Source organism: Pseudorasbora parva, chromosome 20, assembly GCF_024679245.1.
Source record: "Pseudorasbora parva isolate DD20220531a chromosome 20, ASM2467924v1, whole genome shotgun sequence".
Lineage (NCBI taxonomy): Eukaryota > Metazoa > Chordata > Actinopteri > Cypriniformes > Gobionidae > Pseudorasbora > Pseudorasbora parva.
This window is the reverse complement of record NC_090191.1, coordinates 17,520,259-17,664,437: the sequence shown is the minus strand read 5'-3', so window position 1 is coordinate 17,664,437 and position 144,179 is coordinate 17,520,259. Positions and strand designations below refer to the sequence as shown.

General features: G+C 37.1%; 5 protein-coding genes across 8 annotated transcripts; 3 read left to right on the top strand and 2 right to left on the bottom strand.

The window, feature by feature from the left end:
- Positions 1–7,646: 7,646 nt before the first annotated feature.
- cdkn1d (cyclin-dependent kinase inhibitor 1D) lies at positions 7,647–10,767 on the bottom strand. Of its 2 annotated transcripts, none has more exons than XM_067426943.1 (3): positions 10,656–10,767; positions 8,761–9,221; positions 7,647–8,514 (listed from the first exon to the last, which is right to left on the bottom strand). In XM_067426943.1, exons 2-3 carry the CDS (start codon positions 9,215–9,217, stop codon positions 8,456–8,458), a joined length of 516 nt encoding a protein of 171 aa, XP_067283044.1. In that variant the 5' UTR covers positions 9,218–9,221; positions 10,656–10,767; the 3' UTR covers positions 7,647–8,455. The 2 variants fall into 2 exon arrangements, with proteins under 2 accessions (XP_067283044.1, XP_067283043.1); XM_067426942.1 differs by lacking the exon at positions 10,656–10,767 and adding an exon at positions 10,285–10,486.
- Positions 10,768–19,997: 9,230 nt separating this feature from the next.
- Positions 19,998–31,681, top strand: sapcd1 (suppressor APC domain containing 1). The gene is made up of 4 exons (XM_067428378.1): positions 19,998–20,170; positions 22,955–23,104; positions 31,082–31,237; positions 31,324–31,681. The coding sequence occupies exons 1-4, from the start codon at positions 20,084–20,086 to the stop codon at positions 31,411–31,413; spliced, it is 483 nt and encodes a 160-aa protein (XP_067284479.1). The 5' UTR covers positions 19,998–20,083; the 3' UTR covers positions 31,414–31,681.
- A 27,284-nt stretch (positions 31,682–58,965) lies between these two features.
- large1 (LARGE xylosyl- and glucuronyltransferase 1) lies at positions 58,966–101,719 on the top strand. Of its 2 annotated transcripts, none has more exons than XM_067427527.1 (15): positions 58,966–59,415; positions 63,491–63,670; positions 70,046–70,350; positions 72,566–72,648; positions 75,140–75,263; positions 78,355–78,526; positions 79,987–80,091; positions 80,254–80,366; positions 81,119–81,244; positions 83,751–83,906; positions 84,016–84,179; positions 92,206–92,484; positions 94,568–94,714; positions 94,985–95,180; positions 98,525–101,719. In XM_067427527.1, the coding sequence occupies exons 2-15, from the start codon at positions 63,565–63,567 to the stop codon at positions 98,720–98,722; spliced, it is 2,274 nt and encodes a 757-aa protein (XP_067283628.1). In that variant the 5' UTR covers positions 58,966–59,415; positions 63,491–63,564; the 3' UTR covers positions 98,723–101,719. The 2 variants fall into 2 exon arrangements, with proteins under 2 accessions (XP_067283628.1, XP_067283627.1); XM_067427526.1 differs by having other exon boundaries at positions 63,486–63,670.
- Positions 101,720–103,182: 1,463 nt separating this feature from the next.
- Positions 103,183–125,012, top strand: kiaa0930. The gene is made up of 10 exons (XM_067427051.1): positions 103,183–103,490; positions 109,027–109,175; positions 110,911–111,015; positions 115,417–115,494; positions 116,223–116,324; positions 118,236–118,376; positions 118,461–118,649; positions 120,237–120,396; positions 121,248–121,403; positions 123,777–125,012. The coding sequence occupies exons 1-10, from the start codon at positions 103,352–103,354 to the stop codon at positions 123,815–123,817; spliced, it is 1,260 nt and encodes a 419-aa protein (XP_067283152.1). The 5' UTR covers positions 103,183–103,351; the 3' UTR covers positions 123,818–125,012.
- Positions 125,013–129,651: 4,639 nt separating this feature from the next.
- On the bottom strand, positions 129,652–143,787 carry nup50 (nucleoporin 50). 2 transcript variants are annotated; one of them, XM_067428366.1, is made up of 8 exons: positions 143,632–143,787; positions 142,803–142,908; positions 142,099–142,182; positions 141,824–142,016; positions 136,813–137,406; positions 132,662–132,743; positions 132,458–132,576; positions 129,652–130,742 (listed from the first exon to the last, which is right to left on the bottom strand). In XM_067428366.1, the coding sequence occupies exons 2-8, from the start codon at positions 142,896–142,898 to the stop codon at positions 130,543–130,545; spliced, it is 1,368 nt and encodes a 455-aa protein (XP_067284467.1). In that variant the 5' UTR covers positions 142,899–142,908; positions 143,632–143,787; the 3' UTR covers positions 129,652–130,542. The 2 variants fall into 2 exon arrangements, with proteins under 2 accessions (XP_067284467.1, XP_067284468.1); XM_067428367.1 differs by having other exon boundaries at positions 142,830–142,908.
- Between the last annotated feature and the right edge of the window lie 392 nt (positions 143,788–144,179).

Below are 144,179 nucleotides of genomic sequence, written 5' to 3'. Positions count from 1 at the left end.
TTTCTGGATCGACAACCAGAGGCCATCAAAGCGGACTACTGGCATCTACGACAAGCTCTAATTCGTGAGTACTCCGACCCCGAGTCAGACCAGGGGTTCATCACTGCCATGGACCTCAAGCAAGCTCGACGTGAGACCTCACAGAACTTTTATAACAGACTGCGACGTGCCTACTTCGGGGCACGTAACGACCCAGGCATGGAGGAGGACATCAACTTCAAAACTCTTTTCCTCCGAAACCTGCACCCTACCATCAGTTACCACCTGGGGGTGCTGGCGTGCCCGCGCAGCATGGGCACGCAACAGTTAAGAGACTTGGCTCACAAAGCTTACGTCAAACAGAAAACCATTTCTGAAAAGACTGTAAAACAGCCCACCATCTGCCCTGTCTCTGTGCACCACCCAGAGCTAACCCTAGAGGGCGCCAAACAGAACCACAGGTACCGACCCCTCAACAGAGAGTCCAAACCACTCCAAGCCAGCAGAGGGCAGCGTGGTCATAATGGCGACCGTCCACGGTACCAGAGCGATCGCTCTGAAGGATCCTGGGACCCGCCTCGCCCAAAAAGCCAGCGAAGAGGCCACTCTCGACGGGACAATGGTAGGCCCAGACATGAAACCACGTCTGGCAAAGAAAGTGTAGCTGCTTCTGAAGTTACAGAGCTCATAAAGATCCTGAAAGAGCTCCTCCGACAGAAACCTCACAAGGAAGACAAGAAGGACGGACCAGGTACAGCACGACTAGACATGATACCTGAAATCAACCTTCCCGCCCTTCCTGCAACTGAATCATCCACCCTGAACACTGTTCCCCAACCACGGACTAGTGTAATAACTGTTGCACCCCCACACGTCAGCAGCACACACTCACTACAGCTGACAGCAACAGCCTCTAATCAAGACAGCATCATGGGACAGCCCAGCGTACCAGAAAGCGCTGCTTTGATTGTTTGCACGCATAATGAGACACTTGACACATATCCAGACGGCTTATCAAGCAACACACAGGTCCCCACACCAAGACTCCTGGGAAACCTAATCGAGAAGGGGATGGCTCGAAAACTCTATCTGACTATCACTATGGAAAGGGAATTTAAGCTCGAAGCCCTAGTTGACACTGGCTCCGACCTCACGCTTATATCCGCCCAACTATTTGAAAGACTCAGATTTGAAGCACAGAGGAAAAATCGCACCCTTAACCTTCACACTTGTAAGCTAAATGTGCAGTCGTATAGCCAAAACGACATCCAGCTCAAGCACGTAGCTTCCATCCACCTGACAATTGGACCTATGAGGCTGATACACCCAGTCTATATCTCCCCTATGAACACTTATCCGTTTCTCATCGGAAAAGACCTGCTGGACCGCTTCGAACCCGTACTGGACTTCAAACAGCTGAAAGTCTGGGCTCAAGTGCGTGACCCTCTGCCCCTTCAGACACACACATCGTCTGAGCAAGACTGTCAAGTCACAGAGGTCACGGAAACTCCCACAGAGCCAGACTGCCATGTCACAAAGGCCACGGGACCCCGTGCAGCACACTGTGACAACACAGCCTCAGCCCCAAAACCAAGTTCAAGTTCGCTACTTTGCACATTTCAGCTATCCAAAGACTCTGATGCCTTCTGCCCCCAGGTCATGAATGACCTACAGCTGAATGACATTGTCACAACGAACAGTATCCCTGCACTGTGGGCAGACAACTCAACCAAAAGTCTACCACTGTGCAATACAATCAGTAAAAACACACCACACGGCGACATGTGGGCACCCCCGCACCCCACATCCAGCCCCATTGTTGCAGTGCTAACTAACAGCAAGCGATCGACACCGGCTACAATGCCTGCCTTGCAGTCGCTATCGCTAACTCCGCAAATTTACAACAACATATTGCGGATATGCGAGCCTCTGACACTGCAATAAAGACAATTCTTGACCTCCTCTCTGACCCCTCCAACCACCCTATCACTGACTCTGAGCTCATTGATGACTCTAGCCACAAGCATCTACATAACTCCAGACACATGATGCGTATTATGGACAACATTCTCTGGTGTGCACCCGATGGCAACACAGCGCCACAGCTTGTAGTGCCACGGTCGCAAAGGGGGGTGATGCTAATGTACGCCCACAACACACCATGTGCTGGACACCACGGCACCAGAGCCACGTATGACACACTGAAACAGGTGGCATATGGGCCTGGGATGCATCAAGATGCGGCAGAGTATGTTAGAGAAGGGCTAGTTCGCTGCCGGTTCCAACCAGCAAACCCGAAGCACAGAGCCCCACTACAACACAGAGGGACCACGTTCCCATGGTCAAACCTACAAATCGACCGGGTAGAACCCCTGCCCAGGTCCACAAAAGGCAAAAAGTACTTTCTCACAGTGGTGTGCCAGTTTACCAAGTGGGTGGAGTGTCAACCAGCACCCAACGACACCGCCCAGACCACGGCATACCACCTGATGAATCACATCTTTTTCCTGTCAAGATTGCCACTGAGAATCAACTCAGACAGAGGCATCCACTTCACTACTGAGGCCATGCAACAGATCTGGAAATGCCTAAGAAACGCGGCCGTGATCATGCTCCTGTGCCTCCAGACAATCAGAGGCCAGCCACCACCAGACACCATCACACCGGGTCCAGCCTCGGGCATCGTACTGAGAGAGCAACCTGGACTGCTGATCACCAACTGCATATGAATCCTCAAAAGAAAGACATACTCTCCTGAACTTCACATCAGCAGCGCAAGCTCCTCCAGCCCTGCACACAAACGCAAAGGGGGGGAGGAGCCCAAGCCCTCTGCCTAACCTTACACCAGCTTCAAGAACCTTCTCCTCCAACACCAGTTAGTCATCTTTTAGGCAATACTGCCAAGCCCCACACTATGTCATGCATGTGATTTGAGAAAGAAGGCCTTAAACGAACACAAGGCCGCCTCTGAAGGGATTCTCAAAACCCCAATGACTTTGAACTTTGAAACAGAGAAACCAAAGTGGATCACCAGAAGGCACCCAGCCTGGCCACAATGCGAGGCACCCTCTGAAAAGTTCCTAGTCAGCACAGGACATAAAAGTGTCAAGATGCACAGTCCATCTTCCTAGGCAGGAGACCTAAAGGACTGACTTGCCATTGCGAGGAACATGGTTCCACCCAGGGCTGCAGAAAGCCCACAGCACACCTGCACCACACAAACGGACTTCTGGATGACAGATGACGCACCGTCAGGGCACCTGCTGCCTCGACACCTGCTGCACAAGCACAGAGACCTGAACTGGCTACTGTCTGCCTTATCTGCCGTGGAACGACCATCACGTCAGGAGACACAAACAACTGGAGCCTAACATGGCTATGGTGTGTCTGATCTTCCTGAACTTTTGATATCGCTCGTTGTTGTCCATAGGAGGGACAACAACTAGCGAAAGGGGGGATTATGTAGCGACTCGGGCGAATCAAACACACAATCGCCAGTTACATTTAACAAATATGTTTTGAAAGTTGTGCTCACTAGCATACCTTCCCCCAACACAACAGAGGGAGATTCTTCAGTCACCCTGGAAACCATCTGATAAGATCTTTTTATGGCCGGAAAGAATGTGGCCACATGAAGTCTTATACACAAAGAGTTTAAGACACAGAGCTTTTGCCTCAAATTATAGACAAACCATCTATAAATGAACATGCACCCCAGGACATTATATGTAAACACATAACTGTCTTGTAAAATGTTTATTCTGTATGGTATTTTGCATCTTTTTGTCTTTGTCTTAACAAAGTACTAGTTCAGATAACCTCATATATGTCATGTCTCCTATCAAATTAATGCTCACTTCACGACTTACACTTCCATGTATATCACTTATTCAGAAAATGCAGTGTGTGTTTGTTGCATTAATTATAGTATGAAGAACTCAGAGACCCACTGAGTCCAACTTTTAAACAAAGAGCTATAAATTCTGCTGAGGAATTTCCCGCCGGGAAATCCCAACACTCTCATTGGTTAAGTCTAACCCTGGAGGGTGGGACTATTTCCAGACCTTAAAAAGACCAGTGAAGACAGGCTCTTCCCTCTTACCCTGTTCTCTTACTCCGCTCTCTTCACTTCTCAACTCTCTTCCTGTGGGAGCCAACACCCACGGGGGGGGGGCTGGCACTTAAGCCATGCCACCAATGCAGGCCCTCCAAGCAGGCCTCATCTCTTCCAAAAATCTTCTCTTCTACAATCCGATCTTCAAGAACACGAAGCATCGCTAAAGCAAACAGCCGCTTCCCTCCCAACCTCGGAAAGGACCGCCGGACACGCAGAGACACGCAGAGACACATACGCACACAAGCGAGAAGCCAAAACGAAACCAAAAAGAATGCAAGTATTCTTATTCTTACTGCTGTAAAGAGGGTGTGTTATTCTCCCGTTGGGATAAATTAACTCCGTGAAGGTCGTATTTGGTTGAACTGAAGGAAAGCTGTTTCTTACCCTCCCCCACTCTCTTTGTCTCTCTCTCTCACTCTCTTTGTCTCTCTCTCTCTCTTTTATCTCTCTCTAACTTCAGTCTATTCATTATTCTCTTTTATGTATTCTTTCGTTAATATCTATACTTCTACTCTCTTGATGCATATGTAGTATGTACTTTCTGTGTGAATAGTAGTGTTATTTTTAGCCTGTGTTTATTAAACCTTCAAAAGACATTTAATGAGTTGAATCTGTTATCCTGCCACATACACAAAGTCAATGAAACTTGCGATCTAAACGTTACCTAACTGCTTATGCTACTATGTTAGTAAAGTAAACTGTATGACCATTTGAAATATTGAACTTATCCTGATCAGTAAAGTTAATGTTTCTCATGCGCTCGTAAAGCAGTAATCCCTTTATTGAGAATTGATCTGAAAGGTCTATAACTAATTTGCAGGACAAACTTAGTAGGATAATTTCAAGCAACTCCATAAAGGGTTACTTGTATTTAATTGAACAATTTTCCCTATCGGAAAATTTTAATACGTAATGAACAACTGGCAAATTATATTCATAAATTCATGAATATTGAATATTAAATCCCTTTTGAGTTAATTATTCCCCGAGACATTAAACTCATTAGTCGTTGTTGTTACACAGTACAATGACTTGTAAATAAATACAGTAATAGTCAATGTCACTCTGAACAAATATCAATGGACGGAATGAGCAAACCTATAAAGGAAATAATTATATGAATTTTTGAAAATTGGACAGTGTTTGAATGCCCTTTGATATTTGGGGCGAATTTGACTGCACTTTTCTCAAAAACTATACAGTAAAATGACCTGTAAATAAATACAGTAATAGTCAATGTCACTCTGAACAAATATCTAATGACAGAATGTGCAAACCTATAAAGGAAATAATTATATGAATTTTTGAAAATTGGACAGTGTTTGAATGCCCTTTGATATTTGGGGCGAATTTGACTGCACTTTTCTCAAAAACTATACAGTACAATGACTTGTAAATAAATACAGTAATAGTCAATGTCACTCTGAACAAATATCAAATATTAATTTCACTCTGAAAAAATATCTTAATTAATAGTAATGAAAGTATAATAATTAATATATAATACATATAAAATGTTAAAATAAAAAATTAATACAATTAAAATTAATAAATTATGAATCATAATTAATGTTCAACATATACACACATTAAAATAAATAAAATTAAAAGTAACATTAATGTATGGTATATATATATATATATATATATATATATATATATATATATATATATATATATATATATATATATATATATATATATATATATATATATATATATATATATATATACACACTGTAAAAAATTGGGCCGTAAAATAACGGTAATCTATTGGCAGCTGTGGTTGCCAGCAATGTACTGTTAATTTACAGCCCTCTGCTGTTTATATACAGCTCTCATTTTTTACAGTATTTTACCGTAATAATACCATGAAAGGTAACTTTGGAAAACTGGTCGCTTCAAACAGTTCTCATTTTAAAACTAGTATTTATAGGTGTTTGTATTGTAATTGTATTATTCATGATTATAATGATTTTCTTTAAATAATTGTATATTATAATTACCACCAATTTTTTTTTGTGCAGTAGATCAGTCATTCTGAATTTTGAATTTTAAATACATTGTGAACTTTTTTTAGACACAGACAGACATCTAGAATCAACATATGAATCTCAACAATGGTGACATGCTTCATGCCACAATGAATGCTGGGAGCACTCATTTTAATACTACGTTGGCTCCCAGCATGCATTGCGGCATGAAGCATGTCATCATTGTTGAGATTCACATGCTGATTCCTGATGTCTGTGTGTGGTAAAACACTCCCCCCAATAATGTACTTCAAGTTCAGAAGGTCTGCTCTACTGCAACAAAGTTTTGCTGCTGAGTACACACTTATTTAGAGATTATTTTACATACAGTGCATTAATGTTAATTTGTATTCTGATATAAGGTGTATTTGTTCCAATAAATAAATACTTCCCAAATGGATTTATACATTTTATTTTATCATTGATTTTTGCATACTATGCAAACTCATACCATATAAAATCAGCTAGTATTAACATGTTTTAACTCAAGTAACAGTCAACCATATAGGAGTATACATGACTACAAATTCACAAGAGATATCATGCACTGAATACAACACTGTGGACAGATCTGCAACAAAAGCTGTGGATCAGATCTGTAATGACAACATATAGTGCAAAACACAGTCGGTGAGAGGCACAAGAGGAACTTGAAAAAACAGAATGACAAAGTCATAAAAGTTGTTTAAAAACAGATTTGGGACTATGCAAGTACACACACAACATCCTGTAAACTTGACGTGAAGTACAAGATACGTCCTTGCCAATCTGCTGTACTTCTGAGGAAAAAAACAACTGCTACATTTTACATATTTGTATTATTATCCGTGTGAGTATAAAATTAGTCATTGTCATTTTATGAGGTAGAGTACTATTATTTTCTATTACTGCATTTTAAAAATATCCAAATGTAATGTTTTAAAGAAGTCACTGAATATATCAGAAATGTTAAGCATGTGTATTTGCAGATGTAAATGTTTGCATGTATAAAAGCAAAAAAATCTGCTTAACAAATTCTGTTTAAATATCTCAGCATGTGTGTTTGGTTTAATTCAGTCTTTTTAAACAGGGTTTTAAGGTTTTTTATTTATTGTAGAGCAATTACTTTGGTTAACTGCCTCAGCTGTCTCTTTAATATCAAATAATGCCAAACAAATAGCCAATTTAACACATAAACACACATATCTTTGAGTATGCACAAGCACATGCACAAGACACAAATACAGTATTATAAAAAAGTATGGTACACATGATCAATGAAAAAAAAAACTTCCTTGCAATCTATGCAATACTACAGGTATCAGATCCAAACTAAAGACAAAAGTAACTTTTCAACATGTTCAATTTTCCCCCAAGTGTGCAAGACAGAGCATCATGCACAATCATAGGAATCTTGGTAAGACGCCCCTCAAACTATATTTCAAGGGCAATATCCATATAAAATATATATATATATATATATATATATATATATATATATATATATATATATATATATATATATATATATATATATATTTTAACATAACTTCAAATATATTGAAGCATATCTTATGTTAGCTAGTAACTCTGTAAGAACAGTCACTTTTATACCCAGATTTATATGCTTCATGAAAAACAACTCAGGTTAAACAATATCAAGACAGGAAAATAAATAACAATATTGGGATAGCCAGCACTGATGCCACTCAAAAGGATCGATGCATTTTGAATCGGAGAAATGCAAAATTATATTTTCAAACAGTCCTTTTTTTAGTGCATTTTTGTAAACGTTCACAGTATTTGTTTGTTTATATATAAATAAATGTATGAATGTATATTCAGTGCACCAAAAAAACAAAAAAGAAAGAAAAAAGAAAGAAAAAATGCACTATTTATAACGTAAAAAGTATAAAGTAAACCTGTTAACTTTCAATAAAAACTTATCATCTGTACATCTGACAAAAATAAAGTCAATCTGTTTAGTAAATAAGTGAGGCTGGTATTAAGTGGGGGGGAATTCATGAATTATTTTTTCCCCCACCAAAATGAAACGTATGCCTTACATTGGATCCTAATGTCAAACAAACGTTGGATTTAGACGTCAAACCAATTTTTATTTTCAACCAAAATTGAATAGTCCAAATCCTCTGCCTGCTGGGTAAGATCCGAATTTGGATCTATATAAATATTCATGATTCAATGTTGTAACAATAAAATCTGAAAAAAGTACAAAAGGTTAAGTCTTTTTATAGGCACTGCATTGAGTGATAAGCCTTATTTACTGGTCAGTTAGAAGAGCTACATTTGAAGATATTGTATGTACATTTATACAACCAATGAACCTTTACTGTCCCGATGGAGCTTTGTGATGAAGAAATCTTCTTTTTGCCACTCTGAAAAAGTCTGAAAGAGAGAAAAGCATTTTAGAATTTTGTATATAAATATTAGCTTATAGTGTCTATACAACAAACGATAAAATATTATATATTTTATATATAATAAATTATATATATATATATATATATATATATATATATATATATATATATATATATATATATATATATTTTTTTTTTTAACAATGCCCCTGATCATTGGCTTTAACCAAATGACACTAAGACTAAGAATGAGAAGTGGGCGACAGAATACCTGTGATGTTTGCTTGTCTGCGTTTGACCCCCAGCAATGTTGCCTTTCTCTTCTCTGTCTTTGTTCCCCTTAAAGCTCCTCTGGTCAAAAACTCCAGATATTTCTCTGTGGCCATAGCTGGAGAGGAACAGGCAAAGGATCCTCCCCCAACAGCTGCATCCACTATTTGCTTTGCCATACCGGGCCTGACCACACAGCTATGGTAGAATGCTGGCACGTCCTGGCACCGCAGCTCTTCCCACTCAACGCAGCCAGGGACAGGCTGGTCCCTCTGGAAGTCAAAGTTCCAGCGCTGTTTGGCGTTCTCCACGCTCATGCAGAATAGCCTCTGAAAGTCCTGCTGCAACTGCTGGTGGTCCACAGGGCCAAAAAGGTTCCGCCGAATTACCTGAGGTTTCATGTCCTCCTCCTGCTCGTCCAGCAACCCAAAATCACGTGCAGCTGGTGTCATGGACATGTTCCTGTCAAACATGGACAAAGGATAGAAATGCAACAAAAGTTTTGGTATACATTTGTCAAGTGTAACCTGCTCTGTGCTTTTCTACATCCTTTTCACTAAATGTATTTTAATCGAATGCAATTTTAGTCAATGTATGAAGTCAGTTATTCCTAAGTTCACACAGTTGTGTGGGTTTAAAGACAAGTGTGATTTAAGTTTCCAGTTACTTTTTGCGCTCCCTGTGTATATGGGTAAATGATAAATAAAAGTGTCCAACATAAAGATGCTGTTTACAATACCAAGTTATTAGAAATGTACTCTTTTAAGTTTTCCAAAACCACATCAAACCATCCAACAAAATATGAACAAATATTTTGATTAAATGACTGAAAAAAATAAACATTTAAATCATATATTTTTAAGACAAAAGCTGCAATACCGTGACTTTGTTAAATGATTTTAATTTAGTGGAGTTTTTAAAATATTACTATTTATTACTAACTTATTTTATAGATAACACTAAACTGCTTCAACTTCTCCATTTAGGCTTTCCCCGTTAATTATTTCCTCAGGATTTTATATCCCCAAAATATAAATTCAAAAACTGTATCAAAACATGCACATTTTAATGTGTTTTTAAATTAATAAAAAAAGCACTACACGAAAATAATAATCGAATATAGAATGGCGCACTGTCAACTCTCTCTGCTGTGTTCGAGTTGTTTACTGGCGCACAGTTTTTAAAGTGTGCTTCAAAGAGGCGCACATTGATAAAAATAAAACATTTTAATTAAATTTTGTCTGTACAATCGCCCCCACATAAGTCACAAGAGAAAATTGCGAGTGTGACTTGTTTACAGCGAAAAAGTAGGCGCGGCACGCCTATCAAATTACTAGTACAAGTACACTACGTACTTCAGCACGCGCACACGCGCGCAAGAGGATAGAAAACAGAAGGAATGACCGACACCTCATGTTCTGTCACTCTTTTTTTTTTTAATAAAACAGAATAAATGTATCTTAACTCCCACCCCCTCTTTATAAATATGTCAATGTCAACAACAACAAAAAATATATTAACTTACCATTCGAGTATAAGCAGAGCTCTGAGAGAGAATAAATCCACAGATAAGGTTACCGTTACTAATGTACGTTCTTAACAATGACAGAAACTAACGACATGAACTACAAAACACGACAGGAGAAGAAAAGCTCTCAAACTCATCTGAGTCTGACTGCTGTACGCTGTTTGTTATGATGGCAGAACTGCCCACAGTCACGTGACCCGCACACAGCACTACTGCCTTCAATATGAACATTAGTGCACATATTTACATTATTATTATTATTATTATTAATATTTATTTACCGTAGCATGTGAATAAATTGGAATTGTATACTTAATGCATTGCAAACAAAATAATATAGTTGAATGATATGTGTAAAAGTGACGTACCTCTTCCACGTCTTAACGTAGCATCATGTGCGGAAAGTAGGTCAATCCCCCACCAAAGCCCCCGCGCACTTGACACACATTCAGTATTTTGCTCACGTCACCTTCAGCTGGCGCTCGGCCAGGAACTCCAGTCACGTTGATCAGCAACGTGACAAGGAGGAGCCACACACTGCATTTGATTTTCTCCTACTACGATGAAGGGAAGAGATAGATACCAGATAGGTTATCTGTAATAGTGATGCTGGGAGAAACGAACCTTTTAGAAGCTTTGAATTAATTGAACCAAAATTATTCACTGTTTTGAAACGCTCGAAACACCACACCTCTGGTGACGCCTGCTGGTCAAAACTGTGTAAATGCAAGAAAAGCTCAGACTGTGGTCTGGATTTCCTTACAAAAGGATTTTCTACAAAATTGAAAAATGACTAGCAACATTATCTGCTTTTCATAGGCAGGCTCCTTTGGCTTGGTCTTTGATGTTAAAGCACACTTTTTCACAATATTCTTCTTATACAAGAATAAATCTCCCAATATTTTGAACTGGGATGATAAAAATCTATTTAGTCAGGGATTGTTGTTTTTATATAAGGCATTTCTAGATCATTTCAGTTGCCTGTTTCTCCCAAAGAGTTGTCAATAGTTCTGGGTTTGATCCCATCAGGTGTTTTATTGAGAGGGAGCCTACTCAATCTCTACTTCCAGTTTCTCTGAGTTTGGTCAATACTCCTGTTGACAAACTGTGTCTTTCTTCGCCCTATAAAAATAATAATATATCAGTCTGTTCACAATTTACATTTTCCACACGTGACCGCTTGGAATAATGCAGTAATATCTGTAGGGAAAAAAAGTGTGGATGTTTCACATCTCCTTTTTTCTCCAACAAAGTTAAAGAAATGATTTTACTTTTATTTTTAAAAATAATGAATGTGCTAGTCACGACCTAAAAAAAGTTCAAAAAGGTTATTTCCTCCAGTTGTTCTTTCAGTGACAACACTATAAAAAATGAAACCATAAAAAATGGCCAATGACTGTCTGCTACTTTATTTAAATTAATGTTAAATATCCTTAAAAATTATAAATAGCGCAAACTTTTTTTTTTTTTTGACAGAAAAACTTTTCAATTCAATTTCACTATATTGTTGGAATTTCTTTCAAAAAATTTCTTGCATCTCACAGCGTTTACTATTTCACATTGATTCACATCACTACACATCCACATCAAATAATTAGACATTTCAATAGAACCAACAGAACATCTCTCAAGATCTTCAACCAGATGGAATTGAATGTCATGATCTAATATGACTTTTGATGTGTGATGTTGTCTGAATCACAGTGAATTCCCCAGTGTTGAATTAACACTGGTCAGTGTTCATATGGGAACCACCATCAAGGTGTTAAAGTAAAACTGTAGCAGTGTTAGAGTTAATTAGATACTTAAGTGGTTAATTAGATACTTAAGTGAGCCAGCAGCCATATCACCCTGTAGCCCAAGACTGTTTTCCCACTGAAGCTAAGCAGGGCTGAGCCTGGTCAGTACCTGGATGGGAGACCAACTGAGAAAACTATAGGTAGCTGCTGGTAGAGGTGTTAGTGAGGCCAGCAGGGGGTCTTCAACCTGTGGTCTGTGTGGGTCCTAACACCCCAGTATCGTGATCGGGACACTGTACTGTCAAAGAGCACCGTCTTTCGGATGAGATGTTAAACCGAGGTCCCGACTCTCCATGGTCGTTAAAAATCCCAGGATGTTCTTCGATAAAGAGTAGGGGTGTAACCCCGGCATCCTGGCCAAATTTGCCCATTGGCCACTCTGTCCATCATGGCCTCCTAATAATCCCCCTCTCCTGATTGGCTTAATCACTCGGTCTCCTCTCCACCAATCAGCTGGTGTGTGGTGAGCGTTCTGGCGCAATATGGCTGCCGTCGCATCATACAAGTGGATGCTGCACATTGGTGATGGTTGAGGAGATCCCCCCCCTTCTATGTAAAGCGCTTTGAGTGCCTAGAAAAGCGCTATATAAAAAAAATGTAATGAATATTAATTGAGTGATGATTATTTAATAATTGAAGACATCTGATGATAAGGAGCAGAATCAGATTTAGATTAAATCAAACCACACTGACTTTATTTCTGTCAGACGTCTACAGCTAGAGGTGAAGCATTGATTGACTGATAGACAACTACTGTGTAAGTGTTTGTAACTTTTCTCATTTTTGATTGTTTGTTCATTTGTTGTTGGATAAGTGTGTCTGTGTGGTGCAGTGGTGTGTATTAGTAGTTTTGGTGTATTCTTGCGGTGTGTGTGGGAGTTAGCATTTGTTGAGTTAGCATTTGTTTGGTCATTGCCACGTTGGGAGTGAGTTTGTTGGGGCCGTGGCCAGCGAGGTATTAAAAGCCTCGTGTGTTTGTTAGCAGTTGGCTAGAGGTGAAGCATTGATTGACTGATAGACAACTACTGTGTAAGTGTTTGTAACTTTTCTCATTTTTGATTGTTTGTTCATTTGTTGTTGGATAAGTGTGTCTGTGTGGTGCAGTGGTGTGTATTAGTAGTTTTGGTGTATTCTTGCGGTGTGTGTGGGAGTTAGCATTTGTTGAGTTAGCATTTGTTTGGTCATTGCCACGTTGGGAGTGAGTTTGTTGGGGGCGTGGCCAGCGAGGTATTAAAAGCCTTGTGTGTTTGTTAACAGTTGGCTAGAGGTGAAGCATTGATTGACTGATAGACAACTACTGTGTAAGTGTTTGTAACTTTTCTCATTTTTGATTGTTTGTTCATTTGTTGTTGGATAAGTGTGTCTGTGTGGTGCAGTGGTGTGTATTAGTAGTTTTGGTGTATTCTTGCGGTGTGTGTGGGAGTTAGCATTTGTTGAGTTAGCATTTGTTTGGTCATTGCCACGTTGGGAGTGAGTTTGTTGGGGGCGTGGCCAGCGAGGTATTAAAAGCCTCGTGTGTTTGTTAGCAGTTGGCTAGAGGTGAAGCATTGATTGACTGATAGACAACTACTGTGTAAGTGTTTGTAACTTTTCTCATTTTTGATTGTTTTTTCATTTGTTGTTGGATAAGTGTGTCTGTGTGGTGCAGTGGTGTGTATTAGTAGTTTTGGTGTATTCTTGCGGTGTGTGTGGGAGTTAGCATTTGTTGAGTTAGCATTTGTTTGGTCATTGCCACGTTGGGAGTGAGTTTGTTGGGGGCGTGGCCAGCGAGGTATTAAAAGCCTCGTGTGTTTGTTAGCAGTTGGCTAGAGGTGAAGCATTGATTGACTGATAGACAACTACTGTGTAAGTGTTTGTAACTTTTCTCATTTTTGATTGTTTGTTCATTTGTTGTTGGATAAGTGTGTCTGTGTGGTGCAGTGGTGTGTATTAGTAGTTTTGGTGTATTCTTGCGGTGTGTGTGGGAGTTAGCATTTGTTGAGTTAGCATTTGTTTGGTCATTGCCACGTTGGGAGTGAGTTTGTTGGGGGCGTGGCCAGCGAGGTATTAAAAGCCTCGTGTGTTTGTTAGCAGTTGGCTAGAGGTGAAGCATTGATTGACTGATAGACAACTACTGTGTAAGTGTTTGTAACTTTTCTCATTTTTGATTGTTTGTTCATTTGTTGTTGGATAAGTGTGTCTGTGTGGTGCAGTGGTGTGTATTAGTAGTTTTGGTGTATTCTTGTGGTGTGTGTGGGAGTTAGCATTTGTTGAGTTAGCATTTGTTTGGTCATTGCCACGTTGGGAGTGAGTTTGTTGGGGGCGTTCCCAGCTGCTTTCAATAACGATATTCAAGTGAGAATAAATAGCGTGATAGTCCGCGGCAGTGTGAAGACCGACGAGTGTAAAGACTTCAACTCTTCCCTGTGCAAGACCGACGAGTGTAAAGACTTCAACTCTTCCCTGTGCAAGACCGACGAGTGTAAAGACTTCAACTCTTCCCTGTGCAACTCCTCGCGAGCAAGGACCCCGACAAGGCACTTGAGTATCATCTTCCTTTCATTATTTGTGTTCGGTTCTTTTCTAATTACGATCTGGCCTTTTCTCTGATCTGTATTCACCATGTGCTTTCAAATCTCAACTATAACTACTAGCACTCGTAATTCACGCTCTGTACGCACGAGACGCCGCAATCCTAATAATTTGCGCTATATCCTAACATCCTCTGCTACTTTACTCTCTATTCCAATTGGTCTCTGGAATTGTCAGTCTGCTGTAAACAAAGCATACTTCATTTCATCTATTGGGACTCATTCTCAGCTCAGCCTCATGGCCCTAACTGAGACCTGGATCAAACCAGAGGACACTGCCACTCCTGCAGCCCTTTCAACCAATTTAACTTTTTCACACACTCCTCGGCCTATTGGGAGGGGTGGGGGTACTGGTTTGCTTATCTCAAATGATTGGAAATTTGATCCATTACCATCTCTACCGGCCAGTTCATTTGAATCGCACTCAATCACTATTACTCACCCTGTTAAAATCCATGTGGTAGTGGTCTATCGTCCTCCAGGTCACCTCGGTTACTTTGTGGAGGAGTTGGATGTGTTAATTTCTAGCTTCCCTGAGGATGGCACTCCACTGATTCTGCTTGGTGACTTCAACATCCATCTTGATAAACACCTAGCTGCAGACTTCAGCACTCTACTGACTTCATTTGACCTTAAGTTAGTATCTACTACGGCTACTCACAGATCAGGTAACCAATTAGACCTCGTATACACACGCAACTGCTCCACGGACAATACTTTAGTTACTCCATTACACACCTCAGACCACTTTCTCATCACTCTTAACCTCATACTGACTCCTGATACAACACGCACTCCTACACAGATTACCTTTCGGCGTAATCTACGCTCACTCTCTCCCTCTCGCCTATCCACTATGGTTTCATCTTCACTCCCTCCACCTGCTCAGTTCTCAGCACTGGACACTAACAGTGCTACCGACACACTTTGCTCTACTCTAACATCCTCCTTAGACAGTTTTTGCCCCCTTTCATCCAGACCAGCCCGCCCCACCCCATCTGCCCCCTGGCTGTCTGATGTTCTCCGTGAACATCGCTCTGGACTCAGGGCGGCAGAGAGGAAATGGCGGAAATCTAAAAACTATACTGACCTTACCTTGTATCAGTCTCTTCTCTCTTCTCTCTCTACAAATGTCTCCACTGCTAAAACAACATACTACCACAACAAAATCAACAAATGCTCTGACTCTCGCAAACTCTTTAAAACATTCTCCTCTCTCCTTTGTCCTCCTCCTCCCCCTCCTTCATCAACTCTTACAGCTGATGACTTTGCATCATTTTTCACAAACAAAACATCCCTCATCAGCAAACAGTTCTCCTCATCACAAACTGACAAGCACATCTCAACAACTAACACGAACACACTTCCATCCTTTTCTCCGCTCTCCGAGGCAGATATTTCTAAACTCATCCTTTCAAATCACCCTACTACCTGTCCACTTGATCCTATACCCACTCACCTCCTTCAGGCCATTTCTTCTTCAATCACTCCTGCACTCACTCACATTGTCAACACTTCTCTTCACACGGGAACCTTTCCCACAGCATTTAAGCAGGCTTGGGTAACCCCACTGCTTAAGAAACCCTCTCTGAATCCAGCACTTTTAGAAAACTACCGACCGGTATCCCTTCTGCCTTTCATTGCAAAGACCCTTGAGCGAGTTGTGTTCAATCAACTCTCTATGTTTCTTGAAAGGGACAACCTCCTAGACAACAACCAATCCGGCTTCAAAAGCAGCCATTCGACTGAGACTGCCTTGCTCTCAGTAACTGAGGCACTGAGACTGGCAAAAGCAGCTTCCAAATCCTCAGTGCTCATTCTGCTGGATCTGTCTGCTGCTTTTGACACAGTTAACCACCAGATCCTCCTGTCAACACTTAAGACGATGGGTATCACAGGAACTGCCCTCCAGTGGTTCAGGTCTTACCTCTCTGGTAGGTCCTACAGGGTGTCATGGGGAGGTGTAGTGTCTAAGTCACATCATCTAGCTACTGGGGTTCCCCAGGGCTCAGTCCTTGGACCACTTCTTTTCTCCATCTACATGTCATCATTAGGTTCCGTCATTCAGAAACATGGCTTTTCCTATCACTGCTATGCTGATGACACTCAACTCTACTTCTCATTTCAACCAGATGATCCTACAGTCAGTGTTCGTATCGCTGCCTGTCTGACAGATATTTCTGACTGGATGAAAGAGCATCATCTTAAACTCAATCTTGCAAAGACAGAATTACTTGTTTTCTCAACCAACCCAGCACTTCATCAAAATTTCTCCATTCAGCTTGGTTCATCGACCATAACTCCATCAAGGACAGCCAGGAACCTTGGAGTTGTGATTGATGACCAGTTAAACTTCACTGACCACATTACTGCAACAGCCCGGTCCTGCAGATTTGCTTTATACAACATTAGAAAGATTAGACCCTTCCTATCAGAACAGGCTGCACAACTCCTGGTTCAAGCTCTTGTTCTCTCCAGACTGGACTATTGCAATGCTCTTCTGGCTGGGCTTCCAGCATGCACTATCAAACCCTTGCAGCTGATCCAGAATGCAGCGGCGAGAGTGGTCTTTAATGAGCCGAAGAGAACGCATGTTACGCCTCTCTTCATCAAACTGCACTGGTTGCCAATGGCTGCTCGCATCAAATTCAAGGCTCTAGTTCTCGCCTACAAAACAACCACTGGTTCTGCACCAATATACCTAAACTCACTTGTTCAGACTTACACACCCTCCAGAAGCTTGCTTTCTGCGAATGAGCGGCGCCTCGTGGTTCCATCCCAAAGAGGCATGAAATCGCTCTCACGGACATTTTCCTGGACCGTTCCCACCTGGTGGAATGACCTGCCGATCTCAATTCGTGCTGCCGAGTCTGTAGCCATTTTTAAAAAACATCTTAAGACACATCTTTTCCAATTGCACTTTTCCTATTGCACTTGACCAATATAGAATAGCACTTACTGATCATATCTGCGTCTCTCATCCGGATTTGTGCCTTCAGGCGGGTATGTTACATAGTTATCATAGCTACCAAAATCCAGTGTTCTGTATTTTGCGTACGTGAGATTTTGCTGTCGATGGCTATTGCTGCGCGTTTAGCTAGAATGCCATACAAAACCAACCCATTGGGCCACTGAATCCGCATTAACGACAACAGTTGGGGCATCTGCCTTAGTCCTAATGGGTTGTTATCATAGCTATCAAAATCCGGTGTTCTGTATTTTCCGTACGTGAGTATTTGTTGTAGCTGGCTATAAAAAAAAAATTTAAAAAAAGTTGTGTACTGTGCTAATTAATTGAGATTTCTTACAGCTCTTACAGGTTGTTGGCCTTGTTTGTTTCGTTGCTTCTATTGCTCTACCCTTTTTTGTAAGTCGCTTTGGATAAAAGCGTCTGCTAAATGATTAAATGTAAATGTAAATGTACAGCTCTTATTGAGAATTAACAGGTTTAGATGTTGATTTTTTTATCCAAAATGTTTGGTCACCATTATGGTGATCAGTGTTTCCTTTAGCTGGGCAGTTTGACTTGGCTTTTATGTCAAGCATTGTCATGGCTCAGCATCTTCCCTTACAATCTGGAATTTCTTTTCATTAAAGTTCTTATTGATAATAAAAAGGTTCTCAATTATGTTGTTTGAACAACTTGTGAAAAATGCAAGAAAAACTCTGATCAGATGATGATAATCGCTTTTGTTGGTAGCATAGTCATAATTTAGTGGCCTGATTTATTGATGTGTAAGCTTTTACGGAAACTGCTCTCCTTGGTGCTGAATCATGCAGGGTAATGGTTGCAGTGACACAGGCAGAGAAATAGCAGTCTGTCCTGTACTCTCTGTGTCACAAAAGGTGCCCTCTTACCATCTGTCAAAATGGCTTTTGAATCCTTTCCACAGTGTACCGATGTTTTTGCTCAGAAATGCTAAAAAAAGAGAAAAAGAAAGAAGAAAATCTACCCTGCTGTTGTGCCGGCACTCCAAGACCAGCAACATTGTACTGCCCCAGATCTGGCCCACATCTGGCACATATGGAATACTGATCTGGCCCACATACTGCATGGAATGATGGCCCTTGAGTGGCCCACTCCTGTTTGCCAGATCTGGGCCACAAGCAGGCCATAACAATGCCACATGTCAGGCAAGAGCAAAGAAATAAACCAGAATTTGACCTTATCTGAGCCACGAAATCTGTTAAATATGGAGTCATCTCAGCCTTTTAATAAGCCATATCAATTAAAGAAAGTAGAGAACAGAAAAAGAGACAAGCAGAAACACAAGAACTACGACCAGCCACTGCCGGTCAAGAAATCAAGATAAGGAAGACATTAAATCTCTGAATATCTCAGCAGAAGATGATTAAACAACTCCACAAATAGCGCTTCACTCATGCTACAAAAGCTCTTATTGAGATTTAACAGAGGTTTAATGTGGTTCATTTGAAATCACCATCATGGTGATCAGTGTTAGTTGTGCTCTTCACTATTATTTGGAATTGTTGGTTTTTTTTCCTTTTAATAAATGGAGGATTTTGTTGTTCTGGATAATTTAATGATGTTCTTCCAGTCCTTTCAGTGAAAGAGACATAATCAGACACTGTAACCACATTGGCTTGTTTGTGATCTCTGGTTTAGAGGGGTTTTGTGCACTTTTCAGATGGTCTTTGAGATCAGATGTGGCTAATAAAGCCTTATATTTTTTCCTTTATTTGTCAATGATGTCACAACCTCAATGTTGTCAGATCCTTATTTTGAAAGTGTGTGTGTGTGTTAAATATAAAGCATTGTGTGAAGAAAATACACAGACTGTGAAATCACGATATTTTACATTTAATAAAAGCCAAATTTAGGGAATTTAAGTGAAATGTCAACGTATGTACACAATAAGTAAATTTCTATTTAACTACATTGTAGTTGATAAAATAATGTAACATAACATGTCATGTTTTTCTATTTGAAGTCTTCTGTAACCAATGTAAAAATGTAAGTTTCTGCCAACACCCTTGATATTGCATCTGGTATTATTGGTTAACACGCCTGCTATTATTTCAGTCCAGGTTCAGTCACATTCCCTAACATGTTGGAACAGGAATGCAAAATGATAGGAGGACTGTTCAACTGACAGCTTGGGGTTATTATTAACTGTTATTTGCGGAGCGGAATAATGTCTTACAATGACAAAATCTGGCCTCTGTTATCATCCATATGTGAAATGTTTATTGGTTTGGTTTTGCAGTGTCAGTAATGCAGGCCAAATGCTGTTCATCATTAGCTTTGATAGACATTTTCCTGAATATCTATTTGCATTCCTTTATCCGTCCATCCCTCTGTCCCTCCCTCTCTCACTCACTCACTCTCCCAAGGCTTCGTATTTCTCTGTTTCTTGTTTTCTCTCTCCTCTCTCTTATTCATTTTGTGTTTATACCTTATTACACATGGCATGCAATGACTCTTACAGCGTCCTCATCCTCCCTCTTCAAAACAGCCTCTACAGCTCTGATGCTCTGCACTGCTTCCACTGGGTAAGAGACTGGGTAAAAATGGTTGCCAAATGGGATGGGGCTATTCATAAAAGCAAATCGTATAAAACCTCCTCTTGGAAACATCAGGACAGCCTATTGTGACTAATCTTAAAAATGGAAGATTGCAAAGACAAATGTTGAACGTAAATTTGCTGAAGCTTTTTGGTTTGGGACATATGTATACTTGAGCAGTTTGAAAAGAAGTCAGGAGGTTAGTACACTGTAAAAAATAAAAACAGAAGATGTACTGGTCATTTTCTGCCAGTACATTATCTATTAATTCTACGGACATTTCCATTAACCCTTAAAACACAAACATTGCATTAGCAATGTGTAATTCAAAATGCAGGTAAAATACCTGTAAAAAACAAATACGCAAAATTCCTTCATATTTATACAGTATGTTGTACCCTATTTCTACTGACTTTGTTACAGTGTAGGTTTAATCAAAATTAGGAGAACTGTACTGTTTTGAACTGCAATATGCCTTGTACTTTTAAATACATGCCAACTTTCTCTACTACTCAAGTCTTTGATGGTTGCTTTTTTTTGAGATTGAATTAAAAAAAGTGTAAATAGAAACAACCTGTTGACTTTCACATTACACAATACAATTAGCAATCTGTTTGCTGATAGCATTAGCAAAGTCATTGATAATTGAACAAAACAACATGTTCATGATAACAAAAGTAGCCATTATTCACATCACAACCTAACCAAAGCTCTACTCTTCTGCACAATGGTAACGATCAAAACTATAAAATAATTGAAATTCTTTCACATGTCAATCATGTCCAAAAGACGTCTTTGCCACAAGAGGTTTACGTTGAGAAGACGTCCACTGAGGAGCCAGAATCAAAGTTTTTATGACATCTGTTTTTGACATGTTCTGCACATCCGATATAGACGATCATGGAACCTCACGGTTAAAAAATTAGTTAAAACTTGGTCATTGTGGACATATTTTCAACATAATTTAAGGCCTCATTTAGACAAATTATACTGTTTCTGGACCAAATAAACACTCTCAGGATGCATGAAAATAAATGTTTATTTAAAATATGTTTATTTCAATGAAGTTTCTATTTGTAAATGCAAAGCAAAAAAGTTTTTTTGTCCAAAAATCAAGAAAATTAAAGGAAATTTGTTCACACCTTTAGACAACTTAGCATCTGCAATTCACTTTGGACCATAAAGGAAAGACTCTCTGCATGGCTCAGCTGGAAATCAATCCAGGAACCCTCTGCATGGTTGTATTGTGTTTCCCACTGAGACACTGGTGCTGACCTTAATCACAGACATAAGAGACAGACATGATGGCTATTTCTGTCAAACGTCTACAGATGCTCTTACTGAGAATTAACAGATGTTGATATTTATGTTTCATTTGAACTTCAAAGTTGACCATTGTGGTGGGAATTGTTTGCCTTAGTTGGGCTAAGCAAAGATAAGGTGACATCAGGTGTTATTAGACAGTGAGTACATAACACTGTGCTTTGTGTTTATATTTGGCATTTATAATCACAGTAGGAGCTTCTGTAGAAATCTACAGAAATAATCAAGGTGTCTCATATCTGTGATTAAGGTCAGTACAAGTGTCTCAGTGGGAAACACAGCTGTCTCCTCACAGTAAGAAGATCTCTGGATTGAATCCCAGCTGAGCCAGATAGTCTTTTCTTTAGGTCTGTTTTCTCTCATGATCCAAAGGTTTGAATTAAAGATGCTAAGTTGTCTACAGTGTCTAACGGTGTGAGTGAAGTTTGTTTAATTTTCATGATTTTTGATCAAACACACAAAGTTGATGGTGAGAATGGCTTTACAAATGGAATATATGTCCACAATGAGCACATTTGAACTGTTTTAAACCTTGAGGTTCTATGAACACGTTAAAAACACATCATAAAAACTTTAACTCTTTTGTAGAAAATTGTAGAATAAAGCCAAAAATAATACAACGAAACAATTAATTTATTCGTGCTACACACACACGCACGCACGCACATGTGTTTCAGTGTTCTTTTCCAGTGGTCTAACCAACCCGATCACACATAAATGCGTATAAATAGTACGAGTGTGCAATGTCGTGGAATGTATGCCGTGCATGATACGCTGTTTTTCGCGTGCATATGATACGCACTTTATGGCGTATATATGACACGCTCTTGGGTAGGTTTAGGGTGGTGGGGCATATATATGACACGCTCTTGGGTAGGTTTAGGGTGGGGGGTGGGGTGATGTGTGTGTGTGTGTGTGTGTGTGTGTGTGTGTGTGTGTGGGGGGGGGGGGGGGTGTCGTATGTATAATACGCCATAAAATGCGTGTCATATGCATGCGAAAAACAGCGCATAGACACGCCGAAATGAGTTTTGGCGTATATATTCCACGACATTGCACACTCGTACTATTTATACGCATTTACACAGAGAGAGAGAGAGAGAGAGAGAAAAACTACACTCAATACACAATAAATGGTGTTACATTACCAAGAATGCAAATGAACAATAATAATAAAAAAAAACCTTTACCTCCAGATACGTAACAAAAGTACAATTGTTTGATTTATTAAATATTTGTTTTACATACTGGCATATTATCTGTAGGCTGAACAACTATTTTAATGCCAAACAGGCCAAAATGGCCAAATAGCAGCTGATTAATCAGCTTATCAATATCACAAACAATATAATGATTGATTGACTTTTTTATGTGCCACCATACTAGTTGATATTGTAGTGTGACTTTCATTATTTATGCTGTTTCACTAAAATAAGGCATTTCTTTCAGCTGAAGAGATGTAAAGATCTAGAAAGACAAAAGGACATCCTGTGTGCTGGGTTGCAGGTGGTGGAACAAGCACAGCTGTGGTACCACAATCGCTTGCAGCTGAATTTACAAAGGCACGTTAGCTTCAGCACGGGTGACTTAGATGGAGGGGTACGTACTGTTCACAAAACACACTAAAGCTGTCATATAAAAACAGACACCTTGGGGCCGGTTCTACAGACTTTAATTCAAACCCTGCACATTTTTAAATCTCAGCAGCCTGTCTGACTTTTCAGAAAATATATAGAAATGTGATATAATTTGGATGCATACACTGTATAAAAAAATATATATTTAGAAAAAAAGTTACATGGTTGCCTTAAAATTTTGAGTTCATTGAAATTAAAATTTTGAGTTACAGTTTTTTTGGATTGCTTAAGCACAATTTTCAAAACAGGGCCTTACATTATACAAGTATAATGTAAATCCACCAAACACTACACAAGACCAATGTTGCAGACTGAAGAAACTCATTTATTTCATCATGCCCAAAATGCTGACATGGAGATTACTGGAGATACTGTAACAAAATGTCACTTTACATATTATACTGTAAGCTTACTGTAAAAAAAAAACCCTAGACATTGTCTTTTCGCCTAGCTGGATCTGGCCAGAGATTTTCATCATCAGCGCAGGCAATGTTGTCATTAGCAAGACACCTTGGAAAGAAACATCTGAATGATGAATCAATCCTTGCATTGCTGCTACCTCCATCTGGTCACAGACCTCCTCCTTGTCCTCCTCATTCTCCTCCTTACTCTTTCTCTGACTCTTTTCATTGTGCTTGAAGACCAATAAAAAGACAGATTTATAGTGCTTATACACCTGTTTGGTGTGTCTACAATTAAGCAAACAAATGTTTGCACACCTGATGACTGTGTTGAACCAATTGGTTGGACGGTGCAGTAATTTGACAGTCAGTGTTTTGGTATTGCAAGGAAGTGACTTCATGATAGATTTTTGTGTGTAATGTATGTTAAGTGTGTTTAGTGTTTTGCAAATCACTGTGTGTAGAGTTTTGCAAAAAGTGTGAGGTTGACAGTGTGCTTATAGTTGTGCAAATATGGGCTAATGTTTTGCTTCTTTAGTGTAAGGTTTTGCTAATAGTGTACTACTTTTAATTTTAGTGTGTAAGCAATCCAAAAAAAACTGTAATACAATGAACATTTTTTGAGATTTGACAACCTTTTTTAAAATATTATTAAAAGATTTTGTAAGCATATTGGGTTATTGTGTGTGTTTTATTTTCTGATGACGCAGTGAAACATGCCAAATAGTGCAATTTTCTTGATTTATCACATTTTTTATGTGGTTCAGATACAATAATATTTTGAGTTTCTATTTATTAAACAAATTTCCATCATTGTATCAACTCAAATTTTTATTTCAATAAACTCAAAATTTTAAGGCAACCAGGTTACTTACTTTTTTTAAAGTTAAACCAACTAAAACCAACAATTTTTTTACAGTGTAATAACTAAACATCTATAACTTAAACCCTTTCTAATATGTTTCGCTTTCAAAAACATTCCCAAAACGTTTTTGATTTTTCTTAACGCACCTAGCATCTTTTTCGACTTGCAGAAAGCTAAATGTGCAGTGCTGTGGATCACACACTCTCAGAAAAAAAGGTACAGTTGAGGTACAATTTTGTTCCTTAGGGATCAAAACATATAACTGTACCTTTAAAGGTACACAATTGGTCCTCAAAAAAAAAAGAGAACAAAATTTTGCTGTGTGGCTGTCACTGGGGTGGTACCGTTAAGGGTACATTTTTTTGTACTTCTAAGGCCTCGTCCACACGAAGCCAGCGCTTTCCTAATCCGATCTTTTTTCCCTCTTGTTTCAAGAAATATCTGCGTCCACACGAGATTAAGAAAACGGACTAAAAACGATGTACAGTAGTTTGCATGCCAGAAATACACTTAAAACGGAGAAGAAGAGTTGTGGCTAGAAGGAGTATAGCAGTGGTCGGAGGTGAGGCAAAATCTCCCAATAAAATAACAATAAATACATTTGCTACTTAACAGATGTGTTTTATTAACGCCTACACCTACCCCAACCCAAAACATACCCTTACAGTAATGCAGATACGGTCATTAAATGACGTGATATAGATGTGCGCATGCCCAGTGCCCGTAGTTGTATCCCTTACCTCTTTCACCGTGCTGGACGTAGTGTGATGACATCACCGTTTCAGAAAATATACGGATCCGCTGTACACACGAAGACGGAAGATGATCGTTTTCAGATTTATTCGCTTTGGGACCCGGTTTCGAAAAATATCGGATGCATGCTTCTAAAACGCCGGATCCGTGTGGACGAAACGCTGATACGGTAAAAATTTTATACGTATACAGCTAAACGTGTCTCCGTGTGGACGGGGCGGGATAGGCAAGTTCAGTCCTAGAGATTTGATGTCCTTCAGAGTTTATCTCCAACCCTTCTAAGCCACCACAGTATAAAACTTGACTCCCATCATGCATTGCAGCATTAATTATGTCACCATTGTTGATATTCATATGCTGATTCTTGATATCTATGTGCGTGTACATGGTCTCCCTTTAGAATGTTTTTAAAAATCAATATTTAAAATGTCTGATCAAAGCAAGTATTGTTGGTGAATATTATTATTTAGTGATGAGTTTAGTCAAACATTATTCTTCCTGATATAGTTTGTTTTGTTTATTTGTTTCTGAGCAATTATGTGTTTTGTAAGTTTGTAAACTTACAAAACTGTTTTGTAAGTTTTTTAAATTTTGCAATTATGTAAGTTTTATGTAAGGATTTTTCACTGTAACACAAACTTACTTAAAAATCCAAGTCAAACTGCCCAACTAAAGGAAACACTGATCACCATAATGGCCAATATAACCATAATAATAATCAAACCTTTTCAATATAACATCAAAATCTAAACCCTTTAATTCTCAATAAGAACTTTTATAGATGTGTTTCAGGGTTGGAACCAAACTCTGCAGGACAGCGGCTCACTAGATCGAACTAAGGAAAACAATGGTATAGTTGTACCCTAACAGTGCAGGATTGAAAAGGCTTACACACAAAGCTAAAACAAAACCAAAGTCCTGACGAAGACCCTTTGGGTCGAAACCTTTTTAAATAAATCTTTGGGAGCAGCAGTGGTAGTGTGCAGATTCTTGTTGACTTCAAGTTAAATGCTTTATTTAATAATAATAATATATTTTATTTATAAAGCACTTTAATCTAGCTCCTGCAAAAAGTTTGTTTATATGTGCACAAAATTCTTCTTTGAATGCATTTGAATGGCTATCAATGAATAAAAATGTTTTTTGTTTTTTTTTTGCCAAAAAATGGTTTCATTATAGTTCCAAATATGTTCCATCACAGAAGATTCTGTGGGAATGAATGCAGATAAAATTTGTCTGTTGACTCTGGCTTTGACCTTTTGAAAAGTGTGTGCACATAAAAGTATAGCATCTGTAGAGAATAACCACTGAAATAAGACACCGTGATTCTATACTGCCCAAGATTTTAAAGTTTGAAAATATGAAGAATTTAAATGCATTTACATTGCAAGAAAAAAACAAAAAACTTTTATATAAAAGCAAACAATTTAAAGAAATCTACTTATTTACTTTTATCAGTGCAAGTAAAAGTTGTGAAATTAATTTATATTGTATTTATATAGTAATAAAGTATATACTGTAAAAGCCAATAGTTTTTATTACTTAGACTTTTTAATTAACTTTACTTAATGTCCAATAATATGTTGAATTTACTTTACAAAAAATTGTAATCTGAACTATTTGCATGCTAATGCATTTGTTACCCAGAAAACCCAAGTAAACATTACTTGCTGGTTTGAGTAACATTTTGCCAAAGCAAAAAATAAAAAATAAAATAAAAGGTGGCCGTGCTAAAGGTTGAGGCGGGGCAATTCTTAATAGACTTTCCACTCATTTCCTCCACTTCTGCAGTCATTGTTCTTCATAGTTACATTCGTTCATTTTCCAGTCAAAGCAAAACGTTATTGACAATGCAACAAAATACGTACTTTGTGAGAGTGTCACATAAGCTGACTTCATAAATTTATGTTGATTTCCTAAAATTTCTCACCATTTCGGTGATCAGTGTTCCCTTTGGTTTGGAACTTAATTTATATTACTATAAATCTATTCTTAATAGTGCAGCAAGAAATCACAGTTATCTGATTTCAAAGGAAGGGAAGTAAAACATTTTGCATGTGTGTGTGTGTGTGTGTGTGTGTATATATATATATATATATATATATATATATATATATATATATACACAGCAAAAACTCCAGTGTTAAATTAACTCTCCTGAGAGTACATGTGAGACCACACTCAAGAGTGTTAAAGTGTTAAAATAAGAGTGTTAAAGGAACACTGAAGCAGTGTTAAAGTTAATAAGATAATTAACTGATTATTGGCAATTATTGAAGATACCTGATGATAACAAGCAGAATCACCAAATGAGAACATCACAATTCACAAGTGGACATATTTTCCATTTGTAATTGCAAAGCAACTCAGACAGTATGTGTTTGTCCGAAAATCATAAAAATAAAAGAAATTTCACTCACACCTTTAGACACTTTAGACAACTTATCATCTGTAATTCACACATTTTTGGATCATGAGAGAAACCAGACCTGAAGGAAAGACTCTCTGGCTTAGGATTCAATCCAGGATCTTCTTGTTGTGAGGAGCCAGTGTTTCCCACTGAGACACTGTGCTGCCCTTAATCACAGATATAAGACACACTTTGACTATTTCTGTCAGAGTCAGACGTCTACAGAAGCTCTTACTGAGAATTAACAGAGGCTTAGATGTTGAGGATTTATGGTTCATTTGAAGTCACCATTGTGGAGGGAAGCGTTTGCTTTAGTTGGGCTCTTGGTCCCCGTACGTGTGTTAGCGTTTCTTAGGCTGCTGTAACTGTGTGTGTGAAACACAAGGGTTGTGGCTGCGAAAGCAAAGCTAATGTGACATCAGATGTTGTCAGCTCCTTGTTGATGATAACTTAATCATCAGAAAGTGAGCATCTGATGTTGTTTTTTGTGTTCTTGTTTGGCACAATAGTTATTTGTTTATAGCCTCTATAATCTTGTGAATCTGCATTATTGGCACCAATAGCAATAAAAGGACCACCTACCCTGACGGATGAGAAAAAAAGTATGTGTACCCAATGTTTTGAGGAAATATTTCCCATGGTCACACACAGATATCAAGATTTGGCCTATGATTCACAGCAATGGTGACAATCAAGCATCAGTTTTGTACTACGAAGCCACCCATCATGCATTGCAGAAGGAAGCGTTTTTTTGTCACCGTTGTTGTGAAACATAGGCCAAACCTTGATGTCTGTGTGTGATCATGGGAAATATTTTCTTAAAACATTGGGTGTATGTACTTTATCATCCTTCAGGATAAGGCTATTGGTGCCAGTACTGCAGAGGCTATAAACAAATTACTATTGTACCAAATAAAAACATAATATCAGATGCACACTTTCTGATGATTTAGTTATCATCAACAAGGAGCTGACAACACCTGATGTCACTTTAGCTTTGCTTTCTCAGCCACAACTCTTGTGTTTCACACACACACAGTTACAGCAGCCTCAGAAACGTTAACACACGTACGGGGACCAAGAGCCCAACTAAAGCAAACGCTTCCCTCCACAATGGTGACTTCAAATAAACCATAAATCATCAATATCTAATTATCTGTTAATTTTGTTTTTATGATTTTTGGATAAACACACTTTGTCTGTGAGTTGCTTTGCAATTACAAATGGAAAATATGTCCACTTGTGAATTGTGATGTTCTCATTTGGTGATTCTGCTTGTTATCATCAGGTATCTTCAATAATTGCCAATAATCAGTTAATTATCTTATTAATTTTAACACTGCTTCAGTGTTACTTTAACACTCTTATTTTAACACTTTAACACTCTTGAGTGTGGTCTCACATGTACTCTCAGGAGAGTTAATTTAACACTGGAGTTTTTGCTGTGTATATATATATTAAAGATAGCTACAGTATATACAAATATATAGTATATAAATATAGGGCAATCGGTTTCCAAACTTTTTTTTAAGTAAACTGAACTTGTTAGAACATGATTCATAAAGATATTCATGATTTTATAATAATACAGATTTTATAATAATACAATAGTACAGACTTTCCATTTTTATTTCAATGTTGTAATTTCATTTTTAATTCAATGAAGGTTATTTGTTATGTGATACACTGTACATTCTAACAAGTTCAGTTTACTTAAAAAAGTTTGGAAACCGATTGCCTTATTTTTGCAAAGAAAACTTAAAGGGAAAACTGAAGTTAATTTAATATTCAGCTAAAAGTAAAGAAAGCTTACACCTCCCAAGTGAATGAAGTTATACATATCAAGTCAGTTTAATGCCAGTTCTAGTTAACATTAGCCTGGATGCCATCCGAACTTAGCCCCGCCCACAACATTTTTATGTCGGGCAGATCGATCTGGCCTTGCTCCATAGAGGAGTAATTATGCCCGAACAGAAACTGTTCGGACCAATGAAATCATCAGGGCGGGCTTTAGACGATGACTGACAGATGATAAACATTAACGTAATCATGCACGTCATCAAAGGGGCTTGGGTTATATTTTTTTGAATCCTGAACGGAGAGCTTGTTTGTATATGCATTCACTTTCACGATTTCTCTCAGAAATGATGATAATGTTGGGTAAGTACTCTGTGTATCATTAAATTATTTTATTTTTTTACAACACCGGCAAAGATTGTGTATTCCAGCCTGATACCAGCCCCTGGTTCAGTTGAAACAAGCCCCATAATCACTGCCCAATGGAGCGGTTTCAGACTCATATTCTGACTAGAATTGAGTATGACCACGTCAGGCTAAGTTAACATACTCTAGACATTTACTAATCTTACTTTAGATTTATTCGTAAAAATACTTGAGTTGTTCCATTTAACTAACAGTGTTATGTTATGCAAACATCTTAAATACTATTATAGTCAACATAGTTTTAATCTGTCATTTTCAGCTATGGCAACTTAAAAAACTATGTGCAATCGGTTTGCAGGTTTTCAACTATGAATGCACTTAACACTCAATTAAGTCAGCTTAATTGCATCAAGTTGTGCTTACTTAAACCATTCAAGTTGTGTCAACATAATTATATCTGTGAGCTGAGGAAGTGTACTCTGAGAATGCATTGCAGAACGAATAAATTAACTGCAAGGCAGTCGTAACTTCCTTTTATTATTTTTGGCTTTATTTGACCATTTTATTTGCTGTCTTTTGTCAGTATAACCCCAATAATGACAGCAAATGAACGTTTAAAGGTCTTATTAAGTGTAAAAAAAAAATGTGACCATTGTTGTGTTTTGCATGCTGAATGTTGAAGTCTGTGTGTGACTCAAACATGGTCAGTTGTTAGGTATTGTCACAAATAAGAGGCATTATATCAACACAGTTAAAAGTTTGTTATAAATGTTAGAATTTAAATGTTAATAGATCACTAATTGACATTACATTGTTATATATATAACAATGTAATGAAGAAGAACGATGACTGCAGAAGTGGAGGAAATTAGGCAAATTTCCAAATTTCCTAATTTGAAATTAGGCAAATTAGAAAATTAGGCACCTGTTTTTTGTTTTGTTTTTTGCTTTGGCAAAATGTTACTCAAACCAGTCAAGTAATGTTTACTTGGGTTTTCTGAGTAACAAATGCATTAGCATGCAAAAAACAGTTCAGATTACATTTTTTTAAAAGTAAGTTCAACAAATGATTAGACATTAAGTAAAAAAAAAGTTAATCAAAAAGTCTAAGTAAGAATAACTATTGGCTTTTACAGGGTTTTAGGCATTTTTTAGGCTTATGTAGACCTTTCAAAGAGAGGAACAATTTGTTCACCATGTTACAGTATATTATTGTTTACATGTCCCAATGATTTGAATTTTTTTCTTTAAATTTTTGTACTTTATTTGAATTTCTTTCTTTCTTTATTTTTGACATTGTGACAATAAATAACCCTGAAAAAGATATTATAAACCTGTACCTTACAGGGCAATTGGTCCTGCACTCTGCGGTCCTGTATGCAGCGTGTTAATGGGAGTCTGGGTAGTTTGATGAGCGACTCTTGTGTCTGGAACAATCTGGCCCCAGAAGAGAGTGGAGGTTCAGATTGGGACCTCCGGTTGAGAAATGCCACACTGGTCAAGGTGATGAGTAATAATTATATATTTTTTTTTCTGTTTCTGTTGTGCAGTTCTAATATTCAGCATAACATGTGGATTTTTTTATACAGGAAGTTAATCAACGGAATCAACAGATTTCCATGTTGGAGCTTGAGAAGACACGACTTCAGCAGCTTGTGTCTTACAGCACATCTAATTGATCACATACATCCACACATTTAATTGCAAAAGAGTTTCAATCAAATCAAACAGTGAAATACTTAAAATGCCTAAAGTTTTCTGTTTTATTGTAAACATGTGTAATCAATGTAATTATGCTGTTGTCTTTGTTCATATGTTTTGGTTCTGTAATAAGATGAGCGACTAGACTATGGTTATCTCTCTCTCTCTCTCTCTCTCTCTCTCTCTCTCTCTCTCTCTCTCTCTCTCTCTCTCTCTCTCTCTCTCTCTCTCTCTCTCTCTCTCTCTCTCTCTCTCTCTCTCTCTCTCTCTCTCTCTCTCTCTCTCTGAGTGTGTATATTATATATAGACATAAGCGTGACTTTGTAATATGATGTTATCGCTGCAATTAATGAAAATTAAGTATCTCATGAGAGGAATAGCCAAAACATTCTACAAGATTTGAAACCCATGACCATATAATTTAAAATAATGAAAACTCTCTCAAATAATGCATATAATTTGGCTAAAATTAAGATTACAAGATCACTTGTAAAAGGTTTGCTACACTGTAAAATATTATTTCGAAAAAAAAGTTACCTGGTTGCCTTAAAATTTTGAGTTCATTAAAATTAAAAATTTGAGTTAATACAATGAACAATTTTTGAGATTCGACAACCTTTATTAAAATGTGTGTGCGTTTTATTTTTGATGACACAGTGAAACATGCCAAATAGATTTATAAAAAAATGTATGTGGTTCAGATACAATAATATTTTGAGTTTCTATTTATTAAAAAAAATTCCTTCATTTTAATTTCAATAAACTCTTTTGGTAACCATTTTGGCAACCAAAAATTAAGGCAACCAGGCTACTTACTTTTTTAAGTTAAACCAATTTTTTGTTTTTACATTGTAGTCCTGATCTTCTAAAAAGTTTTAGGAACCTGTGGGGTTATTTTTTCATATTACATGTCATTTTATTATTCTGTTTATTTTTTTTTTAATTATATATATATATATATATATATACATATATATATATATATATATATATATATATATATATATATATATATATATATATATATATATATATATATATATATATATATATATATATATATATATATATATATATATATATATATATATAAACCTAACCTCTGCACTAACTTCTAACCCACAAGACTCTTTTATCTTCAGAACACAAATTAAGATATTTTTTATAAAATCTGACCCAGTTCTGTACTCTCCATTGACAGCTATGCACCTGCCATTTTGACGTTTCAAAAAGTTCATAAAGAGATCATAAATGTCGATATGAATCGGGAGGTTAAGTCATAATTTTCTTATATTCACATAAGCATTGATCAGCGAAGCATTGATCAAGCATTTTTAATTTTTAATCAGATAAGAATTAACAATTGGTTCGCACAGGCCAATGCCCAATAAAGATCAGGAGTATCCAAAGACTCAGGCCACTAATCAACAAATAAAGGCTCAAGCCATTCCTGTCTGTTCCTGTCATTTTTTGGGTTTTATTTGGCAAACTTTTGTTAAACACGAAGCAGACAAAGACATACAAACATCACAAAGACAAAAAAACAACACGCATGACAAAAACACAGATTATCTGAACATGAACAACCAGTAAAGGGTACACAGCAAAAACTCCAGTGTTAAATTAACTCTCCTGAGAGTACATGTGAGACCACACTCAAGAGTGTTAAAGTGTTAAAATAAGAGTGTTAAAGTAACACTGAAGCAGTGTTAAAGTTAATAAGATAATTAACTGATTATTGGCAATTATTGAAGATACCTGATGATAACAAGCAGAATCACCAAATGAGAACATCACAAATCACAAGTGGACATATTTTCCATTTGTAATTGCAAAGCAACTCAGACAGTATGTGTTTGTCCGAAAATCATAAAAATAAAAGAAATTTCACTCACACCTTTAGACACTTTAGACAACTTATCATCTGTAATTCACACATTTTTGGATCATGAGAGAAACCAGACCTGAAGGAAAGACTCTCTGGCTCAGGATTCAATCCAGGATCTTCTTGTTGTGAGGAGCCAGTGTTTCCCACTGAGACACTGTGCTGCCCTTAATCACAGATATAAGACACACTTTGACTATTTCTGTCAGAGTCAGACTTCTACAGAAGCTCTTACTGAGAATTAACAGAGGTTTAGATGTTGAGGATTTATGGTTCATTGTGGAGGGAAGCGTTTGCTTTAGTTGGGCTCTTGGTCCCCGTACGTGTGTTAGCGTTTCTTAGGCTGCTGTAAATGTGTGTGTGAAACACAAGGGTTGTGGCTGAGAAAGCAAAGCTAATGTGACATCAGATGTTGTCAGCTCCTTGTTGATGATAACTTAATCATCAGAAAGTGAGCATCTGATGTTGTTTTTTGTGTTCTTGTTTAGCACAATAGTTATTTGTTTATAGCCTCTATAATCTTGTGAATCTGCATTATTGGCACCAATAGCAATAAAAGGACCACCTACCCTGACGGATGAGAAAAAAAAGTATGTGTACCCAATGTTTTGAGGAAATATTTCCCATGGTCACACACAGATATCAAGATTTGGCCTATGATTCACAACAATGGTGACAATCAAGCATCAGTTTTGTACTACGAAGCCACCCATCATGCATTGCAGCAGGAAGCGTTTTTTTGTCACCGTTGTTGTGAAACATAGGCCAAACCTTGATGTCTGTGTGTGATCATGGGAAATATTTTCTTAAAACATTGGGTGTATGTACTTTATCATCCTTCAGGATAAGGCTATTGGTGCCAGTACTGCAGAGGCTATAAACAAATTACTATTGTACCAAATAAAAACATAATAACAGATGCACACTTTCTGATGATTTAGTTATCATCAACAAGGAGCTGACAACACCTGATGTCACTTTAGCTTTGCTTTCTCAGCCACAACTCTTGTGTTTCACACACACACAGTTACAGCAGCCTAAGAAACGCTAACACACGTATGGGGACCAAGAGCCCAACTAAAGCAAACGCTTCCCTCCACAATGGTGACTTCAAATAAACCATAAATCATCAATATCTAATTATCTGTTAATTTTGTTTTTATGATTTTTGGATAAACACACTTTGTCTGTGAGTTGCTTTGCAATTACAAATGGAAAATATGTCCACTTGTGAATTGTGATGTTCTCATTTGGTGATTCTGCTTGTTATCATCCGGTATCTTCAATAATTGCCAATAATCAGTTAATTATCTTATTAATTTTAACACTGCTTCAGTGTTACTTTAACACTCTTATTTTAACACTTTAACACTCTTGAGTGTGGTCTCACATGTACTCTCAGGAGAGTTAATTTAACACTGGAGTTTTTGCTGTGTATGATTGTGTTGTAAACTGATTGGCCTCTATATTGAACATAGGCCAGATGTTTGTATAAAAAAGTGCCTTTTAACAGCAACATAGTTAATAATAATAAAAACAAACACAAGAACATTCTTAAGTAAAACTGTAAAGTGCATTTTTTGTTTTTACTTTTGAACTATATAAATAAATAGATTGTTTAAAAACACAAACAAACAAACACAAACAAGCTTATTTCTCTTTCTTACAGATGACACAGGAGAAGTAGCATCACACAGGTAAGTTATTTATAGTTATTTACACAGCTATTTACAGTTATTTACACAGTTCTCCTCTTTTCCAAGTCCGCATCCACCACTTTTAAAGTGTTCAAAGCTGTTGTTCCAAGTGTCTCTTAATCTCTTGCCAAAACTGGGTTAATTTCTGACCATGTCAGTAATGTACTGTTGAATTAGGCCTATATAAAATTCGAAGCCTGCAATCTCTTCACACAGTTTTTTATCAACTGTTCATAGTAACATAATTAAATGTACTGTAATCAACATAATCTGTTAAATTAAACAGATGCATAAATAATCCATTTTCTATGTACTGTATTAGTGACATATTTTGTATACATTTAACATTATTAAATACTTTAAACCACTTCAGCTCTGCAGCATATTTTGAATGATTATGATGAATGTGCAATATTGGCCCCGAAGGTGGGACGCAGAGTTGAATTGGTTAAAGAAACAAAGAACTTTATTATTTTTGTTGTTTATTTTTTATTATTATTAATTAATCAACCAGCCTTCTGATTCAGCTCACATCAAGTTAAGGCAAAACCAAAATGGAATTGTGAGCAGAGTACAGACAGTCCAGTAGAGAGCAGCAGAATCTCATATAAACATTGAACGCTGTATGTTTTCAGAGCTCCTGTTTCAGGTCTTCTACAGGTAAATGTAGACTATATAGGTACAGGTTCTATGAGTTAGAATCTGCCAGGGGTCAGAATTTGTCTCAAAACCAGTTCACAAAGGACACACTTTTGCTGTTAGACCGAGGTCAATAGAGCAGAAAAAAGGGCACGATATAAAGAAGTGTTTTTTAAAAAGGTTAATTGATTTTAATTTGAGCACTGAATGAGCCAGTGAAATGTAATATAATATCATAATCTGATTTTTATCTAAATCATTCAACTGGTTTATGTTAGGTAAAGATTTAAAGAAATCATTCATGTGTTGGGATAATTTAGAAGTTACATGTCACTGTAACAGATCTGCCAGGCTCACTCACCAGCCAATGACAGCAGAATGACAGCACAGAGTACTATGGCTACATATACACACATTTTTCCAGTTTTAACTTTAGCCTACATTTATTCATTCATTTTCATACTTAAATGCCAGTCTACTGTACATCTCTGAGCTGCCACTGTAAATCTGTGTATATATATTTAAGGCTTTTTGTTTAGCAAGATTCTTAACCCAAAAATAGATAAAGACAAGAATCCCTCGCTAACTTCCCTCTGTATCATTATTTTAGGACTGGGACACTGACGCTCTGGAGCTCACATCTCTGTAAACATCTAAACAAATTTGTTTATATATAAATAGCATATTTGAGGTCTAAACAATGACAATGTATTTTTAGGTAGTATTTGTAAAATTACAACCCCAAATCAGAAAAAGTTGGGGCAGTATGGAAAGTGCAAAAAAAAAAGAAAAAAAAAGTGATTTCAAAAATTACTTTGACTTGTATTTCATTGCAGACAATATGAACACAAAATATTTCATGTTTTGTCTCGTCAACTTCATGTCATTTGTAAATATGCATCCTTTCCTGTCATTCAGACCTGCAACACATTTAAAAAAAAGTTGGGACAGTAAAGCATTTACCACTTTGTAATGTTGCCATTCCTTTTCACAACACTTAAAAGACGTTTAGGGACTGAAGACACCAAGTGATGAAATGTTTCAGGTGTAATTTTGTCCCATTCTTCCTGCAAACAAGTCTTAAGGTGGGCAACAGTACTGGGTCTTCGTTGTCGCATTTTGCGCTTCAAAATGAGCCACACATTCTCTATTAGAGACAGGTTGGGACTGCAGGCAGGCCAGTCAAGTACCCGTACCCTCTTCCTCCGCAGCCAGGACTTTGTAATGTGTGCAGAATGTGGTTTCGCATTGTCTTGTTGAAATATGCATGGACGTCCCTGGAAAAGATATCTTCTTGAAGGCAGCATATTATGCTCCAAAATCTCTTCACAGAAGTGCAAGTTACCTTTGCCAAGGGCACTGACACAACCCCATACCATGACAGACCCTGGCTTTTTGACTTGTTGCTGGTAACAGTCTGGATGATCCTTTTCTTCTTTGGTCCGGAGCACACGGCGTCCATTCCTCCCAAAAAATACCTGAAATACTGATTCATCTGACCACAGTACACATTTCCACTGTGTGATGGTCCATCCCAGATGCCTCCGAGCCCAAAGAAGTCGACGGCACTTCTGGACACTGTTAACATAAGGCTTCCTTTTGACACAGTACAGTTTTAACTGGCATTTGTGGATGTAACTACGTATTGTGGTACTTGACAAAGGTTTGCCAAAGTAGTCCTGAGCCCATGTGGGGATATCGCTTATAGATGACTGACGATTCTTGATGCAGTGCCGCCTGAGGGATCGGAGATCACGGTTGTTCAGTTTAGGCTTGCGGCCTTGTCCTTTACGCACTGAAATTCCTCCAGATTCCTTGAATCTTGTAATTATGTTATGCACTGTTGAATGTGAAATATCCAAATCTCTTCCTATCTTTCTTTGAGGAACATTGTTTTTAAACATTTCAATCATTTTCTCACGTATTTGTTGGCAAACTGGCAATCCTCTGCCCATCTTTGCTCCTAAAGGATTAGATCTTTCTTGGATGCTGCTTTTGTACCAAATCATAATTTCAATTACCTGTTGACATCACCTGTTTCAAATCACATCATTATTTAACCCTTTTACCTCATTACTAGCCCTAAATTGCTCCTGTCCCAACTTTTTTTGAAATGTGTTGCAGGTCTGAATGACAGGATGCATATTTACAAATGACATGAAGTTGACCAGACAAAACATGAAATATTTTGTGTTCATATTGTCTGCAATGAAATACAAGTCAAAGTAAATTTAGAAATCACTACTTTCTTTTTTTATTTGCGTTTTCCAAACTGTCCCAACTTTTTCTGATTTGGGGTTGTATAGAAAAATAATAAAACAAATTAAAACAAATACTTATCTATAAGGTATTAACAGCCATTACACTGAATTAGTGTGATGGTACCAGCACATGTTCAGAGATCTTCCTGTGCCCTCATGTGCCCTTGTTTCTTCTGGCTGTGTTTATAAATCCTTTGTCACAACACGTTACTGTTCGTACCCTGGTGGTCTCGCAATGAATTTCCAGCAGCAGATAAGAGCTATCTCCACATCTCATAATACATTTACACCAAAACAAACCTAAAGCCATTTTTGCTTATCTATAAGACTAAATATGATTCCTTGCCTTCACACAATTACATGTGGCTACATGCTTTAGTTTTGAATCAAACACAGCACACAATCTACATGGCCTCAGAAAGTTTTTGGACACACAAAACATCAAACAAAGTGGTAGCTGCAAACAGATTAAATAATTCTCAGAACTAACTTTTTTAATTAGATATTTTTTTATTGGTATCAATGCGATACTCATTTTGTTGGTCTTTCTTAAAAAAATAAAAAAATAACAATAGCCTATATTATTGGTTTCGTATTTCAAAGCTAAAACAACTAGTACCTATTTTGTGTAAATTATTTAGTTTAAAACGGAAGTTTCACAGTTCAATATTTTATTCAGAATACAACATAGATAACATATCAAATGTTTAAACTGAGAAAATATATAATTTTAGGGAAAAATAAGAAAAAAAATTGATGGCATCAACACATCTCAAAAAAGTTGGGACAAGGCCATGTTTACCACTGTGTGGCATCCCCCTCTTCTTTTTTTCAAACGACTGAGGAGACAAGTTGCTCCAGTTGCTCCAGTAGGAATAGGAATGTTGTCCCGTTCTTGTCTAATAAAGGCTTATAGTTAGGTAATAGAAGTTAGGTCTTCTTTGTCGCATCTTCCTCTTTATGATGCACCAAATGTTTTCAATGGGTAAAGATCTAGACTGCAGGCTGGCCATTTCAGTACCTGGATCCTTATATGCAGCCATGTTGTTGTAATTGATGCAGAATGTGGTCTGGCAATGTCAATATGCATTGTAGATGATGATAACTTCAAACTCTTTGCAATTTTTTAGAAACTCCTTTCTGATATTTCTCCACTATTTTTGCCGCAGCATTGAGGGAATTGGTGATCCTCTTCCCATCTTGACTTCTAAGAGACACTGCCACTCTGAGAAGCACTTTTTATACCCAATCATGTTGCCAATTGACCTAATAAGTTGCAAATTGGTCCTCCAGTTGTTCCTTATATGTATTTTTCCGGCCTCTTATTGCTAACTGTCCCAACTTTTTTGGAATGTGTAGATCTCATGAAATCCCAAATGATATTGGGCATGAAATTTTTAAATGTCTAATTTTTAACATTTGATGTTATCTATATTCTATTGTGAATAAATTATAAGTTGATGAGATTTGTAAATTATTGCATTTCCTGTTTTATTCCCAAATTTAGGTCCCAAATTCTTTTGGAATCGGGTTTGCAAATAAGTTCGTTTTCTATGACATTTTTTGATAGTCTAGAAATCTAGACGCACACTAGCGGCAGCAAATCTAATCTGCCGCGAGTGTCGTCTAGCAACTCTCAATACACTTCTGAGCTGTAAACGGCAAACTCTGGTTGGGCCAATCACATCGTGTATAGAGTCGGTGGGCGGGGCTTAACATAATGACGGCCGAGTTCCGCTTGCCTGCTACTAGTAAACACAGAAACTGGCAACGACGGTCTTTCAAATCAGCTTTGACCTGCTCTGCATAACCTTCGTTGCTCTGGTTGGTTGTAGCGCTATCCAATTGCGTGCACACCGAGCAGAGGGAGTTTGAAAGACAACCGTTTATCCCACCCCTCGGATTGAGCCCTGTGAATGGTGAGTTTCCCGACCAAATATCTTGATATGGGTCTGGCTTGTCAGGCAAATTTTTTTGATGTATTGTCTTTTAGTTTTTTTTTTTTTTTTTTTTTTTTTTAAATAATCTTTAAAAAAAACATAAAATAAAATTATGACTACCTAACACCCCAGAATTCTTTAAAGGGTCTCATTCAATGTCCATGTCATCAATCCTGCGTTGAGCTGTCAATGTTCACAGTATGTTCTGTACTTACACTCACCGACCACTCTATACTCTTAGGAAAAAAGGTATAGTGGAGGTACAATTTTGTTCCTTGGGGAGCAAAATGTATAACTGTACCTTTAAAGTTACACACTTGGTCTTTAGGGTACAATTATACCATTTGTTTCCTCTACTTAGCGCAGGGAGCAAGTTCTGTCCTAGTGAGCAGCTGTCCTGCAGAGTTTGGCTACAACTCTGAAAGACATCTATAGAAGCTCTTACTGAGAATAAATAGAGGTTTAGATACTGATGTTTTTTTGAAAATATTTAGTCACCATTATGATGATCAGTATTTCACTGTAAAAAAAAATACCCATCAAATTTACGGTAAAAAACCGGCAGCTCTGGTTGCCAGAACTTCACCATAAAAAATACGGCAGTAACGTTTTAGGTTTTACGGGACAGCAGGATATAATTTAAAGGTTATTTGGTAATTAAAATTAAAAACGGTTTATTTTACAGTTATAAACCCTATAATTTGAAAGTTTATATTGAAATAATTATGTGTACACTATACACTAAAAAACAATAATAAATAAATATTTTTATTGAACTGAAATATTAAACTACCAACTTATTGAAAATTGCTAATATCTGTTATGTACCTTTTATATAGTTTGACAATCACCAATTACAGTGGTGATGAAAATCACATGATGAATCAAAGCTCATCACAAGCAGCTTTTGGAGGGACAATATTAATATATAGAAGGTGCACACACAAACACTAAACACCAAACACCATCATGGTAACACACATGACGTTTTAAAAATGCAATAAACATTAATTTAACAACATTAGATGTGACATAAACCCTTAGTGTACATAAGTGATTAGAAAAAACGTCTCGGGTTATGTTCCCTGAGAGGGAACTCGCACTGCGTCGTCGAGTGACGACACTCTGGGGAACGCCCTCGGCGTGACGTCTCTGAAGCATGAATGAAATCTGCAACCAATCCGATTGGTGCCACGTCATGACGTAGTAAGTGACGGCATAAGCGGAAGCTATAAGAAGGCGGCGTCGCATAGTTCAGACAGCCTTTGCCATGAAGCGGGCGCTCTATGTGAAGGTGTGGCGACGAGACACAGTGTCTCGTTCCCTTTCAGGAAACAAGGGTTTTATGTACATAACCCGAGACGTTCCCTTTATCGAGGGAACTCGCACTGCGTCGTCGAGTGACGACACTCTGGGGAACGAATACCCACTATGCCACACCGTATCACGCCCGTCCCAGTGTGAAGCTGGCCCACCCAGGCACACTTAGGACGCGAGCACCCTAGCCCCCAGCGTAGCTGGGAGATCCAGCTTATAACCTAATGAAGGTGTGAGGATTGGCCTAACCCACAGCTTTGCAAATCTCAATAAGCGAAGCTCCCGTAGAGTGAGCCCTCACGGCCATGGGTGAAGGCAATTTGCGCACCCGATAAGCCGAGGCTATAGCCTGGACGATCCAGTTACTGATCGTCTGTCCGCAGGCAGCTCCCTCTTGGGAGGGCCAAACACACCCACAGCTGGTCCGATAGCTTCCTCTGCCGTCGCGTGAGGTGGAGGATGAAAAGCCTGAAGAGACACTGACCTTATACCCACAGATGGTACCTTGGGCACGTAGCCCGGCCTGGGGTGTAGGATAGCTCTCACCCTGTCTGGGGCAAACTCCAAGCAAGTTGGCGTCACCGCTAAGGCCTGGAGGTCCCCCACTCTCCTCAGAGAAGTGATGGCGAGGAGAAAAGCCACCCTAAGGGTCAGGTTTCTCGCCTCGGCCGACTCCCGTGGCTCAAAAGGGGGCCTCAGCCAACCCTTCGAGAACCACTGTCAGATCCCGGGATGGGACTCTGGGATGAGCCGCAGGCCTCTACTTCCGAGCCCCACGGAGGAACCGTACAACCAAGTGATGTCTCCCCAATGGACCCGCATCTATAGGCGAGTGGAAAGCCCCTATGGCAGCCACATACACCTCAGAGTGGATGGGGTCAGACCGGCGGAGAAACGGTAATGGAGGAACTCCAGCACTGAGGCACAGCGCAGTTGAATGGGTCCACCCACCGTTCTCGACATCAATTGGAAAAGACATTCCACCTAAGGCTATACAGTCCCCTCGTAGGGGGAGCTCTAGAACTGAGAATGGTCTCCACAACATCGGCTGGCAGACCATCCCCTAGGTACTGCGCCAGACCCAGAGGTCCCACAGCTCGGGCCTAGGGTGAATATCACGCTCCCTGCCTGAGACAGCAGATCCCTCCTCCCGGCCTCAGGCCGTCTAGAAGCCCAGATTGTTGGAGAACCAAACCCGGGTCGGCCACCGGGGTGCTACTAAGAGAAGGCTGATGCCCTCCCGGTGGAACCACTCTAGAACTCCTGGGAGCAGAACGATCGGGGGAATGCGTACAGACGTAGCCTCGGCCACGTCTGTGCCATGGCATCCAGCCCCAGGGGGGCCGGATGCCTGAGGGAGAACCACAGTGGACAGTGGGTCGTCTCTCGAGACGCAAACGGTCCACCTCCACTGGGCCAACCTCTCGCACATGGCCTCCACCACCTCGGGGTGGAGCCGCCACTCCCCGGGCCTCAGCCCCTGCCTCGACAGGATGTTTGCTCCCTGGTTTTGATCCCCTGGGACATACATCGCTCTGAGAGACGACAGTTTTTCCCTGGGACCACAGAAGGATCTGGTGCGCCAACCTGCATAGTGGGCGCAACCTCAGACCCCCCTGATGATTCAGATACGATTCACCTGACCACAGATACTGTCGGACCGTATAAGGACATGGTGGCCGTGGAGGTCCAGGAGAAAGCTCCTCAGAGCTTTGAAAGCCGCCAACATTTCCAGGCAATTGAAGTGCCAGGAAGAATGCTGGGGCCCCCATCGACCTCTTGCAAACCGGCTTTCCATTACCGCGCCCCAACCAGTGAGGAAGGCGTCTGTTGGAAGGCTCCTCCTGCAACATGACACTCCCTACACTGGCCCCTGGGACAGGAACCAAGGATGGTTCCCAGCCACCACTGGAGGGGTCTCATGTATAGCAGGCCGAACGGAACCACGTTGGACGCTGCTGCCATGAGACCCAGCAGTCCCTGGAACTGTTTTACAGTGCAGCTGCCAAAAGAAGAACCCGATACCGGTACGCTCTGCCCCCAAAAGCGAACCTCAGGAACTTCCTGTGGGCAGGGAGGATAGGGATGTGGAAATATGTGTCCTTTAGATCTCTCGTGACGAACCAGTCCTCGAACTGGCTCTGCCTGGAATAGTGAGCATCTTAAACCTGAATCTCCTCAGAGACTGATACAAGTACCTCAGATCTATTATAGGACGCAACATCCCCATCCTTCTTGGGAACAATGAAGTGTGTTTCCTAACCTGCCTCTGGGCAGGGGGGACTACGGTCCAGACCACACCGTAGAATTCGGTGGTGGAATTCTGAACTGCAGTCTGTACCCCCTTCCCACTGTACACAGGGCCCGAGCAGAAATATTCGGGAGGCATAACCATGCTCCGAGATATTCTACCAGGGGAACCAACCTCTCGGGGTTGGTCTCTGGTACCCACCGAACCCCCTGCCCTGCCCGACCCCCTGAAGCGGCCACCCGGCAGAGCTTAGTCGGGAAGGATTTTCGGCATAATATCTTCTTCCTGGGACCCATGGGAGAGTTTTGATTGGTGGTACCCAGCATGCACTGCAGCATGAAGCTGTTCCTTGATTGTCACCATTGGTGAGATTCATACACTGATTCTTGATGTCTGTTTGTGTCTAATAGTTGCCATAGCTTAAAACCTTTTTGCACTATTTATTTTTTAATTCTGCATATTAGATTGCCACAACTGTGCTCATGCTATAGAATCAACTGGCCACTATTACGATAAAAAACAAAATTGATAACACATTAACATAGTCTTAGACTCTGAACAAGACCAGTGATCACTAGATGATGATTATATCATCATGAACAAAGAGACAAATCACCTGACCATGTTTTTGCTGGGCTTTCCATGCCATAAGAAAAGCGCTTTATAAACACAGTTAAAGCAGCCAGAAAACTAATACTAGAGAGTCAACGGTCAAGAGCCCAACTAAAGAAAATACTGTTCACCATCATGGTGACTTCAAATAAAACTATTATTTTCAATAAAACATCACCATCTACAGAAATAAAGTCAGTCTTGAAGCTGGTTATGCTGTTTGTGGAGTTGTTTAATCCTCTGCTAAGATCTTCAGAGATTGAATGTCTTCTTTTATTTTAAGATTAAGATTACTTTATTTGTAAGGGGACAATGCAATTTCATAAAAACACATGAACAAACATGAGTAAAAAAAGCCAGATTTAGCCAAAGGCTATTTTTCATCTGTAGTCCCCTGGCCCAGATGGCCCAGATGAATCAATCTTCAGTTAATTTCATCTAAGGCTGTGGCTGAAGTCAGTAGTAGTTCTTGTGTTTCTCTGTCCTTCAGTGATTCTGCTCATTATCATCAGGTGTTCATCATTAATGCTCAATCATCTTTTAATTATCTCAGTAACTTCAACACTACTTCAATGGTACTTTAACTCATTAGTGAGCACACACATGAACACTAGGAAGTGTTCATTTAATGTCTGTGTTTTTTCTGTGTACTAATACATAAATCTTAACTGTTTAATTTACGTATAACCGGGATTTATCAGTCACATTCAGTTTATTAATACAATTAAATAAATCTTACCTGTTTCATTTATAAATTATTTACAAATAAGATTTGTTTTACAGGTAGGTTGATTCATTTGTTTGTTAAAATTACATAATCCAAATGCATGGAACATTTATAGGCAATTCAAATACATGTTTAGACATTTTTTAAGTGCATAAACTTGTAAAGTGACATACATTTTTAAGAATAACTGACAAAATTTTAAATTTTCACAATATTTGCATGTCAAATTAACAAAATAGTTTTTACAGTATTTTCTAAAAAAACAAACAGGTTTTTAATACCAATATTTGTAGTTTTATCAAATAAAATTTATTATAATCACATGTTGTAAATATAAAAAACATATTCTGTTTAATAGTTTACAAAAGTCAAACAAACAATATCTGTTTTCGGGTTTACAATATATTTCTGTTGGGATTTTACATTGTTTTTCTGTAAATTTCACGGGCATAAGGTTAGATCTATTGCAGTTATTCACCGTATATAGTAAGGAAACTTTGTGTTAACCAAATAGTTTTTAACTGTAGCATTTTTACAACCTTTGACCGTTAAAATCACAATCATTTTTTAGAGTGTAGTTGGGCAGTTTGATCCTTAGCTTTTTATGTGAGATTTGATAAAGTATTAATAAAACACATAATCTGTTCAAATCAATAGAACACAGCAAAAACTCCAGTGTTATATTAACTCTCCTCGGAGTTTATTTGGCTCCACACTCAAGAGTGTTAAAATTAACTCTGAAGAAGTGTTAAAGATAATGAGATAATTAAGAGATTAATTAAGTGATGATTGTCCACACTGTAAAAAAATACCCATCAAATTTACGGTAAAAAACCGGCAGCTCTGGTTGCCAGAACTTTTCCGTAAAAAATACGGCAGGAACGTTTTAGGTTTTACGGGACAACAGCATATAATTTAAAGGTTTATAATGTGGTAATTACGGTTAAAGCTGGTTTATTTTACAGTTAAAAACCCTATAATTTGAAAGTTTATATAGAAATAATTATGTGTACACAGTACACTATAAAACAATAATGGTAAAAAAAAAATAATGAACCGAAATATTAAATGACCAACTTTCAATTGAAACAATTGAAATGCTAATATCTGTTATTTTCCTTTTATATAATTTGACAATCACCAATTATAGTGGTGATGAGAATCACATGATGAATCAAAGCTCATCACACACAGCTTTTGGAGGGACAACATTAACATATAGAAGGTGCACACACAAACACTAAACACCAAACACCATCATGGTAGCACACATGATGTTTTAAAAATGCAATAAACATTAATTTAACAACATAAGATGTAACATAAAACCTTAATGTACATAAGTGATTAGAAAAAACTAAGAAGAAACATAGTTAATTCAATGAAAATGCATCAAATGCGAAGTGTCACGTGGGGAATTCTGGGAATGTCAACTTACGTTTTTTCACTGTTAATTACACAATGACCTGTTCTTTTTCAATTCGAAAAATTGTAAATTTAACGGTATTTTACTGTAAAATAAAATAAAATGTATAAACCTTCAAATTATACTGTTTTGAACTGTAAAATAACTGTTTTTTAACCGTAATTATTACATTATAAACCTTTAAATTATATGCTGCTGTCCCGTAAAACCTTAAACGTTACTGCCGTATTTTTTACGGTAAAGTTCTGGCAACCACAGCTGCCGGTTTTTTACCGTAAATTTTATGGGGATCTTTTTTACAGTGTACACTGTAAAAAAAACTACAAAAAACTGTTATTTTTACAGGAAAATGCTGGCAGCTGTGGTTACCAGAGAATTATGAAACTATGCGCACTATGAAATTCAAAATTAAGTCTGTGGTTAGAGGAGGCACAGTTTTTTTTTTTTTTTTTATTAAAAATAAATAGAAAACCAGTAAGTATTACATTAAAATGTAAAGCATAAAATTTATGTATGTAAACTGCATATACATTTTCAATGCATTTGGATTATTTTTACATAGACAAATGAATAAACTAAAGATGATTAATATATGCCACTTATACGTAAATTAAACAGTTAGGAATTATGTAAAAGTACACAGAAAAACACCCATGTTAAATTAACACTTCCTAGTGTTTATGTGTATGCTCACTACTGAGTTAAAGTACCATTGAAGCAGTGTTGAAGTTAATGAGATAATTAATTGATGATTGAACATTAATGATGAACACCTGATGATAATGAGCAGAATCACTGAAGGAAAGAGAAACACGAGAACTACAGCTGACTTCAGCCACAGCTGTAGATAAAATCAACTGAAGATAAAAGAAGACATTAAATCTCTGAAGATCCCATTAGAGGATTAAATAACTCCACAAACAACATTACCAGCTTCATGCATTACTAACCAAACTGATTTTATTGTTGTAATTTATGTTTTAATTAAAATAATAGTTTTATATGAAGTCACCATGATGGTGAGCAGTGTTTGCTTTAGTTGGGCTCTTGACCCTTGACTCTCCAACATTAGTTTTCAGGCTGCTTTAACTGTGTTTGTAAAGCACTTTTGTTATGGCATGGAAAGTCAAAACACCATGGCCAGGTGATTTGGCTCTTTAATGATGATTATATTAATCATCATGTAGTGGCTGAATCACTAAACTCATTCGGATTCTAATGCTCTGGTTATGGAGGTAATGTGTTAATTGTGTAGCATGCGTAATAAAAGCCATGTGGTTTACATTATAAACTCATGCATTGTTGTGGCAATCAAACAACTTGCAGGACCAAAAAAAAGGTTTAATCTATGGCATTATTTAGACAAACACAGACATCATGAATCAGTGTTTGCATCTCTACAATGGTGACAAAAAAAAAAAAAAAACACAATTCAGATGCATAATTTATTCATGCCGCAATGCATGCTGGGACTCATTGGAGAGTTTTGATTGGTGGTACCCAGCATGCACTGCAGCATTAAGCTTTTCATTGATTGTCACCATTGTTGAGATTCATACACTGATTCTTGATATCTGTTTGTGTCTAATGTTTGCTATAGATTAAAACCTTTTGTGCACTATTTTTTTTTAAATTCTGCATATTAGATTGCCACGACAGCGCTCATGCTATAGAATCAACTGGCCACTATTATGATTAAACAAAATTAATAACACATAAACAGAGTCTTAGACTCTGAACAAGACCAGTGATCACTAGATGATGATTATATAATCATGAACAAAGAGACAAATCATCTGACCATGTGTTTTCTTGGCTTTCCATGCTGTAACTAAAGTGCTTTATAAACACAGTTAAAGCAGCCAGAAAACTAATGTTGGAGAGTCAAGGGTCAAGAGCCCAACTAAAGCAAACACTTCTCACCATCATGGTGACTTCAAATAAAACTATTATTTTCAATCAAACATCAACATCCACAGAAATAAAATCAGTCTGGTTGGTAATGTGTGAAGCTGGTAATGCTGTTTGTGGAGTTGTTTAATCCTCCTCTGATGAGATCTTCAGAGATTTAATGCCTTCTTTTATCTTCAGTTGATTTCATCTAAAGCTGTGGCTGAAGTCAGCTGTAGTTCTCGTGTTTCTCTTTCCTTCAGTGATTGTGCTTATTATCATCAGGTGTTCATCATTAATGCTCAATCATCTCTTAATTATCTCATTAACTTCAACACTGCTTCAATGGTACTTTAACTCATTAGTGAGCACACACATGAACACTAGGAAGTGTTCATTTAACGTTTCATTTATAAATGATTTACAAATAAGATTTTTATTACTGATTCTTAGATAGTGATTCTTAGTAAGTTGATTAATTTGTTTGTTAAAATTACATAATCCAAATGCATGGAACATTTATATGCAATACAAATACATGTTTAGACATTTTTTAAATGCATAAACGTGTAAAGTGACTTACATTTTTAAGATTAACAAAAATTGTCAACAATATTTGCATGTCAAATTAACAAACTAGTTTTTACAGTATTTTCTCAAAAAACGTACAGGTTTTTAATACCAATATTTGTAGTTTTATCAAATAAAATTTTATTATAATCACATGTTGTAAATATAACAAAATATTCTGTTTAATAGATTACAAAATGTCACTGTGATTCAAACAAAAAATATATATGCTTTTGGGTTTTCTATAATTTTCTTTTGGGATTTTACATTGTTTTTCTGTAAATTTCACGGGCATAAGGTTAGATCTATTGCAGTTATTCACCGTATATAGTAAGGAAACTTTGTGTTAACCAAATAACAGTTTTTAACTGTAGCATTTTTACAACCTTTGACCGTTAAAATCACGATCATTTTTTACAGTGCATTAGTGATGACACCTGATGATAACAAGCAAAATCACTGAAGGAAAGAGTCACCATTTTTAAGTCACCATTATGGAGATCAGTGTTTGCTTTAGTTGGGCTCTTGACTTTATAACATTAGTCTTTGTCTGCCTGCTTTAAAGTAATAGTCTGCAAGTATTCTGTTCTGACATAGTCTTTTACTTCTAAATGCTATGTTCACCACTAAAAATAAGAAAGTATACTTTCAGTGTAATTTTTATGCACTTAAAAAGTGACACTTAAGTATACTTGAAGTCTACTTAGTCTATATTTGTACAAAAACTTTTGATAGAGATATACTTAAAAGTATATTTCTGTATTCTAAGTATACTTGGCTTGTAGTTTTGTTTAATCTTTTTTAATTAAGTAGGGTATAAAATACATTTTTCCACATAGTTTTACATATTGTTCATAAACTTGTTTGAAAATATTGATTTACAAAGAAAACCGCTAATTCTGAGTATGTGAATTTACTTACAGTGTAAACATGTTGTGTCAGTTTTAAAAGATGCAGTAAGTGTGCTCAGGGACAACACATTATGTTAAATTTAACACAATAAATGTGTAAGTAATTTTAACACACACATTGTGTCAGGTCACAACATACTGTAATTTTACATACTGTAATTTTAAAAATAAAGTGAAACTAAACTATCAAGCATTTAATCAATAGAGTACAGAACACATGCACACAAAGTACACGACAATGTTTAAATCTCAATGACAGACTCACTGGACTGAACATTATTCAGTTATTCACTATTTAACACTTCATCAGTGATGCTGCTTTTGAGAAAATTTCATGAAGAGATAACAGTTAACATTGTTTACTCTTTGAATTAAATTAAAATGCAGCAACTGATAATACAATATTTTTTAATAACTTTTATTTGCACATGCCTGTTTGTTTGTGAAAATTAAAGAGGTCAAATATTGCCCTTTTTATACAAGTTAATATAATTCTTTAGTGTCTAAATGAAAACTTTGTAATATACTTTAATAAAAAATTCTCATTAGTATTGTTAGAAAACACTCATTTTACCTGATCAAAAACAGCTCTGTTTTCACCAAGCCATTTCAGTGTATATGGCTTTAAATGACAGCTAAGATGACAGCTCCAACAAAATATGACATTTAAGGCTAATTTTGGACGTTTTATGACATTTAAGGACGGTTGTCGGTAATGTCACTTTGATCTATCTTTATGTAATGGCACGGTAATGTTAGCGCAAACGCTATGTGTTCACTGATGTATACGTAAGTTCATTGACAGATTGATGTTACCACCTAATGCCAATAAAAACTTTACCCAGTAAAAAGCATACACAGTTTGTAATAACACAATAACCATAACGCGTTGTTCATTATAAACGTGGGATTATGTATTATATTGAGAACATCATACATAGAAAGCATGCCGTAGTTTAACTTACCCTGTAAACTTTAGCTGCAGTTAATCGTGAAGCGTTTCAAACTACACTCACTTCTTCTGGAGTGGCAGCAGGAAAACAAAGAGCTTGAACAGATCTTTTTAGTCAGGAGCAGCTTTTTAGCAAAACCTGCCTTATACTAACCCTCGGTTATAAAGCAGCCTTCATAACCAAGGGTTAGTATAACTTTGCGGTTCGCGCAGAAGCATCGATGAAAACAACTCAGCCACTGTGTCTTCAGCGGTTTGGATTTAGGAACATCAGAATGACTGCTGTGTTCATTATTACACCCAAGAACAGAACACTACAATCGTTTGGCCGCCATTCTGCTCCAGCGTAGCGTGCTATAACGACGACAGCTTGAGCTTGCTCAGGGCGGGTCTGAGATGAAGCGCTGCTTGTCAATCAACAGTAGGAGGAGAGGGCGTCCAACCGTGTGAGCATCAAACCACTTGATGGATTTTTGTCATTATAGGATGGTTGTGTACATGCACTGCCAACACACATTTCCATAGCCTGACAAGCCAGACCCACATCGAGATGTTTGGTCTGGAAACTCACCATTGACTGGGCTCAATCCGAGGAGCGGGATAGACGGTTGTCTTTCAAACTCCATCTGCACGGCGGGCATGCAATTGGATAGCTTTTCTATCCGGTCGGCAAAACTCAGAACACATCTTCCCTTCTTAAGAATGACTTCAGTGCCGTTCTTTGTTTTTTTCTCAGAGAAAAGCTTAACTCCAAGTCTTCCAGAGTTTGTGGTCAAAGCTGATTCGAAAGCCCGCCATTCGACAGCCTCTGTGTTTACTAGTACCAAGCAAGAGCAACTCGGCCGTCATTATGTTAAGCCATGCCCATCGACTATATACACAATGTGATTGGCCCGACCAGAGTTTGGCTTTTACAGCTCAGAAGTGTATTGAGAGTTGCTAGACGACATTCGCGGCCAGGGGCGTCGGACTGGGGGGATAAAGGGTACCGAGTAACCAGGGCCCGAGGCGGGGGGGGGGGGGGGGGGTCTTAGAAGTCAGTTTTCTATACATACACATACATGGTACGGGGGCCCAGCAAGATGGTTTGTATCCAGGGCCCAAAATTTGGTGCTACGCCGCTGCTTGCGGCAGATTAGATTTGCTGCCGCTAGGGTGCGTCTAGATTTCTAGGCTAACATTTCCATACAATCAGCTTGTAAAAGTGCATGTAGTGCATATGACCACTTTAACACTGCATACAATGTACATTGATGGTGAGTGTCAATTGTTTATAACATGATGTGTTGAAAACAACACATCAAGATGTATTAAAAATTACATGTTTTTCTCCTGGTCATTTCTGCTGCTTTAAATGTGCTAAATAAATAAACAGCAACAAACAGAGAAAAACTGAAGTGAAAGAGTCACATTTCAAGAGGTCAAATAAAGGAGCCACTGATCACGATTCTGATGACTTCAAATAAAAAATGAAATGATTCATCGACACTAAACACTGACTGGTTGAACTGTGCTAATAACGATGGAACTTGTAACCATAGTTGGCTAACGCTGCCTTAGGGAAACGTACCCCGAAGTGGTTGAATGACAGATTTGGGACAATACGTTTTTGGAAAACAGTCATGACTAGCTTGGTGGTGTTTCTGCGATTGTGATCTTGGGTTGCGGTGGAAGGCTATTATTGTGCTAGTGATGTGATTTAACTTCCTCCCTCCTGCTGCCTGCCACTGAACCATTACAGTCAGGGTACCAGCAACTCAGTTAATTACCAGCTCCTATTCACACGGATGCTGTGAAAGGGTCTTGTTGACACTCTCATTCCTCCTTGACAGAGAGCGTTCTTCCAGCCTTCATGGTTCATTGGTTTTCCCCTTTGCTGATTTTCTGTCTCTCACTGACTCTCAGTCATTTGCAGTGGTTAAGAGTTTGCTGGTACATTAGCATGAAAAGGACTTGCATACCACTTTCCTGTAGTTTAGCTAAAGCGTGAACAATAAGCAGAGATGAAGAGGGTACTTTTGTGGCTTGATGTGGTTTAGACTTCCTCCGTTTCCTTTTACAAAGTAAAGAATACATTCCAGAACACATTATCCAGAGGGGCTTGCATGTCCACAGAGGGAGTGAGTGTTGAATCTTTGGGGAAAGAGATGGTGAATATGATATAATATTATACTTAGATGAAAGCAATATCAATCCTTAACCTTACTTGGCACAATGATAAGGACTCATTATTTTAGAGGATAGTGAAATTAACTTAAACTCATTTATGAACATATATTTGTGTCAATAGCCAGCAGTATGGGTCAAAATTATCATTTTTTGTTTATGCCAAAAATCATTAGGATATTAAGTAAAGATGTTTCATGATTCATGTTCAATGAAGATATTTTGTACATTTCCTACTGTAAATATATCAAAAATGTATTATAATTGTATCAATTTCTTCTAATAATTCAACCACCCGCCAAAGCATCGTCCCACACTAAAAATGTTTTTTTTTCTTCTTTTTCTATATGGTTATGAATATGGTATTCACCATTAATAGAGCATTTTAGCTGTTTTTACAGATCTGTGTGATCTGTGTATACTTGAAAAACAAAGAAAAAGCAATTTAATTGTAGTACATTGTTGTCAGGGAAACGCTTTTATTTGAAAATAATGTCATGTAAACAGCCCCTCAAATGTTTCGTTTTGCCATCTCGTTTAACCAATTAGACCCAAAGAGTGATCCCAGCAGGCCCAGAACGTCAATGTGACGAAGGGAAGATGTTGGACTCAAACTAATCCAACGTCAGCCAGACGTCATATTTTGGTTGAAAATGAAAGTCAAGTTGACGTCTAAACCCATAGTTTGTTTGATGTCAAGCTCCAACATCAGACAAACATAGAATTTTGGTTGGAAAAAGCACTACTGAGAAAAAAAAAGAAAAAAAGGTGAAATGTATGAGCAGAGGATGCATTACCTGATTCACACATTACTTACCAGATTGACTTCTTTAGACATCTGACAGATAGACTCTTATTGAGAATTAACAGAGGTTTAGATGTTGATGTTTTATTGAAAATAATAGTTTGTGTATTTCAGTAGGGGAGAGTGTCTTGTCAATGGAACACATTTGTGGTCATATGACCATTATGTTTTCAAGCCCCTCCAATTTTTTTTTCTCTCAAATATATATATATTTTTGCATGTAACAAAATTTTCTTGCTGTCAGCTTAATCAACTGTTGTGCCAAAACGAATTGATTCAGGTAGAAAAACTTATATCATACAAGTTGATGAACTACCAACAATAAAACCATGTGATGATGCTAGCTGAAGATTAGCCTGAGTTGCTAACATATATTTTTTTCTAAAAATCTGGTGGTGGGATAAAGTGAGAAAAATGCTGTGGGGTAAAGTGAGAACTACTTATGATGCACAAGTAGTTTGGTTCCTTTGGTCCGGACCAAAAGACAAAAACATAGCATATAGTCCTGGTCCGCTTAGTGCTCACGCTGGCATTTTTAACAGCGAACCTAAAGTTCGCAAACCAAATACATAGGGATATGGTCACAACCTGATTAATTGGCTTTTATGACATAGCCTATATTTTGCAACAGAGCTTGCTTACCGAACATTCAAAACAATGCTGTGTGCTGGATTAAATGCGATAATTTTATGCATGTACATATGGTTTTATTTTTACCATCTGAGAACTCAAAGAGCTCATAAAATAGCAGTGTTTGGAATAGCAGTGTTCACATATGTTCAAATGAACCGCACTAACTGAGCAATCGCACCAGGGTTCATTTTAATCGAACCAAAGTGTGAACAAGTGTGAACGCACCCTTAAACATATTTTATTGTAATATTACATTACATATGTCATAAACATTTTAGAAAAGCAATCATGCCAAGGCAATACACCAGGAAGAAAACATGAGGCACATGTTCCTATAAGTGATGTGGTGAAGAAGCTGCCTCAGCCTATAGGGCTGGAGGAACTACATGGAGTGAGCAACTCCTCATCTTTCCCTTTAACCTCTAGGGCTGGAATGGAGTAGGCCTACAGTTGTAGTGTATGACAGGCTGATGTTGTAATCAAGCTGAGTCTAGTTCTGAGTCCCAGGCTGTTCTTGCTGGTTCTGATTGTCCTTTGCTCTGAAACCTCTAAGGGTCCCGTGTTCTGTGCACTGTGTTCTAATCTTACTGGTTCTATCTGTCATTTTTTGAAGTATATTATGTTGTATTTAATTGTGTTCAATTGAATGACACCCCCCCCCCCCAAGCTAGCTGAGAGGATTTAAACTGTTACAACATGTGTTGTTATGATAGTTTCAGAGTAGAAAAAGTAAGTGGTTCACTTTACCCTCTTGATTTCTCTAGTCTGTCTTAGTTTACTTAAGCTGGGGTAAAGTGAGACACAAGATTACCTTTTTAAAAAATCATATTTTCACTGACCTTCGTCCTAATGTCCATTGCTATGAAACATCTTGAATTAATGGGAAATGTGTCAATTTTACTGATATTTAATTTTTGCTCACTTGGAGGGGAGCAAATGTAAAAAAATTGTTACTTTACCCCACTCTCCCCTATTTACTTTAGTCGGGTTTGATGAATTTTTAACATAAGTTTTTCTTTTTTTTCAACATATTTCAATATTTTTATTTTTGTTGGGTGGTATATTCCAGCCAAAATTCAAAGCCTGCCAAACGTTGGAGCTTGACGTCAAACAAACGTTGGATTTAGATGTTAAACCAATTTTCATTTTCAACCAAAATCCAACGTCTGACTGATGTTGGAGTCTAAATCATGTGCCTGCTGGGTATTTATTTGAAAATCTGGCATCTATAGTTTCAACTCTAAACACATCATTGTGAGGGACAATAACTTTCAGGAAATCTTTGACAGATATGGATTTATCACTGATATTTTACTTAGACAAGGCATTTATTATTTCACTGAAACTCCCACACACACACACATTCAGGGAAATTTCAGGGAGTTTCAGGGAAATAATAAATGCCTTGTCTAAGTAAAATATCAGTGATATACACCTAATAACGAATATCTTAATATAAATGAATGAAACCTTATTGTAAAGTGTTGCCAACATTTATGTTTATAGTTGTGTTTATGAAACTATTACACGGATGTGAAGTTTTGTGCTAGAACAAAGTATGGAATGGAGAAAACAGAGGAAAGATAATTACACATTAAATCTTCATAAATTTAGTTTTTTATTTTACATCTTTATATTTAAAAACATTTTAAATATTTAAACCAGTGTTTTGCTTTTAAATTAAACTGTCCAAATACCCTTTTTATCATTGACATTTAGTGATGTTTTTGAGCAAAGGAATTCATAATCTCAAAAAGTTAAGATGCACTAAGGTTACAGGCACAGTTTTCTAAGTCTCAAGAGAGTGTCAAGTGTTTTTTTCATTTAGGGAACATTTAACCTTTTTTATTGGTTTGTCCCTTGAATAATAGTTTTTTTTTTTTCAAAACAATCTTCACATGCATTTTATGCATACCTGTACATGTTCCTAAGAGAAAACTATGAACATTTTCAGGATCATAACCAGTATGCATACAAACACCTCTAAAACATTGGTTAAAGAGAGTAAAATCTGGAAGGCATTTGTTCAGAATCATCTGATAATCATCAAGCTTCATCAACTCTGTGTTTTAAAAGTGACGAAACAATGAAGAATTTAATGGCAAATATACAGTAGTTGTTAGGCCAGATTAATGCGGCCACTCACAATAGTCCTTGAGTTCCTCTGCCCTTCTCTGAAGACAGTCCTGGCATTCCCTGAGGTAGACTGACCTCCAGAAGGTTCTGCAGGTGTTTAATGTAGCTTATGGCCGCCCGTAGTGTCTCTACCTTGCTGAGTCTTTTATCCTCAAGTTCCTGTGGCAAATGTTCACGGAGTCTCGCATATCCCTCATTGACACATCGGACCCTCTGCCGCTCTCTCTCGTTACGTTTGTGGATGAATGCAGGTTCCAGGGAGTAGTCTTGCACACTGAAGTTCCCATGGTAGGACAGGTAGGAAAAACATCCAATGTAACGTTGACTGTTGACTTGCTCTTGGTAATTTTGGGGATTTTTCAGTGCATCTTTGAAGGGGAAATACTGTTGGTTTAAAGACGAGCCGAACATCAAGGGATGAGCATATGACACTCGGTCCACGACACCATGATCAGATCCCATTTCTCTGGAAAAAAACAAGCAAACATAAAAAACCCATACAAACATCACATTTCCTCCCATTTTTTAAACTGTTTTGAATTAGGAAACATTAACTTTTGCAGATCACCTTTGAACTGATGTGGTCTGTCTCTGCTCTTGACATACAACATGGATGTCAATGCTAAAGTTTATTCTTGAAGTCAGTCAGCATATTATCATCGTCATCTTCTCTCTGCAAGTAAAAACTTCTTCCTTCCTTCCTTTCCTTTATGAGGGCTGGTGAATGAAGTGATGTAACAGAAGAGGACGTCCTCTGTTCCTAAGCGACAATCATCTCATCATTATTACGCTTCTGTAGAGGGACACGCCTCTCCTGTTGAATTGAAGATTTGAAAAAATAGGGGTAGACCATATCATGTACAGTTGGAACAGAGGGAAATTTGAAACATAAATTACTTGCTCGTGGATCACACCTGACGCAATATTCTCAATCATCACAATTATTATTCAATTATCATGCTGGGAGCTAGAAATGTTCTATAACTCATTCAGTTTGAGTTCTGTTTCAGTCATTGTGTCCACATAACTTTCGCTAATATTTGAGTGCAGTGAACTAATTTTTATTTAGTACATATAACTGTCAGGTTTTAGAGTGCAGGGGAATGGTGTTTGCACAAGAAATTTGGAGGAGCGATGGAATAGCAGCAGTGGACATTTTCACTAGCAGGATTTCAAATAATGTCTGCTTTGGTTTCAGTGCAGGAGGAGGAGGGTAGGGCCAGGATGCTCTGGTCCATGGATGGTCTGATCTTTGGCTTTCCCCTCAATTCCACCCCACTAGTCTGTCCTGATGCGAGTGCAGGAGATAGGCCCATTGATAGGCTAGATAAGATTTTTAGAGGGTGCTCAGGTCCAATTTAACCAGGATAATTTCGATAGCATGTGAAGGCAGCATTACTTTTTCAAACTCCTCTGAGGCGACTGGTCTGATCTTTACCAAATTAGGACACAAACTTCTCAAAACATTGTACATATGGAAAACAAGTCCTTCTTAGCAAACATGCTTAGTTTCATGAATTCATGATACTTTTGGGAGGCAAACAGCAAATGCAAATGAACTATCAGCCATTTCAACTGAAATATGAAGGCTGCGATATTAATGTTGCCCACTAGAGGAAGCCAGTATAAGTCATATTTTAAGCCTAATATTTTCCATCCCTCTGAACAGAAATTAATGCATTGATCTTGTTCATTTGTATAACTATGCTGCACTGACAGCATAGAAATCTGTGAAATGAGATCATTAAATGTTTAACTTTTTAATAAAAATAATAATAATTCATTACATTTATATAGCGCTTTTCTAGGCACTCAAAGAGCTTAAATTTTAAAATTTAAAAAAAAAAATTAAATTTTTTTTTTAGACCAAATAAAACACATTTTCAGCTTCCGGAAGTGATAAATATAGTGCTGTCCATTTCAATTGAATGACCTTAAGATAAATGCTTCAGATAAATAAGGGTTTGAGCTGCAAATGATCTTCATCTGAAATTGTCCTGTGACATCCTACGATCCTTATTCATCTAAATCTAAATGTTGAAAATCCCACATTAATTATGATTAAACTTAATGTGAAGATTGCATATGGACTTCATTAGAACCTAGAAAACAGTGTCTAAACTATATGGTTATTTTAAACATATATATATGTATATAATTTATTTTTATTTTTATTTTTCCTTTTTTTAATTATTTATTTATTTATTGTAGCCACATATTTTCTTTCATGAAAAATATTTTCTTGATTTTCACCTGTATTGCTCATTTGTTATGTTTGTAAAACAACAATAAACAAACGTTGTAAATATTATGAAAATAAACGATAAACAAACTTTGTAAATATTATGACAATTTGTTAATAAGTAGCCTAAGTATCAAGAACATCCAGGCCTGAATGTATTCAACATATTTTTAGGAAGGCTAATAACATCAAAGACAAAATTACAAGGGTAACATAGGCTACTATAAACTTCAAAGCTATCAAAATAAACTCTGATTTAGACTAGATGAAAGCTATAAATGTAGCTAATTTATTTTTATATATTTTGTGTTTATTTTTGTTGTTGTTGTTGATAGGCCTAGCTTGTACTGTAACCTACTGTGAAGGTTTAGCAGAATCCAATCCAATCTTCCCGGGTTTTAGTGAAAACACGGCCACCTGGACTGGATTATGGATTGTGGATTGAAGCAGTGATTGGAGGATATGTTTGGAATGAGGACTGGAGGAGGATGGGAAACAAACAGGGAGTGTTGTGTAGAGAGGCCGCAGTGTTCACATTATACGCAAAGATATCACAGAATTTATCGAATAAACGGCGCGTTTCGCTGAATGTGATGTGTAACTCGCGTGCAGGGAAGTAGAAGACGATAATTCCAGCAGTTCTTTACTAAAAAACACACCGCATCCATCAAATCCAGCATGCGGCATTTTCACGCTCTAATCGTGGATCTGAAATGGACACAAATGCGACCTGAGACACTGACACATCTGTGATATCCCCATATCTGTGATTCTGACTGGATTGGTGAAGACGATTGGCATTAAAGCCGCTAGTTCTTCATTAATGCACATACGGATACTGAAGATCATCGTCTGTTGATTTGGGTTTATTTTATTGACAATAAAGGACTAGTCCAGTCACATTGATTTCAGCATCACAGGTGAGAGACGGCATGCATATACTGTAGCCCTGCAATTTGCAACCATAATAATTACCATAGTTAGTGTTTCAACTGTAAAATCATGATACATCATCAATGGTTGATTCTGTCACTTGGCATTTGTGGACTCATCCTCAATAAAGTCTCTTAAAACACTTCTCACACTCTCATTAGTTTATTTTATTCACTCGCTAACAGCTGTTCTAAGACATGCGGGTATGGCAAGCCGTTTTAATTTCATTATGAATGATTATTAAAATACTAATTCTTGATATCATCAATTCAGTTTTCACTATTTAAAAAGCTAATTCTTGATATCTGTAATTGTATTTTCACTAGTTAAATCTCACCATAGGCTGCCGTTCAAATTTAATTGTTGATATCAAGAATTGACCTATGCCTAGTAGTTGAAATTTTGATTGCACATATTAGAAATACAATTCTTACTAGTAAAAACCTTTATTAGTTACTAGTGCAACTGTCTATTCTTGATATCAATAGTTTTGCGACTAGTGATAATCATTTCTAATATCATTGTTTACTTTTTAAGAAAGTATTTCAGATGTCTGAAATTATATTGATATCAACAATTGAATTCTTTGTCAGAAATGCTATTTGTTGAATTTAAATGGCAGCCTATGGTGATATTTCACTAGTGAACATACAATTACTGATATCAAGAATTAGAGTTTTTACTTTACTAAAAATTACTTTTTTTAATTTTAAAATTAGCTTTTTAACTAGTCAAAATTGAATTTTTGCTATAAAGAATTAGCATTTTAACTAGTAAAATGGATTGAATTGTTGATATCAAAAATTTAAGTTTTTACTAGCTGAAATTTATTTTTTATTATTAAGAATTCATATCCTGTGAATGAATAAAAGTGAAAACTAGTAGTTACTATATCCATGTGCCATTTTCCCTGAACTGTAAACAGCAAATGTCATTTCCATCACATCTCAAATCACCATTAATTATGCAAGTCAACTGATATTTTAAATATTTTTTGTAATAAAATGGTCGGCTCCTTTATCTTGCTTCGGCTAATTTTGCTATCATACCTGAGCTAAGGGACATTTAAATCTGTGTGTTGAAACACAAACATATTAAAATAGTAAGCACTATTTTTTTAACAAGAAACAATGATCTTTACAATGAAGAGGTTTATAGCCCTTTGTAATGCAACCAGCAGTTAGTTCACCCCCATATGAAAATTATACCTTAGTTTACTCACCCTCAAGCCACCCAATGTGTTTATGACTTTCTTCTTTCAGCCAATATTTAAAAAATATCCTGGCTCTTCCAAGCTTTTTAATAAGAGTGAATTCTCTGGGTCAGAGGTCACTCTTCTGCCTGAACTCCATTCACGGACGGCTGTTACCGGAAAACAGTGATTATAATTCATAAAGTTATAAGTATGGATATCGTTATTATAAAATGCACCGCTTCGCTCCAGAAGGCCTCTATGAACTCCATGGAGTCATATGGGTCACTTTTATGATGGATAGATGCATTTTTTTGTGCTTGAAAATCTGCTATTCACTCCCATTATAAAGCTGGGAAGAGCCGGTATATATATATTTTTTTTTATATAACTCTGATTGTGTTTGGCTAAAAGAAGAAACTAATACGCACCTAGGATGGCTTGAAGGTGAGAAAATAATGGGATCATTTTTATTTTGGGGTGAACTAACTCTTTAAGGGATTTCATTCAAACAGTTTCAGGAGTTTTTAGAAAATTTGTTTCATTCATTTATTACAGCGTTTATTACCATTTATTGCTAATATTTACCACAGCTTTACAGCTCTAGTAAACTATTATTACTATAGTATTTTTTTTTCATTTTTTTTCTAAGACTGTGTATTGTGGTAATTCTTTAGATGGTAATTAAAGCCAGTCACCTGCATTATTCATTTTTATTGGTTTATGATTGGTTTATTACCCTCAGAATGCTGATGATGTCACTGTAAATGTTTTGTTTGGATTGAAGGGCTCTTCAAACTGCCAACTCTTTATGGAGCCAGTCATGTCTGAATATTTCTAAGGAATTGCTTTATCGATTAAATATAAGATGTTTCTTCTAATTATATATAGCCTACAAGTTTCCTATGTTGAATTTGGAGTTAGATAAACTTGGCAGCATGATCTACGATATTTAACTTATGCATGAAAATATAAAAAAATATATATGAAAAATATATGTATATAATTTCTTTTCTTTTTTTCCCCCTTTTTTTTTACAACACATTTAACAAACAACCATAATAACCTACACATAAAGGGGTAGTTTACCCAACGATGATATGACTTTCAGAGTAATTCAGACGAATAAAATTGGAGTTATATAAAAAAATGTCCAGGCTCTTCCAAGCTTTATAATTGTAGTGAATGGCTGTTTCTTTTTTGAAGTCTATAAAAGTGCATTTATTCTTCATAAAACTCCTCCACACAGCTCTGGGGAGTTAAAAAACTTACTTCTGAAGTGAATCGATGCATTTGTGTAAGAAAAAATATCCATATTTAAAACTTTACATACTGTAATCTCTAACTTCCGCTAACTGTCACACAGGTTCACGAGAGATTGGTGTTCCAGCGAAAATAGTGATATTTTTCTTACACAAACTTCCACACTTATAAGTAGGGATATCTTTTTTATAAAACGCATCGCTATGCTTCAGAATTGCCTTTATTAACACCCTGGAGCCGTGTGGAGCAATTTTATGATGGATAGTTGTACTTTTATGGACTTCAAAACAGAAATAACCATTCAAATCAAGTCAACTTGATTTATACAGTGCTTTTACAATGACGATTGTTTCAAAGCAGCTTCACAGGGTTAAACAGGAAAATATTGCAACAAAATTTGATTAAGTCGCTTATCAGCTCATTTCAATTTATCATATAGCGACAATGTAGGCAGAAGTATAGTTGATACAGTTAATTTAGTAATTAATTGAGTTTGGATGTTTAGTTGAAAACTTGGACCGAAATTTTAGTGTCCCCAACTGAGCAAGCCAAAGGCGACACTTTTATGGACTTCAAAACAGAAATAACCATTCACTGCCATAATAAATCTTGGAAGAGCCAGGACATGTAAAAAAAATTATATATTTTTAAATAATTTTATTCGTCTGAAAGAAGATTTTCATATGCAACTAGGATGGCATGAGGGAGAGTAAATCATGGGCTCATTTCCATTGTTGGCTGAACAAAAAAACTTGAATTGCTTTATACAATACACTCCTATTAGCATTATAACGTAGTCAGATTTAGTCTCAGCAACATGATCATGTCTTTAGTGCTGAAACAGCAGCTGCTGAATCTGAGGTAAAACCAAATCATGATGAATGTTCCAGCCTGTTCTTTACCACTGCAGTAAGAGATCTGAACATGCACAGTAGTTCATTAATTTAAGGTGGTGCAGATCTTGGCTGGTGACTGAAAGGTTTAAGGTTTGAATTTCCTAAAGCAGGGGTGGCGAACTCTGGTCCTGGAGAGCCACAGTCCTGCAGAGCTTTGCTTCAACCCTAATCAAACACACCTGAACAAGTTAATCAAGGTCTGAATAGTTACTAGGAAGCTACAGCCAGGTGAGTTTTATCATACCCTGCGTCTCAATCAGCTCCCTAGTTCACTAGTCAGGGCACTGATCAGGACATAAGTCAATGGGCTGACTCCCTGTTCAGTGCCCTGACAACTGAATTAGGGAGCTGATTGAGACGCACCCATAGTTGGAGCTGAACTCTGCAGCACTGAGGCTCTCTAGGACCGGAGTTCAGGACCACCCCTGTCCTAAAGATAGCCTGATTTTTTTCAAAAAATCATTTTGTATATTTCATATATGGCAAACATGTGATAATATATGCTTTTGTATAATACAATGAATAAATTACTTGATAAATGAAAGGTGCTTCATCTCATTTGTCCTAATTGGCACACTTCATGTCCACTTACAAAAGCTTGACAAACACTTGGGTTCAAAGGAAAATATTCAAAACAGTCAAATGAATATAATGCAGACTCTTATTTGTGCCATGGCTAAAACTTTTTTTTTTTGTATTTTCAAAGAGCAGTGCCATGCACCCCCCATCCAAACAGCTGATGCCCACATAGAGGTCTCTGAACAGACACCCTCTGGCAGCAGAGGATGCTGGGAATGTGTCGTGGGCGCAGGAAGTTTGTGGCTGCCTCCCTCGCCCTGATCTTTATCCCGGCCCTCACCTGGCTCTATCTGTCATCTGCAAACTTCACAGGTACGACACCACACGTCACAAATGGATTCTGTGTGACATCAAATGAAATGGTGAAATGCTGGTGAAGTGACTCTTAGACACCTTCTGGAGATAAAATTCATGTGTTCATGTCCTAATATAGTGAGTCGGCAGATGCTGAAAACACCACAAGCGTCACTCATGCTTCATTGTGTGTGTACTAGAAGAAACTGTGGTGCTCATTCACACAGAGACAGCAGTCTTTTTGAGGTTTAACATTCAAGTTCATATTGCAATTTTGTGACATTCTGCTTGATACAGTAATTTGCAGTAATCTATAATTTAACTATTAGTAAGAAGGGTGTGCAGTTAGTAGAGGTTCTGGTTAGACTTTTGTTTAATACATTCTATTGTTAGGGGATAACAGTTTAGGATCCAAGACCAGTTGAGAATAATGAAGACCAAGAGTCAGAAGTGCAATTAATTCAAGAAAAAATTACTGAAGAATAGTTTGCAGTTTCATCAGCAGAAGCTAGCTTCAAGTCACACAATCTCCCCATCTACAAGAATTTTGTGCATACAATTTCTCAACAGTTATACTGTTTTCAAGGTCTAGCCACGTCATTACTGCAAGTTGAATGACCATGACTGGCTAAAAGAAAATAGACAGTCTTGATAAATTTCCACACGTTGTCAGTTAATCAGAATCACGTGACCATAAATCACTTGTTGATGCTTTCACCCCGGAATTAGGCACGTAGTGACCTTCCAGTTCTGGAGCAGCTGCCAGCTTGTCCAGAACAACATCCTGTCACTCGCCCTAGGATACCCGTTTTCTTACTTTCAACACTGATCTGTAACACAGAATATCATGCACATGCACAGATACACAGTTTCTTCAAGGTTGGAGTTATTTGAACTCCATTTCTGACCAGAAAGTTTTCCAAAACATACTAATAACATGTGCTTTCTCTCAGAGGTACAGACAGTATTCACCATAACTCTTTCAGTAAAAAAGAAATGATAAAATGAAAGAAACATCCATATTTAATCTCTGGAAACTCCTCTCCTGGCATGTTAGGGGTGTGTGAGACCTCCAAAATCCAAATACACGTCTACATATTCTGCTATCAAGTATTTAGCGACACATCACACATTCCTAGTCTATACCCTCAGTCGCTCCTCAGAGACCAAATACAAACTATAAAACCTATATGAAGAAACAATAAACAATCAGTGGTTCTATTGATTAATTAATATCATAGATCAAGACTGGAAAGAATAATCAAAAATCATTACAATAATATAGCAGGATAAATATTGATTAATGATTTGATTATAAATTTAATATAGCTTAATAGAGCTTCTACTAACTACTGAGCAAAGGGTCTCAATACTTAGGACCATGTGATATTTCAGTTTTTCGTGTTTTTCTGTTAATATGAGGTGCTGTGTGTACATTAATAAGAAAAAAAGTGAACTTAAATGATTTCAGGAAATGGCTGCAATATAAAAAAGAGTGAAAAATGTAACGGGGTCTGCTTACTTTCTGTACCCACTGTATATTTCCTCTTCTTTTCCTGAAACACTGGCGGGATGTTTAAATCTTTAGAAAGGATGATATCACAAATCACACTTCAAATGTTGACATATAACATGTCATGTTTTGTGTAATGTGTCGCAAAGTGTAGTGCTGTCATGAATCTCTAGAAGGCGCAGGCTAATAGTTCCTTTAGCTGTTTGTAATCACATTGTTATCTTTAGGGCACAGCTAATTGGTTCCTGCTGTATCAGTAACCAATGAGCTGCGTGCCCAACCTTCAAATACCCGGGTAGCATTTGCTTTAGCAGTGCATCTGGCTTTCAGAAACCCTCCATCTTCCCCAGCTCCACGTGTATAGATCTTCTACGGGTAATTCATGTACATTCAAATGTACAGCAGAAGCAGCTTGTCTCACATGCAGTGTATTGTGTTGGCATAAGCAAGTCCCGTACTTGCTCTGTAGCAGCAGCAGCAATAAAAGCAGCAGCATTGCAGATTTATTCTGCCATGACCAAACATATTAACTTTGTCATAACTATTACCACACTAAACACTCAGAGAGTTGTCATGATAGAAATATATATAAACATGCACAGAATTAAGTTTTTGTGAATTTTCTTCAATCAATCAATCAACTTTATGTATATAGCGCTTTTACAATGACGATTGTTTCAAAGCAGCTTCACAGTGTCAAACAGGACAATATTGCAACAAAATTTTATTTGGGTAGTTTGATGTGGCTAGTTTATAAAATTAAATATGAACTAATTAATCAATTTAATTTGTATATTTAGTTGAATATACAGTCTTACTGAGCAAGCCAAGCCAAAGGCGACAGTGGCAAGGAACCAAAACTCCATCAGGGCATGATGGAGAAAAATAAACCTTGGGAGAAACCAGACTCAGTCTGGGTGCCAGTTCTCCTCTGGCCTATTATTAAACAGTGTATAATTATTATTCTGGAAACCCTGCAAGTCATATATCATATTAGATAGGAAAATTCAAAATTTTGGGTATCACGCAAGAGACGGGTTGTTTTAGGATGGCGCGTCGATCACACAAGAATATGAATACTTGAAAGATCGGAGTTATTGCGCCGGAAACGGGTTTATTGAGGATGACGTGCCGGGGAGGCAAATTCAGAGAAGACACCAATTGACACGGCTCAGCAGACACTCCAGGATGAGCTGGTCATGTCCAGACGCAGGTCCACCATCCGATCCGGACACGGCCTGGATCCGGCCGACTGCAGTAAACCTCGGGACAAACAGAGAGACCAACATTAGCGTGGATGCCACTCTCTTTATGATGTAACGAGTACATCAGGTGTTATGGGAAGTGCAGCCTAACAATCAGTCAATTGATTTGAATAACGAAAGTAAAAAAAAAATTCTATGTGTATGCCATAGTAAAGAGATGCGATTTTAGTCTTGATTTAAACTGACAGAGTGTGTCTGCCTCCTGAACAATGCTAGGAAAACTGTTCAAGAGTTTAGGAGCTAAATAGGAAAAGGATCGACCGCCTGACTAGTTGGAGTTTGTTTATTAAGCGAGCAGGGCAACCACCCAGTAGAGCATTACAATAATCTAGCCTTGAGCTCATGAACGCATGTACTAACTGTTCAACATTTTGCATTGAAAGCATGTGGCGTAATTTATATATATTTTTAAAATGGTAGAATGCAGTTTTAAAGATGCTAGAAACGTGGCTTTCAAATGAAAGATTGGTATCAAAGAGCACACCCAGGTCTCTGACTGACAATGAGGGCTTGACAGAGCAGTCATCAAGTGTTAGACACTATTCTAGGTTACTACTTGTGGAGCTTTTCTGTCCAATAATTAAAAATTCAGTTTTATCTGAATTAAGTTGTAGGAAATTACAATCAGCTATGCATTCCGTTAATCTTGTGAATTGGTAAGTTTCATCAGGGCGTGAGGAAATATAAAGCTGAGTATCGTCAGCATAAGAATGAAAACTAACGCCATGCTTCCTAATGATATCTCCCAGTGGTAGCATATACAGGGTGAAGAGCAACGGTCCTAACACTGAGCCTTGCAGTACTCCATACTGAACTTGTGACCAGTGTGACATCTCTTCATTTACTGCTACAAACTGATAACGGTCAGATAAGTAAGATTTAAACCATGCCAATGCAGTTCCACTAATGCCAACATAATTTTCAATTTTATTTAAAAGAATATTGTGATCAATAGTATCGAATGCAGCGTTAAGATCGAGTAACACTAATGGAGAGATACAACCACGATCAGATGATAAGTAAATCATTTGTAACTCTAATTAGAGCAGTCTCAGTGCTATGATACGGTCTAAATCCTGACTGGAAATCCTCACATATACCATTTCTTTCTAAAAAGGAACATAATTGTGAGGACACAGCCTTTTCTAGTATTTTTGATTGGCCTGTAATTGACTAATTCTTTAGGATCAAGTTGTGTTTTTTTAATAAGTGGTTTAATTATAGCCAACTTAAAGGTTTTCGGTACATATCCTAATGTCAAGGATGAATTAATAATATTAAGCAGAGGATCTATAACCTCTGGAAGTATCTCTTTTAATAGCCTAGTTGGTATAGGGTCAAGCATACATGTTGTTGATTTTGATGATTTAACAAGTTTAGCCAGTTCTTCTCCTCCTATAGTAGTGAATGAGTGTAATTTTTCCTCAGTGACACTACAATGCTCTGTCTGAAGTGATACTGTAGTAGACGGCTGCATAGTTATAATTTTATTCCTAATGTTATCAATCTTACTAGTAAAGAAGTTCATAAAGCCATCACTGCTGTGTTGTTTACAAACGTCAGAAGTTGAAGCTTTATTTTTTGTTAATTTAGCCACTGTATCGAATAAATACCTAGGGTTGTGTTTGTTTTCTTCTAAAAGAGTTGAGAAATAAGCAGATCTAAAGCAGATCATTTTCTTGTTCTAGTTCATTCCACTACTCTGGCACTACTTAAATAGTTGACGGCAGTTAAAACTCAAGGCCCGATTAAGTGTATTTTACTGTGTGCTGAATGAATGAAGTCACTGTAGCCTGTCTAAAATTGATGATTTACTCCAGTGGTTTTTAATTACTTTTTGGCTGAAAGTTAAATGTCTTTGCTATCATTTTATTAACTGTAAATTCAATTATTATACTCTTCTGAATCATGCTCACTGATGTTGAACAGCTCGAAATAATGTGTTGAAGTTTGTCATGTGAGTGTGACATTGAACATGTGAGTGTGAAAATATTCAACATCTTAGCTGATGTAATTTTTTTAATCCTTTCAAATTATACACAAATAAAACACTCTGTATTAGATGAACTCTGTACTAAACTCAGTTGAATATATTAAAATATATCCATCATTTCATTTAATCTAAAATTAACATCTGTATTGACATCTGTTTGAATAGATTTCTTGAAAAGAGCTTTTGAAAAACAAATTATATTTTTAAAGTCTGCATGACAGAAGTTGCAGTAGTCTTCTCTATTGTAAAGTATATGTGAGTGAAACGACTTCTTGAACAAGAAAATATAATATGTTTGATGAAAAACTGAAGTATATTTGAACTAACTGAAATTAGTTTAATTACAGTAGAATAGAAAATTAATAATTGGAAATAAATAAAAACTAAAACTGAAATAAAAATAAAAGCACACAGAATTATCCAGGAGCACAGAAACTTATCAACACTGCCCTACACTTCAGTCACTATGTGACTGAATTGCTACATTATATAACTTAGCAATGAAGTGGTAACATCGCTGTTTTTTTATGTAATTAAACTCAGCTTTGTTGTTAATCAAGAGTAATCTTTCATAACACTCTCTCAGTTGTTTTCTTGGTTGTGTTTGTTTACCATTTACAACGTTGTAGCCTACACCTCCCCGTGTTAACAAACTTTCAAGACTATCAAGTTTATAAATAACCAACTTTTAAAACGCTGACACGAAGCTGACGGACACAAAGCTCAAGTTAGCGGTGTGAAACGGCTGTAAGGGTGGTTTTATTACAGTGGCTCAGGCTGCAGGATTGCTGAATGACTAGCACTATGGTGAAAAACTGTATAATTCTTGTCTATTCTCACTATTGTCACTTATACCAGTGACGGTAATAAGCCAAGTTAGAAAAGCAAAATATGTGGATGAGCATTGGTATATACTATGATTATATTGTATTGTATTGCAATAAGTAGCACTTTAGTGTTAATACTGAATCAAAACTACTTGGCACGTAATTTATAGTTGAAAGGGTTTAATAACAGTATTTGGTTATGGTTGCACTTGTATAAGTTACAAATTAGATATAAGATGATAAACCATATAGTTAATTGTACCCAGAATGTGTGTAGCAGGTTAACAGAGCTATAATGTATGTTTATAAATGAAAAGAGAGATGCCATTCAGGACTTCAGTCCGGCCTATTTTAACCCAGTGGTCGAGAAAGGCTGAGTTCAGGAAGAAAGGAAGAGCAGAGCCCCCAGAAACGAGCCAGAGGGAAAAAAAAGAGGGAAAAAGCCAAGAGTACAATAGAGTGCTTGCAGGGATGACGTCAAAACTCAGAAGACTAATTCATCAGTGTTTCACTTGAGATTTACCTTTGGGGTTTTTCAATTTATTAGTAAAATAAAGGCTGTGGTAAACATAACTTGATGATAATTTAGTGTTTTGTTCTACACCGTAAATTATACACAGAAAACGTGAATTATGAAGCAGATATGTTTTTTGCATTATGTTTATGTTTATGTTTATGTTTATCCTTTGAAAAAGTGACACCTGCACTTCTGATTTGGACATTTGAAATAAATTAGATAAATCCTAGACTGAATAAATAAATAATCCTAGACTGTCCACTGTGTTTCCTCCTCAGTCAAACCTCTGCCTCTGTCACCATTGGATCCTCAGTCATCTGTGCTGATCGGTGCAGCTGCTGAGCATCAGGCTTTGGAGCTGCGGCTTCGAGACGTGGAGGAACATAATCATGCATTGCGGAGAGATATTAGCCTGCCGCCCAGGGTCCCGACCCATAGCAGTCATCATAGCAACGGTCGCCAAGGCAACCACTTGCACACCCATTCCACTGAAGAGGGTACAGGTGATAGCGAGGCTAAAAAAGGAGTTGCCTCAGGCAACAGCTCGGACTGTGTGCCTCAGCCCGTGGTGAACAAATGTGAGGTAAGTATGCTGATTAAAGATCTTTAACTGAACTGATTAAGACATTATCAAAGACCTTGACCTTAACCCTGTCCTCAAATCATATGCTTTGTTGAGGACTTAACTTAGTGATCAGGCTTACGATATTATGATTTTGGATGACTAAACAGGTTAAAAGAACTACTAGAAACAACTAGGGAGTAACATTTCAATGGTTAGATGTGTTATCAGATTTGAGATTTGATACCTGTGGGTGGAGAATGGTACAGTTCAAATTATTATATATATTTATTTTAAATAAAAGGGGGTTACACCCCTAACAACAAATCCCTAGAAACCACTCAGAACACTTTAGTAGCCAGCCAGATTAGCCTAGCAATTACGTAGCAATGCCCTAAAAAAACAATTGTATGTCAACGCCATAGATATCTCCCAGAACATTCTAGCAATAGCAAAGCAACACCTTAGGAACCGCATAGCAATACCCTTGCACCTACTTTTAAACTCTAACTACTGTAGAACAGCACCCAAGAAACCATCCTGAATATTTTAGTAATCACTCAGAACAGCCTCTCTACACAGCATGGGCCACTCTATTAACCACATTGCAATAGCTATGAAAATAAAAAATAACCCCAGAATAACAGCCTAGAAAAAAACACTCAATTTTTAAAGGTGCCCTAGAATGAAAAATGTAATTAACATTGCCATAGTGAAATAATAAGAGTTCAGTACATGGACATCACATACTGTGAGTCTCAAACACCATTGCCTCCTCCTTCATATGTAAATCTCCTGCATGAAAAACACCACGGAAAAATAAGTGATTCTCAACATAACGCCAACTGTGATGCAATTGTTGGTGATCATTTATATGTACACCCCCAACATTTGCATATGTCCGAACATGATCATTGTCAGGCGGAACTGACGGAGCCGAATCATTGACGATGATTATCAAGCGTCATTCGAGGACAGCAAAAACAGCAGCTCTGATGAACCCACATGTCATGTTCCAGGCTGTGCAGGAGACGTGAGGACTTTTCTACCCTTCCCACAGATAAAAAATGTCAACAGTCATGGTTGATGTTTATAATCGGATACCACAACAATTTAATTCAAGATTGTTCGTTTGTTCGGCCCATTTCAAGCAAGCTTCGTTCAGCGTCTTAAACTGAAGAAAGTGGCAAGCAGTAAGTAGTGATTTTATCCACTTATTGAGTATTTAAACAATTTCTGATTAAATTGAAAGTTTCTTAGAGAGACAACATTGTCTAGATAACGCAAGATGCTAGTACAGTAACAGAAGGAAACTCCAAGTACCATACAAAACTAAATAGGGTGTCTTATATTATTTTGTATTACAAAATACAACCGTAGATAAGTTGCTTACAGATTGCTCACTCGATCCTTCTAGCAAATGTCACCTTTTCCACCATATAAGAAGACTATTCATTTTGTAAATATATATATATTTATATTTTTGAGAACTGAATTAGTATTAGGATGTTTTTGCATTCTTGTATTTCAGAGTACATCACAGTCACTGCGTAGCCTACATTGTGACTAACGTTATATAAACATGCAATATCGTTGACGAAAAAAGACGAGTCTAAAATCACTGGTTGTGGTTTTGTCTGAGGGAAAGTAGAGCGTTCGTGCTTGCGGTTGCCAGATTTCAGTAATTTAAATCCCCCAAACAGAGCTTTTCTGTGAAAAGAACACATATACTATCCGGTGTTTTACCTAAACATGTACAATCTGGCAACCATATGCACGCAAGCTCTCTCTCGCACGGATGAACTGAAAACACCAAGTATGCAGTAGGCTGCATTTTTGCAATCTCCATTTGAAATGTTCTCTTTAAAGTGTCATTCAGTCGGTCTGTGTTCTGTCAGGACTCACGAGCCACTTCGCTAAACAACTAAACTGCTTTGTGCTGTGAGCTGCTGAAATAAGCCAATCAGAGCAGAGACATTAATATTCATGAATCTTTCAAATAAGACAAAAACAGAGCATTACATCCTAGGGACAATTTATAGGGTTGTAAATGGACCTGTAAAACTGTATCTGGACAATTTTTGCCCTTAAATAAGCCACATACCCTCTATGTAAATATCAGAGAACTATTTAACATATTGTTTCAACTCATTCTAGGGCACCTTTAAAACCTTTAATTATTGCATCAGTACTGCTTCAGACTGTTCTGAACACTTCTTTGTCTTTCTCATCACAGACCATACATCTTGCCATTGTGTGTGCGGGGTACAATGCGAGCAGAGATGTCGTCACTTTGGTAAAGTCTGTTCTGTTTCACAGGTAAGTTTAGAGTTGTGGTGGCTGTCCACATTCAGAGGATATTCATGGCTCCATACAGTGGCCAGTATTCACTTAGTGACTTAATATTCACTTAGTGATTCACTTATTCTTATGTAGTGCTCAGTTGGAACAGAGCTTGTGTGTCCAAGGGCATCAAAAGTGTTAGTGTCCAGTAGGGCTGCAACTAACGATTATTTTGATAATCGATTAGTTGGTTGATTCTTTTTTTTTGATTAATCAGATAAAAAAGGAAAATTTTATTTTATTGACAAAACACACTATTCCACATCCTGCCCAATGCTGTCTTTCAAACAAACGTGCTAGCTGAGGGCTATGAAAATATAGTGAATATATTTACCATTACATAAATGAACCATGGTTTTACAATAAACAAAATAAATAAATAAATAAATAAATAAATAAATAAATAAATAAATAAATAAATAAATAAATAAATAACAAGGTTATTGTAGTTATTCAGTGATAACCACAAATTTAAATCCATAGTTTAACTGGTATGGTATTTGTTTTTTTTATACAAATGGTAAATCTGAAAGTGGACATATTATAATAAAAACATGGTTTTGCTATCTAATAGAACCATGGTTAATTTCCGGAAGTGTATATCTGTGCTATAGACATTACATATAAATTATGTGCTAAGCAAAAGGAGTTTAAATCCCTACATTAAAATGACATTGAAGAAACAAAAATACAAAAAACCCAAATTTAGTGTTACCAGATAAGAGGAATGTTCTTTTTGCACTGAATAGTAATTTTGTCTCTATCAACTTTGTTCTCTCAGTTTGATGTTCATGTTTAACACAGACTGTCAGGATGGGCTTTAATACAAGATGGAAATACTTGTGTAAATGAGTAGCATTTACAGATGAGGATATAACTACTATTCAATAGATCAGTGGCTATAACCTATAAAATTAACGTTTTCTGCAGAGGACGCACACACATCTAAGTGCATGACAGGGTGTGTCAAACGCTAATGCATTCCCTTGAAGCTTAAAATAAACAATTCTCATATTTTGGAAGCTTGGATCATGTTTTAAATTTATTTTTATTTTTTATTCAACGCTGTCATTTGGCTCGAGAGCCGACTCGACTAATCGATTAAAGAGAATCGTTATCGATGATTTTCTTTATTGATTATTATCAATTTTATTGATTAGTTGTACAGACTCTTTTCATCATTAGTTTTGAAAAATACCATGTAAAAAAAAAATACCATGTAAAAATAAAATGTATCAGACACCACATATAATTTTGTACTAGTGGATGCAGGACACAGTAAATGTATGTAAGTAAGGATAGCAAAATAAAGTAAACTGTGACATGTTATACCCAAAAATTGTTTATACAGTGGACTACCAGTAAAATTGATAAAAACATTTGGGACCAAAATTATTCAAACATTTTGACCTGACCTTGTTTTGCTTAAGTGTTCAATTCCTAATACAACCTTTTCCACCACAGACTGAACAGAATTAAGCATTGCTTGGTAATACGTTGACCTAAATGTTTATTGTCTAATTGTGCACTTAAATGTAACAGCTGACAGCTGATTGGTTGATTGTAGTCCATTACATACCTTTCTATCAAAGTTATCTGACAATATCAAGATGAATTTTTTCTGACACAATTTAACTCTTGAGTTCTGGTCATATTTTATTACCATTTTCTAAACTATAGTGAATAAACTAAATAAACAAAAACAATATTTTTGGGCCCCCACACAGCTATATTTGTCCAACTTTTTAGAAAATACTTAGGAAACTTTTTTTAAATATTTTAAATAATTAAATGCTTAAAATTGATATTGTGGCTTTTATAAATGGATACTTGAATATGCCATTATATTATACTTGATATTATAAAAACGGTTTTGACCAGCGAATGGGGGACATAGACTATGTGTTTTTTTTCCATCTTTCCATCGGCCACATCTGAGGCAGTAAGTGCATCGCATTACGCTTTGATCAACTTACAGGTAATAAAGTTTACTGTAACTGCGTGGGCACTCAGTTTTTTCTGTCATTTGGCCAAATCTCATGTTATTACAGATGAATTGCCATGCATAGGCTAAGACGGTATTGGCTAGCCTATGACTCATTGACAAATGCTAGACTATGACACTCTTCTCCGCTCCTCAAGTACATAAAACATTGTCCTTTATATGTAGTGTTTCTTGAGAAAAGAAAATGTTGTGCTTATTCACATCAGTACTTCATTTATTTTTGCACTGCAAACAAGCACTCAATATTACAATCATCTTCAGTTTATTGGGATTAAAGAAATAGTTCATCCTGAAATAACAAGTATATCTATATTTTAATCCTAATGCTATTTCAAACCAACAACCTTCTTCTGTGTCACAAAATGTTAATTTATGAAGAATATCCTTTTTTGTATATGGTAAAAAGTTTTTGGGTAAACTAGCTGATTGTGACAACAAATGTTTGTTCTCCTTCTATATCAGACGGAACCCACTCCACTTCCATTTTATCACAGACTCTATCGCTCGGAAGATCCTGGCCGATCTCTTTCACACCTGGATGGTGCCGGCTGTTCATGTCAACTTCTATGACGCTGATGAGCTAAAGGTTCGTGTGTCTACTTATTAGCCCAGTAGAGCTCAATGATGATACATATTCTCAGCAACCTTGATTTTATTCAGTATTCACTATTTTTTCCCTTCATTCATTAAGTAAATCAACCAGCTCTGAAATAAATTACCACTTAAATTTAAAGCACTGTTTCATAATGAATAAACTACTTGTAATTATAATACTGTCATAAAGTACAGGCCAATATAAAACTACTGAGTTCTAATAAAAAATATTTTTGACCCTGGCACAAAATAAACAACTATCTAATGATTTTTGAATTTCTCCGTTGTGTAAATCCACTTGGGGTTCAGAGTATTTATTTTTTTAACATGACCAAATGCTGATCTAACCATTGTCCCTGGTTAGATCAGCATTAAAGAACCAACTCAACTGTTAAATAAAAGATATAAATAAGATCAAATAATATAAGATTTGTCTTATTTTAAATAAACACAAAAAAAAACAGAAATGAAAAATTAACTTAAGAAATTAACTTTTGCTTTTTTGCTTTTGGTATTAGTAAATACACTAAGTTTCGTCTTCCTGGCATGTGTAGGAAATTTTAAATCGTGTGTCCCAACTAACCCCGCATTTGTGCCCCACTCTCCCCTACTAGTCAGGTGAACTCACTTCTATCATTCTCATTGGATTATAAGAGCAGACTGATAAAAGGAGGAAAGAAGTGCTTCCAATCATTGTTGTGTTAGAAATGGTTACCTCCAAAGAAATATCACTTTGCATCAAAATGGCCTCACAATCAAGATAATTACTGCAAAGCATTAATAGAAAAGCATTTTCTATTAAAAAAGGAAATACTACAATTCTGTAGGAAGTACAAGGATGGACAGTGGAAGACTGATATAAAGATATTTTCTCTGATGAAGCCCCCTTCCGACTGTTTGGGACATCTGAAAAATCGATTGTCTGTAGAAGAAAAGGGTTAATGCTACCATAAGTCCTGTGTCTGGTCAACGGGAACCATCCTGAAACCTTAAATATGTGGTTACTTTGGGGCAGTTGTGGCCTAATGGTTAGATAGTCAGACTTGTAAACGAAGATTGTGGGTTTGATTACCAATACTGGCAAAAACAAAGGAGGTGCCCTTGAGCAAGGCACCTAACCCCAATCCATCCCCAGGCGCTGCATTGAATGGCTGCCCACTGCTCCAGGTGTGTGTCCACAGTTTCTACAAACTGTGTGCACTACTCACTACTCTTTTAAGGTGTGCACTAACCTGGATGGGTTAAATGCAGGGGACAAATTCTGAGTATGGGTTACCATACTTGGCCTTCACTTCACTTTCATCCAAGGGTCTAGGCTCTATCAAAGTTTTCCCAAAAACAGTGCCATCTATCGAGCTGCTATGTTTCAAAATATCCTGCAAGAGCAACTTCCCTTAAAAGGTCCAGGAGAAATTTGGTAAGGATCCATGTGTTTTCTATCATAATGGAGCACTATGTCACAAAGCAAGAGTGATAATGATGTGGCTCAGAGATCATTATATTGAAATTTTTGATCCGTTGCCAGGCAACTCCTCGGATCTTAATCCCATAGAGAACCTGTGGTCAGTCCTCAAAAGACGAGTGGACAAGCACAAGCCTATAGATTGTGATCAACTCTGAACACTAATAAAGCAAGAACAGATCGCCATCTGTCAGGATTTGGCCCAGAAGCTGATAATCCAGCATGCCAGAGCGAATTGCAGAATTTATGAAGAAGAAGGGCCAACAGTTTTGCCAATAAAATCCTTTAAAACTCATAAAATGCTTATTGTTTTCCAGTATACCATAGCAACGTGAGAAAAAATAATCTCCAAATACCGAAGCAGCAAAATCTATGCAAATAATTTTGGCCATGGCTGTATATGAGTAGTTAGAGAGTTTAGTCTGATTCGACTACTTCCTGGGAATTCAGAGATTTCTGTTTCCATGTTAACATATGCCGAGTTCACACTGCATGATTTTCAAAGTCATCAGATCACAGTTCTTTTCACAACTATCTGGGGTAAATGGATCGGTGACAGGAAGTTTCGTATTGCATGACTTTATAATCTGAAGAATTGCCGACAACTCTCTCTGGTCTGCAAACTACGTTTTGCAACGAAACACACACATCATCGAGAAGTGATAAGGAAACATGCATGACCACATGTGAGACCGGAATTGTTGTTATAGCCCACAAGAACCTTGCGATCCATATTGCCTGTGCGCTGATTGGCAACGAAAAGGAGAAATAGAAAAAAGATTCTAGAGGAAGAAAAAGGGGACAGGGGAGCAAGGATTGTATTCTGCAGTTCTGAGTTGGAGGTAAATAAATAATTGTGTAATAATCATATTCTAGTCAATAAGTCATCCCTGAACTTACCGCTGCCCTGTATCTTGCTCTCTCATTGGCTGTAGGTCATTGCAAATGTCATTTTCAGTCAGAACACACAGCAGGATTTTTGAATTGTTGATTCTCTCAGATCACGTCTTTGACACTGTGTGGTTGTTTATCGTGTGAACGAGCAACGATTTTGCAAAACCCAATGGTGAGGAGAAATCAGGGCTAAAATCGTGCAGTGTGAACTTGGCATTACCTGATTGGTGGACCAATCTTCAGAATTGGGTAGTGTAGAGAATAATATTCTGTTTTATGTTGTGTTATTATACAAATATATAAGATGACACTTAAAACTGTTAATAATTCAATCGGAGCAGGGAAAACCATTTATATACAGCAATAATTTCTAACAGTAATTCTCTTAAGCTTTGCTGGATCTATGTAATGTTCAATGATCATCATCAATGATCAGAATGCAGTGCACATCCATGGACTGTGCAATCGGTGCACTAAACCCCCAAACCAATGAACCCCCAGCGGAGCACCAGCGCCAGCATGATATATCAGCATGGTTAGTCTAACCATGTAAGACTTTCTATCATTTAAATCAGTGGCAACAAGTGAGGTTTTTTTTCACAATGCAAAAACTTAACATTGCACACATTCCTGTCCCTTTATGGTTATTTGTCTTCTGGTTTTTATTGGCCTTTTTCTTTTTTGCAGTAATTTGATGTTTTTTTTATTTGTTCTCTGTGTTTTTCAGTCTGAGGTGTCTTGGATACCTAACAAGCATTATTCTGGCATCTATGGCCTGATGAAGCTGGTGCTGACCAAGACACTGCCCTCCGACCTTCAAAAGGTCATTGTCCTGGATACTGATATCACCTTTGCCACAGACATTGCTGAGCTGTGGGTGGTATTCCACAAGTTCAAAGGTACTTTTGAATAAGTTGAATAATTGAAATTATAGGTGTTTTTGGACCCGTTTACAGCTGGTATTAAAGGGTTAGTTAACCCAAAAATGAAAATTAGATGTTTATCTGCTTACCCCCAGTGCATCCAACATGTAGGTGTCTTTGTTTCTTCACTAGAACACAAATGAAGATTTTTAACTCCCGTTGCTGTGTGCCAGTCATATAATCCATGTGAATAGGTAACAATTCTATGAAAACATGCTTAGACAACATGCACAAAAACCCTGCTGCTCGTGACAACACATTGTTGTCTTAAGACACAAAAACGATCGGTTTCTGTGAGAAACCGAACAGTATTTATGTTTTTTTTTTTACCTCATATTCCGACACATCTCATCTAGTGTTCTCATCGGCTATTACTTCCATCTGATAAGGTCAAACTGGCACGATCATAGATATATAGATGCCTCATTCGACCGCTCTGCACAGGCACTAATGAGGGGTCTATATATATATATATATATATATATATATATATATATATATATATATATATATATATATATATATATATATATGATCGCGTCAGTTTGACCTTATCAGACGGAAGTAATAGTGGATGGGAACACTAGATGAGACTCTTCGTCATACTAGATGTGTTCTACTGTAGAAACAAACATACCTACATGTTGGATGCACTGGTTGTAAGCAGATAAACATCAAATTTTCATTTTTGGGTGAACTGACGCTTTAAAGGGGGTGTGAAACACTCAGTTTCAGTCAATCTCATGTCGATCTTGAGTAACTATAGATTAGTATTACATCCTTCTTATCTCTGAGAAGTCCTTAGTTTAGTATATTTATAAAAGAAAGATAGGCTTTTAGGATAGGATCGTGTGTGTTTACTCGTGTTTTATGAGGACGTAATTTGGTTTATGGACTATTGTATGCGATTTAGTTAGCAGTAGCAAGCGGAACTGTTTTATAGGCCAGTCTAGTGCGTTTACATAGAAAAACTATGGCATAGTCGAGTATTTGAATGAACGGGTCGATAGCTAACAACACAAAGATATTTGAAGCTTACTGCCTGCTTCCAACATACGACCGTGAACCTTAATCACTGGGAACCGCTTCATCTTTCACCATTAGACGAGCTACAAATCCGGAGTTGAACTGTACTTTTTTTATTAACCATCGTCACCAAATGCAGGGAACATACAAAAACGCAAGGTTCATTTGGGAAGCTGTACAGGGTTGTCTTGCCCTGACAACAAAAAACACTTCATTGTTGATATCATGAAGTCCTTTGACTACAGCACAGAAAGCGTTTGCTCTCTCACTCCAGTCACATGCACACACAAATACACAAATAAGTGTGCAAAGTTTTTTTATGTGAGAGCTTTAAATGAACTGCACAGATAACCAATCAGTAATGTCAATTGAGATGCACAAGTCACTATGGCTGTGTTTGTGTGTTTCAGGTCAGCAGGTTCTTGGTTTAGTGGAGAATCAGAGTGATTGGTACCTGGGGAACCTGTGGAAGAACCATCGGCCATGGCCAGCATTGGGCAGAGGCTTTAACACCGGTACGTCAGCCAGATTTCTTATTGCTAATTATTGAAATGGCATGCAAATGATGGTGTGTGTGTGTGTGTGTGTGTGTGTGTGTGTGTGTGTGTGTGTGTGTGTGTGTGTGTGTGTGTGTTTGTGTGTGTTTGTGTGTGTGTGTGTGTTTTTGTGTGTTGAAGGTGTGATCCTGCTGTTGTTGGATCGTTTGAGGAAGCTGAAGTGGGAACAGATGTGGCGGCTGACGGCAGAGAGAGAGCTCATGAGCATGCTGTCTACATCACTCGCTGATCAGGTAAACAAATGGGCTTTGTTTCAATTCCTGCTGAGCTACCCTGCTGTCTACTTAGACAGTATAAGATCATAAGTAATTTTCCACTCACTAGGCACATTTGTATAATCCAACATGCAGCATGCCAATAGAGTTTGATGTTAGCATGTTACTAAGCTAAACTGGGAACATTATAGCAATAAATATGAAGCAGACAGGGATTTAATCCATTGTTACAGCAGATTACCATCGACTGGATTGCAGTGAGGCCATGTACAGTCGACTGCAGATGAGGGTCGGAAATGAACAAACTTGGGGAAAAAAATGGCATTAAAGTGTCCCCAAATTGAATAAACAAAAAAAAAACAAAAACTAAATCGATGACTGTCGCAATTCAAGTGAAGTAAAAATTACTGAAAAAGTGTTGAATGCTGCAATACATATATATCTTCTCATGTTTGATCAAAAATATATTTTTATACTTTAAAATAAAATACGTATTTTGCAGTGTTAAGCATAAAAAAAATGTTTTTGTTGAGTATATGAATGCAATAGCCAATCAGAGGTGTCAGAGTTTGTTTCTGTGTACTCTCAATTCATTAATTTTGCTCTCTCGGGAATTCTATCATCATAAACAAAATGCAGGTGTGTTTTTTTTTAGAGTAGAGCTGATTTTGAAAATTAAGAAAATACATTTTTTTTTGCTGAAAGAGCTAGTAGACATTCAGCCTTAGAATCTATTTTATAAGTCATATAAAATAATATTGTGCCTGCAGGACATCTTCAATGCTGTGATCAAGCAGAACCCTTTCCTGGTGCACCAGCTGCCCTGCTTCTGGAATGTTCAGCTGTCAGATCACACCCGGTCTGAGAAGTGCTACAAAGATGTGTCCGACCTTAAGGTGACATCACAGTGAAGCTGACACAAGGGGGAGCTCACACCTATGAAACACTTAACACTTACTGTTTCTTCAAATGTATCCACCTTATTTTGCAATGCTATAAAATAACGAAGCAGATGACACCGGAAGCCAGTGCAGTGCATGTCGGAAACAAACAGCCATTACTATAACTACTTTTTGTGTGCGGAGCTTCCTAAAGCTCAGCGATTGTACACACTGTGTAAAACATTGTGAAGCTGCTTTGAAACAATTGTCATTGTAAAAAGCGCTATATATGTAAAGGTGACTTGACTTGACATGACACTGTAAAGACAGTAACAATGTCATTAATTTTACATCAATCTCAGCGCAAGTCAGAATATATTCTTCTTCTTTGGAAGAACTAATTATTCAACCCGAACATGAGCTGGACATTTCTCTGGGATATGCTAATACTTTTTATGTACATTATGAGATGTTGCAGCTGTAATTTTTTACCTTTAGCTTTAAAGGTGCCCTAGAATGAGTTAAACAATATGTGAAATTGTTCCCTGATATCTACATAGAGGGTATGTGACTTATTTAAAAAAAAAAAATGTCCAGATTAAGTTTTACAGGTCCATTTACAACCCTAGAAATTGTCCTTAGGATGTAATGCTCTGTTTTTACCTTATTTGGAAGAGTCAACATTAATATAAAAGAATATTAATGTTGAGCGCTGCTCTGATTGGCTTATTTCAGCAGCTCACACAAGTTTAGTTGTTTAGCGAAGCGGCTCGTGAGTCCTGACAGAACACAGACCGACTGAATGACACTTTAAGCAGAACATCCCAAATGAAGATTTGCTAAAATGCAGCTTACTTGTTTATTGATGTTGTCAGATCATCCACACGTGCGAGAGAGAGAGTTCATGTGCATATGGTTGCCAGATTGCACGTTTAGGTAAAACACCGGATAGTATACGTATTCTTTTCACAGAAAAGCTCTGATTGGGGGATTTAAATGACTGAAATCTGGCAGCCGCAAGCACGAACACTCGAACGCTACTCTTTTTCCCCCGACAAAACCAAAACCATTGCATTTTGTTAGTTTTTATTTTTTAAACTACATTTTAGACTCTTTTTTTCGTCAGTGATATTGCATCTTTATATAACGTTAGTCACAGTGTAGGCTATGCAGTGACTGTGATGTACTCTGAAATACAATCATGCAAAACATCATACTTCAGTTCTCAAAAAAAACAAAACTTTTTTTTAACAAAATGAATAGAAGCCTTGTCATTCTATTCTGTCATCGTTTTAACTTATATGGTGGAGAAGATGACGTTAGCTTGAAGGATCGAGGGAGCACTCTGTAAGCAACAAAACTAATGTAGTATGACATGCGTATGTATGGTTGTATTTTGTAATACAAAATAATGTTAGCTTTTGTCATTAGACACCCTATTTAGTTTTGTATATTACTTGGAGTTTCCTACTGTTACTGTACTAGCATCTTGCGTTATCTAGACAATGCTGTCTCTCTAAGAAACTTTCTATTTAATCAGAAATTGTCTGCGTCACAGTTGGCGTTATGTTGAGAATCACTTATTTTTCCGTGGTGTTTTTCATGCAGGAGATTTACATATGAAGGAGGAGGCAATGGTGTTTGAGACTCACTGTTTGTGATGTCCATGTACTGAACTCTTATTATTTCACTATGGCAATGTTAATTAAATTTTTCATTCTAGGGCACCTTTAACAAGTGTACGTCCATCAAAAAACCTGTGTGTATATTTCTAATTTATTGCGGTACACACGTGGGAACTGTAATAATGGTGCATATGTTAGAAAACAGAAAACTATGTATTTTGAACACCCAGTAGGAAATAAATACATCGATAATTAATCATACGTACAGGTTGTGATTTGGAGTAGCAAGCTGGTCCAAACAATCTGAGTACTGAGCCATCTTTCAAGGGCAACCTTTTTTACGAATACTGTGTTGAACGCACTGAGATTGGAGAAGCAGTCATCAGTAAAATGAAGGGAACACAGCAAATGTTTGGGCTTATACTGCTGTGATATCGTGGTAAAGATGAGTTTTAATGACTGAAGTGAAAATAAACCAAATTTACTTTCACAGCGGAGAGCAGTGAACAGTGTCTTGTCGACATGTTATCCCCACAGATGTCCTGTCCACGCAGAAAGTAGACAGGCATTATGCAAATTTAGTAAGTTGTGACCTGCGAATTTCACAAAAATAGATTCAAAGTAGATTCCATTGACTCGTTTAAGCGGTTCAGAGTCGACAATTTCTTTTGAGATTAAATAACTTTATTTATAATGCACTTTCAGCGTTACATTTTTCCAGACTGTATTTTTTTTAAAAAAATCCACAATAGGGGCACTTTAAAAATAAGGTGGATGGCTGCTGGGACAAACAGCTCATGTACATGTGTGCTTACTATAGAAAGAAACAACAAGAGGCTGAGGTCAAGCAAACTGTTGATTCATATAATTTTCATTTTTGCATTTTTGCACTCCAGGTGATTCACTGGAACTCTCCGAAGAAACTGCGTGTTAAAAACAAACACGTGGAGTTTTTCAGGAATCTCTACCTGACGTTTCTGGAGTATGATGGGAATCTGCTGAGGCGTGAGCTCTTTGGCTGTCCCAGTGAAACAGACCACAACTCGGAGAATGTGCGTTTAATCTCACGGTGCATCATGTTTTCAACTTTTAAAGATCTTCAATGATCTCTTTGTCCAGACGGCATAAAGCATAACACTTGTTTTCCTAATATTCCTGCAGCTCCAGAAGACCCTATCCGAGCTGGATGAAGATGACCCATGTTATGAGTTTCGTCGGGAGCGCTTTACTGTGCACCGCACACATGTCTATTTCCTGCACTTTGAGTATGAACCAACCTTAGATAACACTGATGTGACGCTGGTGGCCCAGCTTTCTATGGACAGGTAAGAAAACATAGGCCTACTTACAACATCTCACCAACAGATATTTAATATATGATTTTAATATAGAGCACATTAAATCCTGGAGGATGATGCCATTTAAGAAGCTTTTATAGCAATATTTTCAGTTCAATACAAATAAAGCGCAATCGACAGCATCTGTGGCATATTGTTGATTATTACCACAAAAAGTTATTTTTCCCTAAAAAGAAAAATTAAGATTGTAACACTTTACTATTTACTATTGATTTTTGCCTCAATAAACTCCTAATTTACTGCTTATTAATAGGTAGTTTTTGTAGTGTTTAAGTTTAGGCATTGGGTTTAGGACTTATTAGCTAATATTATAGTAATATGCATGCTAATAAGCAATTTATTAAGTGAGAATTTAACCCTAAAATAGAGTTACCCCAAGATTACAATGAGACACTTAGAATTGAAATTAATTCTATTCAATTTGTAGAGAATACTGGCCGTGTGGTACATTTGCTTTTACATCATGTGGATGGCCGGGTGTGTGTGTGTGTCGTTTACCTGGGGAACACATGGCACCAGGATGCACTATGGGAACAAGCCGGAGGAGGCAGTGTGATGCTTTGGGCAATGTTCTGTTGGGCAACCTTGGGTCCTGCCATCCATGTGGATGTTACTTTGACTTGTACCACCTACCTAAACGTTGCAGATCATGTACACCCTTTCATGGAACCGGTATTCCCTGGTGGCTGTGACCTCTTTCAGCAGAATAATGCACCCTGGCACAAAGCAAAAATGGTTCAGGAATTGTTTGAGCAGCACAACAACGAGTTTGAGGTGTTGACTTTGCCTCCAAATTCCCCAGATCTCACTATTTTCTTCTATCTACTTCTTTTAAGACTTGTTCATTATTTAAGCTGTAAAGAATGCCTGCAACAAACAATTATTTTGATTAATCTAACTATTACAATCACTTATTTGTCAATTATTTCACAGATTAATCACTTAGCTTTGATTGATTATTCAGCTTTTGCAATTAGTTAAAATTATGAGTCATACTTATTCTAACTAATAAATAAAGCAATGAAACCACTTATTTTTATTAAATTATTTTTTTTAATGAATAGAATAAATGAATAGACCAATCTCCCTCAGAAGTCATCAATAGTGCTACAACTGCTACAATGACTGGTATTTTGTTTTCATTAAGACTGAGCATTAACACAAATTTCACAATTCATTTTCTATTCATATGCTTGCAATTCAATATAGATTAAGTTCAGTTCAAGCTCTGCAAGTCATATGCATATGCAATTCTCTTACTTTTACTATGCCCTAAAAGTATGTTCTATTTTTGTGAAGAAAACGTGTAGTAGAAGAGTAGGCAAGCTTTGGGACATACTACGTCATAATTGCGTCTTTAACAGGCAGCTCTGTCTTATGTGCATCTTGTCTTATGTGGATGCTTCAGAAGGCCTTTATTAACCCCCCAGGAGCACTTTAATGACAGATAGATGCACTTTTATGGACTTCAAAACAGAAATACCTATTCACTGTCATTATAAAGCATAGAAGAGCCAGGACATTTTTGAAATAACTAATAACTAAAATAAGAAGAATGTCATATACACCTAGGATAACTTGAGGGAGAGTAAATCATTGGCTAATTTTAATTTTTGGGTGAACTAACTCTTATATGACTAATATTCTTTTAGGGGCACCATAAAACCATGGCTTTCCTGTGCCTCAACCAGTAGAGCGTGGCGCTAGCAACGCCAAGGTCATGGGTTTGATTCCCAGGGAAAGCAAGAACTGACAAAAATGTAAAATGTGTGCCTTGAATGCAATGTAAGTCGCTTTGGATAAAAGCGTCTGCCAAATGCTTAAATGTAAATGTAAAACGCTTCATTTTATCATAAGACCTACGTCTTGTGTTTTTGTTTTTTGTTGTTGTTCATGCAACTATAACACTGGTTGTTTTAATGTTGAACACTGGAATGATTTTCCAGCTGAATGAACCACACTGTATACTCCTACACTCTACTCCTGATCATATGCAATGGCATTCACGCTTTGGCCTGAAATCAATTAAAATAATTTCCCTTGTCATCATTCATCATACTGATGACATTAACAGGCAAACTGCTCCTGGAAATGAACCCCATTGAAATGTTTTGAGTCAGTGCTTTGCAGCTTTTGTGATCAGTGTAATGAGGGATGCTCTGTTCAGTCAGGCATGTTCGGGCTACTTTAGACAGCCAGATAGCCAAGTCATCAGTCAATGCCAATGACCGAGGGTTATCATCCTTGTCAACAGTGACGTATGCCATTCGTTGTTGTCTTGGAGGGAATGACCTCTTTGACAGCCAAAAATAGCACTCAAGCGCAATAAGGTTGTCAGAGTAGATGCCAAATCTAATTTGACTTGAATGAAAGTGAGGTTTTGGGGGATAGAAACATGTGGTGGTTAAATGAGATTTTTACACAGTGCATGGTTTCTTTGTGACTATACTAATCAGTAAGCAATTTTGACTTGTAGCGTGTATATATATATATATATATATATATATATATATATATATATATATATATATATATATATATATATATATATATATATATATATATATAAAATTTTGTAAAGAATGCTTTCAGCACCTTGTTGAATCAATAACACTGAATTAAGGCAGTTCTGAAGGCTAAAGGGGGTCAAAGGCAGAATTGGTATGGTGTTCCTAAGAATCCTTTAGGTGTGTGTATGTATATATATTGCCTAAATATATGTATATACACACACATAAAGGATTTTTAGGAACACCATACTAATTCTGTGTTTGACCCCCTTTCGCCTTCAGAACTGCCTTAATTCATTGTTATTGATTCAACAAGGTGCTGAAAGCATTCTTTAGAAATTTTGGCCCATATTGATAGTATAGCATCTTGCAGTTGATGGAGATTTGTGGGATGCACATCCACCACCAAGATCCCGTTCCACCACATCCCAAAGATACTCTATTGGGTTGAGATTTGGTAACTGTGGGGGCCATTGTCATATTCAAGAAACCAATTTGAAATGATTCGAGCTTTGTGACATGGTGCATTATCTTGCTTGAAGTAGCCATCAGAGGATGGGAACATGGTGTTTATAAAGGGATGGACATGGTCAATGTTCAGGTAGGCCGTGGCATTTAAACGATACCCAATTGGCACTAAGGGGCCATGTGATTGGTTGATTAGATAATTCCATTAATGAAAAATTGAACAGGTGTTCCTAATAAACCTTTAGGTGTGTGTGTGTGTGTGTGTGTGTGTGTGTGTGTGTGTGTGTGTGTGTGTGTGTAAATGGTGAATGGACCGCATTTACCGTGTGCGTGTGCTGGTAATCCCTACGTTATAGGGACAAAATGTCCCCACAAATATGGCAATATCTGAAATCCTTGTCCTTGTGGGGACATTTTTTGGTCCCCATGAGGAAAACATCTTAGAAATCATTTTTTTGAGAAAGTAAAAATGCAGAATGTTTCCTATGATGGGTAGGTTTAGGGGTAGGGGCAGTGTAAGGCGATAGAAAATACGGTTTGTACAGTATAAAATCCATTACGAAAGTCCTTATAGAACATGGAAACACTACGTGTGTGTGTATGTATGTATGTATGTATGTATGTATGTGTGTATATATATATATATATATATATATATATATATATATATATATATGTACACACACACACACACACACACACACACACACACACACACACACACACACACACACACACACACACACACACACACACACACACACACACACACACACACACAATATATATAAGTCAAAATATATATTTCAAGTTATGCTCAGTTCTAAAGTATTTATTTGACTAGGAATTAATAAAAGAGTACTCTCTAAAAGTATTTAGCAGTGTACCGATCAGGATATTTGAGGCCCATACATGTCACCACTATTTATTTTTTTAAGTGCCTCTTGCCACACTTTTTCAAGTTAATATTCTGCATTAAAATATACCATAAGTTCTTTTGTTACCATCAAAGATTATTGTGATATGCTGTGTAAACACCCTGAGAACACACAGTAGTGATACACTCAAGAGACAAATATCCAGTACAACTTATAAAACTGCTCCATTCAGAAATCATTAGTAGAAGTGGTTTGTTTCTAATCTTGGCATTTTGTTGTAATGGAAACCACTAATTTGAAACCCTATTTAATACTTTATTATTTAATCATTTCTCTGATTCATTTTTAATGGTTTATTTTTAGTAGATTAAAACAAAGAAGGTATTTTATAATATTTCGGTCATGTCTTTTTACAGTGAAATCTTCAGTGAAGTAAACATAAGAATAACAATAATATTTTAAGATGAACATTTATTGGACTGAAGGTACTTAACTTGATTATCCCTAACACATTTTTTTCCCTCAGAAAAATCATATTAAAATTTCAGGCTTTTCAGGAACGTTTATTTGTCCATCTTTTAAACATCATTCTATTGCATTGCATTTAAGTTTTGCTCCCACACTAAAAACAACAGTGCTTTGAAGTTGTCTGCGTTATAAAAATCTCATTGATTTACAAGCTATCAGAATTTAATCTTATTGACCAATTTTAAGTTTTCATATGATGTCACTCTTATATGGACGTCCTCCTGGAGGGCAAAACAAGGCTTTCCTCCATTGCCTGCTTTTTTTTCCAGATTTGTACTATGTACAAATGTAGTAAGACAGTATGGGGGAAAAAATAAAGAAAAATGTTATCTTGCAATTATTAATTTTTTCTCAGAAGTGAACTTGCAATTGTGACTTATAAAGTCAGAATTGCTAGAAATAAACTTGCAAAATGTCAGATTTGTGGAAAATGGACAGGCCTGTGCTGCAGTTCTATGTATGTTTACCCTCCAGTCACCTACGGAAAACTATGAATTGAGATCGTTGCTGTTTAGTTGGTGCACCATTTAAATTATTTTAGGAATGGAGTGTTACACTAAGGGCCCTAACTTGCACCCAGCGCAATTGACTTTGTACACCGACGCATGTGTCATTCCTATTTTGCACCCGCGCAAAGCGCACTTTTCCCTCCACAGAAGCACGTCGCTAAACTAGTGAATGAACTTGCGCTCCCTGGGCGGTTCAGCGCAAAAAAGGAGGCGTGTTCCAGCGCAAACAATCCCTGGTGCTGTTCCATTAAACAATTGCGCCACTGACCAGAAAAAACCTAGTCTAAAGTCAGTGGCGCGTTGCGCGTTGTTCATTATGCTATTTTAAGGGCGCATGTTTGACCATAATGTATAGCGTGCACAACGCGCATACACTTTGCTCATGAAATCTACACAGATGCAACAGTTATTTTAGCAAATCATAAATTGTTACACTAAAAAAAATATTAACACATTGTGGTGTGCCACGAAGATGTGAAAAAATAGGCATAAATCTAGCTTACAAATTATTCAGGCTAATTGTAGTAATTAAAGGGGTACTTCAGCGCTGGGAAGATGAATCTGTATTTAAACTGGGTCATCAATGCAGTAGAAATGTGAAATTATTTTTGAATTTGGTGTCTTCTAGACTGAGAAAAGACAGAAAATGTATTTTTGTCCCATGGGGATTAAAGACTACAATTCCCAGAATGCTTCGCTGCCCTGTGAGGCCATTCCCAGCCACCTACTTGATTACAGTGACTGAGTTAGAGACACTACAATTAAAAACTGAACGTGTGTGTTCAATATAATGAGTGAGTCACCGCGCGAGTATCACAGCACTGAGCACTAACTGCACGAGTGATGAGAGCTGAGGTAATCGCGACTACACTCGCGGCATACATTCACAACGAGAGTTCAGTCTGGCGCGTTTCAGTTCATGCCTTTGCAAGCTTAACTTTCATAGAAATTAATTTGAGAAGTTAAAAGACTTACATTGCTCACCATATCTCCGTTTAAATGAGTGCTTGTTGTTGCCAGCTGAGCTCTCCCTGCAAGCTGAGTGTTATATCCCCTCCCCCATGCGCAGATTCAAAACATGTGGAAATGGCTCCCTCTGCTGGCTGTAGTCTTTAGCCTCTAGGCAAACATTCCTCCTATGATGCAAAAATCGTCAATTTGCATCATAGGAGGAATTTTTCCAGAAATAAAATGCATAAATCTCTTGTCTCAGGGGGATATGAGGGGGGAAAGCACAATCATTTGAATATACTCCAGGGTTTCTACTGATACAAAGCCATATGCTAATCGCTGAAGTAACCCTTTAAGGATCAGACCTGTTTGCCCAATAGTTGCAAGACATATATGTATATAAGGACATCTGACAAATTGGTTTGTCCGTCAAGAACCAGGAAAAAAAATCGACTGAAAAACTGAAAAAACTATTGTGGCTGACGCTATTGTGGGTGGGTTGCTCCCATCCACATACAACACAACTTCTCTGTCTTTCACTCCCTTACGAAAGGAAAATATATTTACCAATATATTAGGCGACTTGAAATATATTTTAATATATTGTAAATATATGGACTAATATATTGATGGTATTATAAAATATATTATATATTCATGTAATATATTGCAAAATATACAAATGATTGCCGCTTTCAATATATTGCAATATATTGAAAAATATAAATATTAATTCCCATGTATGTGAATATATTGCCTAATGTATTGCATGAAATTTTCCAATATACTGCAATATATTTTTGTTTCGTAAGGGCTGCTCTTACAAGAACGTGCGCCTGCCATAATAATAGCAATCCATAATGGAACTTGCGCACCTGCTTTTAAAGGGAATGTTGGATGCCGCTCTGATTGGTTTATTCACGTTACGCCCAAACCACACCTATGAATAATGAAGCTACTTCAGACCAACCCATTTTACATTTACATTTAATCATTTAGCAGACCCTTTTATCCAAAGCGACTTACAAAAAAGGGTAGAGCAATATAAGCAACGAAACAAGGCCAACAACCTGTAAGAGCTGTAAGAAATCTCAATTAATTAGCACAGTAAACAAGATTTTTAATTTTATTTATTTTTTATAGCCAGCTACAACAAATACTCACGTACGGAAAATACAGAACACTGGATTTTGATAGCTATGATAACAACCCATTAGGACTAAGGCTGATGCCCCAACTGTTGTCGTTAATGCGGATTCAGTGGCCCAATGGGTTGGTTTTGTATGGCATTCTAGCTAAACGCGCAGCAATAGCCATCGACAGCAAAAACTCACGTACGCAAAATACAGAACACTGGATTTTGGTAGCTATGATAACTATGTAACATACCCGCCTGAAGGCACAAATCCGGATGAGAGACGTAGATATGATCCAGGAGTGTGCGCTTTTTGGTCGTTGCTGTGGTGATCAGTAAGTGCTATTCTGTATTGGTCAAGTGCAATAGGAAAAGTGCAATTGAGATCCCCTGAGATCCCCGTCTTCTTAAGTGTCGACAGGAGGATCTGGTGGTTAACTGTGTCAAAAGCAGCAGACAGATCCAGCAGAATGAGCACCGAGGATTTGGAAGCTGCTTTTGCCAGTCTCAGTGCCTCAAATTTTAGATTTGCGCCGGGCGCAAGAGCCATTTATCATGCCGGGAAAATAACAACAGCGCCGAGACCCGCCCACAAAGTTACTTGCGCTTCGCGCTTTGACACTTGCGTTTCAGATCGTTAAAATAGGGCCCTAAGTGTAAATAGGATGCCTTGTTGGCATAAGCTATTTACACAAACTCTGCCCACCACTGGATGGGCCAGACAAAATAACTAAAGACACTGAATTGTTAACAGTAGCAGTAGTGTAGGGGTAAGGCGTGTGGCAGAAAGTGTTGACAATTTTTTTTTTCTTGTTTCCACTGAATTACAAGATGCTTTGGATCATTATCAAATCATTCTAGAGATCATGTCAGCTCTAGTGCTTTTGCCGTTAAAACAAAAGGGGTTATTAAATGGAAAGATATAAGCAATTTCACCTATGGTCTTACAGCCACTGTATTAGAATATATGTTTATATGTTTTTGGTCGGTTACAAGAGTGTTTCTTTGTTCCAGGCTGCAGATGCTAGAGGCCATCTGTAAACACTGGGAAGGGCCCATCAGTCTGGCCCTCTACCTCTCAGATGCCGAAGCCCAGCAGTTCCTGCGATACGCTCAGGGCTCTGAGGTTCTGATGAGCAGGAGCAACGTGGGATACCACATAGTCTATAAAGAAGGCCAGTTCTATCCTGTTAACCTGCTGCGTAATGTTGCTATGGGGCAGGTCAACACACCCTACATGTTCCTGTCGGATATTGACTTCTTGCCCATGTATGGACTCTATGAGTACCTCAGGTAAGACATAACCTAAATATGGAGCGGTAAAACAATGATGGCCCATTTTGAACTTTTGACCACAATCCTAAATTTGTGTTTACAGCCTTATTCATCATTAAAAACCTTAAAACTAAGCCCATGTGCTACTTTAGGCTGCTTAGTTTTGCTTTGTTCACTCTTTTGACGTTATATTTGAAGGGCGTGCGTGCATGTGTGTGTGTGTGTGTGTGTGTGCGGTTCGCGCTTATATCCCAGATAAAAAAATTATATATTCAGTAATAAAATAAAAAAAATCCAATCAATCACGGGTGGATGAGAGACAAATGATTGTGTTTGTTTGATAAAGACGTTTTACGAGCCCTGTGAGAGAATCATTCTGGTTGTTGCTTTCAAAACAATCCTTCCTTCATGTAGGGCTGTGCGATATGGACAAAAACCGATTTCTCGAAAACCGAGCATTTAGGAGAGAGCCTCAAAACTATAGAAAATAGCCTATTACTTATTCATTATTATGTTTTTGAATGTAAAAAACACACACATCATTAGTTTACCTCAGACAACAGTATAAATAAAAAACACAGTTCAGGACACCTTTAAGTGGAAGCTGAAATGTGAAAAGTTTACTCGTCAGACTAAGGCGTCGTTGCCAAAATACGTTAATATGGGTTACTCGGGTAATTGTTATAATTATTAGTTATATATAGATGTCCCTTTTACATTTGAGCCCCTGCCCCTGAGAAACTCTCTGCACAGCATGTATACATTAGATTGATTTTAGTAATATTAATGTACTTTGGTTTGCACCAAGCACTAGGAAAAAAGTATTAGAAAATTATTTTGGGGGGCACAAAACACAAAACAAAACATCCCCAGTGAGGGTCCATTCTGGTAGTCACTCCATGTAAGAAAAAAAAAATTATAAGGGGAGAAAAGTCTTGTGTAACGGGTGAAACTTTAGGGAGAAAGGGAAATTGCACACAGATCTGAAGGTTTGCTTCAAAAAAGATAAGTAAGATACTTCACGGATACCAATGTAAATAATGATAGTTGATTGCAAAACTAATTTTACTCAGATGAAATAAGTGTCAACCCTTATAACAGTTGCAAGAAAAGTATGTGAAGTAAGAGCGATCATACAAAATTCATGTTATTTTTTATTTAGTACTGTCCTGAATAAGATATTTTACATACTTTTTTTTTAGTCCACAAGACAAAAAATATCCTGAATTTATAAAAATGACCTAAACAAAAGTGTATGAACCATTGATTCTCAGTGCAGTGTGCTGTTCCCTGGATGATCCAAGGCTGTTTTTTGTTTTGTATTGTGACGGTTGTTCATGAGTCCCTTGTTTGTCCTGAGCAGTAAAACTGCCCAATGTTCTTCAGAAAAAATCTTTTAGTTAATTTGTCTATCAATGAAACGTTATCTTCTGTTGCTTCTGAAGGGCAGTACTAAATGATATTTAAACATAATAAGAAAAATTTGGACAGCTTCAATGCCCCTGGCTCTTAATGCATGGATTGTTTCCTTCTGGTGCATCATAGAATGTCTGAAGCTTTTTTTAATAGTTGTGTTTGAGTCCCTCAATTATCTTTGGTGTGAAAAGATGGATCTCAATCATACAGTCACTGCGGGAGAGGGTTCAAATATGCAAAAGATACTGGAAAACTGAAGAGTTTGCAGGACATGGAGGATTTTTCTAAAGAACATTGGTCAGTTTAGTTGCTGAGGACAAACAAAGGACTCATGAACAACCATCACAATACAAAAAAAAAACAGCTGCGGATCATCCAGGGAACGAAACACAGTACTAAGAATCAATGGTTCATAAACGTGTGAACGGGTCATTTTTAATAAATTCATAATTTTGTTTGTCTTGTGGACAATATTTAAGCATTGTTTAGGAAAGCATATTATTCAGGACAGTATTAAATAAAAATAATGCATTTTCTATGATCTCTCATTTTGTTAAAATGATTTACATTTTCACAAATTCTGCAAGTGGTACATTAAAGCTTGTTTTCCATTATTGGTGTCAGCAGAATGTTCCCAGGTTGTGAATGTGATTTAAACAAGAGATCCATTTTGTTTCTGTCTTAGGAAATCAGTTGTTCAGCTTGATATGGCGAACACTAAAAAGGCTCTTGTGGTTCCAGCGTTTGAAACGCTACGTTATCGGCTGTCCTTTCCCAAATCAAAAGCAGAGCTCCTGTCACAGCTCGATATGGGCACTCTGTTCACATTCAGGTAAACACACTTAAACATTTTTTTAAAAATAAAAATTCTCAGAAATGTTCACTATTTATGGCAGATAAGATTTTCTCTGATTTGTGACTGAAAATTTCATGATTCCTCTAAATCAGTACATTTCAGTTCATCGAAATTAACCAACCTATCACAAATTTATCTGGGTAGTATATATATTTTTTAAGGTTTATTGTTTGTTTGTTTTTTGTGCAATTTCTTGACAGTTTTATAATGACTTAATAAAGTTAATAATCATTTACTTGTCCACAGATACCATGTCTGGACAAAAGGTCACGCACCAACAGACTTTGCCAAATGGAGAACCGCTACAACACCGTACCGAGTTCAGTGGGAGGCCGATTTTGAGCCATATGTGATGGTCAGACGAGAAAGCCCCGAGTATGACCGGCGCTTTGTAGGGTTTGGGTGGAATAAAGTAGCTCACATCATGGAGCTGGATGCTCAGGTAACACTTGTGTGCATTAATACTATTTAAATGTAATCAAACAGCTTTTTAGGATTTCATTTTAGACTCTGACTAGACAGATGATGTGACAGATTAGTACTTTTTTTCAGTAGTAGAGCCCATGATGTTAATGCCATTTGGTTAAAGGTCCCATGGCATGGATTTTTAATTTTTTTATAATGTTTCCTGAGGTGTACTTATGGTTTTTACATCAAAAAATATCATAATTTAGAAATCTAGACGCACCCTTGCGGCAGCAAATCTAATCTGCCGTGAGTGTAGTCTAGCAACTCTCAATACACTTCTGAGCTGTAAAAACCAAACTCGGTTCAGGCCAATCACAGTTTGAAAGACAACCGTTAATCCCGCCCCTCAGATTGAGCACTGTCAATGGTGAGTTTTCAGACCAAACATCTTGATGTGGGTCTGGCTTGTCAGGCTGCATTTTTTATATACTGATATAAACCCTCTGGCTTGATTGCTCTCAAGGGGCGTATTTGCTGTGAGACATTAGTGAAAACACCCACTGTTGTGATTGTCTGACATATTTGCATTTGAAATGAGATTATGTGGCGGAGGGGGCGTGGTTTAGTCAGGCAAGCAGCAGCTACAGCACTGTCAGTCCAGAGAGAGAGAGTGAGAGACGGAGCTGGGGAAAGATTGCTGAGAAAGTATTATTGTACCGAGTTGTTGAGAGCGCAAGTTTATTTGCATCTGAGAGCTCTGAATAAACACAAGTGAACTTTGCAACATTATTTCTCTCACAAAATTCTTTCACCACAAGTCCACAACTAACAACAAACCTGACATCGACATGAATACAGGAATGCTGCCTTCACGTGCTTTCGGAATTATCGTAAATACGGGTTTCCGAAGTAAAAATTACACACGAAAACCCTCTGATGTCGTGTTTACCACTGGGATGTTCGGAAATAATTTCAAGTTCCCAAGATGGGCGTGGCATAACCGTTAAAAATGTAATTTCACAAAAGACATTTCACACACGACGCCAGAAGAACATCTGCATGTGAACTCCTGCAGTGTTCAGGGGAACTGTTAGTGCTGCACCAACCCACGGGCCGCTTTTATGAAGTAATTTGGCCCGCCCCGCACCACTGTATATATTTTTACAACCCGCCCCGCACCCGCGACCATTAAATAGACATACGGGGTCCGTGGGTTATGAGACGATCCGCGCATTACTAGTTTAGGGCTATCAGGGTTGTCATGTCAACAAATGCACGCGCGATGGCATCCCCTGTTGTAAGATGACAGAGCTTACGCTAGTAGTTGAGGACATTATTTTTTCCCAACTGTAGGGGGACCCCGAGGGAAAAAGTTACCAATTGCTGCTTTAAGATGCTTTTTGAAAATGGCTACAGACTCAGCTGCACAAATTGAGATTGGCAGGTCATTCCACCAGGTGGGAACTGTCCAGGAAAATGTCCGTGAGAGAGATTTCATGCCTCTTTGGGATGGAACCACGAGGCGTCGTTTACTTGCAGAACGCAAGCTTTTGGAGAGTGTGTCCGAAGTCCGAACAAGCAAGTTTAGGTATATTGGTGCAGAGCCAGTGCCTTGAATTTGATGCGACCATTGGCAAACAGTGCAGTCTGATGAAGAGAGGCGTGACGTGCGCTCTCTTCGGCTCGTTGTTGATGTTTTGATTCCCTTTCTGGACATGGACAGTATAGTGTGCATACACTTGCATACGCTCTCAGACTAAATATAAAATATCTTAAACTGTGTTCCGAAGATGAACGGAGGTCATGAACAGGTGTGGAACGACATTAGGGTGATTCATAATGACATCAATTTCATTTTTGGGTGAACTAACCCTTTAAGCAGCCATATCTTGTCTAAATTATGCCTTTATTGTGAATGTGATTATAAACAATATGCTTTCGTGTTGTGCTGCTATGTTTGTCAGTGATTTTATTATTTTCTGGGACCAGGAAATGACTTAAATGATTATACTGTTAAAATAACATTTTCCCAAGACGCACAAAAGTATGAACCTGGCGTCCTCCATTCTTTCCAACAACAAATCACCTGAACACAAGCTCGTAAGCACGACTTCTGAAGTGGGAAGTAGAAAACTTCTGATAGCACGTGAAGGCAGCATAAGAGCTTCTGTTGTGCATCTTAACGGCAGTTTGGACAAGTGTGCACTGCAGATATACGTGTGATTGATAGATCCGAACATTATAAAGAATGTTCTTTGATCGCTCTCTGTAGTTTAATCATTTAAATAGCAGATTTGTTTCATGCTACTAACAGAAACAATGTGAAGTTGACTGTTTTTTTGATCCGTATTTATTAAACGATTTAGAAAAAAAGTCTGTGTGAACTTAAATGATTAGCTAAATATAAGAAATCACTGAACCTAGACCAGGCATTAATGAACACTATTACTCACTGTGTGGCAGTGCTGTTGAATCCATATGGTAAAGCCTGTGCTGACATCGCGACTGATAAACTGAATCCGTTCTCTACCAATTCTCTGGGCGGGCAAAGCAGAGGAAGGGGAGGAAACCTTTCCTGGTATGACATCATAACAGGAGAATTCAAGATTAGCTCGTCTGGGCTGTCATTTTCTCAAAGGCAGAGAAAGACAGACAGAACTCTGTTTACACCGGTTCAAATTTCCAGCCATTTGGGGACAATATTCAGGCTAGGGGAACTCATAATAATGTTGAAAACCTCATAAATGTATATATTACCTTATACCTTATACGTATATATTGTTGTGGTTTTTTGTGATGTAAAGCGCTTTGCGAAAGCAACTTTTAAGGGCGCTATACAAAATAAATGTATTATTATTATTATTATTATTATTATTATTATTATTATAAAATTACCCCTCCCTTTTAAAGCACATAGAAGCTATGGGGGCTGACACAGGACAAAAATATAGTCATCATTGTAGTTGATATTGTAAATGTAGTAGTGTACATGCAAAACACAAGGGTTCATATCATAAACATTTAAAACCTGTTTAAAAGCTTTCTCTCTTAGTTTTTTTTTATATTGCCAGTGCATAAATTAGCTGGCTTCCATGGCAGATCACACAATAAATAAACATGTAATCATTACTTTAATGTACTCCATGACGTCTATTTTATATTGTTCTTTTGCGCATATGGGTCAGTTTAGGACTTTGAACTGTTCGCACTGGAATCTGATATTTGCCACATTCAAAACAATGTTAATAGTTATACAGAAAAAATTATCTGAGCAATAAATCAGAATTGAACACCATGGCTCACAGTGTGAACATAGCCTTTTTTTCTGGGAATAAATAGATATTTCATGTTCAAATGCTGTTTGTTGTGTATTTTCAGGAGTACGAGTTTGTGGTTCTGCCCAACGCCTACATGATCCACATGCCGCACGCGCCCAGTTTTGACATCACCAAGTTTCGCTCGAACAAACAGTACCGAGCTTGTCTGAAGACGCTGAAGGAGGAGTTTCAGCAGAACATGTCTCGGCGCTACGGTTTTGCCGCGCTCAAATACATGACAGTGGATAACAACAGCTAGCCGAGCACATTGTCCAGGGATCCAGTAACTGCCATGAGCTGATCCAGGAGCTCTGTGTGACAGCATCTTTATGGATGTGTTCAGTGAAACTGAGAATGCAGGGTTATTAGGAGGCACGGCTTGTGATCATCCATTCATTCAGGGATCTGATGAGACGTTTATCAGTGGTGTTTGACACCGGTGCCGAGAATTAAACTATTGGTTAAGAGTCACTTTTGTGAGAAGGCGAGCAGATTCTACAAATGGAAACTTCTAGAATAAATGATGTCTGTTGTTACTTATTAAAAATGGACAACAGCACTGATGCACTTCAGATTAAAGCCTTGAATCTGTCTGTCTCTCCATCTGTCAACCTATCTTTCATTCTGCCTGTCTAACCATTTGCCCGCCTGTCTGCCAGTCTTTTGACTGACTCTGAAAGTCTATCTATTAGTTTGTTTACCCATCTGTCTCTCTCTTTTCATCTTTACAATTATTATTTCTGTCTATGCTTCTGTTGTTCTTATAATTTGTCTTCATCTCTGTCTAACAAACTGTTTATTTAACAATCTATATCTCTCAATCTATATCTGTCTAACTATGCTTATCTCTGGCTGTCTGACAATCTATTTAACAATCTGTTTATATATCTGTCTCTATCTAACAGCTTGTCTGTATCCCTTTATATATGTCTTTCTGTTATACCTGTCTTTCTAACAATTTGTCTACATTTCTGCCTATATTGTTCCAAAAATCTGTTTGTATGTTTGTCTGTTTAATAATGTCTGTCTGTTTAGCTATCAATCTGCTTAAATCTTTTAACAATGTCTATATCTGTCTAACAGTCTGTCTATATTTGTTTATCTGCTTATCTCTGTCTCTCTCCCTGTCTTGTCTTTCTCTCGTCATATCATCTGCCTGTCTAAACCTCTTTGTCTATATCTCTCTAACAGTCTGTCTCTCTCTCTCTCTCTCTCTCTCTCTCTCTCTCTCTCTCTCTCTCTCTCTCTCTCTCTCTCTCTCTCTCTCTCTCTCTCTCTCTCTCTCTCTCTCTCTCTCTCTCTCTCTCTCTCTCTCTCTCTCTCTCTCTCTCTCTCTCTCTCTCTCTCTCTCTGGATTCAAGGTTTCAGTCTTTGTGTTGACACAGTTGTTGTGTTTTGTGAAGTACTTGGAAATGTGTTCATTCTCACTGCAGATGTGAACAGTGTAATAAACAGGGATCTTCATTCGTTGGACTGGCAATAATACGTAATGAGAGGCCAAAGTGAACACTTCTTTGACACATTAGATATGGTTATTTAAATGTAACTGACTGTCATTCTCCATCAGAGGGCATCAACACCACACTAACAGACTTATGCACTTGATTGCAGGCTTAATTAACAAACTTAATCATTTTTTTCATTATTTGTTAAAGATAGGGTAGTTGATCCTGCTGCGGTGGCAGTGGAGTGTGTCATGGGTGTGTGGTAGTTATTCTCTATGTAGACTATCAGCAAACAACATGTCTGACTCAGGCTCGTGTTCACACAGAATTATCAGCTGATATTTTGCCTTTTTTGCCACCCTGACAGCACACAAACTCAACGTTGACAAGACATCTGTGTTAGTTTCTGCCACACATCTCTAAAACGTGTCCTGTCTGATGTTATACTGACATTCAGCAGTTTACCACCACCTATATGATTGTTCATTTTTGTGAATCAGATATTTTTCAGATGTTCGTACACAACAATTAGAACTTGCGTTCAACCGACTTCTCGGCAGCATAAGTGTGTTTACTGCTGTATCAATGAAGTGCTTTTAATCAGCTACTGTCTGTGCCGTGTGCATTACAGTATGCCTGTGAGATCATCTTTATAAGTTGAGCTCATCCACAGGATTGCTGCCTAATTTTATGTTATTTGATTGGTTGGAATGGGCAATAGACAGTTTCATGCTGATGTCCTATAGAGCCCCCTGTGGCACAGCTGAGAACGCACTCGCACTTGCATCACCAATTGCTTTGTGGCAAGTTTTTGAAGAAGAGTTTGTGTTTACATGCTTGCTTGGAGTATGCTTTGGGCCTGAAACAAGCAGATAAGAATCTGTGAAAACAGCATGAATGTGATGATGAATGTGCGCTGCTTATATCCAAGACAGGTCCATTAGAGCAGACCTAGGCTAGTTGTCACTTTTTTTTTATGTTTTACTTTAGTGAATATTTCTCAGGGTGAGTTTATTTTTGAAGGTCGGTTTCTTTATAGAAACAAACCATAAAGTCTTGAGAAAGCTATTGAGATATGTTCACTGTATTGTTTAGAGAAAAAAATACAGTTCCTCTAATACAGGGGCATGTTGTCACATTGTATGGAGTAATATGTCAAAACGAGAATTTGCATACAATGCTAATATTATAGGCTGTTTAATGCCTTTGCAAGAAACTTTAAACTGTAAAACAGTTTTAAAAAGTGCTGAAAATGTAAGATGTATGTGCTTTTGAGTTCAATGTGTATTCTAAAAATTCGATTTAAAAAAAAAAGTAATCTGATTACATACTTGTAATGGATTACCCCCAACACCGGTGACAACTAGCCCCAGTCTCCTGTATTTGCTACATAATGAGTAAAACCAGCAGATCAAGTTATTAATGGGAAGCATACATGTGTGTACAATCTTCTGACCGTTACTAGGTTCCAACCAACCATCCATTTTATTTTGTATTCATATGGAAACCGTCCACATCATTGTACTGAATAAAGTGCTGAAATGTTTGGATGTGGAAGCCTTACGTCCATGTCCTTCTGTGGATATACATGTTTCATAGTTTACAGTGTTACTATGTTCTGAGCGCTCATTGATATGTTAGCTTTGGAGCTGTGTGATTTTTCAGTATTTTCTGAGGTTGTACGCAAGTCCTGATGTGCTGAGCTGTATGTGCACACTAGCTGATTGATGTGTGTTTAATATGAATATAAACAGCCACATATTCAGGATAACACAAACAGCTTCTCAATAAAATGACATCATGTTGTCTTATCCTGGTTTTTTTTAGATGATGCGTTTTACAGTATGAAACAATGTTTCTAGAGTATTTCATACTTTCATTGCATTGTCTTCATCAATCGATCAATCAATCAATCAACTTTATTTATATAGCACTTTTACAATGACGATTGTTTCAAAGCAGCTTCACAGTGTCAAACAGGATAATATTGCAACAAAATTTTATTTGGCTGTACAGTCGTTCTGGAGAAAAACAGTGATGTTATCAGCTTATTTAATTTGGCATATAGCGACAATGTAGGCAGATCAGTTTATAGTTTATAGAATTAAATAAGGCTAATTAATTAATTTATTTGTATATTTAGTTGAAGAACTTAGATCATCATTTTATTATCCCTAACTGAGCAAGCCAAGCAAAGGCGACAGTGGCAAGGAACCAAAACTCCACCAGGGCAGGTCAGAAATCATATTGGATCGGAATATTCATCTTCATGAATCTCCTAACCAAATAAAATACTTGCATTTAAAGGAATACTAAAAACAATTCTAACACTTTAGAGAGAACATGTTTGAGAAAAATAGACTGAATTTGATAGAACTTTAATAGGAAGTAATTCATAATTAATATAATGTAGGCTATGACAAAATGCAGTTGCCATGTCCATGTGATAATGAAGTGGTTTAAATAATTCAACAACAAAATGTTTTAGTATGTGAGACAAGGCCATATATGCATCATTATAATACACAGACATGCATGTATATATATATATATATATATATACATATATATATATATAATGCAAATATTTCTTAAATATATCCATGAATGAGTGTGTATTTCTATATACATAATAATTATGCCCAGTAGACACATATATTATGTAAACACGAACGTTTTTCACAAATGTTTTGCATGTAACAAACAAGAGGAGAAAAACGGCTACACAAAACGGTAGATCCTTTGTAGCCATAGCCAGGTTGACCGGTGCACAACTGCCTGAAGTTCTCTGCAGTTCTGGGGACAACATCAGCTCTGAGCTCCATAATCGCTCTTCCAACTGGCTTCTCGTTGACGGTGATATCGAAGAAAACTCCAGGCCTTGCCATGGTTTTAGATATTTTTGCGCTTACCGCTTAGATGACGCTAGGCTGAAGCGCGCTAACCGTGTTTCACTCGAGCGATTAGAAGTTTTTTTTTTTTTTTTTTTTTTTTTTTTTTTTTTTTATTTAAAGAATCAAGATTTACAAACAAACATGGCTGCATAGAATCAGTTACTTAAACAGTTACTTATGTCCTAAAATAGGACATAGAGGATATAACCTGAGGGAGCAGCTCTTAATATAAACAGTGAAAATTAAATGAATAATTAAAACAACAACAAAAGTATAATGACATGACATAAGGGGAGAATTCAAACATTGTTCAGTTATTAGCCTCAGTTGGGAAGTGTTTTAGGATGTCAAATATTTTTTGTGGAGCGATTAGAAGTGGCTTGCCCCCTTTATAAGTGACGCCTACGGCATGACGTCATGGGAAGAGCATGGGGTGTTCCCGACGCGAGTCACGCGACGCGTCGCAGCTGACGGAAGTGCAGGGCGCTTGTGTTGTTGTGCTCGTGCTCGGCTTGTGTCATGTACAGCGGTCTGTGATGTTGCGATGAGATGAGCGGTGCGATCATGGCAGCTCTATCGGGTCAGAGCGATGATCCCGCCGAACCGGACCAGTCCCTGCAGCACATGCTGAAGGCCATCGCGGACGAGCGGAACCGCCTGACCGTCAAACAGGACCTTAGCGGACTGGGTCAGTAGCCTACATTCAGCCATAAACATTCACAGCCTCTCTGTCCTTCGTTAACGCCGCACGTCACGTTAACATAACTTGATTTTATCATGTCGATCAAATGCCAAGACAGGCTCGTACTCATCAGCTATTGTTTCAGCTGGTGGTCCTTTATGACATCATAATTCACTAGGCGCGCCGCCGCTCTCTCGAGCCTGTGATGCCATAGTTCTATCTATCTATCTATCTATCTATCTATCTATCTATCTATCTATCTATCTATCTATCTATCTATCTATCTATCTATCTATCTATCTATCTATCTATCTATCTATCTAATGTCTGGCAGATTATCAGATGATATTAGGTTTATATTTCCTACTTTCCTGTTATGTTTGATGAAATACCAATACAACTCCCTCATAGCAAACACCTGTTGAAAATGACACAACTCGGTTGAAAATGACAACTCAGTAAATGTAAAGTATTAAGTCGACTATATATGTGACTCTGGATAGGACTATATTTAGCCCAACTATTTGAAAATCTGGAATCTGAGGGTTTAGAGAATCTAAATATTGAGAAAATTGCCTTTAAAGTTGTCCAAATTAAGTCCTTAGCAATGCATATTGCTATTAATAACATGTATAATATGTGTTTGTGTGTGTGTTATTCACATAGGAAATTTACAAAATATCTTGATGGAACATTTATCTATACTTAATATACTAATGATTTTTTGGCATAAAAGAAAAAAAAAAATCATTTTGACCCATACAATTGCCACAAATACCTGTGTGACTTATGACTGGTTTTGTGCTCCAGGGTCACTTATACCAAATAATATGTATAATTGCTTTGTAAAACTTTGGCTGATTGATTTCATTGACTATGCCTTTGAATTTTTCTGTCCTAATAACAACACAGCAAAAAGGCTTTGATTAACTTTTTAGCTGTTATGTGCTTTCTCTCTGCTGCTCTCATATTTCAGTCGTGTTGTCAGGGTCAGAGTTCTAGTGATTACTGAGTAACTCAAGTCGTACAAATCCATCATCAAAGATCACAGACAAAAACACATTAGAGTGTTTTTCTGTTCACCTCACTCAACTAAGCTAAATTCAACAGAGAATAGAAATTTTAGCCATTTTCCAGAACATATTTTCCCTCATCATATTTGATTATGGTGATGGTCTTTGTGCGTCATTCTCTCTTCCTGTCGTCTTTCTTTGATGTTTTGTCCCTTTTAAATATTTCATTCTCTGTGCGACACACTGTTAATGTTTTGCGTTTTACACGGCTCTTCACTTCTGCTTCTGTGAACATCTTCCTCTGGTTATAGCTGACACGTCTGTTTTAGTAACAATTTACTGTAATTTACTGTGTTCCTTCTATATGTAAAGTGCTTTGGGTGTCTAGAAAAGCGCTATATAAATGTAATGAATTACTATTAATATTTAATTTGGTAACGTAACACTAAACTAATAATTAACTTTTTATTATTGTTTATATTCTAGATTAAAGTTGTTGCATTATTTCATGTTTTGTTCATAAATAATACATGTTCATAAATAATACATGTTAATTTACACAACTTTAAATGTTAAAAATGTAAAATGGTTACCAAATGCTCTATTAACCTACTCTATTAACTGAATTTCACCTTATTCTAAAATGTTAAAATAAAACTCCCTCAATCCCTGTTAGTTAAGCAGTGGATAGTTGGATAATTTTCATGATGTTTTAATAAACCAAGGATATTTTGTTCTTTAAAATATTGTAACTCTCATGGTCATACTCTTGCTAGTTACTGGGGAAATAGTAGTATAGAAGTAGATATTGCAACCTTATGCCAAGTGATCCTGAAATTATGATATTAAAGGAATCGTTATCAGAGTTATATTACAAAAATATCCTGGCTAGGGTTGGGCGATATGACCAAAATCTTATATCAAGAAATGAGAAATTTAATTTTATGATACCCAGCGACTATACACCTATATTACCAAAGGTATTGGGATACCCCTTCCAAATCATTGAATTCAGGTGTTCCTATTCACTTCCATGGCCACAGGTGTATAAAATCAAGCACCTAGGCATGCAGACTTCTTCTACAAACATTTGTGAAATAATGGGTCGCTCTCAGGAGCCGCATGGGTCAGTGCATGCTGAGGTGCACAGTGCGCAGAATTCGCCAACTTTCTGCAGAGTCAATAGCTACAGACCTCAAAACTTTGTGTGGCCTTCAGATTAGCTCAAGAACAGTGCGTAGAGAGCTTCATGGAATGGGTTTCCATGGACTAGCAGCTGCATCCAAACCTTACATCATCAGATGCAATGCAAAACATCAGATGCAATGGTGTAAAGCAATGGTGTCACACTCTTCTGTCTTGCAATCTGATGGACAATTCTGGGTTTGGTGGTTGCCGGGAGAACAGTACTTGTCAGACTTCATTGTGCCAGGTGTAAAGTTTGGTGGAGGAGGGTTGTTTTTCAGGGGTTGGGCTTGGCCCCTTATTTCCAGTGAAAGAAACTCTTAATGCTTCAGCATACCAAGACATTTTGGAAAATTTCATGCTCCCAACTTTGTGGGAACAGTTTGGGGATGGCCCCTTCCTGTTCCAACATGACTGCACACCAGTGCACAAAGCAAGGTCCATAAAGTCATGGATGAGCAAGTTTGGTGTGGAGGAACTTGACTGGCATGCACAGAGTCCTGACCTTAATTCAGTAGAACACCTTTGGGATGAATTAGAGCAAAGACTGAGCCATGCCTTCTCGTCCAACATCAGTGCCTAATCTCACAAATGCACTTCTAGGAGAATGATCAAAAATTCACATAAACGCACTCCTAAACCTTGTGGAAAGCCTTCTCAGAAGAGTTGAAGCTGTCATGGATGTTATAGGCCAACTCCTTATTAAACCCTACAGATTAAGAATGGGATGTAATTAAAGTTCATGTGCATAGACAGACATCCCAAAATGTTGGCAATATGCTGTAAGGTAATGTAAGGTTATATCAGTTTCATAACTCTTCTAACCATTTTCAAAATAATAAAAAAAAAAGGCTAAAAAAACTCTCAAGCATACTGAACACAAGTAAACTGTGATAAAGAAAGCAAAGAAAACAAACTACAATAGAAAAAAGACACTTAAATGTGTCAAGACCTACTTGAAAAAACTTCAAGTACTAGAAATAAGAAATATTACATAAAATGTATAAACTAATCAAATGTATAAAACAATGAATTGTCTTTAATAAGAATAATTGTCAATTTAATTTGCACATAAAGTTACAAAAGTCATTTAGTCCAGAGCATTGATGGATTTTTTTTCTTTTTGTTGTTGTTGTTTGATTAACATTATTAAGGACAGCAGGTAAATTTGAATGCTGTCACTTAAGAGATCCCTCATACTTGTGCATTTTCTCTCAACAGTTTAGTTCACTTACTTAAACATGAATCACTGTTTACTTGTAAATACACTTTGTCACTTTGACACATGGGTATGTATATTTAACCATTCAAGCCCAATTAGGCAAAAAGCACTCACTCGCTCCATGCTTGTGGCTTGTGCGCAAATTATGCAATATCCCCAAATGCGCATAAAAATAGATGGATGGAAACATAGTTAATGCAACCTATCAATTTAAAAGGCTTCCATTTTGGTGAATCATGGAGGCATTTAGTGGTAGGAATTAGATAATTTAGTTGCTAGATTTGTTTCTCGCAGTAGAAGAACTGAAAAGTTTCAGTTGCTCCAGTGGAACTGAAGAGAAGAAAGTAGGTTGTTGGCAGGCAGTGCTTTAGATGGTGTGTGTGTGTGTGTGTGTCCGTGTGTCGAGTTGGCTTGTCTGTCTGTTGCTGTTGATCTACTGCAGCATCTGTTACTGCTGGACTTCACAATGCACACTAACTTAACTTCAGATTTGGCATTTTCATTCCATTCCATTTGTTTATGAAAGATGCATTAATCTTAGCTTGTATATTTAAAATTTCAGGCAGTACTGAACATCTTCCTCTTTCTAAATGGGGATATGAGAGCCCAGGTCATATGATAATTTCTCCTTTTTTGGTAGCTCTATATCCATGGAAGTAAATGTCATGTTAGGAGCTACTGAAGCACTACAATAAAACACTGTCCATTGGCAGGGTGAAGGTGCCAGAGCTGGTACAGTTCCAGTTTTCAGAACAGCTCTCAGTCTGGACAACACTAAATGGCTCATTAACATCAATAAAGATATATCAGCAGTGGACAACATCCAATGTAATGTGCTTAGCGGCTTCTGACACTTTTTGTTCCATGCTTGTCTGAAACAAGACTATCTATAGATAGATAGATAGATAGATAGATAGATAGATAGATAGATAGATAGATAGATAGATAGATAGATAGATAGATAGATAGATAGATAGATAGATAGATAGATAGATAGATAGATAGATAGATAGATAGATATGGCATCACAGGCTCGAGAGAGAGGCGGCGCGCCTTGTGAATTATGATGTCATAAAGGAGCACCAAATTTTATTTACATATTATATTAAAACACAATTTAATTATTTGCTAGTAATATAGCACTTTTTAAAATACAGATAGTTTCAAAGCAGCTTTACAGTGATAAGAGGAAAATGATGCAACAAAACAGGAATTTACTGTAACAATCGTTACATTTAACTTTAGGATGCATCAGAAGCAGCTCATGATGACATAGACACTGAATTAAATTACTTTTGTATAAGTTTTAAATGTTTTCAAACCTTGTAAAACGACAACTCATAGTTTTATGCAAGTTTTAGATACAAGAATTTAGATTTTAGAATTTAGAAGAATGTAGGGGGCACTTACCTGACACTGTTTTCAACTTAACTTTTTGAAAAGTTGTTTTCAACTTAAATGTAAAACTTTTGTTTGAAAGGCCATTCGATGTTTTGGGGGCCTGAAAACGTTTAAAAACGAGCGCAAGTTTTTTTGTGTGAAACTTATGACATCATATGCATGTGTGTAACATATAGGCATATAGTGTTTATTTATAAAGTGACATCGCAAACTACTGGCCTGGCATGAATAATACAGCGTTTGTAGTCATTTTTGCGGATATGTGTGAGCGTACGATGATAGTTTTGACACCGTTGTCACTTGCAAATATTTACAAAACCTCAAAGCAAAAACTTTTCAGTTGCTGTTGTGTAAACGTATCCTAGAACTAATAGCAAATTACTCATTTACTATTGGTTAATATTATTATCCTTGTCGTGAAAAAGTAAAATAATTTCAGAGGTGGAGCAACTTATTACAATTTTGGAATAAGCACGTAAATAAGATCTTCAAAACTGTTTGTCAAGTATACACTAACATTCAATATCACCGATAACAATGGCCAGAATTTTTCTAAAGCTGAAATCCATCTGCAAAACTTTTTCAAAAGATATTTTGCAGTCTGTCGAGTTTCTTTGCATGTATGTACTAAAAAAAACATATTGTGCATTTACTTTTTCACTGCATTTAAGTAAACACACTTCTGCTGTCTTGTAATAGATACTTGTTTTGTTTTGTTTAGGGTGCTTTAAGGATGACCGCATAGTGTTCTGGACGTGGATGTTCTCCACATACTTCATGGAGAAATGGGCGCCCCGTCAGGATGATATGCTCTTCTATGTGCGTCGCAAGCTTGCGTATGTCAGTGCAGATGACACAGAAGGGAAAAAGGTGAGATGAACTAGTTGTGAATTAGTTGTCACTGAACTTATTAATTGAAATTTCATATATGCCCTTGGTTATTTTATTTTTATTTTTTTTGAGCACTGCAACAAATGGTAGTCATACCATTGATATATTATTTTTAGGTAAACTCTCTTTAATGCCCAATGCCCAGTATGTCCTGTCCCCTGTACTCTGTTAATCTGTTATCACCTTCTCCCAAACAGGAAAGAATTACAGAGTAAATAACATCTGTATTAATTGCTAAGATAACAGAGAAAATGGCTTTATAATGAATAATCTGGACATTCTTTGAGATTAATGAGTTGGAGAACTTCTCAGATGTCATTTTGGATGTGGTTGGCAGAGCTAATTTATGAAATGTGAAACCATATTTGTTATTTAAAAGTAGGGATGCACTGAAAATTCTGGGCTGAAAAATCTGGATGCGCTTGGCCGAAAACCAAAGATGAAAATGCTTATTTATTTATATATATATATATATATATATATATATATATATATATATATATATATATATATATATATATATATATATATATATATATATATATATATATATATATATATATATATATATATATATATATGTATATACATATACAATGATACAAAAATAAGCTATTTATTATAATATTTATTATTATTTTAAATTAGCTATTTTTGTATCATTGTATTAATATTGGACTGGATGAAATTCAATTAATTTAATGACACTAAATAAAAAACATCTAAATTATCCGAAGTATAAGCCAAGATCAAATACACAAATTTGAAGCAAGGGTATAACAAAGTTACAAATAAAGTAAGGTAGGGCGGTCAAATGATTAATCTCAACTAATCAAATCCAAAATAGAAGTTTGTGTGTGTACTCTGTGTAATTATTATGTATATTTGAATACATACACATACATGCATATAATTATGTATACACTGTATATATTTATATCATTTATATTTTGTATATACATATAACAGATTTTTCTTAAATGTATACATGAATGTGTGTGTATTTATTTATACATAATAATTAAACACCGTACGCAGACACACATTTTGTAAACGCAAACTTTTATTTTGGATGTGATTTTGTTTGACAGCCCTAAAGTAAGGTCTAAAGTGGTACAGGTTTTACATTGGACCGAAATGTAAAATAACACTATAGTGTTCACTGTAGAAGTTCAGTATAGATTCATGTTTATTAAAGCTGTTTTGTTGTTTGATTAACATTAATGACTTAGCCACGGGTATTTGCATATAGGTTGCTGTCATTTTGAGATTGAATGCAAGAATCCAATATAATAATGCACATCCGATTTCTTTCTCCACCTTTACATTCATAATCGAAAAAAAGAAGAAGACATAATCGACTATTTACAAGAATACTTGCAGAGACTGGTATTTTTGACACAAGTTTGTATGCATGTTCCCGTTAAAGCACTTGGAGATGCAAAAGAGGAATCAATTTGCGGTATGTGCCTCTGTGTGTGTGCGCTTTGGGTGTGTGCGCGGCTGCACACAATAGCCACACAAGTACCAAATTAATTGTGAAGCTTAGCAATTAATCTGCAAAGCATTCATGCCGAACCAAGGGGCCTGGTCTGTATGGATCACGTATCAACTATTTTCCGTTTAACCCCTAGCATAGAGTGCACTGATAACGGCTAGAGCGAGAGTGAGTCAGAGTTTGATTTTCTGTAATCATGACTTGCTCTGGTTTCAGGTGGAGGTCGAGGTTTACAGAAGAGACTCTAAAAAGCTGCCTGGGCTCGGCGATCCTGACATCGACTGGGAGGAGAGCGTCTATCTCAATCTCATCCTGCAGAAAGTAAGCAAACCTTAATGCTATGAGGTTTATTTGTACAATGTAAACTAGGGCTGGGTGATATGGAGCAAAAAATATATCTCGATTATATTTTGCTATATCTCGATATACGATATACAGGGAGTGCAGAATTATTAGGCAAGTTGTATTTTTGAGGATTAATTTTATTATTGAACATCAACCATGTTCTCAATGAACACAAACTCATTAATATCAAAGCTGAATATTTTTGGAAGTTTTAGTTTTTAGTTTTAGCTATTTTAGGGGGATATCTGTGTGTGCAGGTGAATATTACTGTGCATAATTATTAGGCAACTTAACAAAAAACAAATTTATACCCATTTCAATTATTTATTTTTACCAGTGAAACCAATATAACATCTCAACATTTACAAATATACATTTCTGACATTCAAAAACCAAACAAAAACCAATCAGTGACCAATATAGCCACCTTTCTTTGCAAGGACACTCAAAAGCCTGCCATCCATGGATTCTGTCAGTGTTTTGATCTGTTCACCATCAACATTGCGTGCAGCAGCAACCACAGCCTCCCAGACACTGTTCAGAGAGGTGTACTGTTTTTCCCTCCTTGTAAATCGCACATTTGATGATGGACCACAGGTTCTCAATGGGGTTCAGATCAGGTGAACAAGGAGGCCATATCATTAGATTTTCTTCTTTTATACCCTTTCTTGCCAGCCACGCTGTGGAGTACTTGGACTCCACTTGGTGTGATGGAGCATTGTACACCAGTACTTGGTGTGATGGAGCATTGTCCTGCATGAAAATCATGTTTTTCTTGAAGGATGCAGACTTCTTCCTGTACCACTGCTTGAAGAAGGTGTCTTCCAGAAACTGGCAGTAGGACTGGGAGTTGAGCTTGACTCCATCCTCAACCCGAAAAGGCCCCACAAGCTCATCTTTGATGATACCAGCCCAAACCAGTACTCCACCTCCACCTTGCTGGTGTCTGAGTCGGACTGGAGCTCTCTGTCCTTTACCAATCCAGCCACAGGCCCATCAAGACTCACTCTCATTTCATCAGTCCATAAAACCTTAGAAAAATCAGTCTTGAGATATTTCTTGGCCCAGTCTTGACGTTTCAGCTTGTGTGTCTTGTTCAGTGGTGGTCGACTTTCTGCCTTTCTTACCATGGCCATGTCTCTGAGTATTGCACACCTTGTGCTTTTGGGCACTCCAGTGATGTTGCAGCCCTGAAATATAGCCAAACTGGTGGCAAGTGGCATCTTGGCAGCTGCACGCTTGACTTTTCTCAGTTCACGGGCGGTTATTTTGCGCCTTGGTTGTTCCACATGCTTATGCTGGATTGTTCGATGATCACGCTTCAGAAGCTTGGCTATTTTAAGACTGTTGCATCCCTCTGCAATATATCTCACTATTTTTGACTTTTCTGAGCCTGTCAAGTCCTTCTTTTGACCCATTTTGCCAAAGGAAAGGAAGTTGCCTAATAATTATGCACACCTGATATAGGGTGTTGATGTCATTAGACCACACCCCTTCTCATTACAGAGATGCACATCACCTAATATGCTTAATTGGTAGTAGGCTTTCCAGCATATACAGCTTGGAGTAAGACAACATGCATAACGAGGATGATGTGGTCAAAATACTCATTTGCCTAATAATTCTGCACTCCCTGTATATCTCGATATATATCTTTACAGGAAAAATAACCCCCTAAAAACTACAGCAAAAACAAATATGCCAAATATCATAGTCATAATATTTTTATTGAAGTGCAAAGAGGTAGTCAGTTCATGTAGGAACAATGTGCTTTTGACATAAAAAAAACTCCATGATTACATAAATAATAATAATTTAACTGTAAAATAAAAGAAATAATACATATAGCCTTAATTATTTTCATTCATTTTATGCCTTCAAAACATGAATCAAAGACAGTCAAAAAGAATCAAACATGGATTTTTTTACAGTTAAAGTAAACAGTAAGCATTTTGCAGAAAGATTGGGGCATGACTGAGATATAAATAAACTGATTTTGTCATAACACCACTTCCTGTCAAATTTATATAAAAATTCAAACAGTAGGCTAGATGTTGCGCTCTTTACTAAAGCGTGAGCGCCTCATAATGCGGTAGGCTACACGAGAGGCAAGCTTCCCTTCTTTTCCAGTTACAGAACGAAATATGAACGTCAGAAGGTAGGCTATATGATACAGTACAACTTACAGAAGAGCACTGCACTGTGTCTCAGGACACCCGGGATGTCGCGTTTTCCCTCTTGGTTAAAGCCTAGTTCAGACTGCACGATTTTCAAACTCGTCGGGTCACTGCTCTATTCACACTGCATGACTATCTGGGGTATCATTCAGTCACCGCTGTGTTCACACTGCACGATGGTTTGACGACAGAGGAGTTCACACTGCATGACTGAACAAGAGGAAGAATCGCCGACAACTCTCTCGCTCTCCGGTGTGCAAACTACGTTTCCCAAACACACGTGCGATGTGACAAGTAAACAACGCGAGATCACACGTGCGTCAGACCGGAGTTCTCGCGCGAGACTTGGAATTGTTATTAAAAATGATAAACTGCACAAAGTTTGCTTCAAATTGTAGGTGCGCTGATTTGTGGAGAAAAAGAAAATAGATTATGGCGGAAGATATTGTTGGAGAGACAGAGGGAGCCAGGATTTTGTTCTGCAAAGACAGTTTGAGGTAAATAAATAATTATTTAATGTGCTGCTGCTATGGCTGGATGTGCAAATGTTTGGCCTTTGTTTCTGTTTGATAGAATTGTAAATATATCTATTAAAATACTGAAATTCTGCTTTATAACTCCTCCCTGAACCTCCTGCTGCCCTGTATCTCACTCTCTCATTGGCTGTCGGTGTAATTTTCAGTCAGAACGCTGTTCACACAGCAGGAGTTTGAATCGCCGACAGGTCCAGATATTAAGCATGCCAAATATCTCACCGGCGTCGGCGACTCGTCGGCGATTCTCTCTGATCGCGTCTTTGATCATTCACACTGCGTGATTGTCACTCGCGTGCACGAGCACCGATTTGCCTGTGATCTCGGGCATTTGTCGGCGATTTCACAAAACCTGTCGGCGACTCAAAATCGGGGCAAAAATCGGGCAGTGTGAACTAGGCTTAAAACATGCATAGACCTATTCATCATAATCCTGTGATAAAGCTGACAAAATAATAATAGTAATGATATTGCAATAATGTTTAAATGTTTTTAAATAATATGCAATCATTTTAACATTTTAACCGAAAACCATGCAATCATTTTAACATTTTAACCGAAAACCATGCGATCAGTTAGACACAAATCATAAACTGACATGATTGCGACTGAGAGTGCGTCTCGCACCAATAGTGTCAATCACTAGCTTGACAAGCCAGACCCACATCAAGATGTTTGGTCTGGAAATTCACCATAGACAGGGCTCAGTCCGAGGGGCGGGATAAACGGTTGTCTTTCAAACTCCCTCTGCACGCGATAGGATAGCGGTACACCAACCGGAGCAACGACGGTGAAGGGGAGCTTGTTGACTGATTAAACATTCGCCGTATCCGGTCGGCTAAACTCCGAACACATCTTCCCTTTTTAAGAATGACTTCAGTGCCGCTCTTTGTTCTTTTCTCAGAGGAAAACTTAACTCCAAGTCTTCCGGAGGCGCGGGCAGAGCTGATTCGAAAGACCGCCGCCGTTCGCCAGTTTCTGTGTTTACTAGAAGACTGTGTTACTAGAAGCACGCAAACGCAACTCGGCCGTCGTCATTATGGCCCCGCCCGCCGACTCTATAGCCTACCTACACGATGTGATTGGGCCGTCCAGATTCTGAGGAATACAGCTCAGATAGGAATTGAGAGTTGCTAGACCACACTTGCGGTCAAATTAAATTTGCTGCCGCTAGGGTGCATCTAGATTTCTAGGCTAGTCAATCACCTGACTGTGGGTGAAACTTGCGTTTTGAACTATGATGAACATTAATATTTCTTTATGGAATTTATCAAGCAGTTGTGTAAGAAGGAAAAGCGTGGTCTCTAAACTAAGTCATAAACAACGCACGCGCTTGCCAACATGATAACTAATCCTCACCTGGTTGCGAACTCCGCCGTATTCAGTGAGACAACACGCGAAGGGAGGGGGAACAAAAGCAAGGAGGCAGGAGGCGCGCGAGCACAGCACAGAGAAGACAAACAAGCAAAGTGGTGGAATCAGAATTAAATATAAACAATATATCGATATATACGATATGTCAAAATCCATATCGAGTTAAAAAAAAAATCAAGATATCGCCCACCCCTAATGTAAACAATGAATTGGTCTAAAAAAATAAACAAAAAACCCAATCAGTGTCATTGATATTTTTTTGTATGCTGTTTTGGTATGGTTTTGTCCCACAGCTGGATTATGTGGTCACATGCGCAGTTTGCACACGCTCAGATGCAGGAGACATCCACATCCACAAAAAGAAATCGCAGGTAAGACAGCATTTGTGCAGATTGTGTATTAGGTTATACAGAAAGGGTTGACAGTCTTATTGTTCAATTTGCCGTTTTTTAGTCTAAGTTCAAGTTTATGATACTAAAAGGTGTGTATTATGAAAAGATTTGAATAAACTTTTCAATAGTCAGTTGTTTACTAATAAAATAAAAAAATCAGCATGGTTTGCAGTCTTACAGTTCAGTTAGCTTTTAATAACTTAACTTCAAAGTGACACTAAAAGTTATTATAAAGTGAAGTGTTCCACAGTAGCATACTTGATTATTGTGTATTTTAGCTGTTATTAGCCAAATCATAAAATTATAAAAATACTGATTGTTTGTAGTTTAATACATAAATAAAGTTGTTTAGTACCAAGAATCATAGTAACAGGGTTACAGGCTTTCATAGACAACATAGGAAGTCAGGGAAGGTCTTGTTTTTTAGGTTTCGTTAAACTGTTTACGCACTGGCAATAAAAAAAGCAGTTAATACTTGAAAACTCTTACCATTAGCCCCTCTATATGCAGTTTTACATATATTGTATATTGATATTTACGTGGTACTAGTCCTTTTTTACTTCCTTAAAGGTTGTTTACATGTCTGTCATAGTATTGTGCAAATAATCATTCAGCAGTGATTTACAATTTAGATGTTTAATATCTTTAATTTTAATTTTACTTCTCTGTATATGCTAATAAAAACGGTGGATCTCTTTATTTTACAGCAAGTGTTTGCCTCGCCCAGCAAACACCCAATGGACAGCAAAGGGGAAGAATCAAAAATGAGCTACCCCAACATCTTCTTCATGATTGACAACTTTGAGGAGGTAACTCTCAAATGTGGTGCTGGAGCAACGATGCTAGAACAAAACCGCTAATATACTCAAGAGCTGTGTACTGCAACATCATGAGGTTAATCAAAGGTGTGTGTCCTCAAAGATAAGGAAATGACATTAGATTTCAGGTCATATCACAGCGGTTGCTTTGAGGTGTGTATGAACTGGTTGGACAGGTTTGTGCTTTTGTGATGATGTTGTTGGCACGCTAGCACATAATTTCAGCGGGTTACACAAGCACAGATTAAGCCCAGTCTTAACACAACTATATTTATAAATCAACTTAAAAGGTTAGAGGCTGAGGTTTCTTGCACCGAACAATGCATGTGTTGGCTGATGATCAGTTGTATTCAGAAAAAGCTGGAAATGTGTTTTTGCGCACAAAATGGTTTGCCAAAGATTATTTTGGTTACATCATACTGTAATGGAAAAGGATGTTCTTTATATAATGTTTCTTACAAAAAGTTCCTTACATAATGTATATGTATATGTATATATATATATATATATGTATATATATATATATATATATATATATATATATATATATATATATATATATATATATATATATATATATATATATATATATATATAAAATATATTTGTCAGGTTCGGTTTTTAGGTTTTTTGGTCATAAATGTTCGAGGAGGGATTTGTACATTTGTCAGAACTTAAAATTAGTCTTAAATTAAGATCTTTTTTGTTCTGTACTCCAAACCAACATTTAATATTGTTATATATCTGTTGTGACAAGTGAACTCATTTCATACGAGACTCGTTGTATAGAGAATGTAGATTTAAACTGAAACGTTGAAATTGTGGACAAGAGTTTTCATAAATGATCAAAGATCGGACGGGTCGCATTTGTTGGGCAAAACAATCATTTCCATTTTTTTTTTCTTGTTTATTGTCATGAATTTGTATGTTTCATAATTGTTTTGCTGCTTAAATGCTATTAAAGGTGAAGTCTGTGAATTTTAGCAGCTTCTAGCAATGAGGTTATGAATTGAATCTGCCACTGCTCACCCCTCCCTATTGGAGCGCGCAGACAAGCTACAGGGGCCGGCACAGGACAAAAATGTCGTCATTGGAGAAAGTAGAGAGTGACTAGCATTCTGTAGAGAAGTTTGTTTGTTAAGGGCTACTGTAGATGACATGACTGCGCAAAATGCCTATACCATATTTCACTATAAGGAAACCTGCAGTGTATGTACATAGAAATGGCTCATTCTCAGTTAATAAAAAACATAACAGTACATTATTTAAGGTCTTTATACTCCACTGCAAACATAGTTATGTATATTACATTTGTCTATAGATCCTCATAAATACTACACGCTGAACCTTTAAATAATTTAAATGTTTTTGTTGTTGATATGCTATTGTGTCTATAGTTTTTTTTAGTTATGGCTAATTTAGTACTTTAATTTAAACTTAATAATAGCGTAGAACCTTAAATGGTTACAATTCATGTATCATTTTTAAATACAAACCTAAAGATAAGACCGATTATTACAGAAGTGAAGGCACTTCAAAAAATGAAAGTACAAATCAGTTATAGAAGTTTAACTTTACCTGTGAAGCACATGTACTGTCCAAATTATTTACTATAAAAAGATTACTATAAAATCAAAGCCATAAGCACACATACAAGTTGTTTTGCAAATTTGAATTTGATCTCACATAAATGGAGATCAAATTACCTTTTAATGGGACCATTAAAATGTCCAATTTCAAAACGGTTTCACAGGATGAACTTTCAACTGTTTAAGTTTTCAGATGATACCCAATTTATGATGATTACTAACACTGAGTGACAGCCTACATAATGAGTGATTCTGAAAGAGCAGTGGTGTAATTGTCATGATTGGCTGTGATTGGTGTGTGTATTTTGGGCAGGTGTTCAGCGATATGACTGTTGGAGAAGGTGAGATGGTCTGCGTGGAGTTGGTGGCCAGTGACAAAAGCAACACATTCCAGGGCGTCATCTTCCAAGGCTCAATACGCTACGAGGCCCTCAAGAAGGTCTATGACAACCGGGTACGCTTCCATGTGTGCCTGTCTTGTTTTCATTCTCTCATATGCTTCCTTGTTTGTAATTAATGGTATGTCTTTCCTTTATAGGTAAGCGTGGCTGCTAAGATGGCACAGCGGATGTCATTCGGCTTCTACAAGTACAACAACATGGAGTTTGTGCGGATGAAAGGACCTCAGGGCAAAGGTCATGCTGAGATGGCTGTTAGTCGAGTGCCCACTGGAGACACCTCACCCTGCGGCACTGAAGAGGACCAAGACTCCCCGCTCCACGAGAGGGTCGGTTCAACCCAAATACATGCTGCATCTTAATTCTTTCCCTGCCCGTGTTTTTGAATAAAGTTGAATGTAGGGGTGGGCGATATAGCCTCAAAATTCTATATATCAAAATATAAAGAATATATGCGATAATGATATTTATGACGATATAGTAAAGTAATTGTAACCTAATTAATTTATGCCATGGTCTGTCTGAATATTCGATTCTGATTGGCTGAAAAATGTGTAATAAAATCATTTAATGCACAGGTAGTTCCAAGTCAGGATAATCACTGTTCTATATTAATAGCCTGTTCTCATTGAAGCACGTGCACACACACACTTCACTCGCATATAGAGAGTGGAGATCGTGCTTCGCGTTCGGGGTCACAGAAATGCATCAATGCCGCCCCGTGACATTTACCAATAAAATAGCTAGGTTACTGGATCACTACATTATGCTTCTCAGCAACGATGGGGTTACACTACTATTTTTGATCTTGAGATTCTGTACTGTACAATGCGGAAAGCTAGAAAATGGCGGGGAAAGAGTTAAATTACTGCACAAATCTGAGTTTGTTCTCTTTATTGAAAATATATGTGACTGTGCTTTGCGCTTTTAATAACTTTTAGACAGTTGTTCCACAATGTAGGTTTACAGATATAGATCAACATTTCCAGTAAATACAGAAGTGTGCTGTTCACACAAGCAATGGCATTCTCTCTTTTTAAATGTAAGATTAAAAGTACTAATCACTGCATAAGAGTAACTATAGAACTGTATATAGATATACTATAAATATCTGCAGAGCCTGTAGCTTCGACAGAGCTTTATGATTGGCCCAAAGCAGATTTCTTACATCAGTGCATCAGTGCCTAACCCATCTGTCCGTGTACATGCTCATAACGTTAATCTTCATTCTTTGTACACACACAGCATCATACAAGTTATTTATTGGTACAGTTACAAACTTTGGCACCACTTTATTTTAGGGGTGGCCTTAACTACTATATACTTACATCAAAAAATAAGTACAATGTACTTATTGTCTTCATATTGTTTTGCGAAACACTTTTGCTGATACTGAGGTGGGATATGGGTAAAGTTAAGGACAGGTGTGGTGGTATAGGTAGTTTAAGGGTAGGGTCCTAACAGTGTAATTACAAATGTTACTACAGAAATAAGTTACAAATGTAATTACATGAAGGTAATTTTGAAAATGTAAGTATAATGTAAAAACATGTATGTACGCAATAAGTGCATTGTATGAAATGATTAATTACAATGTTAGTACATAGTTGTTAAGGCCACCTAATATAAAGTGGGTCCCAAACTTCACATAATTTACAGGTAATTAACCAGTAAATGTGTGAATGGTGCTAGTGTTGCAAACATTGTGATATGGAAAATACAGTAGCTCAAAATAGCCCTAACACTATTTGCATAGGTAACATAGGTTTGTTTTAAACAACCCTTTAAAAGTTTTCAAACGTATTGCAAATTTTCATTAGAAGTCCATCAATTTATAAATTATACACAAAAAAACATAATAAAACAAATGAATCAATATCATGTCAAAGAAACACTGACAGTTGTTTTCCTTATAGGTGACATCATTCAGCACTCCCCCTACCCCAGAGAGAAACAGACCCTCTTTCTTCTCACCGTCACTCCGGCGGAAAGTGCCCCGAAATCGAAACGCTGAGATGAAGAAATCGCATTCAGCGAACGACAGTGAGGAGTTTTTCAGAGAGGAGGATGATGAAGGTACAGAAACACACTAGACCAGTGGTGACATTAAACAACAGTTGAACCATTTTAGTGGCGTGTCTTATAGATTAGAAAATATTCTAATTATACAATGACAAGTTTTTTTCAGCATCCGTGTTCTGATCTGTTGGCGATCTCCTGCAGTCTTAAACTGCAAATTACTGAACCAAATATCCATACAGGGTGGCCATTTTAGAATGTGTTGGTTAGAGCTGTCAAAGCTCATAGTATGTTAAAACACTGTTTTTTTATTTATTTATTTTGTTTTTTTTAAAAACAAATTAACCAATATTACTTTTTTTTTTTTTTGACACAATCTCATGATTTCAGTCAAAATAGTTTATTCAGCCCCACTTTATATTAGGTGGTACTATTTACTTACAAGAAAAAATAAGTACAATGTACTTACTGTGTTTAAATTGTATTGCAAAACATCTTTGCTGATATTAAAGTGGGATATGGGTGCAGTTAGGGACAGGTGTGGTGGTATGGGTCAGTTTAAGTGGTCAGGGTTAGGTGTAAGGGAAGTGCCAACTGTGGAATTACAAATGTAAATACAGAAATTAATTACAGACAATTACATGCAGGTGTTTTTTAAAATGTAAGTACAATCTAAAAACATGTATGTACACAATAAGTGCATTGTATCAAATAATTAATTAAAATGTTAGTGCATAGTAGTTAAGGCCACCTAATATTAAGTAGGTCCATTTATTCTATTGACAGCCCTAGTTTTAAAGCGGAATAAATAAAAAAACAAATATGCATACAACTTTGTGGAGGACAAACATCCTTTTTTTTAACTGCCCCATCCAAAGTAAAATGAAGGTTCATTCCTCTCTCCTCAGACCTGTGCAACACTACAAACCTGCGCTCCCGCTCTCTGTCAGGCACTGGCCGCTCGCTGGTGGGTTCTTGGCTCAAGCTGAACAGACAAGAGGAGTATTTTCTGCTGTATTCTCATCTCACCTATGTGACTCTTCCTTTGCATCGTATCACCACAGGTACAGCACACCTGCCCCTCCATACATGATGGCAAGCTGTTTTAGCTTAAAATGTAGTGTAAGAGCTCTCTAATTGGAATTCTTACTATTAAGAATAGTAGAATAGAATTAAATAGTTTAACTAAAGTGCTATGTTCTTCATTCTTTCTAGTGAAGACAATTTTAGAGCTCTACAATAAAAAAACTGCATTACAGAGCTCTCTATTCTGCATATTTATTATAATATACGCCTAATGTTATTTTCAAAAACATAGGTTTTTAGTAATGAATAGCAGTGTGTGTTAGGCTCTAATGATCTGTTAAAAAATGATATCCAAGTAATAGTGTTATAGTACTGTTGATAAAAATCATAAAATGATATTTAGAGCAGAAAACATTGGTAGGCTACGTACTAAAAGCTCTTTTTATACAGGTGAATGTACACTCAAACAGAAAAGAGGCATATAAATGTATACCAAGTGGTATTCATATTTATTTATGGTTGCAAAATACTTATTTTGTTCAGCATTGCTAGGGTTTTATTCACGTTTACAAAACAATGCTGAGGCTGGGTCCTGTTACGTCACTGGTCATTTGGGCTAGGGGTGTGCAATATTTATTTATTGTCTGTTAATTTCATAATTGTTATTGAGTGTGTCACTCACTTTGCAAAAAAGCAAACAAAAACATCTTAAAGAATCCAAAAGTATTCACTGTTTGATGAAGCCTAGATTTAATTGAAGTTATGATGGAAAAAATATCTCTGCACAAGTTTGTTTGATCACACTTTAGTTTAGTCAAGTTGAATTTATAAAGCGCTTTTACAATGACAATTGTTTCAAAAAAAGCTTCACAGTGTTAAACAGGAAAATATTCCTTCTCTGGAGATGCTATCGGTTGATGCTATCAGCTCATTTCAATTTATCATATAGTGACAATATGGGCAGATCAGTAATAAAGTTGATAAAATTAATTTAGTAATTCATTTTATTTGGATATTTAATTGAAAACTTTAATTGAAAACGAAATTTTAGTGTCCCCAACTGAGCAAGCCTAGCCTAAGGCGACGGTGGTAAGTAACCAAAACTCCATCAGGGCATGATGGACAAAAATAAACCTTATGAGAAACTAGGCTAAGTCGGGGTACCAGTTCTTCTTCGGCTAATTAACAAACAGTGTATGATTATTATTCTAGCAACCTTAAAGGTCAGAAATCATATTAGATTGAATATTCAAAAGTTTGAGGTATCACGCAAGAGACAGGTTTATTGAGGATGACGCGTCGATTACACAAAAATATGAATAAATTTGAAGGATTTTTTGAAGGAAACAATTATCATTGTAATTGTTACCAGTAAGAATTGACCTGGAGAGCTTAGAGCTCTCTAAGGGGGCGTTCACACTTGTAGTTCGGTTCGTTTGGTCCGGACCAAAAAACAAAAACATAATGGTCCTGGTCCGCTTAGCGTTCACACAGGCATTTTTAACAGCGAACCTAAAGTTACCGAACCAAATGCATAGGGAGACGCTCACAACCTGATTGGTCGGCTTATATGACGTAGGAGCTCGTTTACCGAACATTCAAAACAATGCTGTGTGCAGATTACACGCACGGGCAGTTTATGCGTTTACATATGGCATTATTTTTTACCAGAGAACTCATGAAGAGCTCATGAAATGTTCACAACATTCAAAACAACACTGTGTGCTGGATTAAACACGATCATTTTATGCGTGTAACACATATGGCATTATTTTTACCCCCTGAGAACTCATGAAGAGCTCATAAAATGTTCAAAACATGAACTTTGATGAGAAGAGCCAGGTATGCTTTTTGTGTGTTTTTTCTAGCATTTTCGAAACATGCTCGTCTGACCAAATATTGACTAGGCACTTCCTCGTTGCTCCATGTTTTCCCTTTAACGTTAAAGTTACTCATTTTGGATACACCGATCTTTCCGCATCGTTAAATCAGCTGCATTATGCGTCACATCTTGTGACATTACGTCCGGTTTTTGGTCCGTTTACATGTCTTTGGTCCGTGTTGCGTTCATATATCAATCGAACCGCACCAGAGTTCGTTTGGAAGCGGACCGAGACCCATCTTTTATAGCGGTCTCGGGCCGCTTGTTTGGTGCGCACCAGGGTTCGGATGGCAGCGTTCACATATGTTCAAATGAACCGCACTAACCGAGCAACCGCACCAGGGTTCGTTTTAATCGAACCAAACATGACAAGTGTGAACGCACCCTAACTGAATTGTTACTAGTAAAAATGCAATTAGGACAAGTAATGCTGGTGACATTTTAAGCTATAGTGGCTTGCCATATATACAAATAAATTAACTGTAATGGTTAATGGCCCTCTAATGTGTTTTTTTTTTTTTTTTTTTAGATATTCTGGAGGTGAGACAAAAGCCCATTTTGATGACATAGCATTTCCAGACTCCTCAAAAACAGTTACCAAGTGCCTCCTCACATCAGGCCCCTGAGGAACCACCATCTGGCATCTGGACAGATAACCAAAAAAAAACTACAGTGACGAGAAGAGGAAAAGGGAACAAACTCAATCAAGAAGTGCCTCTTCCACCTGTTCTTCAGCGAGACACCCTCCAGAACGGCTTGAGACCTGGAACTAAAGTGGCACTAGACCATGATGTGAAAGGGAAATAATACACAAACGAATGTCGTTCTTGTAAATACACTGCTGCTTAGATATAAAAATGAAATGTACCACACGACCACAGCCGTCTCCCTTCCTTTCTTCCTTCCTCCCTCAAGAGACACTCGTAGGTTTCACGATATTGCTGATTTTGTGCATAGTATATTTTCCAAAGGACATTTCCTCTCAGCTCTAGGCCTTAATACATCGCTAACCAGCTAATATATACAACACGCCATCCTTTTGATAGCCCATTGCTAATGAACAGCAGATGTCCAGCAAACATCCTCCTTTACTTACATGATTGTCTGTTATTTGATATGTTCAAGGGGATTTATGATATCCAAATACTAGTGAACATGACGTGTCTCCTAAGAGGGCTGACGCATGTTTTAGGGCTCGGAAGAAAGATGATAACAGCACCTGAGCACAGTTCTTGGAAACATCTCCGTCCACAAAGACACTTTGTCCTTAAACACAACACTGCTTTTTTGTCCTCCGCTGTGATTTCTTCAAGTTTGGTGACGCTCGTCTTCGAGTTTCAGTTTTCAGAACTCTTTTGCACTAAAGGGCTTTTGGAGTTGAACATGATTAGCCAACCCAAAGTGTCAGTATTACTTTGTTTTTTTGTATGTGTGTGTGTCAGCTGAATGTAATAATGATCCGACAGCTTTAATATCCATTTGATATTTGATAGGGAGATTTGCCAGCAGCATTTTGAAGTTGTTGTTCAAACTATTTTAACACCCTAGTCCTCTGTTTTATTTATTTTTTGCTGTAGGTTGCAAAGCTTCAATTGAAGGTTGTTTTTAAGGAAGTCCAAGTTTGTTAAACGCTTTACATGCGCTTTTGTATCAAGTGGTAATTCAGCAGTAAATGTGCATGTTGTCATATTTATGTTGGTAATATATATATACACATTTTCTGTACATCTTTATGAAAATACACATAAAAAAAAGCTCTTGTTGATTATTATTTTTTTTGTTTTGCTTTTGCTTTTGCCCAAAAGTGTTTTCTCACACAAGTGTTTTCACAAATTCTTGGAAAATGTAAAATGTGAAGGGATAATAATATTTCCCCCAAGTTATTACCTTTCATAAGTAAACATAATTTAAAACTGAAATGTTTAGTTCACCTAAATATTGTCATTAATTACTCACCCGTCATTCTAAACCTGCAAGACATTCGTTCTTCTTTAGAACACATATGAAGAACTTTTTGATGAAATCTGAGAAATCTTTCTGTCCCTCCATTGACACTGACGCAACTACCACTTTGATATCACTTAAAACAGTTCATAAAGAGTTTAAAGAGATATTTAGATTGAATTAAGGCTTGCAGGTTTGGAAAGACACTGAGGGTGAATAATTAATTACTTTAAGGAATAGTTCACCCAAAAATTTAAGTCCACTTACTGTTTGTGTCATTTAGTGATAGATGCTTTCGAAACACTGACTGTTTCATGAAATTTCAAAGCATTTACAAATCTTTTGTTTCAAAATGCGTATTGCGCTCCAACATCATTTCAACAAATGAGGCGTTGTTACTTCATACAAAGGTCCTGCAGTGATTATGCATTTTTGTCGGCCATCACCTTGGTTTTCATTGCTTTTGAATAATTGTAGAAAATAAGTGATCAACATACTAATAATAATACTTTAGTTTCATACTAATAGTCTTAACAAGTTAAGAAAACGTTATGAATTTTCAAGTGAATACAATTGGCAGAACTAACGAGCTATAAATGATATTTTTCAACATTGAAAGAGTTGTCAAAAGCTTAGTAATGGCAGTCTTACATTTTTCCCTTTAAAAGTAGCTCAAAGTAGTTTACCTGTTCACCTGATGAGTGTTATTGTCCACGACAACCACTGTATAGTCTCACCTTTTTCCAAGACAAGAAAAAAACATTTACGTTTTATGTCACAAGGGATAATTACTGATCTATTTTATGTAATAGAATAACATGTGAAACTATCTTGAGTTTGTTTACCACATCAATATTTGTTTACACAATTGTTAACACATCAATATTTAAAGATTGAGTTTGGTCTGGTGATAGAAACAGGATAGATTAGTGTACAGGTTTCAAGCCTGAGCTGAAGGGCAAAATCAAATCGCTGGCAGATCAGGGTGGGTTTACCCAGTCTACACAGACTTTATTTCAAAAACCCTTTGACTTTCCATTGAAACCCCATGAAGCAAACCAAAGGTGACATTTGCAAGACCCAAATCTCCAATTGACAGAAATGTAGAAAGATTGTTAACACATCAATATTTATATTTAGAAGTAATAGTTCTACCATATTTGTAACGAGTTGATTTTGCATTAAACGGAATATACAAGTTGATCTGAGAAATTTTATGTAGAGTTCAAACGCTATCAGCATTGTGACAACTAAATATAAAGTATAATTACAACAATGACATGTGTTTTCTACGAATGGCAATCCCAATTCAACCTTTTCATTTATACATAACCTTAAAAGCAGCATTTATTTTGATAAAGTTTTCGATAAATGTGGCCTGTAGAAAGAAGACAAGTACAAATGCCAAAAGTGATTTTTAGTTTACACTAGATAATGTTATATAAGGCACTATAACTTCAAAAGATTTATACTTGAAACCAGACCTCCAGAATAATCAAATCAAACCAAACCAGAATAACTTTTGCCTTTTAGACGAGGTTAATCTTCATAACAGTTACCTGGGGTGAGCTGGACTGGGGCTAAAATTTGGCCCTTGATAAATCCAGGTAAATGGTTTTGCTAGGGTTAAAGCCTTAAATTAAAAATAAATGAATACATAAGAAATTAATACATTGAGCTAGGATTCTGTAAAGTAAATTTACTGCTATTAAATGCTGTCATCATGCACCCTTCATGTCTGTTTGTGCTCAGGCAGTGCTTCCAGTCCTAACTCACAAAAACACAAGGGGGCAGTATTTCAACTTAATATTCTTGGTGCTAGAACATAAAACACAAAATAACAGCGGTCCCAGTAAATGACTAGTTATTTTCCAAAAGTCAATAAATATAATAAATAATTAGTTCACCCAAAATGTTTAAATCTGTCATCATTTACTAACATGGTGTTCCAAACCTGTGCAAGTTTCTTCACAAAAGAAAATTGTTGGTTTGAAAAATGTTAGTAACTAGACAGCATTTTTTTTCTTCTTCCATAATATGGAAATCAATGAATATGGTCAACTGTCTGGTTATAAACTTTATTCAAACTATATTTTGTGTTCATCAGAAGAAACTCACACAGATTTGGGACAACTTGAAGGCAGAACATGTTCATCATCTAAAAATGCATAAAGGGTCAATAACACCAAAGCTGTTATATTTAACTTTTTATTTATTTACTATAAGGTTTAAAACCTTTCTGATATTTGGGTCTAAATGGATGATTTATAATTTCATTATTTTCTAGAACTATGGCAGAATGGTTGCAGATGTGGTGGTTCACCCAAAAAATAAACTGCCATTACTTAATCACCCTCATGTCATTCTAAACCTTTTACTATATTTCTAGCTTGATGCAAGTTACTATTTATTTATTGTCTATAAAATGGTCCATGATTAAACCCATTTATTTAAATATCTTATTTTGTGTTTCACAGCTTTGGAATAAAATAGAAGTGTGTAAACAATGACTAGTTTATTTTTGGTTAAACTATAGATTAGTACTAGTAATTAGTTTGCAACCAAAGGTTGGTTTGTAGTCCCATTCTTCTAACTTCTAAGTTTCTAACTTGCCTGGATGAGATAAAGGCGTGGATGAAGCAAAACTTTCTGCAGCTAAACAGCTCCAAAACTGAAGCTATCCTAGTCGGCACTCCACTTCAGGTCCAGAAGTCCGTTATCACCAGCATTGCTTTCTCTGATCAGGTCATTCCTCTTTCCACTTCAGTCACGAATCTGGGGGTCAGAATGGAATCACAGCTTACTTTTGAAGCGCACATCAAACACCTGTGTAAGACCTCCTTCTTCCACCTCAGAAACATTGCCAAACTTCGTCCCATTCTATCACTGGCTGATGCGGAGAAGCTTGTCCATGCCTTTATCTCCTCCAGGCTGGACTACTGCAATGCGCTCCTTATTGGCATCCCTAGCAAAAATCTCCAGAGGCTGCAGTGTATTCAGAACAGCGCTGCTAGGATCCTCATGAGGGTGCGCAAATACGACCATATCACCCCCATTCTAAAATCACTCCACTGGCTTCCTGTGTCGTTCAGGATCGAGTACAAGATCTCTCTCCTTACCCACCAGTGCATCCATGGTGATGCTCCCTCCTATCTCAAGGAACTCCTCACCACACAAACAGCCACTCGTAACCTCCGCTCTGTTTCGCTGTATCGCCTCAAAACTCCCACAGCCAATCTCCGTACTATGGGGGATCGGGCATTCTGCTCTTCAGCCCCCAGTCTGTGGAATGCTCTCCCTGACCACCTGCGGACTCCACAGACTATAGATACTTTTAAGCGTGGTCTTAAAACCCACCTTTTTAGCAGAGCTTTTAATTGACTTTTAATTGACTTGCTACTTGTTTAATTTATTTTATTTTATTTTTCGGTTTTATTTATTTATTGTTGTTGATAGTTTTGTTTTTGTTTTTAAATTCTGTAGCACTTTGAGATTTTGTTTAATATAAAGTGCATTATAAATAAAATTTATTATTATTATTATTATTATTATTAACTAGGTGGGAATATCGTTACAATGTTGAAGGCAGATTGTCAGTGATTAAAATAGAAAATTATTTGTCTACAATAAACAATCAAATACAACAGACTGCCAATAATGAAACAAGAAATTGTTTAAAGAATGTCAGCAATCAATAGTATGGAAGTCAATGGGTGCAGTCAACTGTTTGATTACTGAAATTCTTTTTCATTTGTGTTCAGCAGAAGAAAGAAACTCATACAGATTTGGAACAACTTGATGCGTAAATGACAATTTTCATTTTTGGATGACCTATCCCTTTAATTGTTCTATTCAGTTCAGTTGAGAAAAGTACACTGTTAACCCTAATGCTCAAAATAATTGGTTTGAGTAGAGTAACTCAATTGAAACAAATGAGTTAAATCAATTATGTAGTAGTTATAACTTTGTTTCTTTTAAGTTCACAAAACTGATGTTTTGATATGTTAATTTAGAGGAGTTAGTGTTACGCTTGGTTCGCTGGGGGAAGGGGGGTTACCATCATGGTGACAAGTGGAGCATGAGCTTATTTTGAGAACGGATATACAGTATGTTAAATGTTCTATATTGCTGAACTTATTCAGCAAGTGCTATAAGCCATCAAAGCATTCCGTTACAAGGTATATATATATATATGACAAAATATATGCAATGAAGATTCCAGATGCTCAAACAGTTTTATCTTGGCCGAATATTGTCCTTTTTAACAAATATTATTTTGTGGTCCAGGTTCACATTTTTGAAGTGAAGAGCAATTGAAAAATAGGAGTACAAAATAGAAATCTGAAAGTTCAGCTTGCTTAAATGTCACATTTCTTAACTTTATGAGTTTCGCCAACTTTTTGGCATTTGCAATGTACCATTTCTTTTTTTCATGAGTGTGCTGTAAATGAAACGAGTCATTTGTCAGGTTCAGTTGATTTATTAACCAGTAAATGAATGCAAGGTAGATCGAGTGCTGCTCAACACTTTAAACACATACCTCACTGTGTAAGGCAGTAAAAAGGCCACTTACAGGAAAACAACAACAAAAAAAACAACTTCCAGAGATCATCTTCAGGACAGATTGCCATAAAGTCAGCATTCATTCTCAACCTCAGCAGTTCTGTAGTTTACATACATCAGATCATTCAATGTACACAAGACATCCACACATGCCCTCGACCAAAATAAATACCACCATAGCAAGTACTGCGAGAAAATGAACCATAAAAAAAAGAAAAAAGGTATATCTGATCACTTCTTCCTAAGAAGACCTGGGAGAAATTATTTTTGATTTGAGCTGTGGAAATCTGAAGCATGTATTGTTCAAAAAAAAAAAAAAAAAAAAAATTCAAGATCTTCTATGTAATACTGACCTCTATTTAAATTCCTCCAGCAAGTATCGGAAAAACCGTACAGAAAAGATCTTGCAAATACTTGCCTTAGAAAAATGAGTCAGAATTAAAAACTAATCAAAACAATCCACGTAAAACAGTCGGCTCTGTCTAAACCTCGAAGAATTCCTTAAATAGCAGCTAAATTAAAACTCAAAGGAATGTCGATGAATCCAGACTCGTGTCTTTGCTATAACGTGTGGCCGCTGTCATCAACTTTCTCTGATACAATGAGCAGCATTTACAGTAGGACCACGAGTGATTTCACAGTAGGTGAACCGATTGGTTTCCATCACTCTTCTAGACGATTAACGGGACGCAAAATAACAGTTCTAGATCAGACAGATGGAGTAAATGTGTGGGTCGTGTGAGCCACGTTCAGTCAAACACATAAGAACGAGGAGGGTGGATGATGCTTTAGGCTTTCTTCTCCTGCAGGATTCGATGCAGTTCATCTGCGTCCTCAGCCGTTTTCACACGTATGAGCAGTGGGACAGGTGTGCCGGGATTCTTTTCGTCCACGGGAGGGTTTGGCACACACACCACCATCACGTTGTTTTTGCCAGTTCGTGAGCAGGGCATGGAAGAGGGCACCATGATGTTTAGCAAGATGTTCCCTATGAAGAGCCAGAAAGCGCGCACACACACATCAAATCAGTTTTGTGTACAAACTAAAGCAGAATAACGACTAAATCTTGCTGGCTATTTGATATAGCTTGCAAAATGTACACAAAATTGTATTTTTAAGCCAGAGAAACTATTGAATATATATACAGTTGAATGATAAATGTTAAAACAGTTGTGTAACACTTTTTTTGGATTCTTTGATGAATAGAAAGTTCAAAAGAACAGCATTTACCTGAAATATAAAGCTTTTTCAACATTATAAATGTCGATACTGTCACTTGTTCAATTTAATGCATCCCTGCTAAATAAATGTATTCATTTCTTTAAGTTCTTTCCCAAACAAATAAATAATATACAATTTTTAACAACCCAAAAGATAAATGGTAGTACAATGGTACAAAAGCTTTAAATTTAAAATAAAAACTGTTCTTTTGAACTTTCTATTCATCAAAGAATCCGAACCTTTTTTTTTTTTTTTTTTACATACAACTGTTTCAACATATAAATCATAAATGTTTTGTTGACCAGTAAATCATATTAGAATGATTTCTGAAGGATCATGTGACACTGAAGACTGGAGTAATGACACGCAAAATTCAGCTTTGCATCACAGGAATAAATTACATTTTTAAATATATTCAAATAGAAAACAGTTATTTTATATTTTAATAATATTTCACAATATAACAGCTTTTTTTGTATTTATAATAACAAATGCAGCCTTGGTGAGCAGAAGACTTCTTTCAAAATCTTACCATTCTAAAACTTTTGACCGGTAGTTAATAAAAAATCATTTTTCAGTAGTTCATTTTTTGTTCATATTAGTTCACAGTTTATTAACTAATGTTAAGTAATGCAACCTAATTGTAAAATGTTACCAAAATCTTAATCCAAACTTTTGACTAGTAGTGTATTTTTTTTTTTTTTACAGTACTGGTCAAAAGACTAGATTAAGATTTTTTTTAAATGTGTTTGACAAAAGTTTCTTATGGTCAACAAGGTTGCTTTTATCTAATCAAAAACACAAAATGTTTTTTAAAATTTAAACTGTTTTCTATGTGAATATATTTAAAATATATAATTTATTTTAGCAGCCTTTAGTGTCACAAGAAGTTTAGAAATCATTCGTGGGCATTAGGAATGTGACGATAATAAAAATGTTCTACCGATAAATGTGTAATATCACTGGTATTACAAAGGACTAGATTCTCTTCATAAAATTAAGGCTTAGACCACTGGAGTCACATGCATTACTTTAATGATGTCTTTACTACCTTTCTTGGGCTGAAAGTGGTAGTTGTTTAGCTGTCAATGGAGGGACAGAAAGCTCTCAGATTTCATTAAAAGGATCTTTATTTGTTTTATGGGTTTGGAACTTGAGGGCGATTCATGAAAATTTTCATTTTTGGGTGAACTAAACCTTTAAACTACAAGCTAGATGCCTGCATTTCCTGAAATATCCTGCAGGGGGATCCAGATCTTCTCTAATCATTAGTCCAACATAAACACACCATCTACTTCTTATCTAACAACTACAACTTTATTTCACACTAAATGTGATTAAAAAAAGGACCCAATGAGAAAGTGGTAACTGATTATTTCTTGTAATTCTGACTATATCACACAATTCACATTGTCATGAATATTATCAGCCTAAAAAAGGTTCTTAGGCTATGTTAAGTATCTTGCAGCAGCAGATACTTACCCAGGTTGGTGTCGGCTCGCACTAACAGCTGAAGTTTGCTCTCAGCCACCATCTTCAGATGTAGTGTTCCGACTCCCTTCTCCTTAAACTCTCCATCCTTCTTATAAAACAACTTACACCTGCAGAAAGATAATTTTGAAACATAACACATAGGAGACAGACTGATGTTGTTTAAAGATCGAATGAGGGGTGTGTGATGTGTACTTTTTGGAGTAGAAGGCATCTTTCTCCTTGATCTCTTTCACCACAGGAACAGGGGGCTCCTCTGATTCTTCCCCATTTTCATCTAAAACAGAAGGGAGCACAGTAAATTCCCAAGAAAAGAAAAAAATCTGTTACTGCATTTTCACAGGTGTGCTGCCTGATAATCTAAATATGAGACTGACTTCTGATTAAAAACAAACATTAATTCATATTCGTAATCAGCATTTGCACAATACATTTTTTTTGGCCACTTTCTTGTTAAAAGTGCGTTCTGCGGGAGCACCCATAACATCATCTGCAAGTTATAATTGATGAAAACAATGAATGAATATTGCCTAGACAATTTCAGTAACAATAAGGACCCTTCATAAGTGACGTCACATATCTTGAATGTGTATTCTTCCCCCAAGTTATATATATGCCCTGTGGGTTTAATATATATGCACTTTAATTATTTACATGCTTGTAGGTTGTCTCTCTCAGAGCGGCTCCGTTCATAATAAATGCTGCTCCACATCTCTGTATAAGCTGTGAGTTTGAGTTGCTTATAACGTTCGTCTGGGAACACAATGTGCGCCATTTCATCAGATTTGTAAGTTAAATCATTTATAAACCTATGCCAACACAGGAGAATGTGCTTCTAAATACGCAAAATAAAAGTTTAAACCCTTTGCTCTGAGTTTGCATAATTTGATGTCTACATTTTACTTGTTCAAGAAATTACAGTAGCTGTAGCATTTCTATTGTAACGATGTGGACAATTATTAAAATAACATTAAGTAGTAGGTAACATTTGAATTAAATGTTTGGCCAATATTAAACAAGGATTTAATCTGTGCAACTATTGTTTGCTTGGGTAAATTTTTATTATTCCCAAAAAAACGGATTACTTGATTAATTAAAATAATAGGCTGATTACTCGATTGCCAATATAATAGTGAGTGACAGCCCAAGACTATTGAGTTAAAGTCTCTCATGTTGAAACAGCTTATAAACATCTAAAAAAAGATGTGTTTTTTTCATGACCTTTTAAGAAAAGGATATACATCCATAGTTTCTTCAGAATATTGAATCAGTGTTGATTTCTTCATTACTAATGTATTTATTGTAATGTCTAAAAAGGCTTCAAATAAAAATAGGAATATTTGTTATTTTTTAAACAAATTGGGCCTCATTCATAAAACGCGAGCAGAACAAATTTGTGTATAAATGGTTTGTAAAGCCGCTCTGACATAAATTTTCAGATTCATGAAAATTTTTGTATTGTCAAAATGTTAGTTGGTACTAAATTGACACCTGCTCCTACCACATGTAAACGGTGCGCAAAACATTTGAACGTTCTGTGTTCTAATTTAGGCAAACTGATGACATAGCATTTTGATGCACTATGAACCATAATAATATTTCAAGAGGTGATTTCACACATTCACATTCTTTTTTACATTCAGCAATATTCTTCAAAATGAGATACTAGTAACCCATTAACTGCCATGTATATTCTGTATCATAGCAACCAAAGTATCTGAGCTTGAAAAGATTGCCAAGCGCTTTCAAGCGCCACCAGCTGGCCATTTTTAGAAGAGCACCAGGCGTTTTTAGCTGGCTAAAAATGCTTTGGTGGACACACGATAATTGAATATTTATTGCTAGGCATATGGCCCGTTAGTCTTTTTAGCATTTATGCAAAACATTGTAGCCAAACCTGAGAAAGAATTCTAGAAGATTCTACAGCGTTCCTGGACACGTCATTTAAATTTGTGGCGTGATTATACAAATTATGAATAAGCGTGCACGTGTGCCCTATTTACGAATGTTTGGAAATACGGTGTGTAAGAGTGCAAAGTCAAAAGACTGCGAGTGTAAAAACAATAACGGTCTTAAAAAAAGCTTTTGAGGTCTGATTGGTTAGTTTTAGACAGAATGCCTTCCAGACCGGCAAAATAAAGTGAAACTAGTGATGCCTGGTCACTGCAGTGATGCCTGGAATCGCTGTGAACATGAAAGTCAGTGAGTGCAAGAAAAAAATTATAATGAGAACATATAATGAGAACACGAATGTGATAGAATGTTGTAAATTCTCTGTGTATCAGCTGTTAAAGAAAATCCACAATGAGATTTGCATTAGAGCACGGTGAAGTTCATGTGAACATTTGCGTCCTTTTCCTCAGTTGCAAGTTGTGATTACTTTTACGTTGTCTATATCTGATTAATGTCATATAGGACATGTTTGTTTGACTTTCTAGCAAAGCGCTGCCGTTACCACCAACTGGGGTTTATTCTCTTCAGTTTCAGCTCAAATGCAATGCCTGGCATTAGCAATTCTGGGATATTTGAGACAGTTATATTCTTTTTAGATAGACTATTTCTTTTTCAAAATCATTTATGATATTAATAATGCAGCAGTGTTATTTTGTTCTCAAGTTTTTCTTTAACAGTAGACCTGTTTTATATGAAGTTGTTTCCCATTATGGCCTGTAATAGCTAGTGCTAATACTTCTGTCCCTAGTTGGGCTATTATGAGCAGTGCCAATCTTTCATATACATAGCTTTATAAATGACAACACAATTGTATTCTATGTGCTTTAGTTGCCAACGTTGTTGGTAAGGGAAGAGCGCATTCAAAATGAGTTCCCTTTCAAACCATGGTCTATAAAAAAAAAACTAGCAGAACCAAGTTCATGTGCACAGTCACATCCTTTTGTGCTGATGTAAGTTGTAATAGGTACATATATGATTAATCTAATATAGGGTGTCTTTGATTGAGTTCATTAACCTGCTAGCAAAATTCTGCAGAGTGGTCTATACAGTTTCAGCTCAAATACATGGCCCAATATGATTGACTGGGTTATCTGAGGCGATAATTTTGTTTTTAGATGTTTCTTTTTCAAAGACATTTATGCATCATAATCTAGCAGTTATTTTTTCTATATGTTCATGTTTTCATAGACATTTCATATTTGTATTTGTCAACATTAATTTTCTTAACAGTCTTTTATATATCCATGACGGAGATGCCCTGCCCCTGCACAAGCCCCGACCACCAGTACCAAAAGCATTTAATTCATACTGAAAGCCAGAGGGCGCCCTCAAGCGGAAAAGCTACATTTGCCTCAGAGAAGTAATGACATTAGTTTTCAGAAAATCCCTGATGTGAAGCTAATAAGCTGTAAACAGAAGATAGAAACGCTTTGATTAAACATGATGACAATAAACACGACTGCAGCCAAATATGGTGTATTTGAGTTCTTCACTGTATAAGAACACTATAAAATAATGCATCATCTGCCTGCCTCTGTGATGAGAAGCCACGTCAGCTCACAAACATTCGACTGACGATATGAAGTGAGGTAAAACATGTTATTAAAAATCAATATTAAAAAAACGTCTTTTGTTGAACAGGTTTATGAACGCTTCACTAGTTTGTGAAGATGTTTGACTTGTGTTGCTTTTTCAAACACAGGTTATAAGCGACTCAAACTCTCAGTCTTTCAGATGGAGCAGCATTTAATCCCGATCACAGAGTCTTCACTAACCCACTGGGCATTTATTTATTTCATTTAAAATCACAGCCTTTGATCTTTCATAATCGCACACAAGCCAAATTGCGATTGCGGTAAAATTTGATTAATCGTGCAGCCTTAAATGAAACACAACAAGACGCCTTCTACAATTCAAAATGTGGGAACTTCTTAAAAATGTGTTCTAATATTTTTTTTAATTTATTTTATTTTATGCCAAACAAGATTTTTTTAATTTAATAAACTACATGAAATCAGATTTATCAATAGTTCTTAGGTGCATCTTGAATTATTGTATAAATATTATTTTGCCCTTTTATGTTAGAGGATGCATGTTGTACTGCAATTATAGAGATGAATAACTCGGGTCTGTTAAACACTGTTCATTTCTGCAGAATCTCTATGGAAAGATTTAATTCTTTTCTCCCACATTTCAACAAATCTACCATTACACATAATTTCCCTATATCTCAACAATATATCAAGAAAAATACCATAATAAACACTATATTCCACTAGACTGAAATGAAACAAAGCTGCCCAGAAATAAAATAATCCCAACCACTTCCAACCTTAGAGGAAGAACCTGTGAATCTGTGCGTTTGCTGTATTAGTGAATAAGTGAACACGTACCTGCAGTCTGGCTGTTGCTGGCCGCATTCAGAGAGGATGACACCGCAGGACTGACACTACTGACCGCTGTTCCAAACACCGACACGCCTGAGGAGGAGGAGGAGGAGGAAGAGGAGAACGAGAAAGACGGCACTCCACTGGGCGCCAACGCGCCAAGCACAGAGCTGTCCACCTTCTGGCCGAAATTAAAGGAGACGCCTGGAGGAGCCGCAGCTGCTGGTTTATCTGCAGCAGCACCATCCTTGTCTTTAAACGAGAAGAGCTGCGGTGCTGCACCGCTGACAGATGTGGTCACAGCAGAACTGGAGGCAGAAGTTGCCGCTCCACTTGACAGTAGCCGCTTCTCCACCACACTGTCTGACGTTCCGCTGCCGTATTTCCTCTCGATGCTGGCCAGGTGTCGCTCGTAATCACGGAAGATAGGGTTGAGGTCACATAGGGGGTTGTCGTTGACGTGTTTGGTGATCCAGTCGCGCACAGAGCAGTTGAGCGCAGTGAGCTGCCGGTTGTACTCTTTACTGCTGGAGGCGGAGCCATTAGAGGTGACATCATCCGTGGGCTTGGAGGGGGTGGAGTTGTTGAAGGTTAAGGGACCTGAGGATGAAGAGAGAGACGTTAACTAACTAAGAGCTCTGAAGAGCTGCAGTATGCCAAATGCTGCCTCTGCTAACAGTATGACGACCGCTGCCCATCCTCCCACCCTCCAACCCTCAAATCAAGTGACCTGATTCAGTGCTGAATCACGGCCTATACAAGAACATTCAAAGGTAGAGGCAAGGGACAAAATTCTGGTTCTTATAAATGTTAACCATTCCAGTGTAATATGCAGTGAAAAAAGGTTGGTTTTCCTGAATAGCATATCAAAATACCAATTTTAGGTAATTAAAATAAAATGGCATTACAGACAAAAATATTAATAAAATCTCAAACGTGCAAAAATAGATTGAGAAAATACATAAAACACTTGAGAAATCTACACACTTACCCTTGAAACATTTGAATGATGGTACATAAATGCATATGCATAAAAGCATAAAAATGAGTTTATATGCATGCTAATAAGCAACTAGTTTATATATATATATATATATATATATATATATATATATATATATATATATATATATATATATATAGCAAACCCATGTATTAAATAGTCGAAGAGAATCAGAATGTTAAAGGATTAGTAGCGCAAAAGGGAAAATTACCCAATGATTTACTCACCCTTAAGCAATCTTAGGAGTATATGACATTATTCTTTCTGAGAGTTATAAATTCCCTGAAACTTCCAGACTTCATAAATTGCAGTGATAAAGGGTTGAGGTTGAAGTTTGTCCATTGAGTTTGAAACTCAAAAAAAGCACATCCATCCTTCATAAACAAACTCCATGTGGCTCCGGGGGGTTAATAAAGGCCTTCTGAAGTGAAGCGATGCGTTTGTGTAAGAAAAATACCCATATTTAAAACTTTATAAAGGAAAATATCTGCCTTCTGTATTCAACAACAACAAGAAAAATTAAAGTTTGACGTCGTTGACGTTGTATGACGTACTTTCTGCAGAAGCTGAATACGGAAGGCGATCTGGATATTATTATTACAAATTTGACCGATTAGCTTGCTTCAGAAGGCTTTTATTAACCCCCTGGAGCCATGTGGAGTATGTTTATGATGGATGCACTGGATCCAGTCACTGTTATTAGAAAGCTTTGAAGCATCAGGATCCATATAACATAATTCAGATATAATATAACTAAGAAGAGGAAAGTCATATACATTCTGTTTCAATGCATGACTTTTATTATTCTTTATACTTTACCCCATAATATATATATATATATATATATATATATATATATATATATATATATATATATATAAAAAAAATTAAAAGATTACAATTCTGGTTAAAGTTACCTGAAAACATTTTAGATGACATTTAAATCTTTTTTGATGACGGTTAAACGGTTTGACATTAAAGTTAAGAAAAATATGTCCTATCAGACTCAAACAACTTCTTCAGAGGAAAAATATACATAATTAGGCAATTACGTCTTGTCAAAACTTGTGGTTCACTAATAAATCTCATTGGTTGTGTGACAGTTCTCAGACTGGGTTGGTGCCACAACACTAAAAATACTAGTTTGTGGTTTATGAGGTAAACAGACTGTGATTGCCAACTGAATAACACACAAATACAAATGCTGTGGAGATCTGAGAATACTACTGCCCAAAATAGACTTTGAATTGAGACCATATCCATCGTGAGCCACAAACAACTGGATTATTTATGAAGATGGAAAGAGCAGTACTGTCAGTGCACAACTCCACTTCATTTTCTGACAAACAGTAACATAGCATGTGGGCTGCTCTATGTCCAAACATTCAAAAAACAATCAATTGTTAATCCACATTTGCATTTGACCTCAACATAGTTTTTGCCTGATCTTGGCTTTTAAACTGCTCCAAAAAAATATTTAATTAAGGATTTTTTTTAAGTAGACTTGGTCTTGGGTGCACCGACCTTATATTTAGTTAGACGAGACCAGATGAGACCAACAAATAATTTGCTGCCCTTGACTGAACAACTTTAATCATCTATATTTATTTTATATAAAAATATGCAATGCTATTACATTTGATTACTTTATTAAATTTCTGTAACTGAAAACAGCTTATGTAACATTTTGTTTTATTTGTGTGCATAACCTTATTACAAAATTATGAATTTGCATATAATTACTATCTTGCTTATTTATTGGTATTATAAATTATGTGGTAATCACTACCAGGCCTAAACCTGGCTAAAATAAGCCCTGTCTGTGAAACCAGTGGTCTATATTGGATGTATATAATTATACATGTAAAATAAAATATAAATAAACATCCAATAAAAGAGTTCTGAGACACAGACAAAGCTTAGAATAAGCCAAAATTAGGACACTTACGTAGCTTTTATAAATATACTGCAGAAAAAAACATTACTGTTTAGGGTTGCACCAGCCATTCATAAGTTCTTTCTTAAATTGGAACAAAGTGTACACTAGAGGATTAGAAACTACAAGATAGTTTGTAACTAACTGTACTTTTTTTCGATCAATGATTCGGATCGCCAGTGTCACGTGATTTCAGCAGTTTGATCGATTCACTGATTCACAACTGTTTGAATCTTTATTTGAGGTTTGAACACAAACAAGGAAGAGAAGACAATGCTGAATAAAGTTGTAGTTTTTGTTATTTTTGGACCAAAATGTTTTTTTGATGCTTCAAGAGATTCTAATTAACCAACTGATGTCACATATGGACAACTTTGATGATGTTTTTATTACCTTTCTGGACATGTACAGTATAGTGTGCCTACACTAGTGTTCACGCTTGTCATGTTTGGTTCATAAAACGAACCCTGGTGTGATTGCTCATTTAGTGCGGTTCATTTGAACATATGTGAACGCTGCCATCCGAACCCTGGTGCGCACCAAACAAGCGGACCGAGGCCGCTAAAAAGATGGGTCTAGGTCCGCTTCCAAACGAACTCTGGTGCGATTCGATTGATATATGAATGCAACACGGACCAAAGACATGTAAACAAACCAAAAACCGGAGATGCGATGCATAGTCAGCTGATTTGACGACACGGAAAGATCGGTGTCCCCAAAATGAATTACGTTAACATTAGAGGGCAAACGTTAACAATTATGTTAAGTTAAAGAACAGACAGACAAACAAAAACTAAATGTGTCTGCTTAATTAACCATGATCGAACGAGTGTCCCAGTACAAACACAGCAGGAGTCAGAGTTTATTCATCACAAGAGTGAAGAGCTGACGGATATGATGATAGCTGGAAGATTCAAAGGGAAATGTAAAAGCGCCTATTTAAGTGAGTTTGTCATTGTACTGTGTTGTTGTGTTTCATTCATTAAGAATAAATAATAGGCTAATGGACCAACAATTCAAGCAACCCGACCCCAAATTGGCACTAATTCGAAATTAGTTCAGAAGCGCATTTATGGCTGCACGGTAATCCATTCACGGCCTCAGAGTGCGCATTTACGGACAAACTGTCATTTAGGGTGTGTACACTGGCGTGTTTTCAGTTCATGCATTAACTTTCATAGGAATTCATTGAAACCTTTGCTTTGCTCCGCTGTTATTAATGCCCGAGTGGCCGTCTGCATGTTACTTTCGGTTAGATATAAGAATTAGAATTAGTGATGTAAAAACCCACTGTAACAATCCATAGATTCAGCCAAGTTTAATGGTGCAAAGCGAAAATATTTAGTAGTGCATAAGTTGTAACTTAGTGGCCATTGACATCAAAACTAGTTATAACTTGCGCACAGCTGGTGCAACCGGCTGTTGGTCCGCATCTTGAGATAAAATTATGGCACTGTCATTTTTAATAGATGTGCCAGTGCAAGTTTTGTTTAGTTAAACAGCTCAAACATGCATTTTAGTCTGGGACTAGGCTTAATTTAAAGGGATAAACATTTTTCATGGATGTATTTTCTAAAAATACAAATTTGTATTAAAAACATTTTATTATAAAAAGTTGCACTGTAAATTTTAGTAGCATCTAGCGGTGAGGTTGTGAATTGCAACCACCCACAGCTCACGCCTCGCTTCCGAAGCACACAGAAAAGCTACAGATGCCGACACAGGACAAAAATGTAATTGAGGCAGCAGAGTAGCTAGAGCTTTGTAGAGCAGTTTGTCTGTTTAGAGCTACCCTAGAAACTTGTCATTTCACTGTAAGGAGACCTGCGGTGTATAAAAACATAATGGTTTATTATGTAAGGTCTTTATACTCCACTAAAAACATAGTTATGTATATTATATTGCATTTGTCAATAGATCTTTATAATTATTGCACACTGCACCTTTAATATTATCACTGGCACATACCTAACTGTATTAAAAAAAATAGTATTGGTGCATCCTTAGGAAATACCCGCCCGGAGGCATTGCAAGTATCAAACACCTAGTGCATGTATATTTAAAAATATATCACTTACCACTGTTAGTTTTAGCAAACGTGGGAACGTTAAAACCTGCAAAAGACGGAGCCACTGATGCCACGCTGCCATTGGTCAGGCTGGACATAGGTTTGAAACCAGCTCCATTACCAAAGCCAGAGAATGAAGTTGTCCCTGTGGCTGATGTCAGAGAGAACCCTTTAAAAGCTTTGAAAGCCCCTCCACTCTCTCCCTGTGAAAACCACAAAACTCATTCATAAATCACCCTGAAAACACATAACTGGATCTCTGATGGGACACAGGAGGTGTGTTACCTCTGCTCCGGCGTTACGACGCTTGGCTTTCTTGATGGCGCGATTCTTCATCACATCGTCACTTGCAACTGAAAACATTCCTGCCTGGAGACAAGATATTTTCTAACATTAAATTATTCCTGGATAAAAGAGTTAACTTAAACACAACATTACTGGACAGTCTTGAATACGAAATAAAAATATCTTCTTAGGATGTACAAGTAAAATAAAAACTGAGTAGTTCTGGGATTGGCAGAAATGGCTACAGTTCAGATGTAGGCTAGTAGTGGTTAAAAGGATAGTACACCCAAAAATGAAAATTAGAACATGATTTACTCACCTTCAAGCCATCCTAGGTGAATATGACAATCCAAGTTATATTAAAGAATGTCCTGGCTAATAGAAGCATTATAATAGCAGTGAATGGCAGCCCAAAATAAGTGCATTTATCCATTATAAAAGTAATCCACACAGTTATGGGGGGTTAAAAAAGGCCTTCTGAAGAATCTGAAATCTGAAGCAATGGGTTTGTGAAAAAAAGCTTGGAAGAGCAAGGATTTTTATTAATATAATATAAATATAAATATGAAAGAATATACGCCTGGATGGCTTGAGGCAGAGTAAATCATTGGCTAAATTTCATTTTTGGGTGAACTAACCCTTTAAGTGTACTCTGAAATATTTTGGATAAGAGTGGTTCCACTGGTAATGTAAAGTTGTTTTACAGTGAAAGTGTGTAGATGATGGCACACCTCCTCTCCTTCATCTTCCTGATCCCAGTTCCTGTCCGTCAACTCTTTTTCTGCAATCCTCTTGGCCATCACAGCTCAGCTGTCAAATACAAAACATGGCAGATATTTAATCAGTAAATACGATAGACGCAAATCAAATGAAACCGGGGGAACCGGAACTAATTTAGAACTTGAACTAATGGAGAAATGCCAGAAAGGAAGCTTGTAATGTACATAACAGTTCTTGGATCAACATTCAAATATCAACTCATCCTAGTCACCTGATTTAGCCCTCTGATCTTAAGTATATAAGTCAAGGGTTAGTTAAGGTCTACGGTGTGGATTAGTTGAGGTCGATGGTCATGGTTCAGTTTAGGTTTCTGACCCAGGAAGTAGTGCTGCTTAGTTCAAGTGTATCTGTCAACCAAACCATTACACTTGACTCCCTCAAGAAGAGACAACATTCAAAACAACATTATAATATCTAGACAAATAAAATAGTCCTTAAATCCCCATAGACGTTAACAACACACGTCATTAATTAGGTATTTGATGCGTATTTCATTGAATGGCGTGCCAGATCGTGCAAACTACCGGCAGATTAATATTATATAGCTCAAACATGATTTTAATCGATTAATTTCTGACTCAAACCGCATTATACTACATTCATGGTGTGCGTATCTGTTTATATGGAGAGTTTATGTGAATACGGTGGTTTAAATGTGCTAATGACAGGCCGGTTTTTAAAATAAAGATCAATGTGTTGTGTATCACGGATTACTCTGAAACAAACCACTATTTAATTAAGTTATGTACATACCTCACACAATTTCCCGCCAATGGTTCGCGCCACACACAGAGTATCGACTGTTTGAATGATGACCGCGGAAATCTCGCGCACACAGAAGCAGGCCGCGCGCTCACTCCGCCATCTTACAAACGCATCTCACACTCCGCATGTGCACAGAGCTGCATACTGCGCATGTGCAAAGAGTAGCGGCGCCCGCGCCTCACTCTGCGCATGTGCAAAGAGCATTTAACGACCGTAGCACTCTGGGAAATGCAGTCTGGACTCTGGAGTTAGTGGTGATAGAGGTGAAGCAAACGCAACGAATGTCTACAACGTAAATAGCAATATTTAGTTTCAACATGTAATTAATTAGTTATGTGAATGTTAGTCAGCGTTAATGTGTTGTATGGAACAGATGACTTTCACTGTAGCACAACATTTGTTGTAATAAAGCCCATTTTTATTACCCCTAAAGCATTATTTTATAATCAAGGAATATTTAATTCTCATATGATATAGACTTTACATGTAAACTATTTTTAATAATCACTGCAGCTAGATGGAAACGTTTCCTGTGC

Bases quoted from the DNA above. Each gene is read 5' to 3' on its own strand.
- cdkn1d (XM_067426943.1), bottom strand. From the start codon at position 9,217: ATGTCCATGACACCAGCTGCACGTGATTTTGGGTTGCTGGACGAGCAG. The intron at 8,515-8,760 runs GTATTCTGTCGC...TCTCTCTTTCAG, and splicing joins CAGACAAGCAAACATCACAG to ACTTTTTCAGAGTGGCAAAA.
- sapcd1 (XM_067428378.1), top strand. From the start codon at position 20,084: ATGGCATGCAATGACTCTTACAGCGTCCTCATCCTCCCTCTTCAAAAC. The intron at 20,171-22,954 runs GTAAGAGACTGG...CATTTCTTTCAG, and splicing joins CTCTGCACTGCTTCCACTGG to CTGAAGAGATGTAAAGATCT. The intron at 23,105-31,081 runs GTACGTACTGTT...TGTACCTTACAG, and splicing joins CGGGTGACTTAGATGGAGGG to GGCAATTGGTCCTGCACTCT.
- large1 (XM_067427527.1), top strand. From the start codon at position 63,565: ATGCTGGGAATGTGTCGTGGGCGCAGGAAGTTTGTGGCTGCCTCCCTC. The intron at 92,485-94,567 runs GTAAGACATAAC...TTTCTGTCTTAG, and splicing joins GGACTCTATGAGTACCTCAG to GAAATCAGTTGTTCAGCTTG. The intron at 94,715-94,984 runs GTAAACACACTT...ACTTGTCCACAG, and splicing joins GGCACTCTGTTCACATTCAG to ATACCATGTCTGGACAAAAG.
- kiaa0930 (XM_067427051.1), top strand. From the start codon at position 103,352: ATGAGCGGTGCGATCATGGCAGCTCTATCGGGTCAGAGCGATGATCCC. The intron at 118,377-118,460 runs GTACGCTTCCAT...TTTCCTTTATAG, and splicing joins AGAAGGTCTATGACAACCGG to GTAAGCGTGGCTGCTAAGAT. The intron at 118,650-120,236 runs GTCGGTTCAACC...TTTTCCTTATAG, and splicing joins ACTCCCCGCTCCACGAGAGG to GTGACATCATTCAGCACTCC.
- nup50 (XM_067428366.1), bottom strand. From the start codon at position 142,898: ATGGCCAAGAGGATTGCAGAAAAAGAGTTGACGGACAGGAACTGGGAT. The intron at 132,744-136,812 runs GTACGTGTTCAC...CTTCTGTTTTAG, and splicing joins CAGCAACAGCCAGACTGCAG to ATGAAAATGGGGAAGAATCA. The intron at 130,743-132,457 runs GTAAGTATCTGC...GGCTCTTCATAG, and splicing joins GCGAGCCGACACCAACCTGG to GGAACATCTTGCTAAACATC.